This window comes from Eulemur rufifrons, chromosome 30, assembly GCF_041146395.1.
Source record: "Eulemur rufifrons isolate Redbay chromosome 30, OSU_ERuf_1, whole genome shotgun sequence".
NCBI classification, from domain to species: Eukaryota; Metazoa; Chordata; class Mammalia; order Primates; family Lemuridae; genus Eulemur; species Eulemur rufifrons.
In genome coordinates, this window is record NC_091012.1 from 67,587,235 (window position 1) to 67,709,130 (window position 121,896).

Sequence of the window (121,896 nt, forward strand, 5' to 3'; positions counted from 1 at the left end):
GTAATCCTAGCACTCTGGGAGGCCGAGGCGGGTGGATCACTCGAGGTCAGGAGTTCGAGACCAGCCTGAGCAAGAGCGAGACCCCGTCTCTACTAAAAATAGAAAGAAATTATATGGACAACTAAAATATATATATACAAAAAATTAGCCGGGCATGGTGGCGCATGCCTGTAGTCCCAGCTACTCGGGAGGCTGAGGCAGTAGGATCGCTTAAGCCCAGGAGTTTGAGGTTGCTGTGAGCTAGACTGACGCCACGGCACTCACTCTAGCCCGGGCAACAAAGCGAGACTCTGTCTCAAAAAAAAAAAAAAAAAAAAAAAAAAAAACCAAACTATCATTTCCCAGTAGTACCCAGTGTCCATTTTCTTGTTTGTCTGTATTTTCCAATTTATGATTTCAAGAATAATGAAAATTAGTGCAGTATTTACAATAGTTTCCTATAGAGGCTGAAAAACATTTTGCAATATTAAACAATTCACGTTACTCCTGATTTTAGGATGGATAGATATTAATAGATAGACAGAGATGTAACGTGTAAAACATTGCTGCAGATCTGATAGATTGGATTCCCCAGGAAGCAGGTTCTGAGATAAAGATTAGAGTGAAAGAGATTTATTCGGGAGTGCTCCTGGGATCAAAATTTGTGGAAGGAAGGGGAGGAAGGAAGCAGGAATAAACAGAGGGATAAATCAAATTTCAAGGCACTGTCAATGGAATGCCTCAGCATATCCTGTAGGAAATTCTAAAGATAGGATAAAACTTCGGTGCTGTCCCTAGTTGGGGCAAGAGGTCCGGGCCTTTACAAGCAGCATCAATGAGTCATTGGATGTGGGCCATCCTGAGGAAAGGGTGTGATCTTCAACAAGGAAGCTCTCTTCAGCTGAGGCAACCCCTGAAGGGAGCCGACAGCCAAGGGCTCCCTGATGGCAATATTCCTACCAACTGAAGTAATAAGTCCTTTATTGCTAAAGGGAGATCTGAGCAGGACATCGCAGTATGCACCACAGTTCATCCCTTGTGTGCTCCAAATCCACTTCATGTAAGTTCTGAGATCAGTTCCTCCAGGGGTCTGGTGAACCTCTCCTCCTGGGAGAAACTTAAACTATAGCCCCCAAAGCTGCAACTGGTCTCAAAAACTACAAACGATCCTCTCCCTCTTTCAATAACATTTATAGATACCCATCACTCTTAGGGTCTTGATGGTTTACCTGGTGGTATGTCCCATATCCTCATTACTGGTCACCGTACCCTTCTCAGGTTGGGGTTGCTACATTTGCTGATACCCATATACCAAGCCCACCAATCTACAAAAAGTGCTTGTTTTTTTCCTCCTCAGTCATCTTGACATAAGGGATCCCCCATGAGGCAATAGGTGCAAGATGAGGGAAAGGTGCTAGTGCAACAGTGGTAGATATCATGAAGGATCTGCTCTACTTGATTGTGCAACTGCTTGTGCCCTCCAGTTTTGCTTGTACTTAATTCTTCATTTAAAACTTCCATCTTGTTGTTGGGCCTGCCCAACATTATACCTCGATGGATCTGACAGAACTCAGCCTGTGATGGGCAGTTCAGGCTGCATGGTTACTCAATGTCCTATAGTTAGGCATTCCATCTCTACCAGGATGCAGTGGCATACGAGGAGCTGTTTTTAGCAGGTATATATTAATAATTCTCCACTTCCTGTGACATGGCTTTGCTCCACAACTCTAGCTGACTACATTGTGATTTTATCATAGGGGTTTGCCAAAACTCCACATGGCATCTTTTACCAACACAGATAACTCTAATACCATAAGGTCTGTCTTTTGTATGGGTCAAGTGGCAGGACTGCTTGAAACTGAATCTTGGACCTGCTATAGGGCCTTCTACTCTAGCCCCACTCAAAGCTATCAGTTTTTTTGTTGCCCAGTATATGAGCTGAAACAGTAATTCCAGGTGTGAAATGTGCTGCTTCCAGAACCCAAAGACGCCTACCAGGCATTGAGCATCCTCTGTAAAGAGGGTGAAAAGTGCCCTACGTTGTCCTTTACTTTGAAGAGTAAAGGACATCCTGGCATTTCCCAGACTATTCAACCCCTAAAAATTACACTTAATGTAGCCAGCCCCTGGATCTCTATAGGGTTTATCTCCCATCTTCTGTAGTGCGTGTGTCTTACCAAGTCCTCCAATGAGCTAGCCTGTTCTTACTCATTTTGGTCCAGTTAGCATGATGGAATGAACTTAGTGGACTAGTATTATATGCTGAAGGCTGTTCAAGTGGTCCAGATCTCTTCAGACTATATTATAACAAAGGACATGAGAGTTAGTAGAGCATTGAGGAAAAACCATAAATGCATACTGTTGTCTATTCTATGTGAATGTGAACTTTTCATGATTTTCTATTCTGATATGGATAGAAAAACCACATTTTCCAAATCAATAGCTTAATAGTAGGTACTTAAGGCCATGTTAATCTGTGCTAGCAAAGATACCACATTTGGCATGGCCATTGCAATAGTCTTAATACTTGGTTGAGTTTTCAATAATCTATTATCATCCATCAAGCTCTGTCCAGGCCGGGCGCGGTGGCTCACGCCTGTAATCCTAGCACTCTGGGAGGCCGAGGTGGGCGGATCGTTTGAGCTCAGGAGTTCAAGACCAGCCTGAGCAGGAGCGAGACCCCATCTCTACTAAAAATAGAAAGAAATTATATGGACAGCTAAAAATATATATAGAAAAAATTAGCCGAGCATGGTGGTGCATGCCTGTAGTCCCAGCTACTCGGGAGGCTGAGACAGGAGGATCGCTTGAGCTCAGGAGTTTGAGGTTGCTGTGAGCTAGGCTGACGCCACGGCACTCACTCTAGCCTGGGCAACAGAGTGAGACTCTGTCTCAAAAAAAAAAAAAAAAAAAAAAAAAAAGCTCTGTCCACATTTTGCAGAGGGTCAACTGGTGAATTAAAGGAAGATATGATGGAGACCACACGACTAAATTCTCTAGATCTTCAAAGGTGGCACTAATTTCTATCATCCCTCCCCCAAGGATATGTGTTCATTTACTATCCTGGCCAGGGAAGGGGAGGGAAGTTTCAGAAACTTGCACTTGGCCTTCTCATCTACAAATAGTTCTGACTCCACAGGCCCAGATACTATTAATTCCATGGAGTTTGTGCCAATTACCAACCATGTCTATTCCAATTATATATTCACAGATCAGTAAAATAACCACTGAGTGGGTCTGTGGACCCAGTGGACCCACTGTGAACCAGACCTAGGCCAGGATTCCATTTAATTTTTAAAATTGTTTTTTTCTTATAGAGATGGGGTCTCACTATGCTGTCCAGGCTGGTCTCAAACTCCTGGCCTCAAACAATCCTCTAACCTTGGCCTCCCAGAGTGCTGAGATCACAGGTGTGAGCTATTGTGCCTAGCTCAGGATCTCATTTAATACCTGACTCCCATATGCCCCCATTCTAACCAGGGGGCCTTTATGACACTTTAGGTCTCTGAATGTCAATAGCAAACTAGAACCAGTGTCCATCTGTCCTCAAAATGTTTGGATATTCTTTTTTCCTTGGCACACAGTTACCTGAATAAATGGAAGGACTGGAGGAATCATTAGCATGCATGTGTTGTAGGGTCCTTCTTCCTGGCACCCAGCCTTTCCTTCAAACAGTGTGCTACACATCAAAAACTGACTTAGGACCTAAAGCTGGGCAAGAGATTGTGACTTTTTATTGAGGCAACTTCCTTCAGACTCCCAACCACCTTTTATTTCTTTTGAATCTACAGATTGAGTGCAGATTGTTGGCTACCTGTTTCTCTCAGGGCACTGTGTTATATTGACTATTCATACTCTATTAACTGTCTCTTAACCATCTACCTACCAGCGGCGCTGTTTCCTACTAACCATCTTCATAGCTCTGTGCAGGGCAGGCCTCCCTGCTGGCACTCTGACCCTGCAGGTATTTGCATTCACCTGACTTCTGAGAATTAAGTGCAGCCATCCTGCCTCTATTGTTTCAGAGCCATCACCATTTCTATCTGTGATTCTCATTCTATAATATCCTCTCCTACTCTGAGCCCTGGCCTGCAGTGGAGAGCCACTACTGAACTTCTTAGTGATGCTGGTGTCCCTCTCACCAGTGTATTCCTTACAGCTTTGGTAAGTGGTGTGTCCTTTTGGTCCTCCTGCAGAATATAATCTTCTGGAGGATTTCCTAGCCTTACACAATATATGTATTCTATCATTCCCACTTCTCTGAGTCGATAATCCCTTTTCCACCATCTGTTATGGCAACTCTGGAATTTACACCTCACTTAATGTGGGCCATTGTTTTTTCCATACTTTAAGGAGCTATCCTAGTAGTGAGTTCACATCAGCTCCTGGGGTCTTTGCCAGGGTGTTAAATCCTATAAGCTGGGAGAGCTCTCTCAAATTGATTAATTCTCTCATATTCAATTTTATATTCCAGCCCTCCTGATCAAGCTCTTCAGAATTCAGTCCCATACTTACTCCCTCAGCATCTGCTAGTATAGGCTGCCTAGGTTAGGTCCTGAAACTCCTTGCTGGTATATTCCCTTTCCTTCTTTACTAGGCCAAGCACATCACCGGCTAGATTGTGCTGTGGCTTAACCTATAGGCCTAGTGACCAGGATGGGAGGTGGGAGCAGATTCCAAAGGAAACTTATATTGTCTTACAGGGAAGAGGACACTGTATGTTCAAACAAGGTGGAATGCTAGCCCTTAATAGGGAGGAGTGGGACACTTCTGAATGCTCAAGGGGCTCAGGAGAAGCTGGGGATACAAGATTTTTAGGAACATCAATCCAGATGTCCCCATCCCAAGTGTCAGGGTCCCATTCCTCCCTGACAAGGGTCCTGAGCTTGGCATAGAAGACTTGTCTTGGTTGGAATTTCAACTTTCTTTGAAGCTTGCTTTCAATAAGTCCTGGGTCTGGTCCTTAGATTTCTCTACCCTCTACCTGGAAAAGATGAGAGTCTCTTTATATGCTATGAATGAAGTCCTCTGGCTTCCAAATGTAGTTTTTAATTATAGATTAACTTAATTCAGCTTTTTATTATTCTTTTTTAGAGGTCAATCAAGCTTAGCAATAGCAACCCAATTTTCTGGCCTTCCTTATAGTTAATATTTCCCACATATTTCTCAAAGGTCTGATACATGGCATCAGTTAATGCACTCCCTTCTACCTGTATGCCACCCCAGTTCACCACCAATGACAGCTTTAGCAATTCCTCTGTCCCCTTGTTCCAGAGGCCTATCTACTCCACCTACCACCAATGATGAGATCCTCATTGCCAGCTGGGCAGCAGGTGATTCATCTCCAAAATTTCATCACAATGTTTGCTTTCTTGAACCACTTCTTGTACCAACTGTTGCAGGTTGACATCCCGGGGAGCAGACTCAGAGACAGAGTTCAGCATGAAGGGTTTTTATTAGGGAATCAACACCTGTGGAAGGGAAAAGAAGGAAGCAGGATTGGACAGAGGGAGAAGTTAAGCTGTCCCAATTTGGGGCAAGAAGGCTATATCCATCAGCCATTAGATGTGAAGTACCCCCAGGAAGGGAGTATGACCTTGGAGGAGGTGGCTCTCTTCAGTTGAGGAAATTCCTGAAGAGGGCTGACAGCTGAAATCTATCTACTGGCAGCACTCCTAGCAATTGAAATAATAAGCTCTTTATTCTCAGGGGGATCAGGGCAGCAGATGGCAGAATCCACCCCGAGCATGATATCATTTTTTTACAGTGGAAAGTTGGTGGCCATCACATGCTAGAATCATAAATAGTCTTATTTTTAAAGTAGTTAATAAGATTTAAATTTTTACGCTTACAGCTTTATTTAAATAATATTTATTTAAAATTTTAAGTTATATCTTCCGAATATTTAGAAATAAGTATGTGAACCTCCATTTGTATTTTTGCTCCAGGTCCCTCAAACACTATTGACAGGCCTGCCTAGCCTGAATCCAAACTTTTCCTTTTTGGTAAATTATGCAAGAAATCCCTGTTTACTATGTAAATATCATAAAAATATGGACGAGTCAAAAAAAAGATAAAACCTCCCATCTGTGGAGTCGTAGCCTCTGTAGGGAAAAAAACAAAATAAAAGGAAAAAAAAAAGAAAAAAAATCACCCATGAGCCTAAAACATATAGAGAACTATTAAGATTTTCAGAGTATGCACCAAAGTTTATATAGAGAGATAATTTAGATACATACTTTTTCTCTGTAAAAACTATGGCATACGGTTTTGCCACCTATTTTTCCCACTTAAGATTATACACTGAATTTTTCCATGTAAATAAATGTAGATGTCCATCAATATTTTCAACAGCTGCAGAATACCTAAATGTATAGACATTCCTTAATTTGTTTAGCCAACTGCCTATTTTGAAACACTTGGGTCATTTACAATTTTTCACCCTTCAAAACAGTTTGAAGATGCACAGCTTTGTACAAGCCGACTAACTGATTATTTCCTAAGGATAAATTTCTACAAGTGGAATTATGAGATCAAAGGGTATGCACATCTTGAAGGCTTCTGAAGCCTGTATCCCAATGGACATTGTACTAATGTACACTCCCTCCAGCAGTTTGAGAGTGCCCCTCCCCCCACACTCTTACCACCCTCATCAACACTATGGGGTGGGAGAGAGGGGGATCTTCTCCCATGTGAATCCCAACAGCACACTCGATGGTTCCATAAAGGTCCCACCTTAACCAACCTTATAAAAGAAACGTGATATAAGCCCTAAAACTTATTCTTTCTTCTACTACATTTTCTTATTATTTCAAAGTAGTACCTGTCTGATTCACTTACATAGACATCAGAATTGGCCAAGAAAGAGGATGGTTTTCTATCAAATGCCCCCAGGTCCCTAAAATAAAATTGGCCCTCCCTGTATGTCTCCAGAATAGATCCCAGCACTTATTGGTTCAAAGGGTCTCTCACTTTCATCCTCTCCTTACCGTTCCCATGGCCACCAGTGAAATTTCACACCTTTATCATCTCATGCCTGGACTACTGTGGTCACTTCCTAACTGGTTTTCCGATCTCCAGTCACCACTCCTGTCCCCACCCCAGCTCAGACCCATCCTGCACACCAAATGACCAAACTCAAGGACAAGGACAATGACTTTTTTTTTTCTGCTGCTTAAAAGACACAACTTTATTGATGACATAAAAATAAAGTCTTAAATGTATAAACATAAGTCCACACAAAGGACCAAAGGTTACCTTACTTATGAAGAATCAGTTCAGTTCCTGCTCATGAAGCATACTAAAAATATCTCAATCCAGACAAGATAAAAATCAACACATGTATTTTCAGTACAAGTTTGAATTCATTTGGTGTTCGTAAATGGTCCAGCTATAGACCATCATAGGTAACATCAGTTTCGAAGTCATAATGCAATTTACAATGTGCATTACTTCCAGGTACAAAACCAAAATATTACTCAAATTTGTTTGGGAACATACAGCCAATCAGAGTTTACTTATTAATAGCTCAACTCTCTCTTTCACCTCAGGATCATTGCATTCTGCTGCTAAGGCTCGAAGTTTCTTGGCACATGCTTTAGGTCGTTGGAATAGGAAATAAAGGGAATTTTTACTGAATTTATCCTGGGTAAATGCTTTTGCTCTTCTTTTAAAATGGTAATTTATATTTTCAAATAGTGAAAGAGCATTAAGAATATTCTCTTTTGTCTCTTTCTTGCTAAAAATGTTAATAAGTGATGTTGGTGCATTGGCAATGAGCAAGTCTTTTGTCATAGATGGATTTTTAGAGAAATTCAAAAGCGTTCCCAAAACATGGTCTTTAGTTTCTCCACTTCCCAGAGTTAACAAACGAAGAAATTCTGAAATGTAATTTGTAACCATATGCTGATATTCACTGGTAATAGTCAGGTGCCTTATCAATCTTAGTCCAGCCAGCTGCACATTTGAATTTAAGGGATAGGTGACGGTGTCTTCACATACTTGGTTTAAGTATGTTTTAACCTTCCTATGGTTTTCAGCAGCCACTGAGATGTTATTCAGTGCATTTAAAGCCTTCTGCCTAACACTGGGGTGGGGATTATTGAGCAAGCTTTCAATAACTGAGATTCCACCTACGTTACGAACAACTTCATGAGAATAAGGATAATCAGCACTGTTATATAGAGCATTATTGGCTATTTCATGAACAGAAGGATTTTCAGTCATCTCAACCATGCAAATGAGTTTTTCAAGATCCCGTGGATCCAAATTGGCTTCGCGTTTACAGCGGCAGGACCAGTGCCGAATTTTCTCCCCAGGCCTTATTTGCTTTCTAACATCACCTTCAGCTAGGAAGTTGGCCGCAATTTGGTGTGGAAACTTTGTTTCCGACCAGATCATGGCTCCATCCCATAACCCCATTCCTGCCCCAGGGACCATGGATGGATATGTGCCTTTTGACTCAGCTGACTTTTTGGCTTTAGCCTCAGGTGCAGATTTGTCCTCAATTCTGTTTTCATAATCAGCACAGAACCAAGAACTTATATCAACTCCATCAGCAGCCTCAGAGTTATCCTTGATGCTGGCCTCATCGCCAGCCCCAGACTCAAAATTGACATCTCTCTCACTCTTGGATCTGAACTCATTACTGTTCTCACTCTCAGCCCAAAACAAAGACCTTAAACTGATCTCCTCAATATCAGGGCTGGATTCTCTACTTAGCTCATCCTCATCTACATCCCAAGCCAAAGTCCAGGATGCTACACCAGCCTCTTCCCCAGCCCCAAGCCTAGACCCTATAGTGGCTGCATCTCCATCCCAAGACCAAAACCCCATCCTGGCCTCAGCCCCTCCCTCAGCCCCCGCCTCAGCCCCCACCTCAGCCTCTCCCTCAGCCCCAGACTCAGCCTCTGCCTCAGCCCCCACCTCAGCCTGTCCCTCAGCCCCAGCCTCAGCCTGTCCCTCAGCCCCAGCCTCAGCCTCTCCCTCAACCTCTGCCTCAGCCTCTCCCTCAACCTCTGCCTCAGCCCCTGCCTCAGCCTCTGCCTCAGCCCCTGCCTCAGCTTCTGCCCCTCCCTCAGCCCCTCCCTCAGCACCTGCCTCAGCCTCTCCCTGGGCACCTGCCTCAGCCTCTCCCTGGGCACCTGCCTCAGCCTCTCCCTGGGCACCTGCCTCAGCCCCTCCCTCGGCACCTGCCTCAGCCTCTCCCTCGGCACCTGCCTCAGCCCCTCCCTCGGCACCTGGCTCGGCCCCTGCCTCGGCCCCTGCCTCAGCCCCTCCCTCGGCACCTGCCTCGGCCCCTGCCTCAGCCCCTCCCTCACCCCCTACACAGAAGCCCATATAAGCTGCCTCCTGAGGTCTGACCCAGGAGCCAATAACCGCCTTGTTCTCAGCCTCAGACCTAGAACTAACAACGGTCTCTTCCCCAGCCCCTGATTTGGATTCAATACTGACCTTTTCCTTAATATCAAGCCTGGGCAAAATAATAGCCTCTTCCCCTGTCCAACACCAAGTCCCTATACAGGCCTCAGCCCCAGGGCCAAACCAGAATCCTTCATTGGCCTCTACCTCAAAACTAACCTGGAACCTTCCACTGGCCTGGCCCTCAGGCTCTAGCCTAGACTCTCCACTCGCCTCATTCTCAGGCCTAGATACAACCCAGGGTTCTCTACTGCCTTGGTCTGCAGAACCAGCCCAGGAGCCTCCTCCACAGGTCTGATCCTCAAATTCAGGTTTGGAACAGCCACCAGCTTGATCCCCAGGCCCAACCCAGGACATTCCACTGGCCTGATTCCCAGTGCCAGCCCAGGACCCACCACTGGACTGGTCTGCAGGCCCTGGCCTAGAGCCTCCAACGAGCTGGCCACCATCCACACCCCAGGAATATCCTGCACTGGACTGATCCTCAGGCCCTGGCCTGGACCCCCCAGAAGCTTGGTCTCCAGCACTAATCCAGAATCCTCCTCCAATGGTCTGATCCTCAAATCCAGATTTGGAACAGCCACCAGCCTGATCCACAGCCCTAGCCCCAGCCCAGGACCCTCCACTGACCTGACTCCCAGTGCCAGCCCAGGACCCACCACTGGATTGGTCCATGGACCCTGGCATAGACACTCCAACATCCTGGCCACCAGCCCCACCCCAAGACCCTCCTCCATTGGTCTGACTCCCAGTGTAAATACAGAACCATCCACTGGCCTGGTCCCTAGTGCCAGCCCAGGAATCTCCACTAGACTGCTCCCTGGGCCCCAGCCTAGATCCTCCAGCAGTCTGGTCCCCAGCATCAGCCCAAGACCCTCCACCACTGGCTTGATCCTCAAATATAGGCTTTGCCCCACCATTAGTTGGATCCCCAGGGCCAGCCCCAGCCCAGGACCCTCCACTGGCCTGGTCCACAGCTGCAACCAAGAACCCTCCATTGATTTGGTCCCCAGAGTTAGCCCAGGACCTTCCACTGGACTGATCCTCAGGCCCCAACTTGGACCCTCCACCAGCCTGTCCAACAGCTCCAACCCAAGATCCTCCTTCACTGGCCTGATTCTCAAATCTAGACTTGGACCCACCACCAGACTGATCACCAGTCTCATTCCAGGACCCTCCTATGGCTGGGTCCCCAGCCTCAGCCCAGGACCCACCACCAGACTGATCTACAGGCCCCAGCCTGGACCCTCCACTAGCTTGGTCTGCAATGTCAGCCCAGGACCCACTACTGGACTGGTCCTCAGGCCCCAACCTGCACCCTCTACTGGCCTGGCCAACAGCCCCAGTCCAGGACCCTTTGTCACTGGCCTGATCCTCAAATTGAGGCTTGGACCCATTACCAGACTGATCACCAGTCCCAGCCCAGGACAATCCATTGGTCTGGTCCACAGCCCCAGCCCAGTATCCAACACTATATATATTCCCAGCCTCAGCCCCAGCCCAAGATGCCCCACTGTCCTGGTTCTCAGCCCCAGTCCAGGACCCCCCAATGGCCCCTTCCCCAGCCCAGGACACCCCACTAGCCTGGCCCCCAGGCCAGGACCCCTCACTGGCCTGACCCCCAGCCCAGAGCTCTCCAATGGCCTGATTCCCAGAGACAGCCCAAGACCCTCCACAAGCCTGGTTCTCAGCCCCAGTCCAGGACACTCCAATAGCCTTGCCCTCAGCCACTGTCCAGGTGCTCCCACTGGCCTTGTCCCCAGCCCAGGACCCCTCACTAGACTGACCCCCAACCCAGATCCCTCCACTGGCCTGGTCCCCAGCTCCAGCCCAGGACCCAATACCAACCTCATTCTCAGCCCTAGCCCCAGCCCAGGACTTAACACTAGCCTCATCACAAGCCACAGGCCAGGACCCAACAATATCAGCCTTATCATTAGCCCCACTCCAGGACCCAATATCGGCTTCATTCTCATCATCAGCCCAGGACACACTATTCTCCCAGTCTCCATCCATGGCCTGAAACCTAAATTTGATCCACCGCTCAGAAGCAATCCAATCCTCAACACCAATCCCATTCCAGTAGTAGTCATGGATGTTAGGCTGAGTCTTTCTACAGGCCTGAGTGCTTGACCCACCCTCACTCTCAGAAGTAGGCACAGTCTCAGCACCAGGCTTTGCATAGACCTCATCTTCTGCTGTGGCTTCTGCCTCAGAACTGGGCATAGCCCTGTCCCTTGCCCCAGGCAAGGTCTTACCCTGGGAACTGGCTACAACCTGGGTCTGGGCAGAGTGCCTTTTACCTGCCCCAGCCCCTGCTTTAGGCACAGCATTGAGATTGCCCCTGACCTTACTCCTGGCACCAAGCAAGTTCTCACTCTGGGAATTAGTCACAGCCTGGGGCTGGGCAGAACCCATTGTATTTGCTCCAGCCTCTGCCTTAGACAGAGCATTGGGACTGCCCCTGACCTTGTTCTTGGCACCAGGCAAGGCCTCACCCTGAGAATTGGCTACAACCTGGGGCTGGGCAGAGCCCATTGTGCCTCCTCCAGCTTCTGCCTTAGACATGGCATTGGAATTGCCCTTGACCTTACTCCTAGCACCAAGCAAGGCCTCATTCTGGGACTTGGCCATAGCCTGAGGCTGGGCAGAGCCCACTGCACTCATCCCAGTCTCTGCCTTAGACATAGCATTGGGATTGCCTTTGACCTTACTCTTGGCACCAAGCAAGGCCTCACCCTGGGACGTGGCCACAGCCTGGGGCTGGGCAGAGCCCATTGTACCTGCCCCAGCCTCTGCCTTAGACATAGCATTTAGATCACCCTTGACCTTATTCTTAGCACCAAGCAAGGCCTCACTCTGAGAACTGGATATAGCTTGGGGCTGGGCAGAATCTGTTGTATCTGCCCCAGCCCCTACCTTAGGCACAGCACTGCGATTGCCCTTGACCTTATTCTTGGCACCAGCCAAGGCCTCACCCTGTGAATGGGCCACAGTCTGGGGCTGGGCAAAGCCTGCTGTATCTGCCCCAGACTCTGCCTTAGACACAGCATTGGAATTGCACTTGATCTTATTCTTGGTACCAGGCAAGGCCTCACCCTGGGAATTGGCCACAACCTGGGCAGAGCTTGTTATACCTGCCCCAGTCTCTGCTGTAGGCACAGCTTTGAGATTGCCTTTGACTCTATTCTTGCTGCCAGGCAAGGCCTCACCCTGGGAACTGGTCACAACCTGGGGCAGACCACAGGCCTTCTGGTCTGCCTTAGCCCCTGCTCTAGAAATGGCATTAAGATCACCCCTACCATCAACCTTGCAATCAGGCAAGGCTTCAACTTGGGTCTTGGCCCCAGCCTGAGGCTGTACACAGGTTTTCATGTCTGTCCCAATCCCTGCTTTACACTTGGCTTTGGCTTTACCCCTAGCCTTACCTTTCATATTAGTTAAGGCTTCACCCTGGCTCTGGGCCATAACCTGAGGCTGTGCCCTTGTGTCTGTCCCAGCTCCTTCCTTAGACATGGTGTTGGCATGGCCCTTTGCCTTAATTTGGCCATCAGGCAAGCTATCAGCCTGGACACTGGCCACAGGCTGAGGATGTGTACAGGACAACATGTCTGTGCCAGCCTCTGCCTTAGCCATGATATTGGGATTGCCTCTGCTCTTATCCCTGGCATCAGGCAAGGCCTCAGCCTGGGAATTAGCCCTCGAGTTTGCCCTGGCCCCTGCTTTAGAAATGGCATTGGGATTGGATCTACCCTTAACCCTGGCATCAGGTATGGCCTCAGACTGAGCACTGGCTACAGCTTGAGAATGAACAGCAGCCCACGTGTCAGCTCCAGTCATGGCCTTCAATATGACATTGGTATTTCCCCTGCCATTAACCTTGGCACTAGATATCACCTCAGCTTGTTTCCTGGCCACAGTCTGAGGTTGTATACAAGCTCTCATATCTGCCCCTGCCCCCACCTCACACATGGCATTGGCATTACCCCAGGCATCAACCCTTGCCCAAAGTGTGGCAAAATCCTGGGTCTTGGCAACAATTTGAGACTGAGCAGAAGCCCTCATGTCTTCCCCAGACATGGTTTTGAAATTTCCCTTGTCCTCAACCCCAGCACCAGCCATGTTATCACCCTGGATCTTGGCCACAGCCTGAGACTGTGCATAGGACTTCATGTCCACTCCAGCTACCTCCCTGGACATGCCATTGGGATTTCCCCTAGCATCAACTGTGGCACCAGGCCTGGCCTCAGACTGAGTCTTAGGCACACTCACAGTCTCTTCCAGAGCTCTTGCCTTGGTCTCAGCCACAATTCCAGTCTTGTTCATGGCCTCCATCTTGGCCACTTCCCTGGTCACTGCCAAGGTCTCACTCTGTGTCACCATTACTCTGTTAATCTCTGTCTCTTTTTCAGCCAATATATGAGCTTCAGCTTTGGTCTGGGTCATTGCTTCTTTCTTGGCCTCATCCTTGGCATCCAGTGCCCAAGATTTTGCTTTGGTCTGAGTCACTGCCTCTTTCTTGACTAATCTCCCAGCCTCCACATCAGTTTGGGTCACTGCTTCTTTCAGGGCCACTTCCCTGGCTTCGGCCTCGGCCTCGGCCTCAATCAGAGTGACTGCCTCTGTCATAACCAGTGTTCCGGACACAACTTTGGCCTCAGATTGGACCTCTGCCTCTCCTCCGGCCATTGCCTTGGCCTGAGAGTTGGCTTTGGGTCTAGCTATAGCAGTGACCTTGGTTTCTACTTCAGCCCCAGGCCCACCTCCTGCTCCAGTTTCTGCTCCAGTCTTGGTCTTGGGTCTAGTCTCAATCTGTGATCCAGCCATGGCTTCACTGATGGCCAAGGCCTGATTCTGTACCCCAACCACAGTCTCCATCTTGACTCTGGACCCATTTCTGGCAAGTCTCCTCACACTCTGGTCTCTTCCCCTGGTTACTTTGTAAATGTAGTAGCAGGTACCAGCGCAGATCACCAGTCCTGCCGTCACCCAGCCCACTTCCTGAATGCGGCCCATGTAATCACCCCTGCTGAAGGCACGAACAAGGTACAGTAGGGCTCACTCGGGCTGGGGAAAGAGGGTGGTAGGTCTTGGCATACACCTGTAAGGGCGTTGGTCTTCAGCCTCTCAAAGGCCACTGCAGCTGCCACTGGAGATGAACCTAGAAGTGGGAGAAGGAAATGGACTAAAATTTCTTTTCTAATTCTGTTGCATCATACATATAGATACACAGAGGGACAGAAAGGGTAGAATCGTGTGCTTGGTGGGAGAAGAGAATGATTAGCAAACTCTCCATCCCTCTAATTTCATCTTCTCCCCATCTTCCCCAATGCCCAACAATTTTTCCCCAAGGTACTTCCATACACATTTCCATACAACAAATGAACAGTGGGAAGGATGATAGGAGGGCTAACAAGGAATGCGAGAGAAAAAGAAGCCCTAGACTTTGATTTTTACTGGGTCTACACTGGTCAGCACTCCACAGGGCCCCACCCTCATACCAACCTGTAATGATCTAAGGAAGTTCTCTCCTCTTTCCTTCTCTGGCTTGGTGATAAATCCTAAAGTAGATATATAAACTCATGAGATCTTTGGACCTAGAGACAGATAGACAGATGGAGGAAAAGTTGGCAGTGGAGAGTTTGTTCTTGATGGAACATATTATTAGCAAACTACCTCTCTACCCACCTCAGTTCACCCCATTCCCCCAGGTGCTGTCACACTCTTTTCCCTGTATCAGAATTAAGGTAAGGGTGTTGTTTAAGTGATTGGGGATGGTAGGAAAGGTGGCTGGGAAAGGGAGAGGCTGAGGAGCCTCCAGACTGGACACTGGCGTTTACTGGATGCATGCTGGTCTCCACTAACCCACCCTGGAGGTCTACCCAGGCAGGCCTCACCCTCTTACCAGTCTATACTGATCAGGAGCAATTTCTTCCTTGTTTCTTTGCTTCCAGTGATCTCAAGCCCTGCAGCAGACATACAGGCAGATCTATTGACAAGTAAACAAACATGAGTTAATGGAGACCGTGTCCATGATAGAACAGACAAGCACCCTGATCTCTGACCCCAATGCCTGCCATGCCAGGGCTCAGGTTCAGTTTACTAATGTGTCCCATCTCACAGTGCCCCCTATCAAGTCTTGTCCTCAGAGTCACACTCCAGCCCACCCCAGTAGTCCTACCCTTTTCCGCGCTGAAATCAATAGGGGGCATAGCAGCACTGAGGAAATCTTTCAGAGTGTAGGGGAGGCAGAAGTGCCCTCCATGGGACCCTCTCAAGTCTCAGCCACCTGCTATGCCCACCCTCTCTTGTCATCCCCAGGCACTGCTCCCTTTCACACCAACCTCCATGGTCCCAGGCCAGCCTCTTCCTCTTTCCCTTGCTTCCAGTGGTAAGCAGCCCTACTCTAGGCCTAGGGGAAGACCTGGGAACAGACAGAGAAAAGGGGAGGGTAAACGTTGAGAACTTGTGACATCCTAGCATCTAAACATGGGTCTCTGTACCTGCCTTTCTAGACTTAAAGACCCATTCCCCAGCAGGCAGAACCAACGGCATCCCCAGCACTGAAATGGGAAGGGTGGAAAAGGGAAGCAGGAAAAGTAAAAGGCGAGAGATAGGCAAATTATTTTAAAATCACCTGTAGAGTTCTACAACTTTCCCCAAAAGTCCACCATTTCCTTTGCTAAGATGGTCAGATGGGTGAGGGGATCTGGAAAACTGGAGGATGGCGGAAAAGATGGGAGCCCCCAGATTCCATTCTAGAGTCATAGCCTACTGCCATCTGCTTCCCCTTAAACCCATCTATAGGAGTCTCCAGCAAAAGAAACAAGGGGTAGGTAGGGGAAGGCTGCTGCTTCCACCAAATCACTATCTTTCCCCACCAAAGACTAAAAAAAAAAAGTAATATTCTTTGATACAACAATTTATATTTTCTCATTATCTGAAGTGCAAACAAAAGCATCCATAGAAAAGTTTGCTGTCATTATTGGTCTTCAACATACAATTTAAGTTAAAAGTTCTAAGCTTGGTAAGTAAACGCAGTTTAGGGAAAGTCCTCTAGCTAGCCCCACCCCACATCCCGATCAGACAGAGGCGCCTAAGTTCCTGCCATAGAATTCATATAGAACTCCCCTGGTTTACAGTGCCCGTGCTCACACTAACCTCCATAGATCCAGTGCAGTTTTCTCTCCTTCTTCCTTTCTCTTCGCCACAAACAGTGCCACACCAAACTACTGTCCAACAGACAGGAAAGAGTAAAGCACTGAGTGTTGGACCAGCACCCAGGCCACAGATCCCAATACTCGCCTTTCTGGATTCAGGAACCCGGTGGTCAAACGTCGCTCCCCACAATCCGAGACACCACCCCTACCAACCCCGCTGTCCTGCCACTAAGGCCCACCATTTTCTCTGCAAACGCCACCGTGGCGCATCCCTTCCACTGAAATGAGCAGGAAGCGAGCGGACATGTGCGATCAGTGATTAGAGTTATCGAGGATGAGCATCTCAATCTCTGTATTTCCCTCTGGAGGCACTCTCCCCACCAGTCGCCCTGTCAAAGCTCACGGTTCCCCTGCACAGATGTAGGCGGGGGCAGGGGGGTTCGGGAGAATCAAGAGGCGAAGGTACCTCAAACTTGAGCCAGCATATACCCACCCCACGCTCGTACCCGCCCCCGGGGTCGCCAAGCTGCTGCCTGTCACCCTGGCCACTGTGCGGGCCCCGGAGCCCTTACCTGCTCCGCTTTCCCCGGGCCCGATGCCAGCCCGCCGAGCGCAGGGCAGCGGGGAGCTGGTAGCCAGACGCGAATGACGACTGCACTGAAGACTGCGTCGTTCTGCAGCTCCAGGTCACGTGAGGGCCGCGCGTCACCGCCAAGCTCGCCCTCCTCCCCACCACCCCGGCTGGCCAGCCGCCAGTCAACAGGACCCCCTCCCACCGCGCACCTCCACACGCACAGACACCCCCCTCCTCCCGTCTGTGCGCAGAGCCCCAGCGCACGCTGCCCTGTCACTCATCTCCATCCCCTCCAATCTGAGGGCTCACAAGTGGCATCATCGCCTTGCAGTTGGAGTTTACCCATCTCTGGTTACCAGGGAGGGTCTGTACCCCCCCACCCACTCCCAGGCCTTGGCTGTGGCCTTTTCTGCTGCTGCTTTGAAGAATCCTTTCTTTCCCTCTTAGGCTGTAAGACCAACGCTCCCTAACCACCCCCTGCACAACCTTCCCTCCCTAAGTACAGCGCCTGCACCAAACGGGCTGTGGAAGGAGGTGTTGGGAAGGAAAGCAGAGAATGCAAGTAGAGCCTTAACTTTCTTTTATATGTTCCTTTTTTTTAACATCGCATTCTCTCTCTTTTTTTTTTTTTTTTTGTAATCGGAAAATGCAGTATAGCCATTTCATTTGACGTAAAAAAAAATACTCAGGTTGTAAAAATAACAAAAGATTCATTCGTTGACATTATTTTGTGCCACACTAAAAAATGTTTTCTAGTTACTGTCAACTATTTCCCAGCTTTCAAAACAGACTGGTAATTATTGACATTTTAAATACAAAATAGTCCCAAACAAAGCCTGCACGTTTTTCAATGTGATCTATAAATTAATCTTTTAAAGGCATTCAGTTTTCTAATCTTGACAATTTTACACAAGTGATTTATAACCTGTTGAAGTTCTGGCTGAACTTCCCATCTTTTGTCAAGTGTCTGAGACCTTCATTGATGACTCCTGGTTAATTTAATGAAGACCCAACTCCTGATGAACCCAGTGCCTTACAAACCAGTAACCTGTTTCCCATTCAAGGGGCTTTATTTGTATTTTACATAAGCATGTAATCAAATCAGTCTCCCCACACCCATTAAAGGACCAACTGCCATCTCGTGGATAGAAAGGGGGCTTAGGAGGTGGAATTTTCATTCCATCATGACACTGGTGAGATCTCTCTGGTGTCTGCCATTCATGTACCCTATGTCACCCTAGTAGTCGTAAGTGTTCAACGTTTCCAGTGGAGATGGTGGTGAGGGTCTGTGGGTGACTTTGAATCACTGCATCATTCCTGATGTCTTTGTCATTTTCCCCCACTAATGGAAGGACAATGTACAAGATTTCAAGCAGTTACCAGGAAAAAGAGGCCTCATTCCCTGCCTTCTGTGACAACTTCACTGCACAGCCTGTACAAGCCCCTGAGAATAATCCCAGAACTCAGGGACAAAGTATGCAGAAATTAATCCCCAGACATCCACCTGTCCCTGTTCGGGAGTCATATTCTAAATATAGACGCTCCAGGCAGCCTCTTTCTTAGAACACTGAAATATGACACCCTGGCGGGAGGCCGCCCTCCCCCCTGCCATGAGGGGCCCTTGTGTGGAAGAGGCCCTTTCAGGAGGTGAGCCAGGGAACCTGTAGCACCATACAACCTTACTAATGGCTTTTCAGAACTCAATTGCCTGTGACAAACTTACTTTTGCCACCAAAGGAAAAGATGGCTAAATTAATGACATGAAAATTTAAAACTTCGGCAAAGTTAAAAAAAAAAATAAGCATTGGATGTCAAAGGGCTGCTAACGGAAAAGAAGCCAAACTTTGTAAAATCATTTTAAAGAGATTAATTCCGAGCCAAATTTGAGGACCATGACCCAGAGCCACACCTAAGAAGCCTTGAGCAAGTGGACTCGCTGTGGCTGGGTTACAGTTTGGTTTTACACATTTCAGGGAGACAGGGGTTACAGGTAAAGTCATAAATGAATACGTGGGAGGCATACATTGGTTTGGCCCGAAAAGGTGGCCCATCTCGAAGCGGGGGCTTACAAGTTACAGGTGGGTTTAAACATTCTTTGACTTGTAACTGGTTAAAGACAGGAAGCTTAATCTAAAGGCTTGGAATGTTTTAAGATCAGGAGGGCTGTTTATCAGGCACAAGCCACGGACATAGATTTGTTGTGTAAATTGAGGACCTGCAGGTTTGCCTTGCATATCTTTAGGCCTGTTAATGGGTTACAAAGGATGTCCCCAAGAAGGGAGGGGGACAGGATGAGGCAAGTCTGACCTTCCTCCTCCTGGCAGGCAATTTAGTTTCAGGCTATCCCCTTGGCCAAGAGGGGGTCCATTCAGTCAGCCAGTGGGGGGTGAGCCTTAAGATTTTGTTTTAGTTCACACAGCCTTGTTTTTATTAGCCCAAGCCCCAGAACAGTTTTATGTTCATCAACTGGGGGTGGGGAGTGTTGAGTAAAAACTAGCATAACCAAACTATAAAATAATATGCAGTAGTTAAAAAAGAATGAAGCAGCTTTAAATGTACTGGTATGTAGAGCTCCCGGAGACATAATTTTAATTGGAAAAAAAACCAAGTTGGAAAACAGTATGTTAATTATGATCCCATTTATTTATTTTAATAAGACATGTACGTGTATGTAATGTATAGACAGGGATATAACATATCAAATTTTTAACAATGGGGAGGTAACTGTGATCTGGATGAGGACAGTGGAGTTAATGTGGTACTAATTCTTTTTCTGGGTTTGAATGTTATACTAGAATGTATCCTTGTGAAATTTGTATGTAATTACAGAAAATAAACAGCAAATAATAAAATGCCCCAATTTATCTTTCCATCAGGATACATAGACCTAACTCTTCTTTTTATCAGTTGTATTGTATAAATCTAACATAGTTTATTTAATCTCTCCCCTATTGATGGTCATTTTATGTTGCTTTATGTTTTTTTTTAAACTCTTACAAGCATTGAAAAAAATATCCCAGTATATATATATGTATGTATATATATATATATATATATATCTTTGTGGAGCTGTGTAGATATATATGTTGGCTAAATTCCAAGAAATGGAATTACTGGGTCAAAGGATTTGTGGAATATTATACTTATCATTTAATAGATTTTGCCAAATTGCCCTCCATATTAAGGTTGCATCAATATCTGCCTCCAACAGTGTGGGAGTGCCTATTTTCTGATAAATCAGTCAACAATATTATCAAATTTCTAAATTTTGACAAACTTACAGCTAAAACATGGTAAGGCATGGTTATTTCAATTTGCATTTTGTTAAGTTGAGCATCTTTTCATATGTTTATCAATCATTTGTATTTCTTTTCTGTGAACAAATCTGTTTATGTCTTTTGGTGCATTATTCTATTGAGTTTATAATTTTATTAATGACTTGCAAGAGTTTTAGATTATTACAAATTAGTCCTGTGAACTAAAACAAAATCTTAAGGCTCACCCCCCACTGGCTGACTGAATGGACCCCCTCTTGGCCAAGGGGATAGCCTGAAACTAAATTGCCTGCCAGGAGGAGGAAGGTCAGACTTGCCTCATCCTGTCCCCCTCCCTTCTTGGAGACATCCTTTGTAACCCATTAACAGGCCTAAAGATATGCAAGGCAAACCTGCAGGTCCTCAATTTACACAACAAATCTATGTCCGTGGCTTGTCCCTGATAAACAGCCCTCCTGATCTTAAAACATTCCAAGCCTTTAGATTAAGCTTCCTGTCTTTAACCAGTTACAAGTCAAAGAATGTTTAAACCCACCTGTAACTTGTAAGCCCCCGCTTCGAGATGGTCCACCTTTTCGGGCCAAACCAATGTATGCCTCCCACGTATTCATTTATGACTTTACCTGTAACCCCTGTCTCCCTGAAATGTGTAAAACCAAACTGTAACCCAGCCACAGCGAGTCCACTTGCTCAAGGCTTCTTGGGTGTGGCTCCGGGTCATGGTCCTCAAATTTGGCTCGGAATTAATCTCTTTAAAATGATTTTACAGAGTTTGGCTTTTTTCCATTGACAGCTGCAATGAACAACCTGGTACATATAGGTTTGCCCACAGATGAAAGTTGTTTTAGGATATCCTGTTATAAATAGAATTGTTTCAGCTACAGATGTGAGATTTTAAACATTTGATACTGCCAAAAGAAGGAAATGAGAGTTTATATAGTTAATGCATATACCGCCAAACTGCCCTCGAATAAGGATGGACCAATTTACATCCCCATCAAACATATGACGGGTTCTATTTCCCCACACTCTCATGCACACAGATGCTTCTTGACTTACTTACAATGGGGTTATGTCCCAATAAGCCCATTATAAATTGGAAACACCATTAAGTCAAAAATGCATTTAATACACCTAGCATACCAAATATCATAGCTTAGCCGAGCCTACCTAAACATGCTTGGAACACTTACAGTAGCCCACAGTAGGACAAAATCATCTAATACAAAGCCATTTTATAATAAAGTGTTGAATATTTCATGTAATGGATTGAATACTGAAAGTGGAAAAGGGAATGGTTGTATGGCTACTTGAAGTATGGTTTCTATTGAATGTGTATTGCTTTAGCACCACTGTAAAGTCAAAACATTGTAGGTTCAACCATCCTAAGTCAGGGCCCCTCTTTTTTTAGTAATTAGTGCCAATATCAGAAGCAAAAAAAAAAAAAAGATCAGATTGTTCTATTAATTTGCATTTTCCTAAATATATATTATCTTGAGCATTATTTCATATGCTGATTAGCCATTTGCATTTCCTCTCTGAGAATTACTTGTTAACATCCTTTGAATATTTTACTATTCTGCTGTATTTTTCTCACTGATTTGCAGTTCCTTATACATTTGGGTATATTAGTTATTTTTCTGTTATATAGGTTGCACATATCTTCTCCCAATCTGTCACTAATATCTTAATTTTATGGTATTTTTGATATTCAGAATTTTTACATTTTGATGTGGTCAAATACATTAACTTTTTCGTGAATGGCTTGTAGGTTATTACATACACATATTCAAATGTGTAGCCAATTCCCAGCACCATTCATATAACAGTACATTACTTCCCAACACATTTAAAAAGCTGATTTATCGGCCAGGCACGGTGGCTCATGCCTGTAATCTAGCACTCTGGGAGGCCGAGGCTGGAGGATTGTTTGATCTCAGGAGTTTGAGACCAGCCTGAGCAAGAGCGAGACCCTGTCTCTACTAAAAAATAGAAAGAAATTATGTGGACAGCTAAAATATATATATAGAAAAAATTAGCTGGGCATGGCGGCACATGCCTGTAGTCCCAGCTATTTGGGAGGCTGAGGCAGAAGGATCGCTTGAGCCCAGGAGTTTGAGTTTGCTGTGAGCTAGGCTGACGACACGGAACTCTAACCCAGGCAACAGTGAGACTCTGTCTCAAAAAAAAAAAAAATACGTGTGTGTATACATACATATGTATATATATAGTTATTTACTTTAATTTTTTATTTTTGATCTCCAGTCAATGTGATTATCTCAAGCCTTTCCTCTGTCCATAATTCAAGTTTTAGCCACATTTTTCCTGTTTCATGCTGCTTATAATTTATTGCTTCTATGATGATGCTATTTGGTCCTGATGGGTTCTTTAGCTTGCAATCTGCCTTTTTATCTAATTCTGTTGTTTTAATATCTCATCTTTGAGCTCTTGTTTTATTAAGTTCATATTCTCATTAAGTTGTTCTATGGCTTAAAGTACTAGTTGGAAATGTCTTTCTGTTTTTTGTGGCATGCTTTCTTCTTGTTTAGGTTCTTATCTTTTGCTTGCTTTATCTTACATGGCTTCTGAGAAATGGGGACAAGGTTAAGAGCCTGGCCCCACTGCACCACAGTGCTAAGCTCTGGAATCTCCTGTTTACTTGACCGCTACATTTTGAAGTTCATGTCACTGGAATGTGCCTCTTTCCATGTTTGGTTGCTAATGATTACCTCCACTCTTCTGCTTTTTTTTATTTCATTTTTTTATGCAATTTGTTAAGTATTAGGAGAGATTTTGTGAAGTGATGTCTTTCCTACATTCTAACACAGAAGCTTCTTCTAATCCATTTTACAGTTGTGTATTGCTGGTGCAAGACAAAGCTACAATATCTGAATGTTGATCTTATATCAGGACATCCTAATGAATCTTTATTATTAGTTATAAAAGTTCTTCTGCTTAAGAATGCTTTTTGGAAAAAAATAAATAAATAAAAGTTTGTCAGTTGATTCTCTCTGATTTTCTAGAGAGACATTTATATTGCCTGTAAATGACAGTTTAGTATTTTTCCATTCTGATATTTTATACTGTTCATTTATTCTTTTTGTCTTATTGCAGGGAACAGGAACTCTAGAATAATGTTGAATAGTAAAGGTGATAACAGACATCCTTATAGTCAGAGGCTAGCTCCTGACTATAGTGGGAATGTTTTTAGTGTTTCCTCAAGTTCCTATACATGTCCTGAACAAACCCTTTGCCAAGTTAAGGAAATTTCCTCTATTCCTAGAATGCTAAAGAGTTGTTATCAGGGGCCTGGCATGGTGGCTCATGCCTGTAATCCTAGCACTCTGGGAGGCCAAAGTGGGTGGATCCTTTGAGCTCAGGAATTCGAGACCAGCCTGAGCAAGAGCGAGACCCCATCTCTACTAAAAATAGAAAGAAATTATATGGACAACTAAAAATATATATAGAAAAAAATTAGCCGGGCATGGTGGTGCATGCCTGTAGTCCCAGCTACTCAGGAGGCTGAGGCAGGAGGATCGCTTGAGCTCAGGAGTTTGAGGTTGCTGTGAGCTAGGCTGACGCCACGGTACTCTAGCCCGGGCAACAGAGTGAGACTCTGTCTAAAAAAAAAAAAAAGAGAGAGAGAGAGAGTTGTTATCAGGGATGGATGTTTAATTTTAACAAATGCCTTTATGGTACCTATTGAAGTGATCATAGTTTTAATATGATTTTAATATGGTGGATTATAATAAAAATATTTAAATATTGGACCATGTTTGAATTCTTGGGATAAACCCCACATGGTATTGACTATTTTTTAATATACTGCTGGATTTCAATTTGTTAATATTTGATTTTACATTTTTTGCATGTGTTCATTGATGAGATCAGTTTACAGTTTTCTTTTTTCGTGCACCATCCTTTTCCAGGGTTTTTTTTTTTTTTTTTTTTTTTTTTTTTTTTTTGAGACAGAGTCTCGCTCTGTTGCCTGAGCTAGAGTGCCGTGGAGGCAGCCTAGCTCACAGCAACCTCAAACTCCTGGGCTCAAGCGATCCTCCTGCCTCCGCCTCTGGAGTAGCTGGGACTACAGGCACCCACCACCATGCCCAACTAATTTTTTCTATTTTTAGTTGTTTGGCTAATTTCTTTCTATTTTAAGTAGAGATGGGGTCTCACTCTTGCTCAGGCTGGTCTCGAACTCCTGAGCTCAAAGGATCCACCCACCTTGGCCTCCCAGAGTGCTAGGATTACAGGTGTGAGCCACCGTGCCTGGCCTCTTTCTCTTTTTTTAATTTTTTTTTCTTTTTTCTTTTTTTTTTTTTTAGAAGAAATGAGGTCTGGCTCTTGCTCAGGCTGGTCTCGAACTCCTGATCCCAAGCTATCCTCCCACAGTGCTAGGATTACAGGCGTGAGCCACCGAGCCTGGCCCTTAAGTATCTCTTGACATTCTGTATTGGTTATTAGTCTATTCAGGTTTTCTACTTCTTCTTTAACCAATTTTGATTACTTGTATTTTGTTAATATATGATCCATTTTGCCTGGAATTTCAAATAAAATGGTATAAAACTGTGACTTGTATTTTCTTATTTTTTTCCAATTGTCTTCCATATCTATAATTATAATTCCTAATGTTGTTTATTATTTCTTTTTTAATCAGAGTTGCCAAGATTTTTTTCTCAAATAATGAGTTTAAGTTGTATCAGTCAATTGTACTATGAGTTATTTTTGTTTCTTGCTTTTTCTTCTTTTATTTTTTCCTTTATTTTTTTCCTTTCTTCTGTTTTCTTAGGATTCAGTTTATTGTTCTTTTTCTTTGACTTTGAGTTGAGTGCTTAGTTCATTTATCTTAAGTCTTCTTTGCTTTCAATCAAATGCTCTGTCCCTGAGCTATACCCCCTCTTGCTGTCTTCCTTGTTTTCATGTACATGTATAAGTGAACCTCTTGATAATTCTAACGTGATACCACGGGTTTTACATCTGGTGTCCTCATTTTCATTCTCGTCTACAAAATTTGAAGTGATGATTTTTATTTCCTCTTTAACCCAAGAGTCATTTAGAAGAGTCACATTTTTCGTTTTGGATTGGGTGGGGCTTTTTGTAGTAATGCCTAATTTTATTTCATCATACTGTGTCACCTTCTCTTCAAAGCCTTCTTTAATCAGGCAATTTAAAATATACCTGCAGCCTTTAGGGCATCATTCAGTTTGATTTTCATTATGCTGCAGTTGCCAACCCCCAGGCCGTGGACTGCTACTGGTGTGGTGGCCTATTAGGGACTTGGCTGCAGGGGTCCACCTCCTCTGGCCACCTTCCATGGAAAAATTGTCTTCCTTGGGACCACAAACTAGTACAACCTCTGTGGAAAGCAATATGGAGATACCTCAAAGAGATACAAGTAAGACTACCATTTGATCCAGCGATCCCATTACTGGGCATCTACTCAAAAGGAAAAAAGACATTCTATAAAAAAAGACATCTGTACTCGAATGTTTATAGCAGCACAATTCACAATTGCAAAGATGTGGGAAAAACCCAAGTGGCCATCAATACATGAATGGATTAATAAAATGTGGTATATGTATACCATGGAGTATTACTCAGCCATAAAAAATGATGAACTAGTCTACGGCCATACCACCCTGAACGCACCCGATCTCATCTGATCTCGGAAGCTAAGCAGGGTCAGGCCTGATATTAGTACTTGGATGTGAAAAATGGTGAACTATTACCTTTTGTAACAACCTGGATGGAACTGGAGACCATTCTACTAAGTGAAATATGGAAGAATGGAAAAACAAGCACCACATGTACTCACCATCAAATTGGTATTAACTGATCAACACCTAAGTGCATATATAGTAATAACATTTATCGGGTATTGGGCAGATGGGAGTGGGGAGGAGGGATAGGTATATTCACATCTAATGGGTGCGGTGTGCACCCTCTGGGGGATGGACATGCTTGAAGGTCTGACTCGGGTGGGGCAAAGGCAATATACATAACTAAACATTTGTACCCCTGAAATAAATTTTTTTTAAATTCCTGATAAAAAGTAAAAAGAAAAAAGAAAAAAAGAAAAATTGTCTTCTTAGGAACTGGTGGGAGGGGGGCACAGAGCAGGAGGTGAGCAGCAGGAGAGCAAGCAAACCTTCATCTGTATTTACAGCTGCTCCCCATGCTCCCATCACTGCCTGAGCTCCACCCCCACCTCCCACCCCCGTCCGTGGAAAAATTATCTTCCATGAAACCTGAAACCAGTCCCTGGCGTGAAAAAGGTTGGGGACAGCTGCATTACAGGACTTATCACTTGCTTATTTATTTATGTATTATTTGATTCCTTTCCTTAGGATGTAAACTCCTTGGGAACAGAGACATTGTTTCTTATTTGCCACCACATTTTCAGTACCTGAAACAAGGCCTGGAACATAGTAGGCAGTCAATAAATATTTGCTGAATAAATAAATGATGAATAATAAATGTGACCCCTATGATTATTCTTTCTACTTTTTAAAAAAAGAAAGTGGTCGGGATTTAACTGCTGAATGAGCATGTTCTGATGCATGGCAACTTTTAAAAACCAAGTGTATTTGAAAAGAATTTTATTTTCTGTTTTGTACAAAGTTGTTCATATTAGAGAGATTAGTTAAAGCTCGTTGATGGTGGAATTCAAATCCTCTATATACTTGCTAATCTGTGGATTACTGAAAGAGGTTCACTAAGCCTTCCAGCTATGATTATAGATGTAACAATTTTTCCATATATTTATATCATTTCTTGAATTGCATATTTTGAAGCTGCATCATTAATTATTTAAAAGATTATGTGTTATATTTTCTAGGTAATATAACCATACTTATTAATATTAAATATCCCTCTTTGTCCCTTTTAGGACTTTCTGTCAGAAATTCTAGTCTGTCGTATTAATAATGCAGCTTCTGCTTTCTTTTTTTATTATTTATTTATTTTTTGTATATATGCAGTCTTGCTATGTTACCCAGGCTGGTCTTGAACTCCTGGCCTCAAGTGACCCTCCTGCCTCCTCCTCCCAAAGTGCTGGGATTACAAGCATGAGCCACTGCACCCTGCTCTGCTTTCTTTGTATTAGTTTTCACCTCATTTACCCTTTTCCATCTTCTTGTTTAATATAATATTGAGATGCATTTTTGTTTTTATTTTTAACACAATCTGAGTCTCTATCTTTTTTTAAGTGAATTTAACCAATTCACATTGTGATTATGATATTATTTAGATTTATTTCTGTCATCTGCCTTTGCATTTTCTATTTACCATGCTTTTTTGTTCATTTTTCCCCTTGCTTTGTGTTGGATCAATTTATTTTACCGATAGTGGTCTGGAGGTTATGCATTCTATTTTTATTTCACCTCCTTTTGTCAGCCCTGATAACTTTGTTCTTTTGCAGGTACCAAACAACAAGTTTTAATTTCCACTGTCTATTACCTCCAAATCTGACAGTCTGTTCCAGAAAACCTGTTTCAGAGGGACCAATGCCTCTTCTGTGTTCCTAGCAAACTGAAAGTCAAAGCCATAACGTTTCTAGCATAAAACACAGGGGAATATCTTCATGACCTTGAGGTAGGCAAAATGCCTCAGACAGGGCACAAAAAGCATTAATAATAAAAGAGAAATTTGATAAATTAGACGTTATCAAAATTTAAATTTTCTGTTCATCCATAGACATTATTAACAAAATGAATGGATAAGTTACAGACTTAGAATAAATATATATACAGTACACATATCCAACAAAGGACTTGTATATAAAGAACTCCTACAAATCAACAGTAAAGGCCAGGCATGGTGGCTCATGCCTGTAATCCTAGCATTCTGGGAGACCGAGGCGGGTGGATTGTTTGAGCTCAGGAGTTCGAGAAAAGAAATTAGCTGGACAACTAAAAATATACATAGAAAAAATTAGCCGGGCATGGTGGTGCATGCCTGTAGTCCCAACTACTCGGGAGGCTGAGACAGAAGAATTGCTTGAGCCCAGGAGTTTGAGGTTGCTGTGAGCTAGGCTGATGCCACGGCACTCTAGCCCGGGCAACAGAGCGAGACTTTGTCTCAAAAAAATAGAAAAAATAAAAAGAAGACCCAGTGTAAAGGGGAGCACAAACTTGAGTGGACACTTCAAAAAGGAAGACATCCAGTCTTCGACATCTTTAGTAATAAGGGAAATGCAAATAAAAACCACAATGAGATTACACCAGAATGGCTAAAATCTAAACAACTAACACCACCAAATATTGGTGAGAATGTGGAGAAATCAGAACAGCAATACATTGCCATCATGGATGTAAAATGGTACAGCCACTTTAAAGAAATCTTTCTCAGTTTCTTACAAAATTTAACATTCACTTACCATATGACCCAACAATTGTACTTGTACTATTTAGCCAAGAAAAATGAAAACATATTTACACGAAGACTTGCACATGAATGTTTATATCAGCTTTATTCATGAAACAGCCTAAAACAACTGGAGAATGGACAATTTGTTGCACATGTATACAGTAGGATGCTGCTCAGTAATAAAAAGTACTGAAGTATTGATACATGAAATAACTTTACAAAAGAGAATTATACCATCACCATCTTAATCCAGTTTAATTTTTTTGGCTAGGATTTTTTCTAGCTTCTTGAGATAGATACTTAGATGGTTTATTTCTAGTCTTTTTCAAATTCTCAGGATTGTTTTTTTTAAATCAGGCTTATTGCACTCAAATGTTTATTGCACATAATTCACAATCGCAAAGATGTGGAATCAACATAAGTGTACATCAATTCATGAGTGGATTAAAAAAATGTGGTATATATGTATATATACCATGTAGTACTACTCGGCCATAAAAAGAAATGAATTAGTGTCTTTTACATCAATTTGGATGGAAGTGGAGACCATTATCCTAAGTGAAGTATCTCAGGAATGGAACAACAAGCACCACATGTACTCTCTAATAATTTGGAACTAATCAATGGGCACACATGGGCACAGAGGGAAGTAAAATCATTGGAAATCAAGAAGTAGGAAGGGGGAAGGAGAAGAGGGGTAAAAACCTACCTAACATGTACAATGAACAGTATTTGGGCCATGGGCACACTAATAGACCTGACTTAAGCATTATAAAAGTTATTCATTGAAAAAAAAAGTTATTAATGTAACAAAAACATTTGTACCCCTTTAATATTTTGAAATAAAAAAAGACATAAAAATCAGGTTTATTGATGTATAATTTACACACTGTAAGATTCACTTTTTTAGGTTACTTTTAGTGTTTTTTAGTTGTAAAGTTTAATGGGTTTTGACAACTGTATGCAGTCATATAACCACACCACAATTAAGATATAGAATATTTTTATCACCCCACAAAGTTCCCTTGTGCACTGTGTAGCCACCCTCTCTCCTCAACCTCAGCCCTTAGAAACCACTGATCTTATGTCTGTCCCTATAGTTTTGTTCTTCTTAGAATGTCATAAATAAAATCAGCCTTTTATGTCTAAATTTCATTGAACATACTGCTTTGGACTCATCCATGTTGTTGCTTGTATTATTAGTTTGGTCCTTTTTATTTCTGAGTAGTATTCCACTGCACATATGTAGCACAGTGTATTCATTCACTTGTTGATGGACATTTGGGTTGTTTCTGGGTTAGGCCAATTACCAAAGAAGCTGCTATGAATATTTACATAGAAGTCTTTTTTATTTCTTTCAGCATATTATGGGGGTACAAAGGTTTAGGTTACGTATATTGCCCTTGCCCCCGAACCCCGCCCCCAGTCAGAGCTTCAAGCGTGTCCATCCCCTAGACAGTGCGCATCACACTCATTATGTTTGTATACACCCATTCCCTCCCCCCCACATCTGCCCGCCACCCGATTAATGTTATTCCTAAATGTGCTCTTAGGGGATGATCAGTGATGCATAGAAGTCTTTGTGTTGACCTATGTTTTTATTTCTCTTGGGTAAAAACTTAGGAGTGGGATTGTTGGGCCATATGAAAAGAGTATGTATAATTGTATTAAAAACTGTTTTCTGAAGTGGCTGTACCATTTTACACTCCCATGAGACTTATATGACAGTTCCAGTTGCCCCAATCCTCACCTGCACTTGATTTTGTCGCTTTTTAACCCACTCTAATAGATGTGCCTATTGTAATCTTTTGCCCATAATTTTAAATTTGGTTGTTTGTTTTCTTATTATTGAACTGTGAGAGTTCCATTTGTACCTAAAAAGAAAGTGTATTCTGCAGTTTTAGAGTGCAAGATTCTATATTTGTTAATTATGTTAAGATAATTAATTGTGCTATTCAAATATTTTATATTCTTATTTTTATCTTATTATTTTATCAATACTGAGAAAAGTCTGTTAAACATCACTTGATATATTTATACAATGAAATACCATACAACAATAATAATGAACAAACTATTACCGCATGTAACCAAATGGATGAATCTCACGAACATAATGTTGAGCTCTATTATTAAAAACTATATTATTAGATGCATGCAAATTTATAATTATTTTATCTTCTTGGTGAATTGATTCTTTCATCATTATGAAATGTCCCTTTTTGTCTTTACTATGACTTATTACTTTAAAATCTACTTTATCTGATATTAATATAACTACATCAGCTTTCTTTTGTTAATATTTGCATAGCATATCTTTTTCCATTCCTTTACTTTCATCCTTCTGTAGATTTATTTTACAGGTGACTCTCTTCTAAGGAACATATAGTTTTTTTTTTAAAATCCAGTCTTTTAATTGGAATGTTTAGGCTCTTTACTTATAATATGTATTACATATAGTATATTTGGTATATTTTGAGGCTTAAGTCTACCATCTTACTATTTGCTTTCTATTTATTCTGCCTGTTTTATGTTTTTTCTCTTTTCTCTTGCCCTCTTTTGGATTGCTTAATGATTCCTTATAATCCATTTTCTCTCTTACCTTGTTAATTATACATTCTATTACTAGTCATGTAGTGGTTACCCTAGTGATTACAAAATACATCCTAGACATTACTCAAGTCTAATATAATTAATTTTACCACACTGTCTGACTATAGAGTGCTCCTAAATAAATGTTAGATCCCTTGCCTGCATTCCCCACTCCGATCTGTGATTCTGAAGCCTGTACTTTTTCCACTATGTATCATTGCCTTGGAGGCCAAGTGATGTTGGTCATACACCTTGGCTTTTTAGCACAAAGAAAGGGGTTTTATCTCCATCAAAAGAACTTGCTGAACTGGTACCCATATGTATGCATAATTTCATAACATATGTGCACCATTCCAAACAAATGTAACACAGCCATACCCTGAGTTCTAGAAATCTATCATCTAAAAGGGGACACGATGTGGCAATACTAGGAAGTTGTATGTATTGAAGCCAGGGTAAGATGGAACCTGGAAATGTTTTTATCCTATTTAGGTCGGTGCAAAAGTAATTGTGGTTTTAGTATTGTTGAAATTTGCCATTTGATATTGGAATACATTCTTAAATGTGGTTACGTTATACAACATTTTAATGCACATTTCTCGCTTTATGTTTTTTTGCTAATGACTTATTACTTGCTGTTTATTTTATATTTATTTTAGACTATGGAAATGATGTTAGACAAAAAGCAAATTAGGGAGACTTTCTTATTCAAAATGGGTTGTAAAGCAGCGGAGACAACTCGCAAAATCAACAACGCATTTGGCCCAGAAACTGCTAATGAACGTACAGTGCAGTGGTGGTTCAAGAAATTTTGCAAAGGAGATGAGAGCCTCAAAGATGAGGAGCGCAGTGGCCAGCCATTGGAGGTTGACAACGACCAACTGAGAGCAATCATCGAAGCTGATCCTCTTACAACTACACAAGAAGTTGCCAAAGAACTCAAGGTCGACCATTCTACAGTCATTTGGCATTTGAAGCAAATTGGAAAGGTGAAAAAGCTCAATAAGTGGGTGCCTCGTGAGCTGACAGAAAATCAAAAAACTCCTTGTTTTGAAGTGTCATCTTATCTTATTGTGTGTAACAACAACAAACCATTTCTCAATTGGATTGTGACATGTGATGAAAAGTGGATTTTATATGACAACCAGTGATGACCAGCTAAGTGGTTAGACCGAGAAGAAGCTCCAAAGCACTTCCCAAAGCCAAACTTGCACAAAAATGGTCATGGTCACCGTTTGGTGGTCTGCTGCTGGTCTGATCCACTACAGCTTTCTGAATCCCGGCGAAACCATTCCATCTGAGAAGTATGCTCAGCAAATTGATGAGATGCATGGAAAACTGCAACGCCTGCAGCTGGCATTGGTCAACAGAAAGGGCCCAATTATTTCCCATGACAACACCTTAGCCGGGCATGGTGGCACATGCCTGTAGTCCCAGCTACTCGGGAGGCTGAGGCAGAAGGATTGCTTGAGCCCAGTTTGAGGTTGCTGTGAGCTAGGCTGACGCCACGGCACTCTAGCCCAGGGCAACAGAGCGAGACTGTCGCAAAAAAATAAATAAATAAATAAATAATAAAAAAAATAAATTGTGAGAGAAAGTGGAGACAGATGCCACCTAGTGATCGAAATCAGAGTTTCAATTCTGAAAGTCAGGACAGGAGGCTTTGCAAGGGGAGGAGGTAATGAGGGAGGGGGTTTGGAATTCTTGACGTCAGCCAGATCTTTCTGGAATTTCCCACCCATTGGCAGTAATCCTCTGAATACAGGACTTTCTGTGGTCTCTAAGCCCTAAAACTAGACATCCACTTCCTGCTTTAGCTGAAGAGAAAGCTGCTTGTGTGTGTGATTATTTGGAGTGAAGAAGTCTGAGACGTAGAAACACACACATAAACAGATAGACTGTCAGATCAATAGCTTTACTCTGCTTTTCCTCCAAGAAACCACCATATTGTGCACATATTTCCAAAACATAATATATATGTACCTAATTTTTGCCAGTCGGGTTCTATATTTTTGCTCTTTACAAATTTTTATCTAAATAAATTTTCCTGATTACAAAATCTCAAACAGGACCAAAAGGTATATGTGTATACCTTTATATCCTGTCTATCCCATCTGCCTGACCCGCACTCCCTAACCCAAAGATATTCAGTGAAAATAGACAGATGCATGTTCTCCAGAGGCATTTCTGTGTATGTAATTTACTAATGTATAGCTATGTATAAAGAAAATATTTACATAAAATATTCAAAAGTGCACATATTCTTCAGAATTATAATCATGTTATATATATTCTTCCACAATTTGCCTGTTTCACTTAATATGCTATCTCTAATTTTCACTGGCATTTCATTAGCTCATGTTTACTGGGCACAAATATTGCTCATGTAATGAAGTCTCTATTTTTTTTTTTTTTTGAGACAGAGTCTCACTCTGTTGCCGGGCTAGAGTGTCGTGGCATCAGCTTAGCTCACAGCAACCTCAAACTCCTGGGCTCAAGCAATCCTCCTGCCTCAGCCTCCCGAGTAGCTGGGACTACAGGCATGTGCCACCATGCCCGGCTAATTTTTTCTAGATCTATTTTTAGTTGTCCAGCTAATTTCTTTCTATTTTTAGTAGAGATGGGGGTCTCGCTTTTGCTCAGGCTGGTCTCGAACTCCTGACCTCGAGTGATCCTCCCACCTCGGTCTCCCAGAGTGCTAGGATTACAGGCGTGAGCCACCGTGCCGGCCATGAATTCTCTGTTGACATCATTGACCCGCCTCTCTTGGTAAGTCAGTCCACCTAACATATCACAAATATAAGCCTCATACAGTTTGAAAATATTCTCTCTACTTTTCACATAAATTTTGCTTTTCTTTTCTGCCTTACACAGTATTTTAAATTTTTCAATAATGTTGTTAATTAAAATTATACAGCTTTGTGGCCAGGCACAGTGGCTCATGCCTGTAATCCTAGCACTCTGGGAGGCTGAGGCAGAAGGACTGCTTGAGCCCAGGAGTTTGAGGTTGCTGTGAGCTAGGCTGATGCCACGGCACTCTAGCCCGGGCAACAGAGCAAGATTCTGTCTCCAATAAAAACAAAAAAACAAAAAGATTATACAGCTTTGTAAATCTAAAATTATTACAAAATAAAGTTTATTTTAAAAATTAATCCTAGGCGGGGCACTGTGGCTCACACCTGTAATCCTAACACTTTGGGAGGCTGAATCAGGAATATTGCTTGAGCTCAGGAGTTCAAGACCAGACTGAGCAAGAGCAAGGCATGCCTCTACTAAAAATAGAATAATTAGCTGGGCACGGTGGTGTGTGAGTATAGTCCCAGCTACTCAGGAGGCTGAGGCAGAAGGATTGCTTGAGCCCAGGAGTTCGAGGTTGCAGTGAGCTATGATGAGGCTACTAGACTCCAGCCTGGGTGACAGAGCAAGACTCTGTCTCAAAAATAAATAAGTAAATAAATAATAAATCACACACATTAGGATAGCTATTGTCAAAAAAAGGGAAAATAATAAATGTTGGTGAGGATGTGGAGAAATTGGAACCCTTGTGTGTTCCTGGTGGAATGTAAAATGGTGCAGCCACTGTGGAAAACAGTATGGCAGTTCCTCAAAAAAAAAAAAAAGTGTAGAATAACCACATGATCCAGCAATTCCACTTCTAGGTATATACCCAAAAGAAGTGGAAGCAAGGACTTGAACAGATATTTGCATACCCATGCTCATAGCAGCATTATTCACAATATCCAAAAGGTGGAAACAACCCAAATGTCCATGAATGGATGAATGGATAAACAAAACATGGTATATCCATACAACAGAATATTATTCAGCCTTAAAAAGGAAGGAAAGTCTGCTTCATGCTCTAATATGGCTGAACCTTGAAAATATTATGCTAATTGAAAGAAGTCAGACACCGAAGGACAAAAACTGTATGATTCCACTTATATGAGGTACCTTGAGTAGTCAAATTCATAGAAATAGAAAGGAGAATGGTGGTTGCAGAGGCTGAAGAAGAGGATAGGAAGTTATCATTTAACAGGTATAGAGTTTCAGTTATGCAAGACGAAGAGTCCTGGAGATGGATGGTGGTGGTTGCACAACAATGTGAATGTACTTAATGCCACTGAACTGTACACTTAGCATGATTCAAATGGTAAGTTTTATATCATGTATATTTTACAAATAAATAAAACAGTTCGTTATAACAGAAATTGAGCAATACCCTAGGGAGCATCAAATGCCAGCCCCCAGGAGATTAGAGCATTCAGAGCCCTGGAGGGTTCAGGACACAAAGGGAAAAGCTTTAGAGTAATTGTAGCTTTAATTACTTAGCCTAACTCAACTCCCAGCCCACCTGAAAGGATCGGGATTACACAAGTGCATGAACCCTAGGAGGCATTGTTCACTGAAACCATCTTAGAGGCTGCTTACCTCATTTGCCCATCTTTCTATATTGGCTACTGGTAATGATTCATATTTCAGAATTAGCCACATATAATTTGTAAATATTTGCTGTAGCCATTTCAGACAAGCTTTACTGATTTTTTTTGCCATACGTGTTTTAAATTTTTCAATAATATCATAATTTGGAAGTAATACAACTCACTATTTTTATTTTTATTTTTTTTTTGAGACAGAGTCTCACTCTGTTGCCCAGGCTAGAGTGAGTGCCGTGGCGTCAGCCTAGCTCACAGCAACCTCAAACTCCTGAGCTCAAGCGATCCTCCTGTCTCGGCCTCCCGAATAGCTGGGACTACAGGCATGTGCCACCATGCCCGGCTAATTTTTTCTATATATATTTTTAGCTGTCCATATAATTTCTTTCTATTTTTAGTAGAGGTGGGGTCTCACTCTTGCTCAGGCTGGTCTCGAACTCCTGAGCTCAAACGATCCGCCCACCTCGGCCTCCCAGAGTGCTAGGATTACAGGCGTGAGCCACCGCGCCCGGCCTCAACTCACTATTTTTAAAAATTAAGCAATATCCTTACCAGCATCAATTGCCCAGAGAAATTAGAGCACTTAGAGCCCTGGAGGCTTCCAAACACAATGGGAAAAGCTTTAGAGTAATTCTGGGTTTCACTACTAAGCAGGCATTTACAAGGCAATTTCCCTGATTACTCAATCTTCTCCTAACTTCCTATACCCTGAGCTGAATTATGGATTTAATAATTAGTAATTTGAATAGCCATTAAGATCAAGAAAGATCTTGGGACCCTGGAGGGATTAACCTCACCCACCAGGATCCCCAAGGTGGGAGATGAAATCATAAATGCCCACATGAGCTGATCCAGGGAACTAGTGACTGGTCCCATGATGTCACCCATTGCCTGAGTGTATGGTCCAGGTCACAGATCTGGGCACACCACACACTGTGACCCCTTTGCTTTGATCCTCCCAGCCCAGTGTTGATTCTCTAGGTGTTCTGTAAAGGGTAAATGCAGTTTTTGTTTGTTTACTTATTATCTGCATTAGTGACTCTCAGACTGTGGTCCCTGAACCAGTGGCATCAGCATCACCAGGGAACTTGTTAGAAATGCATATCCTTGGGTTTCACCAAATGGTCTGAATCAGAAACCCTAGGCGGGGAAGGCCAGCAATTAATGTCTACATGCCTACAAAACGTGCATGCTGAAATTTGTGAAGCTCTGCTCTACTCCATAAATGACTGAGAGAGTTTTATATGTTATCACCTCTCCTGAGCCTCTGTCTTCTCAGTGGAGGTGGTAAATTTTGCCACTTCAACCACAGAGGCGTGAGAAATAAATTGGAAATCCTGTGTAGATGAGATCTAGTGATACTTCCATGTTGTAAGATGAATTACCTTCTGGGGTTGAGAAAAGAATAGAAAATCCCTGTGCCATTTCCTTTGTTTTTTAAAAAAATATGCTTTCTTGTCCTCCTTTATCTTCTAAGTGACCCTAAGAGAAAACATAATGCAAAAAACTACAAAGAATGTCTGGCACACAATAGTACTTCAACAAATGTTAGTCCTGGCCTACTCTGCTTTCCCTCTCACATAAAGAGATGACTTTCACATAAACTGCATAGAACATAGCTATTATAGACAGCACCTGGAAATGTAAGCAAGAAATGAAATACACACATTTGCTTAATATATGAAGCTTTAGTGCTACGTCTTCATTGCAGGATGAGTCCTAAGGGAAGAAAATACTCGCACCATTTCTTTTTATTCCAGGTGATTACTTAACTTTGTTAGTTTAGCTCTAGTTTGACATTGGAGAGGAATCATTCCTGCCTGATCAGTCTGGCTAGATGTTTATCAATGTTCAGTCAGGGCATTGGTCGGGCAACGTAGTAGTAGCCAGGCTAACATAAACATTGCCATCTTGCCTGAAACACTGTCTGGAGCAGCCAGTTACTCAGTACTTGGGAATGAATGGATGAATGAATGAATGTCGTGGGCTCGATACTCTCATGGAATACTACTCAGCCATAAAAAGGAATGAACTTTTCTACTTTTTGTAGAGACAGGGTCTAGCTTTTGCTCATGCTGGTCTCAAACTCCTGACCTCAAGTGATCCTCCTGCCTCGGCCTCCCAAAGTGCTAGAATTACAGATGTGAGCCACATCTCCCAGCCCCCCCCCTTAATATTTTGAAATTTTTTTAAATCATAAAAAACGAAAACCTGAAGTGGCTGTCACTGGCCAAAGATAGAACTTGAGCATTAAAACAGACTATAATAGATTGAAACACATTGAATATGGCTTTTTTAAAACTGTCAAGACAGTTCTCAGAAAAAAAATATACAAATGGCTCAAATATATGAAAAAATGTTCAACCTTATTCATAATAACAAGAATATAAATTAAAACTAACCAAGATATGATTATCACTTACAATACTGACAAAAATTTAAAGGTTTGACCACATAGTCTTTTGGTGAGGCTGTGAACAAGCACTCTCATGCTTTGATGGTGGGAATATAAAATAGCACCACCCCACTGGAGGGGAAATGGTCAATATCTGGCAAAATTACATAAGCATTTATCCTTTCACTCAGCAATCCCACTTCTAGGAATCCATCCCAAAGACACACTGGCAAAAATACTTTATCACAACATATATACTAGGTTATTCATTGCAACTCTACATGTAATAGCAGAATGTTAAAAACTTAACCAAATGTTCATCAATAAGGGACTGGTTGAATCAAATGCAATACATTCAGTGTATGGAAGCCATAAAAATAATGAAGAATATATTCTCTATATACTACTTTGATCTGCTGGTATATTTTTAGGTGAAAAAAGCAAGGTGGAGAAAAGTGTGTAAAGTATGCTACCATTTATCTAAAAACGGAGAGGGGGAGGGATCAGTACATAGATGATAGATTAGATAGAAAGATAGATAATTTCCTTAGATTAAATTAAAATAATGGGCAGACTCCCAGTGCAGTTCCATCTGGTTCTCCCATTGCTCCCACCAGGGATCCCAGTAGCTCTGTGTGATTGGCAGCAGCCAGGTAGCCCAGCTTTGTGAAGACCCGCAGGTACCCAGGTACCTGCCTTCCCCACTGCAGCTACCACCAAGATTTCTAAGAGAGTCAATTCACATAAAGAAACACTAAAGAAAGAGCCCAGGAGAAAATCTGCAGGTTGTATGCCGAACTCGCTCCTGCAAAAGTTGAAATGAAGTCATAGAGACAACAAGAAAGGATAAACCTTCAGGAGAAAAGTGCAAACGTGAGGGAAAGGAGAAATAGGGAAACTCACTGGAGGGGCTAAACCAGACTCTAGAAAGACTGAAGCAAAGGAGAAACAAAAAAGGAGAGCCTGGTCTCTTGGAGTAGTAGGACTGAAAGAAGCCAAGTCTGACTGGTTTATCAACTATTTTGAAAATGCAAGTTTTTAGTAACTCCAGAAACACAGTTTTAAGAAGGAAGAAATTATTTCTCATTCTGTTTTTTAAAGTATATTTAGATAAGTTTAAATGCTTTTTTTTAGGAGGTAGAATCATGCACTGGCTGTTTATTTTTCTGTAAAGCTAGAAATTAGCGGGATATCGAATTAAAGGAAACTGACTATCTTATGTATCAACTTAACATTCCATAGGCTGGAGGCAAGGGCAGTTTTTGGTATATGAAGCTTAACTAAATGGTAATTTAGAGTCACAATCATGTAGTTTACATGTCATAAATATTTCAAATTACTTACTCATGTTATTTTATTAATTATCCTACCACAAAGCTATCAAGGACTATTGGGGTTGTGTCAAAAGCATTCAGAAAACAACTTGAAAAGGCTCACAACAACCAATTTCAGCATCATTAAGAATATTAATAATAACCATAAGGAACTGATGAATTGAAACATATCAAATATGTTAAAACTCCAAGAGTTCATAAGAATACTGAAAAAAAAAATTTATCAGCCACCTTTGAAGGATGATGCTAAGGGAATCCAAACTACCTCTCACAGTGGCCAAACAATTTTTGAGAGGAATTTTCCTTTTATACAAGTTTTCCAATTAACAAATGAAGAAGGAATTACGGAATTGGAATATCAACATCTGACAAATCCCTAATGAAATAATGAATCTAGGCAATGACCATTGATGGCCACTAACATCGGGGGAAAAAAAGAGATTCAGCCAGATATTATGTACCTCTTGATGGAAATACACGCAACACTTATGAAATATTCCTGCTAGAAAATCAATCCCGAATCAGAACAAGCCTCTAGATCTACCAGTTTACAGGAAATATAGGCAACAAAAGAATACGTTAATCAACACCACAGAGATGCAATCAGCAAAATCTGGAATGTGGAAAACTTTACACAATAAAGAACGTGTTTTCTTCAACAAAGAAATGGAAATAATATTTTTAAAATAAAAATAGAGGCCAGACATGGTTGCTCCCACCTGTAATCCTAGCACTCTGGGAGGCCGAGGCGGGAAGGAGGATCGCTTGAGCCCAGGAGTTTGAGGTTGCTGTGAGCTAGGCTGACGCCATGGCATTCTAGCCTGGGCAACAGAGTGAGACTCTGTCTCAAAATAAAATAAAATAAAATAACCCACAATAAAAAGTAAGAAGCACATTTCCATAATGCTTTAAAATTCATGTTTCTACTAAAATTTAAATTCATCACAGACATAAATGCTCCATTGGTCTAGTTTGGTGGAAATGGTTTGGCAAAAGCAATAGCAAGGTCAGAAAAGGGAGTATAATTAAATGCACATGCATCATTAAACATCTGCCTACTGGGAAATGTAGCACTGTCCACTCCCACTCTTTAATTCAGACTATCACAATTTACTGCCAAAATACCATTTTTCCTGCCACCTTGAGTCATTTATACATGCTGTTCCTTCTACCTAGAATTCCCTTATCTGTCCTCCGCATAGGATGGACTCATTTTTGCTTATCATTCACATCTCTTCTTACACATTGCAATGGACTAAATATTTGTGTCCATCCCCCTCAAAAAAATTCATATGTTGAAAGCCTAATCCCAATGTGGTGGTATTAGGAGGTGGAGCCTTTGGGAGATATTTAATAATTAGGTCATGAGCATGGAGCCCCCATGAATGATATTAATGCCTTTATAAGAAGAGGGCAGAGAGCTAGCTTGCCCTTTTCTGCCATGTTAGAGTACAGTGAGAAGTGGGCAGTCTGCAACCCAGAAGAAGGCCCTTACCAGAACCCAACCATGCTGGCACCGTGATCTTGGACTCCAGAACTATGAGAAGTAAATTTCTGTTGCTTACAAATCACCCAGTCTATGGCAGTTTGTTATGACAGCCCATACTGACAAAGACAGGCATTGTTTACTTTGGGAAGCCTTCCTTACCTCAATGGTATGCTGCAGTCAGCTTGCCCTGATTTACAAGAGCGGATTGTGCACATCTCTTTCCAACCCCATGTTCAGGGACATCAAGTTAGTACCTTGATGGAAGTATTTACATCATGGAAATCAGTAAACACTACAAATCAGGGCTTTTATTCTTTTCAGAAAACTGATTATTAAACATTTACCAGCACACCACTGCCCTGCCCCCTCCACACCTCATTCAGGTGTGAATTAGATGGCTCTGCAAATACCCTAAGCTTAAACTCATCACTATGTACTGTAGGTTACTTGTCTATCCTCCCCTCCAGGCTGAATTTCTCTTGAGGGTAGAAACCCTATATAGAATCTTACTCAGTGTCTGGCTTACAGAAATTACTGTAGGGAATTTTAAACTTTTCCACTGAAGGTTTGAGTCTAAGTCCGTTGAAATAAATTAACAATAGACTAACAGGGAAAAGAGCATACAAATTTATTAATGTGTATAAACATGGGAGCCATATAAAATGTGAGACTCGAAAAAAGGGCCAGATGGTTCACGTTTTCATACTATCTTGAGGTTACAGAAAGTATAGGGGGTTGGGGCTTCTCAAGGGGAGGTAGCAACACAAGTCATGGGAGAGTGAGGGCAGGAAAGCATGGCAAGTAAAGGCTATCTAGTTATGTGGATAACGTTTTTTTTTTCAGGTAATCTTGGAGCTGTTTTAAGAAAGAATAGGTAGTACCCTGCGGTAAAGGCGCTCTTGTCAGCACTTTAAAAGTGTCCAACTTTAGTCTCCTTTTCCTGTGAGTTAATCTTTCCTAGATTTTGGTAAGGGGCGGGTGGAGAAAGCCTGGCTGTTTATTTCACTAATGTAGATTTTTTTCTACGTATGTAAATCTCCCCCCAAAAGGACAGCTTTTCTGAGCTATTCCTATGGTTTGCAGCCCCTCTGAATAGCCATGTAAAAATGTCAAAGAAGTATATTTTGGGGCAAAATATGCTGGTTTCCTTCAGTATACTAATTACTATTCTTTGACAGACTGGTTATCTGAATGAATGATGCATGCTTGTAAAACACTTGCCAATCTTAGGAGAAACGTTATCAGAGAAGATAGTTTCTGGCTGCCATCTGCAGTGATATCCATCTGCCTGGAAAGGATGGAATCAGAGCAAGGAGAGTGAGTAGGATACTTTCCATGGCCTGTGTCATCAGGCTGTGACTTGATGTAGATATTTCATTTACACCGTGGCTATAGGTCTGCCCTTCAGAATGGACCATGCTATCCACGGTCGAGGCTCCCCCTCTTTCCTCTCTATCCAGCAGCAGATGCCTATTGTGCTTGCCTCTCTGATTCACCTTCTTCTAGGCTGCCATTGCTCATCCAGCCACCCCTTGTGATTAACATCGAGGGACTACAATAGCGTGCAGATCCAGTAATACCTGGCATAGTAGATTTCCTAACCCACCCATATATGGGAGCTAGAAATGGTACCACAAACAGAGTTCTGACATAGAGGAGAACCCCTGTAAAACAGCTGTGACCATAAGCCTCACAGTTCTAGCTGAGCTAGCCATTCTTGTTAGTGACTACAAATTCCTGGACAGCTGGAAGCATCTCTGGGGATTCCAAGACTATATAAGGAGGAATATTCCATAGTCTTGCTACTCAAAGTATGATCTGAAGACTGAGCAGCATCAGCTTGTTAGACATGCAGAATCATAGGCCCCACCCCCAGATCTATTGGATTAGATCCTTCCTTTTGACCAGATCCCCTAGGTGATCTGTATACACATCTAAGTTTGAGAAACGTGAGTCTATAGAACTAGGGGCTTAGAAGCATAGAATTTAGGGTATTAATGTTAATGGCACTTCATAATAATACTCTCTATGTATCATAAAAATATGCTAAAGATTTACATTGATTTTGTCATTTCATCAAAAATGAACTCTATGACTCAGCAAGCATAAATGAAACTGACCCTGAAGCTACAAAGCACACCATCTGAAAAGGAAACACCCTAATAAACACCATAGGTAAACAAAGTGTGGGGTTGAGCCCTATCTGTTCCACTCACTGGTGGAGTGATCCTAAAAGAACTACTTAATCTTTCCAAAGATTCATTTCTTCATTTGTGGATTTTGTTTTTTTTTTTTTTTTTTGAGACAGAGTCTCTCTCTGTTGCCCAGGCTAGAGTGCCGTGGCATCAGCCTAGCTCACAGCAACCTCAAACTCCTGGGCTCAAGCGATCCTCCTCCCTCAGCCTCCCGAGTAGCTGGGACTACAGGTGTGTGTCACCATGCCAGGCTAATTTTTTCTGTATTTTTTAGCTGTCCAGATCATTTCTTTCTATGTTTTTAGTAGAGACCGGGTCTCATTCTTGCTCAGGCTGGTGTCAAACTCCTGAGCTCAAATGATCCTCCCACCTCGGCCTCCCAGAGTGCTAGGATTACAGACGTGAACCACCGTGCCTGGCCTCATTTCTTCAATTGTAAAATGGTGCTAATAGTACTTTTTCTTTCAGAATACTGATAAGAATTAAATGACAAAACCTGTATGAAGTGTCTGCATGTTGTAGTTGCTCATTAAATGTAAATTCCCTCCCTCCCTGCTACCTCCTTTCTGAAAAGAAACAAATTCTTAATAAAACAAACAGCACAATCACGTCATGTAGAGCCTCTGTAAACTTAACAGCAACAAGGAAAATGAGCACTATTTTGTACAGTAAGCAGTAGTTTCAATACCATTTCTGTATGGTACAATGAGTTGGTCTGATGGAACTAGGGTTGAAAGAAAAAGCATTACCTTCTTTTTAAATGAATTGGTGGGATTTCCTTTCATTCTCTGGACTCTCTAGATTAATATCAGGAGTGAATAATGTATATTCATCTATGCTCTTTGGAAGCATATTTTGGCCTTGTGTCATTTTTTTTTTTTTTTGAGACCGAGTCTCACTCTGTTGCCCGGGCTAAAGTGCCATGGCATTAGCTTAGCTCACAGCAACCTCAAACTCCTGGGCTCAAGCGATCCTCCTCCCTCAGCCTCCCGAGTAGCTGGGACTACAGGCGTGTGTCACCATGCCCGGCTAATTTTTTTTCTATATATTTTTAGTTGTCCAGCTAATTTCTTTCTATTTTTTTTTTTTTTTTTAGCAGAGACGGGGTCTCGCTCTTGTTCAGGCTGGTCTCAAACTCCTGAGCTCAAACAATCCAATCTGCCCACCTTGGCCTCCCAGAGTGCTAGGATTACAGGCCTTCTGGCCTTGACCTATCAAAACGCAGACACGAGCACAAACAAGAGGGAGTAGACACTGAGTACTGAGTGGGCAGCCCAGCTCCCAGATAGCCTTTCCCAATTGAGGGCCACCATCATTAAAGCTGCTCCTCTTCACATTTGTTTGTTTCATTTTCTGATTATTATCTGGCCACCCCTCCACCTCCTATTCTACTCTATAAACACCAGGAGCAATCTTGTCAGGGTTTTGTTGTTGCTGTTATTTGTTGTTGTTTCCTTACTACTGGATCCTTTGAATTTAGCATAGGACCCAGAACTAAGTAACATGCTCAGCAAATATTTGTTGAACAAATGGGTAACAGGTAGGTAAAATCAAGGGGACTGTGGTGGTTTAAAAAGATATCCACAAATTATTTCATATTCCTCCCTCTAAAGGGGGGAAGCTAATTCCCCTCCCTTTAAGTGTGGGCTGGACTTAGTGACTCACTTCCAACTAAAAGAACATGGCAAAAATGACAGCATGTGACTAGATCATAAATGGCATCACAGCTTTGTCCTTGATCTCTCTCTTTCAGATCATTCACTCTGGGTAAAGCCAGCAGCCACGTTATGAGGACACTCAAACAGCCCTGGAGAGAAACCTTCATGGTGAGGAACTGAGGCATCTTACAAATGGCTCTATGAGCCATCTTGGAAATGAATCTTTTTTTTTTTTTTTTTTTTTTGAGACAGAGTCTCACTCTGTTGCCCAGGCTAGAGTGAGTGCCGTGGCGTCAGCCCAGCTCACAGCAACCTCAAACTCCTGGGCTCAAGCGATCCTCCTGTCTCAGCCTCCCGAGTAGCTGGGACTACAGGCATGCACCACCATGCCCGGCTAATTTTTTCTCTATATATATTTTTTTAGCTGTCCATATAATTTCTTTCTATTTTTAGTAGAGGTGGGGTCTCGCTCTTGCTCAGGCTGGTCTCGAACTCCTGAGCTCAAACAATCCGCCCACCTCGGCCTCCCAGAGAGCTAGGATTACAGGCGTGAGCCACCGCGCCCGGCCAGAAATGAATCTTTTAACTCCAAATCTTCAAATGACTACAGACTCAGCCAAATTCTTAACTGCAATCTCATGAGAGACCCAGAGCCAGAATCACCCAACTTAGCCACTTCCAGACTCCTGACCCTCAGAAATATGTGAGATAATATAGGTTTGTTTTTTTAAGCTGCTAAGTTTGCTTTCAAACAAACTGCTCCTCTCAAAAGTCAGATATATCCTACTATATATACATGCTACCTGAAGCAATGTATGAAGCTGCCATTCATTCTATGCCCCCTTGTTTTAACAATTCTGCCTATAGAACACATCATTTGTCTACTCTTCTTCATGTATTAATCAGCTTTTGTGGAAGCCATAGCATTTGTTTAGGGGTAAAACTGAATGAGCAAGCCCGGGCGCGGTGGCTCACGCCTGTAATCCTAGCACTCTGGGAGGCCGAGGCGGGTGGATTGCTCGAGGTCAGGAGTTCGAGACCAGCCTGAGCAAGAGCGAGACCCCGTCTCTACTAAAAATAAAAAGACATTATATGGACAACTAAAAATCTATATAGAAAAAATTAGCCGGGCATGGTGGCGCATGCCTGTAGTCCCAGCTACTCGGGAGGCTGAGGCAGTAGGATCGCTTAAGCCAAGGAGTCTGAGGTTGCTGTGAGCTAAGCTGATGCCACGGCACTCACTCTAGCCTGGGCAACAAAGTGAGACTCTGTCTCAACAAAAAAAAAAAAAAAAAAACTGAATGAGCAAAATGAACACACCTGTAATTATGAGAGACCAACCATGGGGGATGGAAAAGCTGCTCAGAAAGAACCAAGAGACAAGAAATCAGGTTGGCTGGAGAAGTGAAAAGTAGTTTCAGGCTGGGCACAGTGGCTCATGCCTGTAATCCCAGCACTTTGGGAGGCCAAGGCAGGGGGATTGTTGAGGCCAGGAGTTTGAGACCAGCCTGGGCAACATAGCAAGACCCCATCTCTACAAAAAATAGAAAAACTAGCCAGGTGTGGTGGCATGGGTCTATAGTCCCACGAACTTGGAAGGCTGAAGCAGGAGGATCCCTTGAGTCTGGGAGTTTGAGGGTACAGTGAGCTATGACGACGCCATTGCCTTTATGCCCAGGCAACAGAGTGAGACCGTGTCTCAAAAAAAAAAAGTAGTTTCAGAGAGGAGGTAAAACATTTTCAGTATATTTTACAGGGAATAAAATTGTTTTAATAAACAACAATAAACTAATATCAATTGAGAAATACTAAATTGGAAACAAATGGAAGAGTCGACATTATATACAGCAGATTTTCCTATCCAGCTTACATAAATTTCTGTAAACTTGAAGATGGTGCTGTGACAGTTATTCTTGATCCAATCAGCAGGTAGAGTTTCTGGAACAGAAGGGAAAAACGTAATCACAATCCACAAACAATATAGCCAATTGTCAATTGGAAATAAACATGTGTTGAGTGCCTACTATATGCCAAGCAAGAGACTTTGCATGGGGAAAGATGGCTCACCTTAACTACCACCTACTTTATAGCTCCAGCTCAAATAGAGACCTCTACTCCCCAGGGTAGGCACCCCAGGCCCGCCCTCTCTTATTCTCCCTCCTCTTACCCTCCCTCCACAAAATAGATAGGGGTAGGGGCAGGGGCAGGGGATGTGGAAATACAGCTAGAGAGGCAAATACCTGCCAATGCTGCTAATGGGATTTCATAATAATAAACACCATTTATGTAACTTGAATATACAAGGTCTGTCTGGAAAGTATCCAGCCATTGTTAATGTAACAAGAACAGTTTCCGCAACATCGATGTAACCTGGCAGCCAAGGAGAGTGGACTGGAATGCGCATGTGTGAACAATGACAACTTCACTGTACTAGTCAGTGGGGCGCTAGACACCATTGCGTAAGCATGTGTACCATGTGGCTGTTGCATTCAAAATGGCTGAGCAAGTAGAGCAACGAATCTGCATCAAATTTTGCGTTAAGCTTGAACATTCCTCCGTGGAAACTATTCGGATGATTCAGAAGGCTTTTTCGGATGATGCAATGGGTGCAGCACAAATAAAAGTGTGGCACAAATGCTTCAAAGATGGTCAAGAATCTGTTGAAAGTGATCCACGTTCTGGAAGGCCTGCAACAAGCAGAACACCTGAGAATGTTGAACGTGTACAGGTTAAGTTAAGAGACGCTGGGAGAACTGTGTGAGGTGCCAATATGCCTGCTTTGAAGGGGACTGAGGCATCATTGTCCTATATACAATGTTTCTTGTATCTTCTTCAATAAATGTCTCTATGTTTCTTATTACATGGCTGCATACTTTCTAGATACATCTCATATATTCCAGATTTATATTCATTTTGTCATTTAATCTAAACACAATTTCATTTCCTCCACCCTTCTCTGATCTCCAGCACCCTGTTTCTCTACCAAAGACAAGGCTGGTTCACACCCTCCTTGAGATTTGGTTTCTTCTCCTCTAAAAGTGGTACCAATGTTCCCCCCATGAGGTTGATCTGAAGATGTGGTGACATCGTGTATATTATGCAAGGGCCATGCCATGTGAAAACTCAACCCCAGCATGTCAAAGGGATGCAGAAAAGTGCAGAAATCTCTTGAAGGAACAGACAATTGTGCAGTTTGCCAAGAGCACAGAGCTGTTGGGAGATGGGACTAGAAATGTAGTCTGTACCATCGTTGGAGGAGCTTTGACTGCCAGCCCAGGACTTTATATATAATGTCAGAAAGTCCAGCCTGGCTAATATACTGTTGGGTAGGGTGGAGTACTTCGGCATGAGAATGTCAAGAATAATATTATGTGATAATGGACACCTGTGAGAACATAAGGTATTTGTCTCTCTGTGCCTGGCTTACTTCACTTAACATAATGTTCTCTAGGTTCATCCATGTTGCTGCATAATGGCAAGACTTCCTTCCTTTTATGGCTGAATAGTATTCCATTGTGATAATGACAGAGTGATAATGACAGAGAAATGTTATGTTTTGTCTCCTTCCACTTATTTCAAGATCTTACTGTAGGCCGGGCAAAGTGGCTCACGCCTGTAATGCTAGCACTCTGGGAGGCCAAGGCAGGAGGATTGCTTGAGGTCAGGAGTTTGAGACCAGCCTGAGCAAGGGTGAGATCCCATCTCTACTAAAAAATAGAAAGAAATTTGGCCAGGCAACTAAAAATATATTTTAAAAAAATTAGCCAGGTGTAGTGGCATATGCCTGTAGTCCCAGCTACTTCAGAGGCTGAGGCAGGAGGATTACTTGAGCCCAGGAGTTTGAGGTTTCTGTCAGCTAACTTGACGCTGACAGCTAAGCTGACGCCACAGCACTCTACTGGGCAACAGAGCAAGACTCTGTATCAAAAAATAAATAAATAAAACAGTAAGGAACATTTTATTCAAGACTATTTCAAGAGGGAGAGAGATTGAGCTCAACTCCAAATTCCGCAAAGATAGCTAGGGATGCCAGTGAGCAGAACGAGGGGGTCAGTAGATGGAAAATTACTAAGGGGAGAAATCAAGAGCAGGGAGATTCATGCTAAAATATTCTAACAGGATTCTTGGTAGAAGTAGGCCAAGGGTTTAGACATCAAGGATGAGAAATGAGGAACTTGATCACATATCAAGGGTGATCGGATATAAAGGGTGGGGGGATTCTCACTTACATGACTTAGCAGGATTCTTGCCTAATGGCAGACCAAGGGCAGCAGGCCAAGGCCATGACCTAGTTAAGCAGAGGGCTCAGATGAAGCTGATTAAAGTTTGATAGAGGCCAGGTTGCAGTGGCTCACGTCTGTAATCCCAGCACTTTGGGAGGCCAAGGCAGGAGGATTGCTTGAGACCAGGAGTTTGGGACAAGCCTGAGCAACATAGCAAGACCTTGTCTCCACAAAAAATAGAAAAAAATCAACCGGGCATGGTAGTGAGCACCTGTAGTCTCAGCTACTTGGAAGGCTGAGGCAGAAAGATCGCTTGAGCCCAGCCCAGGAGTTTGAGGCTGCAGTGAGCTATGATGACGCCACTGCACTCTAGCCCTGGTGACAGAGCAAGATCTTGTCTTAAAAAAAAAAAAAAGTTTGGTCGAGGAGGGTATCTGTCTTTGTCTGTTTGTGGTGCTATAGCCACATATTACACTTAGACTGGGTAATTTATAAAGAACAGAAATGTATTTCTCACAACTCTAGAGGCTTGGAAGTCCAAGATCAAGGTGTTGGCAGGATTGGTGTCTGGTGAGGGCTGCTCTGTGCTTCCAAGACAGCACCTTGTTGCTGCATCCTCCAGAGGGGAGGAGCATTGTGTTCTCAAGTGGCAGAAGAGACAGAAGGGCAAGAGAGTGCTTCCTCCAACCTTGAGCCCTTTTATAAGAATACTAATCCCATTTATGAGGGTAGAGCCTTTGTGACCTAATCACCTCCCAAAGGCCACACTTTTTAATATTGTTGCATTGGGAATCAACTTTCAGTATAAATTTCGGAGGGGACACCATCATTCAAACCAAAGCAGGGCACAGTGGCCTGGACAGAGGATGGCAGAGGTCGGGGGAGGTATGGGAAGGCTTTACATGGATTGGTTGCTGTCTCTGATAGGTCCTCCCAACAGTGTGAACCTGCCTTTTGGCCAAGCTTGAACCTTGTGTATTCTTAGAATGTATCTCTTCTTCTATTCCTGAATTTCAGGAGCTTTATAGAGGAGTTAAAATCCCCTGCAGTCAGGACTAAGAAGACTGGGGTTGGGTGCTCATGGATGAAGAAGATGTATGAGAAAAGAGGGGGACATGGCCTGGGAAAGGCTGGCAGTCTGACACTCAAGGATTCAGTCATTTGCTGAATCGACCAAGGTCTTCCCCTGTGAAGTCCTGCATGTTGCTAACATGGTGAATCCATGGACATGCTTGTTTTTCACTCATAAGACTGAAGTTCAGTCACAGTGGGAGCGGGTTGTGAAAGGGCTCTTGTGAAACTCTCTGCCTGGAATTTCATTCCACCAGCAGCTATCTGTTTTGCAATAGCCCTTGAGGCCTATTTTGGAGAAATCTTCATTTTTACTGACAGCGCTAGAAGTTCTCCCTGATGGGAAAAAATTGCATGCAGGTTCTACCTCTGAGCAGTTAGTTATGTGACCTTCTAAACTTTTGGGCTCTGAGGCTCAGCTTCATTATCAGTAAAGTTAGGATTATGATTCTGACCTTACAATATTGTTGAGAATATTAAATGAAAAACCCTAGGGGAAGCACTTGACAGTGTCAGGCACATAGTAGGCATTCAGAAAACATTAGTTCCCTTCCCATTTTCTACTCTCCTGCTTCATTTTGATGTTCTTTAAGAAAACTCTAAGGTAAAATGTTTTCTGAGGTGGTTTCAAAGGTCCCAGGCCCAGCCTGGTCTCTGCCCCAATAGTCCAATATGCATGAAGCAAGTGGGTTTTGCAGGAGAATAACGTTTTTGGTATCAGGATTAATCACTACTTCTAAGTCTCGTCCTGTTGTTTCCACTCAATTGCTACTTCTCCACACTAGGTCATTTATCAGGCAATAGTAATAATGGCTGACATTTATGGACCACATTCTATAATATGTGCCAAGCACTGGGATTAGCTTACAGGAATTTTCTCATTTAATCACCACAACAACCCAATGAAGTGGTACTCCTGTGGTCCATGTGACAGACGAGGAAACTCAAACTCAGACAAATTAAGTACCTTTCCCAAAAATGTTTTATGAAAAGAGTTTCCTATTGCACGACACTGTTGTAAGTGCTTTAAAAAATATATAAGGTAAATCAAAGAAAAGGCTGTGTCTTGGAGGATGGGATTCACTCTATCCAGGAAGGCAGAACTCCCTCACATGAAACCACTATTAAGGGGACTCATCTTCAGTTCAATCCATTCTGGAGGCAGGAAGTATAGGGGCAGGAGTGGTCAGAGAGGGCTTCAAGGCTAAGGTGTTATTGAGTGAACCTTCCTACAGCCATAAGAGGGAGAGTATGCAAACCTTGAAACAAATGTTTATGAGAATTTTTTAATCAAACAGGAAAGTGCACGTTATAATGTCAATTTTTAAAAGAGCAATTCAAGATTATATATTCAAGATTTGTTGAAAAACTAGAGGGATGGAACCAATTTAGGCAAGGAAAAAAATAGAGGGAAATATGTCAGGATGTCAATAGTAATTTCCTCTGGCTCATGTTTCAACATATATATTTCTCTCTTTTCATAAATTTCTACAGAGAATATTATTACTGCATGACCAGCAAAATATAAGCTATTAGCAAAACTAGAAAAAAAGTAATCACTATATATGCCTTTAAGAAATTTAGTGCATAAACTTTTTTTTTTCTTTTTTGAGACAGAGTCTCGCTCTGTTGCCTGGGCTAGAGTGCCATGGCATCAAGCTCACAGCAACCTCAAACTCCTGGGCTTAAGCAATCCTTCTGCCTCAGCCTCCTGAGTAGCTGAGACTACAGGCATGTACCACCATGCCCAGCTAATTTTTTTCTCTATATATATGTTTAGCTGTCCAGATCATTTCTTTCTATTTTTAGTAGAGATGGGGTCTCGCTCTTGCTCAGGCTGGTCTTGAACTCCTGACCTCGAGCGATCCTCCTGCCTTGGCCTCCCAGAGTGCTAGGATTACAGGCGTGAGCCACCGCGCCCAGCCAGTGCATAAACTTTTGTAAGACCAAATGTAGAGCAATTCTTTAACTGCTTATCAATGGGTTACAAAACATCGTGAACTTCTGGGAACAAAGTATAGCGTATAACGGAGCCAAAAATGATGCTCAGGATTGAATGCATTCACCTGAAGTTAAAGGGCTATCAAAAGAAAAAGGAAAAAGAAGACTAAATGCAGAGAAAATGTACTGAGAGACACTTCTGAGCAAGGCACAGTTAAGTTAATCTTTCATCCATACCTAGGTCATAGTGATAGATGTCAGTACTCATTTTGGTTTGCCTTACCCAGGGGAGTGCGACCTAACCCCTTCATTCTCCCAGATATATTGTGTATCCGGACAGCCCCTCTGAAGTGGCAAGGAGTTCCAGTTTCAAGTCTGACCATTCCAGGTGAACAAGATATCCTTACAGCATGGGGAAGAAATAAACATGCACTAAAAAGTAGGTTTGGGATACAGAGACAAGGATGACCATCCAAGACTCAAAAGTGCAGGGGATGGAGGGGCAGGAGCTGAAAGGGGCACATCTGGGCCTTAGACCCTTCAGAGTCCCATCTCCAGAGGCAGCAGCTGCCCTCTTCCATGCGATCATGCTGAACTAGCACCCGGGCCTGGAATCAGGCCACAGCCTCCTCAGCCACATCCTCTGCCTCCTGACCATGGACCTCCGCAAAGTAAGCGAGCTTCGGGCCTTCATGAAAACGTGTAAGCAGGATCCAAGTATTCTGCACACCAAGGAAATGTGCTTCCTGAGGGAGTGGGTGGAGAGGATGGGGAGTAAAGTACCACTTGCTACTCAGAAAGCTAAATCAGAAAATATTAAGGAAGAAAAAACAGATAGTAAGAAGGTGGAGGAAAACATACAGGCAGAGGAACCATCAAGTGAGGAAAATGATCTAGAAATTGATAATGAAGGTGTGATTGAATCGGACACTAATGCCCCTCAAGAAATAGGAGATGAAAATGTAGAGATAATGGAGAAGATGATGGGTCAGGCAAATGATGTGAAAGTTGCTGCCACCGAAGCCCTAAATGATGGTGAAGTACAGAAAGCCATTGACTTGTTCACAGATGCCATCAAGCCAAATCCTCGGTTGGCCATTTTGTATACTGAGAGAGCTAGTGTCTTCATCAAATTACAGAAGACAAATGCTGCCATCCGAGACTGTGACAGAGCCATTGAAATAAATCCTGATTCAGCTCAGCCTTACAAGTGGAGAGGGAAAGCACACAGACTTCTGGGCAATTGGGAAGAAGCAGCCATGATCTTGCCTTTGCCTGTAAACTGGATTATGATGAAGATGCTAGTGCAATGCTGAAAGAAGTTTAACCTAGGGCCCAGAAAATTGCACAACACTGGAGAAAGTATGAGCGAAAACACAAAGAACGAGAGATTCAAGAATAGAAAGAGTTAAGAAGCCTTGAGAAGAAGGCAAGAGAGCCCAGAGGGAGGAATAAGCCAGAGGACAATCAGGAGCTCAGTATGGCTCTTTTTCAGCTGGCTTTCCTGGGGAAATGCCTGGTAATGTTCCTGGAGGAATGCGCTGGAATGGGAGGAGGCATGCCTGAAATGGCAGGAATGCCTGGACTCAATGAAATTCTTAGTGATCCAAGATGTGACCCAGATCCCAGCAAATATGTCAAAATACCAGAGCAACCCAAAGGTTATGAATTTTATCAGTAAATTGTCAGCCAAATTTGGAGGTCAAGTGTGATGCCCTCAAGACAAATAAAGCCCATGCCTAAGGCAAAGCAACCTGTATCACCTAATGGATGTCGCAATAATACAAACCAGTGTACCTCTGACCTTCTCATCAAGAGACCTGGGGTGCTTTGAAGATAATCCCTACCCCTTTGCCCCACATGCAGCTGAAGCACTTTGCCGTGGTTTGCCATTAGGGTATTCATTCAGATAATGTTTTCCAACTAGAAATTACAACCTTTAGACATGTTTTAAACTTTACTAATATTTAAAACTAATTAAAAGGGTGTGTTAATTCCTAAAATAAAAGAAAAAAAGCTTTGATCACATCCAAACGCGAGCTACACCCATACAATGAAATATAGTGCAATCATCAAATATGATTATGTAGATCTGTATTTCTCAATGGTAAAATGTAATCAGGACCAATTTTTAGGCCATATTTCAGTGTAATGGTTAAGATCATGGGCTTTGGAATCAGACCATCTGGATTTGATGCCTGTCTCCAAACCTAGCTTTTTGACCTTAAACAAATGACATAACTTTGCTGTATCTCCCTTTCATCAACTTTGAAAAGGGGTTGAAAATAATACTACCTACCTTGTGAGGCTGCTTTGAGGACTAAATAAACACTAGAATACTTAGAAAAGCACTCAGAAGAAGTAAAGCATGGTTCATGGTAAATTTACCATCAACAACCTGAAATGGACTTGTTAAAATGGGCTGTGGACATTGTTACAGCCTTATCGGGTTCATTGCCCACTGCTCAAAAGGAAGCCAACACATTGAGACAGCAGGGGTTATAGCAGAGGGAGTTTAATATTGCAGATGCCATGAGAGGTGATGGGAGGAAGTTCTCAAATCCATCTCCTGGAGAATTTGGGACAAATAGTTTTTAAATATAGTTTGGTTAAAGATAGTTTGGTGGGCAAAGAGCTAGGCAATTGGGTCTGCTTATTGGCTGGGTCCAGGGAAGAGCCATATCGGGGTAGAAATTGCCTTCTTTGATGCCTTGGTTCTTGGGTGGGGGGTCACAAGACCAGTTGAGTCTCTTCCTCAGTATGGGACACTAGTCTGGGTGGGTCAACCGTTCCACTGGAATGCAGGGCCTGGAATATATCTCAAAAACTATCCTTAGGTTTCATAAGGGTGATGTTATCTATGGGAGTGATGAAGAAAACTAAACATCTTTTTTTTTTTTTGAGACCAAATCTCACTCTGTAGCCCAGTGGAGTCAGCCTAGTTCACAGCAACCTCAAACTCCTGGGCCTAAGTGATTCTCCTGCCTCAGCCTCCCGAGTAGCTAGGACTACAGGCACGTGTCACCATACACAGCTAATTTTTCTATTTCTAGTAGAGACGGGATCTCACTCTTGCTCAGGCTGGTCTCGAACTCTTGTGCTCAAGCAATCCTCCTGCCTTGGCCTACCAGAGTGCTAGGATTACAGGCGTGAGCCACCAGGCCCCCAGCCTGAAAGCTAAGACTTTTTATGACCATGAGTTATATGACTCCTGAGTAGTAAGCAATTATAAGAAAGCAAGCTAGGGAACAATGGCTGGTTATACATATATTTCCCCTATCATAGTTCCCACCTCGTGGCCCTTTATTAATTTTATAAAGGGCAGTTTCAACATTACTCAGTAGTCCTATATTTCTCTGGTCAACCCACAACCACTCTCACCCTTACAACTCATTGAATCTTCTCCATTCTCTTCAAACTTCCAACCCCACCTCCTCCTTATTCTATCTACGTGCAGATGACCACACTTCCATTTACAGAAAAAAATAATAAGTGAGGGAAGAGCCCACAAAAGGAAGCTCCCTCTCTTCTTCCTAACACCAAACATAAACTTACTATACCTGCACACATGCTATCAGCAGTCCCTCAATTAACACAGAGATGTTCTTGCCTCCTACTTGTGAAAATAAATATAATTTAAAATCTGTTGGAACCCCAAAAAACTTTAAGCCTTGAGGGAGATGTGACTGTGATCTGAGTCACATACAGTTATAACTTCTGTTTCTCAGGTTATAGATTAACTCACTTTCTTATTTTTCTTGTTCTGTGCAGTGACCAGAGAGAATTAAACCACGATGTCAGGAACAAAAGCTTCCTGCCTTCTTAATTAATGATCCTTGTTCAAGATTAACTTCCCCTTTGTTGTCGGGCTTTGCTTGGACCAGATGACAGAAAACTCATGACTGTTACTCCCTCTGTAAAAAATGCTAAATGTACTCTTCCCAAAAAAGAAACACTGCCTATAAGCAATCAAATTGCTGCAACTGTGTGCCAGTCTTGTGTGAATAATGTCATAATCCTGCTAACAACTCTGCTGTCTCTGCCTATATAAATGAAACCTTAACTTCTCTACTTTAGAATGCTAAAGTAGAGAAGTTAAGGTTTCATTTATATAGGCAGAGACAGCAGAGTTGTCCTTTGGAGTTGGTGTTTCCAAGTGGCTCACCCTCAAATTATGCACTTGAATAAACTCTTTAAATTAGATTCTGAATCTTTGGGTTATTTTTAGGTTGACACACTGGACACTAATTCCTCCAGCTATGCTTTGGGTCCCATACTCTCCTGTTTCTCTTCAAATATATACTATGATTTATCCCTTCTCTCTGCTGCATTTTTCACCACTCACTCTCTACAGACCCTTAAGGTAAGCTTTACTTAGCCACAAAATGTCTCCCTGTTAAAAAAAAAAAGAGTCGTCACTTCATCCCTAATCTCACTCCTGCTACTGCCCTGACTTTTCCAAGCCCTTTGCAGCCAAATTGCTTCAATAGTTGCCTATACTCTTTTTTTCCATTTCCTTGCCTTCCCCTCTCTGCTAACTGCACTCCATTCCAATCCAGATTTCAGCCCTGTTACTCCACGAAAATAGATCTGTCTAAAGTCGCCAATGACCTCCATATTCCTAAATGCAACACATATTTACCAGTCCACATCTTATTTGACCTGTCAGCACCAACGGATGCTGTTGACAGTCCACTTCCTACTTCTTGAAATAGTCTCTTCCTTTGGTTTCAATGACACAAGTCCCCACTACCTTTTAAATCTCCCTGGCTGCTCTTTCCCAGTCTCCTTTGTAGGCTGATCCTCCTGTACTCTGCATGAAATACTGTAGTTTCTCAAGCCTCCTTCCTGTGCTCTCCTACATTCTCACTCTGATACTCTCTGACCTAGACAACCTTATCCCCACACACAGCTTCAATTACCACCTATTTGCATATAGCTCACAATTTATATCTCCAGTCTAGAGGCCCCTTCTGAACTCTAGATCCATCCATCCAACTGTCTATATAGCTTCTCTTGGGTGCTCTCAAACGTACCTCAAACATAACATATCAAAGACCAAACTCACAATCTTCATTCCTGAACTTGGTATTCAGTGTCTCCGGCCAGTATCCCAAACATCCAGTTGTATAAGCCAGAAGCTAAGAAGTCAATATTGAGCTCTCACTCTCCCTGTAATATATAGAGGAAAAAACCCAAAGTGCTGGTTTTCCTATTCTCTGCTCTCTACTCTCTACTCAACACAGAACACTTCTGTGACCCCAGATGTATGGGGGTAATTTCTCACACAAACCAAGCAATCATTTCTGCAGTGAACACCAGCTGAGTTCCTCTAATTCAATTCAACTCTGACACTGCCTACCTGGAGATAGTGCCAGATACCACAGGTTGAGGGCTCAGTTTCACAAGAATGCTCCCCACTTCAGATGCTAGGTTGTGAGCTGTGCTTCCAACTGATCAGCTATAAATCAGCATTCCCATGGCCCACTCCTTGGGTTCAATTAATTTGTTAGAGCACCTCACAGAACTCAGGAAAACACTTACTTACATTTGCTGGTTTATTATAAAGCATATTACAAAGGATACAGGTGACCAGCCAGATGGAAGAGATGCATAGGTTGAGATACGGGATAAAGGACATCGAGCCTCTATGCCCTTTCTGGATGCACCACCCTCCAGGAACGTCTACATGTTCAGCTACCTGGAAGCTCTCCAAACCCTGTCCTTTTGGGTTTTTATGAAAGCTTCATTACATAGGCATGATTGATTACATCATTGGTCATTGCTGATCACTTAACTTTTAGCCCCTCTCCCCTCCCCAGAAGTTGGGGGATGGGGCTGAAAGTCCCAACCTTCTAATCCTGCCTTGTTCTTTCCTGTGCCAAGGCCCCATCCTGAAGCAATCTAAGGGCCTCAGCCACCCGTCATCTCATTAGCATACAAAAGACACTCATTACTCCCAAGATTTTAAGGGTTTTAGGAGCTGTAAATCAGGAAATGGGGATAAAATCTGCCCATGTCTTGACCTTAGACTCACTCTAGAACTATGAGTCAATAAATTTCTGTTTATAAATTACCCAGTCTCAGGTATTCTGCTATATCAGCACAAAACAGACTAAGACAATTTGGTCACTCCCAGTTCCAATGCATTGCCAAGTCCTGTGGATTTTACCTCCTAAGTAACCCTAAAATATACCAATCCACTCCCTATAAACCACACCTACCCTAATCCAGGCTATTATTACCTCTACTCTAGATCTTTGCAATAGTTCCTAAGAGAACACCCCAATACATTCTGACACCTTTCCCTCTTCCCAATCCTTTGTCCATACTGTGGCCAGGGCAATGTTTCCAAAAGACAAGTCTGACTCATTACTGAAAGAAACAGCCTTGCAAAAATAACAGGAAAATGCCCAATCCTACAATTTCCCCAAGTAACAGTTAAAGATCAGTTCTATGAGCTCTCTAACAGGCACCCTGCAGGAGTTCTGTTTTGCATAAAAGGAGCTGAATGAACAGAAAAAAGATGTAAATAAATCTCTCTCTGTCAAAATTGTTTTTCTGAGAATCTGATTTTATAGAGTTCCAGAGTAAACAACAGGAGAACAAGCTCCAAACTTCAACCATATCTGAGGACAGAGTCACACCTGCTGTGATAATCCCTTCTCCAAGGAAAGGCAGGAAACCAACTCTTGGACTTTGACATCCTTGCAGTTTTTGTTATCTACCCTGCCGCTGCCGCTTTTGTTACCAACAGACAGCCATCACTATTTTTCTCTCTTCATCCCCCTTAAAATCAGTGAGCCACCTGGCCTCGCTGCTGGCACCCCCTTCTCTTTCTTTGGGATGCCACACCAGCTCCCTGCTCTCTTCCCCTCCCCCTTTCACTCTCTCACTCATTCTCCCTGTCCTTCTAAAGGATAAAATAAATTTTACTTTTATATATCTTAATCTCTGCGTGAGAAATCTTTCTCCACCTGCACCCTTAGCTCCTACTAACCTTTCCACCCTAACAATTACTGCCACCCCACAGGGTTTCCGATGGCTCTTAAGATATAGACAAACTGGCTTAAACTGCTTTCTAAGGCTCATTATGCCCTGATCCACCACATTGCTCTCCTAACTGCCTCTTGAACTGCAAGCCTCACTGGTGTTCTTTCAGTCCCTTTCACTCACCATGCTATCTTTGAACACATTGTCTTAAACCCGTTCCTTCAGCCTCCGCCTCCAACCTAATTAACCTCTACTCTTTCCTTAGCTCTCAGCTCAATGATCATTTCCTTAGGGCAGTATTCCTGACCACCTTGACTAGTGAAATCCTTCTATATTATAGATTCTCCTAGCGCTGTGTATTCCCTTCTTCCTAGTACTTGTCCTTATTGCAATTACACGCTCAGATGGCTATTCGCTTGCTATTTGGCTCCCCACTAGACTTATGAGCTCCTTGAGGGCAGGGGCTTGGTAGGTGTCTTTGCTCTTATTTTCTGAGAGCCCAACACAGTGCCTGGAATTGTCCCCCAGCAGGCCAGACTAATATATACCACAAGAAGGACTGAGAGTACCTTCTGCCAAAGAGAAACAGAGCTAGACACTAGTCAAAAGCAGCAAAGACAGATTTTTTTTTTGAGCACTATTGTAATATGGGAAAAGAGACTCTATTATAGAACTGAGCTCAATTGCAAATACAAGGACAAGCATGGATTTACAGCTAAGGAGCAGAGTGGGGGCGGTCAGTGGATAGAAAATTACTAAGAGGAGGCATCAGGGTAGGGGGATTCTTGCTAAAGGCAGGCAAAGGTGACCAGGTATCAAGGGTGGAAGAGGATTAATTAATTAGCAGATTCTTGATAAAGCTGGGTTAGGAAAGCCAAGGACAGGGACAAGGACAAGGCCTAGTTGTAAAGAGGGCTTGGAGGGGCGTGTCTAAAGTTTGGCCAGAGAGTCTTTGTCACTTCCTCAGGCCAGTGTATGTTTATCATAATGTCTCACTTTTCCTGCTAGTTTCCCCACAAAATATATCATCCCCACTACTCTTTACTTATTACGCCACAGGCACTTTTAAGAGCCTCTTGGAGGAATAATTTACATTTCATAAAGTTCTCCCCTTTTAAGAGTAAATTCAGGCCGGGCGCGGTGGCTCACGCCTGTAATCCTAGCACTCTGGGAGGCCGAGGTGGGCGGATCGTTTGAGCTCAGGAGTTCGAGACCAGCCTGAGCAAGAGCGAGACCCCACCTCTACTAAAAATAGAAAGAAATTATACGGACAGCTAAAAATATATATAGAAAAAATTAGCCGGGCATGGTGGCACATGCCTGTAGTCCCAGCTACTCGGGAGGCTGAGACAGGAGGATCGCTTGAGCTCAGGAGTTTGAGGTTGCTGTGAGCTAGGCTGACGCCACGGCACTCACTCTAGCCTGGGCAACAGAGTGAGACTCTGTTTCAAAAAAAAAAAAAGAGTAAATTCAGTGGTTTTTAGTAAATTATATACAATTGTGCAAACCATCACCACAATCTAAGTTCAAGACATTTTCATTACCTCTAAAAGATGCTACGTGCCTATTTCTAGTCACTTGCAGTCCCCACGCCACAGGCATTTTTGAGGGCTGTCACATTCACCTAGGGATAAAAGGTACAGCCTAATCAGACAGGCAAGAATCAAAACTACCACCCGTGAAATAACTGGAGAACCACCAAGTATTAACTGTGCATTTCTGATTACTTGCACAAAAAGATTTAGGGAAAATAAATCAGTGTGAACTAAGGAGTGGGAGGAGGTTTCAAGGAAAAGTAAAACATTTGGCCGGGCGTGGTGGCTCACACCTATGATCCTAGCACTCTGGGAGGCTGAGGTGGGAGGATTGCTTGAGCTCAGGAGTTCGAGATCAGCCTGAGCAAGAGCGAGACCCCCATCTCTACTATAAATAGAAAGAAATTAGCCAAACAACTAAAAAAAAAAAAAGATAGAAAAAATTAGCCAGGCGTGGTGGCACATGCCTGTAGTCCCAGCTACTCGGGAGGCTGAGGCAGGAGGATCGCTTGAGCCCAGGAGTTGAGGTTGCTGTGAGCTAGGCTGACACCATGGCACTCTAGCCTGGGCAACAGAGTGAGACTCTGTCTCAAAAAAAAAAAAAAAAAAAAGAAAAGTAAAATATTTTAAGGCCTTGCTGCAGAGGAAAGAAGGAGGAGGAGGAGGAGGAGGAGGAGGAGGAGGAGGAGGAGGAGGAGGAGGAGGAGGAGGAGGAGGAGGAGGAGGAGGAGGAGGAGGAGGGAAAAGGAAAAGTAATATGAGTTGGGGGGAAAAAAAAGAACATGTTTTCGGAACTTTTTAAAGTTCCAATATGGAGGTGTTGTGACAGTTGGTGAGCTATCTGTTCTAGATCCAATCAGCAATGAGAGTTCCTAGAACAGAAAGATAAGGATTAATCACAAGGCATGAGAGTTGCATCAACACTCAACTGAAAATAAACATGGATTGAGCGCCTACTGTGTGCCAAGCAAGGAGCCCTAAGTAAGGAAAAATGGCTCCTCACAACGCAGCTCCCCCTACTCGGGGCGAGGTAGTCGCGGTGTCCCCTCCCACACCCTTCCAGGGCTGCCCTGGGGCTGGGAGCGCCCCCAGCGCGAGAAGCAGGGCGCCCCTGGGGACCAGCCCGAGTCAACCCATGGAGGGGTGCGCCTGGCACAGGCAGAGCGCGAGGGAGGCCCACGGCTATTCCTTCTTTTCGCCAGTCTCACGGTTCGGCCTGTGTCCCCCACCCCCACCCCGGAGCCCAGGGGGACTGAAAGTAGTGAGAGGGGCCTGGGTGGGCGGACGTGGTTCCCAGATGCCCGGCCGCGGTTGGCAACGTGATTGTCTCCCTTTTGGAGCTCGCGGACTCCAGGCTCCTCTTCCTCATCCTCGCCACCTCCCGCCCGCCATGCGCCACGCTGGTCACTCCCCCTCTGCTGCTCCCGGGCCAACCCCGCTGCGCCGCGGCCGCCATTTCCCGGCAGCCTCTTCCTTGTCCCTTTCCCTGAAACGAATATGCGGGGCGGGGAGACAGACACGTGTTTGAGGGTCTCCGGAAAGCCGGAGGGGAGATGGCGGGTGCATTCTTACCGAACTCTCTCTCCGCCCTCCTGAGGCTCCCCGCCCACCTCGCCCTTCCCCACCCCACCCCGCCTCCTTGTGGACCAGGGAGCCAGACTGCAGGAGCTGGTCCCAGCGCTGGTTACCGCCACCGTCACCCCACCGGTCCCAGGGCACGGCTACCCTTACACCATCACATGCAGATCAAAGCTATGTCCTTCTCTTTCCTTCGCCACAGCTCATTTCCTCCTCCCGTGCAGCCAACCTCCTGCTTCCTCTCCCAAGACAAAGTTGATTCTCGCCCTCCCTGAGACTCAGTTTCCTCATCTCTAAAGTGGGGGTGGCAGTGACATTTAATGACATCTTGTATATGAGAAACATGCCCAGTGCAAAAGGAGGGGGAGCAGGAAGAGGGAGAGAGGCACAGAGGGAGGGAGAAAAATGATCCTGGGAAATGGTCTTCGCATTGTGCAGGTAGTTGTCCTAACGAGTGTATGGGTCAGACAGAGTGTTAGAATAGGTAAATGGTTCAGAAAATAATTACTGAATAAATTACAGTGATTCTTAAATATTGTCTCTCAGTACCCATCTCTTCTTTCAGAAGTCTAAGGTTCTCTATCAGAGGGCTGGAGCGATATGTGTTCTGTTTATCTGTCTGTACAGGGACGTGGGCACAGCCACAACATAACGTGGCACCTCTCCCCTGGAGTCCTGCACCATGCTAACCGCTAACCTGGTGAACCCATGGATGTGCCTACTTTGCACTCACAGTCAGTGTGGGAGCAGGTTGTAAAAGGGCTCTTGCGACAATCCCAGCCTGGAATTTCATTCCATCAACAACTATGTTTTGCAATAACCCTTCAGGCCTATTTTGGAAAAATCTTCATTCTTACTGACAGCCTAAGGAGTTCTCCCTGATGGAAAAGGCTTGATTTGTAAATGAATTTGCAATGCATTTTCATATCAACTTGCTGGGAGGAGAGGCAGAGAAGATGTGCCATGCTTACACACAGGATTGTCTCTTGTTTTGTTTACCTCCTGTAGGGTTGGATGAATGGATGCAGGAATAAATGGGTGAATGATGGAATCCATGCATCAGCCAGTGGTTCCCTGCAGCAGAAACATCCTGAGCACTTGTTGAAACACAGCTTGTTGGGCCCGATCCCCAGGGTTTCTGATTCAGGTGGCCTGGGGAAAGGGGTGTGGAGAATTTGCATTTCTAACAAGGTCCCAGATCATGCAGATGCCACCAAGAGCTGCACTCAGAAGACCACTGGCACAAGCCATCTGTGGAGACCCCCTTAGACCAGGATTATTGTGGCTGCACTGGTGGTGGGGGGGGTGTACTGCTGTGCTAACAGGTACTGCTGTCCCTTTGCCCACCTCTAGTGCTGACCACTGACCTCCAAGTTCTCTCTTCTTTGATTGCTTCCTGGAGCCCTTTTGAGTATTCTTAATCCAGCAAAGAGAAAGCAAACACCCATGATAACAGGGATCAGTGTGCAGTTTCCTGAGATTTAGTGACATCTAGTGGCTACTGGAGATCCTTCCTCAGACTTAGAGAAACTTCTGGAAAATTAACTGAGCGGCCTGGGAAAGCAAAAACACCTACTATTAGTTTACCCCCTGAGAAAGGCTTCCTGAAGGGCTTAGGAGGGCAAGGTAACAATGACTCGCTCAAAATAACATAAGAGTCAAAATGGATTTCTTGTTCTCCTGGCAGCTGTGATAGAAATTAGAAGTCATCAAAAAATCTCAAAACACCTCTCACTGCATCTTCAGTTTCAATAATTTTCTAGAAATGGTGCTCAATGAAGACTGTCCCTGAGTATAATGGAGTCAGCTAATACCAACTTGGCATTTGCCTCCTATGTCAGGACAGTACTGTGGGCCCGGAGCCCTAAATAGCCTAAATATAACAATTCAGTTCCAGGGTTGTCAGACCTACAAAGAGATCTGTAGTTCAGGAACAGTTGGTACTAACCCGAGGGCATCCAGGACTGAAAATCCTTGAGATCTTAACCACCCCCGCACATAGAGATGCCACAGGCACTCAGATTCCCATGGGAGGCATAAGGTATTGTAAATAATATCTGGTTTGTACTTTAATAGAAAATTTAGGTGGTGAAGTGGGAGGATCTCTTGAGGCCAGCAGTTTGAGGTTGCAGTGAGCTACGATGACGCTACTGCACTCCAGCCCAGGCAACAGAGTGAGACCCTGTCTCAAAATAAAGAAAGGAAAAAGAAAAAAAGAAGAAAGAAAATTTATACTTGTTACAGGAACAAAGGGCAGGCAATCAGGGATCATAAAGCAAGCTGCTCCTTAAAGTTGCCATTTTAGGGTTAAATAGACCTTTAGCGATTGGAGAACTGTGATGGGTCTAAACATGGTCTTCAGACCAAGCAGCATTAGCACATTCTTGGACATCATCCCAGAACTATGTAACCAGAAATTCCAGGGATGGGGCCCAACAATCAATGTCCTAAGCCCTGCAGTGATTCTGATGCACACTAAAGTTTCAGAACCGCTGGTTTAAACAAGCTTTAGATGCCTTGAAAAACCTGAAAGGGTATTTAGAGGCTCTATTAATGAACTCATGGAAGAGACAATTATAAGCCTACTTCTTTTTTAGTAAGTTACATTTTGTTTTTGACACATAATAATTGTAAGCCTACTCCCTCTTTAACATACAAAAGTGTGGTTAAATAAAAAAGATTATTTATTTGTTTTTACTTCTTTGGATTTTGGAGAATACTGTCTTAGTAAAGTACAAAGTCTCCAGAAGTAGCTCAATAGTCCTGTGAACACAGTAGTAAGTTTAAAAAATAAGAGGAAAATGTTCAACCTTAATATTAATCAAAGAAATACAAATTAAAATAGCAATGGGATATAATTTCTCAACTAACAAATTGGCAAATACAAAAAAAATAACATGCATCATTAAGGAAGGTATGGAGGAAAAATAACATGCACTCCTGACGGAAAGACAAAATACCATAACCTTTCTGGTAAGGCAAATCAAAAGCCTTAAAAATGTGCATCTAAGGGTATACCTTAGAAATAATTAATGGGATATACAACAATGTATATATAGAAAGATGCTAATATATTTTATAATTTAAAAATTTAAAATTTCAATAGCAGGGGATTATGAAGTCAATTACAGTGTGTCTATGATAGAACATAGTAATAAAAACCATACAAAGTTATTTTTCCAGTTGTTAAAAGGAAGATTTATTTAACAAGTTTCACTTAGTACATCTAAATGGAAATCACAATACAAGGAAAGATTTAAATCAAAGCCTCAGAATTGCATACAAACAACATGACCAAACTCCTAAAGTGTTGGTATTACATCTCAAAATTGTCCCAGATCTTTAAAAAAAAAAAAAAGTAAAAGTGTACACTCACGTGCCTTACAGGATATTAAACCAAAAAGCTAGAATTAACAAACATGCCAAATGTTTTCACTTTGAATCGTAGACACAGCTCCTATATTTTAGTTTTACAGAAAAGCATGTTTCTCAACATGCATCCGAAGTTTTCAATGTATTGTGGTATAAGAGCAACATTTAACATAAGTGAAACTGCTTTAACCTAAATACGCTTACTGCTTAGGTACACTCCTACAACATAACTAAGTTGAGGAAAGCTGAAAATTGTTTTAACAGTTATGGTCAATACTGAACTTTGTTATTATGTCCTAGATGAATGTTTCAGTGTTCAAAAGTACTGAGCTTGAAGTTTTAAAACAATCTTGACTTCCACTTTACAGTAAGCATTAGTCACAAGCCTGTAATGCAAAACTGTTAAACTTAATTTTTATTTGTTTTCTTAAAAAAGAAGAAAAAAGAAAGAAAGAAAGAAGAAAGAAAGTTGACCAAGAGTGATCAGAATCAACTATATTTCCCGTTTATACCAATCATACTGGATATACTAGACATCCCTCCCATTCTATTCAACTCCCATAAATGCACAGCTTTTATTTCTGTAGTAGCTGTTTGCTGCTCCTTCTCTACCTAAGCAAGGTTTGACTGATAGTCACTGGAGTTTTCCTGCAGAACTTGGTCATATCCACTCATACTGCTCTGACCTCCATAACCACCTCCATAACCACCACTCAGCTGCTGGCTAGCAGGACCCCCATAACTAGACTGGTTGGATAAGCCCATCCCTCCCATCATTTGGCTACCATAAGCACCACCACTTGCCCCTGCTGTAGAATTCAAAAAGAGTTCTACATAGCTGTGATCATAAGCCCCCCCACTTGTTCCTGCAGTAGAATTTAAGAAGAGCTCCACATATCTGTGTTGCATATTAGCTTTGTCTTTTGCCATAGCTGCCACAGCATCTTCATGAGTAGCAAATTCAACATCTGCCTCACCAGTAACTCTGCCATCTGGTCCAATTTCAATGTGTACTCTCATGGGGTTAAGAGGTGAGAAGAAATTATAAATATCATTCTCAGTGGCTCTGTAAGGTAACCCCCTCATGTGTACACAGTGACCTGTGGTGCTCTGGAAACTGGACCCACCATCTCCATATCTATGATCAGACATTCCTGAAAAACAGTAATTGAGGTCTCTTCCAAATCTATCAGACCCAAAGCCATATCCATCATTATAGCCACCATAGTCATCATAGCCTCCATACCCTCCACCATAGGCACCTCGCCTCATCCTTTCAAACCCAGCTCCTCTACCAATGCTATTATACCCTCTGCCAGCCCCTGGCCTATCATAGGGACCTGGCCGCTGCATAGCCATGAGCTTTCGAGGGGGATCATAGTGGGTTCGCACTTCAGCTCGGCTACTCTTGAAGATTTCAATGTACCTATGCCCTATTCTTTCCTTGTGTTTCTTTAAGGCCTTCTCAGCTATCTCCTGTGAAGCAAACTGCACAAAAGCCTCCCCTGTGCTCCGCCCCTGAAAGTCCACTGGCAGTGTCATCCCATTTGGCACAATTTCCAACCCTGAAAAGAACTGAACAATTTCTTCCTTGCTACAGCCAAATGGGAGTCCTCTAAGCCGGACGAAACCATCATTGGCAGTATCAGGACTATTCGGACCTGTATGCTTCAACACCCAATCCATTTCAACACTGTTGGACTTGAATACTTCAACGTATCTGTGTCCCATGGTTTCTCTGTCCTTCTTCAAAGCCAATTTCACTTCATCTTCGGATTCAAGTTCAACAAATGCTTCACCACTTGGTCTGCCTTCTCTGGTGTAGATGAAACGAATACCTGATGTGCCATTTTGGATTTTGCAATCAGAGAAGAAGCGCATCACTTCATCAGCTGAGCAGGACCAGGGCAGGCCCCTGACCTTCACCACGAACCCCTCCCTGCCTTCTGTGCTCAGCATCATGGTGACTGTTGGGCTCTGGATGGCAAGCTTGGCTCAATGCAATTATGGTGTGGCTGAAAAAAAGAAATTAGAGGACTACTGTCATGGAAAAACATTCACAATATAGTAAAAAAGCAAACTATTAATACAAAACACAATTATGCCAATAGCTTTTTTTGTAAGACATCTGTATAAATAAAAAGACTGTACCAAATTTTTAACTCATTCATTTATTTGACAACTATTTATTCAATGCCTATTATGTGTCGAGTACCATTAATGGTGGTTATTTCTGGATAGTAAGATTATGGGAGCTTTTTATTTCAAGGAATTTTTCTTCAGGGAATTTTTTTTCTTTGGACCTCTCTATATGTTCTAAGTTTTCTGCATTCACCGTGTATTAACATCATAGTGGGAAAATAAAAAGGCTTAAAAAATCAACAACAAGAAGGCTAGGCATGGTGGCTCACACCTATAATCCTAGCATTCTGGGAGGCCAAGGTGGGAGGATCACTCAAGGTCAGGAGTTTGAGACCAGCCTGAGCAAGAGCGAGACCCTGTCTCTACTAAAAATAGAAAGAAATGATCTGGACAGCTGAAAATATATATAGAAAAAAAATTAGCAGGGCATGGTGGCACATGCCTGTAGTCCCAGCTACTCAGGAGGCTGAGGCAGAAGGATTGCTTAAGCCCAGGAGTTTGAGGTTGCTGTGAGCTAGGCTGACGTCAGGGCACTCTAGCCTGGGCAACAGAGCGAGACTCTGTCTAAAAAAAAAAAAAAAAAAAAAGGATTAAACAATTAAAGATAGGCTGGGTGCGGTGGCTCACGCCTGTAATCCTATCACTCTGGGAGGCCAAGGTGGGAGGATCCCTCGAGGTCAGGAGTTTGAGATCAGCTTGAGCAAGAGCGAGACCCCGTCTCTACTAAAAATAGAAAGAAATTAGCTAGACAACTAAAAATATATATAGAAAAAAATTAGCCGGACATGGTGGTGCATGCCTATAGTACCAGCTACTCGGGAGGCTGAGGCAGGAGGATCGCTTAAGCCCAGGAGTTTGAGGTTGCTGTGAGCTAGGCTGACGCTATGGCACTCTAGCCAGGGCAAAAGAGCAAGACTCGGTCTCAAAAAAAAAAAAAAAAAAACAAAGATAAAATAAAACACATTAATATGCTCATTATATAAAGAACTCATGTAAATCAATAAAATCAGGGAACTATTTAGGCCTAAAAGATAAATAAAAAAGACATTATTGGGAATTCATGCATTCATTTTACAAACATTTTTTAGTTGCCAGGTCTAGTATTCAGCTCTGGCATACAAGAATCAATAAGCTCACAAAGGGCTTATGGTCCTACAGGGGCACTGTGTAGCTTTACTAAAAGAGGTAAGTGCAAATATACATTATACTTGCTATAAAAGAACTCTGTGCAGGATGTAATCATAGTATCAAGAAGGGACTAGTTAGTCAATTCTATCTGTTGGAGGCAGAATGGTTAAATGAAACAGACTAACCCATACAGGGATATATAAACAAATTTTTAAAATTATGATGGAACATAAATAGGAGGGGACAAAGCAAGAGATAAGGCTAGCAAGGTAGAGAGCAGATCCTGAAGGCCTAGAATGAGGGGGAGTGACTTCATCAGAACTCTTTCAGACAGATCACCCTGGCAACTGTGTGGCACTCAAACAGAAGGGGGTCCAGGTGAAACTAGGGAGATTAGTCAGAACCTGTCTCTTAGAGATATGTTAAAGGATTCACCTAAGAAAATAGCAGTAAAAGGAGGAAGATATGATCTACACATATCAAAAAAAGGAATCTGCAGGACTTGGTAACAGTTTAAGCATGAGGGAATACAGGTTTAGGAGGATACAAGAGATGAGTCTGGGAAATGTTCATAACTCATCAATCATTGGAAATGCAAGTTAAAACCAGAACTTACACCATTTTTCACCTGTCAAGATGGTGGAAATTAAACAGTAAGTCAGTGCTATTCAGGGTTCACAAACTAATACACTACTAGAGGAGCGAAAATTGATGGCAAGCAATTTGGTGATATGTATAGCACCTTTTAACAGTAAATCCACTTCAGGTTATGTGCCCCAAGGAGATCTAAAATTCAGACAAAGATTTATGGAGGTATATAGTCTTTGAAAAGTATTTTTAAAAAATGGAATAGGCCGGGCGTGGTGGCTCACGCCTGTAATCCTAGCTCTCTGGGAGGCCGAGGTGGGCGGATCGTTTGAGCTCAGGAGTTCGAGACCAGCCTGAGCAAGAGCGAGACCCCATCTCTACTAAAAATAGAAAGAAATTATATGGACAGCTAAAAATATATAGAGAAAAAATTAGCCGGGCATGGTGGTGCATGCCTGTAGTCCCAGCTACTCGGGAGGCTGAGACAGGAGGATCACTTGAGCCCAGGAGTTTGAGGTTGCTGTGAGCTAGGCTGACGCCACGGCACTCACTCTAGCCCGGGCAACAAAGTGAGACTCTGTCTCAAAAAAAAAAAAAAAAAATGGAATATTACATATTTAATTTTTAAAGTTGTAAAAATATTTAATAACGTGAGAAATTACTTATGGTATCTTAGGCAACCCAAGATCACAGCTACTTTATAATCTCAACTACGTAAAAAATATATGTTCTCATACCCTTTGACACTGCTAGAATTTCTTCCAGGCATCTGGTCAATAAAAATACTTAAAAATGTTCCTACCAGCACTGTCAGTAATGGCAGAAAATTAGAAACTTAAACAGTTATCAATAGAGGGATGGCTGAATGAATTACACTTTATCCTTAAAATGGAATGCTATGAAGCTGTTTGAAGATCTACCCTGACCTAGAAAGATCTCCAAAATATATTAAATGAAAGAATATACATAGTGTGATCCCACTTACATTAAAATATAAGCATGCATGTACATATGTATGTAAATACATCAAAGATGTGGAAACAAACTTGTTTGTAAGAAAAGAAGAACTGGAGGGTAGGGGGAGTGAAGTGGGATTTTCACTTTTTACCCTACACACTTCTATACAGTTTTAATTCTTCAAACTCACTGTATTGGAATAAAAAAAAAGTTACCCTTCAAAAGTGGAGAAACTAAAAAAAAAAAAAAATGTTAGAAAATTTAATAGTGGTTATTCTGAATGGTACGTTTATGGCTTTTTCCATTTCATTTTTCCAATTTTTTGTGCAATCTTAATTTTCTATAGAAAGAATTATTACTTTGACTTCAGCAAGAAAAAGTAACATAAAACAAATTAAATTAAAAATATGCTTGCTTTTCTGAGATTTGGTATAGCAAATTTTATAAAAATTTCTAATTTTGTATGTAGATAGTTTATCTGACATGGTCTGGAACATTGGGCCTCTTGGAAAACAAGTACAAAGTGTAATAACTGCCATCAAACTACAATGAGGATTCAATTTAACAAACGTTTACTAATTGCCTATTATGTGCCTGGCACACTCCATCTGCAGTGGTAAGTCTTCCTATAAACAATCCTAAGGTCTCAGTGAGATTTACAGACTTTTTTCGCCTGCCTTACCCCTAGGATGACCCATCCCATTTAATGTTCCTCCTGCAGCACTCTATGCCTTAACAGCCCCTCTGTAGTGGCAGGGAGGTTCTGCTTCCTTACTGCATCTCCTGGGAAGGCCACCAGGACTCTGATGCTTTAAGTAGGAACCAGAACTCTATTTGTGAGTTAAGAATTTGTGTATTTATATGTGTGTTATACAAATACTTTTTTACAACTGTAACAACATAAGGTTGAATAGTTATCCCCGGGTGGTGAATTACGTGTATTTTAAAAATTTATAGTATACTGTTATTTTTTAAATGTTCGAAATTGAACATGTAGATTGTTATAAACAGAAAAATAAATGTTATCCAAATACTAAATTCAGTAAAATCATTTATTGGGCGTCTCTGTCACGCACACAGCATTTGCTTAGATGTGACTCTACAGACAATTCACTTGGGGCCTGCCCCTACAGACAAACAATCAGGCAGTGGAAACTGAGTGCCTGAATGGATGGACCAGCACTCAGACCACTGGTCTCAATATCTGTTTTTCCTAACTCAGGGCCGTGGTTTTCAAACGTTTTTCACCTTACGGTCACTCTTAGGGGTCCCCCGAGACCGGCCCAGACAGAGAGATATGCAAAAACACATACACAGTCACGAACGTCCACCATTTCCCCACCAGGCGCAGCAAAGGCGGCTTCCCGGCACTGAGATGGGGGGGAGGAGGGAGGAAGAGTGGGGGGAGGGGAAAGCAGAGAACGAAAAAGGCGGAGGCGGCGCACGGACCCCGCTTTGGTCTTCATCATCACCACCCCCGGGTCCCCAGTTCCCACCCACACACCAACCTCTAACGATACCGGGTAATTTTCCTCCTTCTTCCCTCAAACGGGTATAGCGAGACGGTAGACGACGACCAGAACTACTTCTGCTCACGTAAGCGAGTGATCACGTGAGCACCTACGTCATGTGAGATCTAGGTCACGTGAGTGACTCTCAGCTTAAACTCCGGATCACTAAGGTGCCGCACTTCCTTCTGGTATGGAAATAAGGCAGGCCGATATCAAAAAGAGAAGAGTGTGATTGGTTTGAGGTACGTCTTACGTGACTGATCATTGGTCTGCCTCTGGGGATAACCGTCCCAGTTGCCTGAGAAACAATGACGTCATTATTTAATAGCTCATTGGTGATTGGTCCGCCCCTGAGGTTAAACTTAAAAGCCCAGGTTACCCGCGGAAACCCTTACTGTCTGAGCACAGTGACGATGCAGCTGAGGAGCACAGAGCGTCAGCGGGGCTGTGCGCTTGCGCTTTATTTCCTGGCCCTGATTCCCTGGGGCATCCCTAGGGCCAGAGCACTGGACAATGGCTTGGCTATGACGCCTACCATGGGCTGGCTGCACTGGGAGCGCTTCATGTGCAACCTTGACTGCCGGGAAGAGCCGGATTCCTGCATCAGGTATCAGATATTGGGTGCTCCCTTCCCTTTGCTTTTCCGTGTGTTTGTCTGAGTGTGTTTGGGGTTTCTGCGGGAACATTTGAGCCCAAGGGAGAGCTCCCCTACTGCTGCTGCTTTTTTGTCCGCAGCAAACTGTTCCGGCTTGGGACTGGCCCTAAACTTTCTCCGTATGACCCTTCCTGGGGTGGGAGTCCGGCCAGCGGCCCCTGCTTCTCTCTCTTTCCCTGTCCGGTTCCATTCAGACCCTTCTTGGTAAACTTCTGCTCTACCTTTGGCGGGTGCTACCCGCGAGCACAGCTGGGGTAGGTAGGAGGGGACTAAGACTTGTGCTATTTCTTCTCCTTCGGGGATCGTGGGTTCCTTGGCTGTAACTTGAGGAAGTTAGAGACACCATGGAGTTTCTGAGATCTCCCTCACCCCCTTGCCCTTGAGTGTGGCGTCAGGCTGGAAGGTTAACACGGAAGAAGTTTCCACAATTACACTTTTGGGTGAGGGTTGAGGCTGGATTAGACAGGTATTGAATCTATCTGATCCTCACCATCCTTAACTTCTAAATTGGGATAACTTTTTTACCTCAGGGAGCCAACTCAGAAAGATCTGTAAAATAGCTCTTATGTAAAACAGGTGAGCCGTCTATGAGCTAACGCATTTAAAGTACATAGCACAGTGCCTGACCACTCAACTCAGCGTGTAGAACAATTGTTCTTAACCCGGAATCCATAAGAAAATGAATATAAATCTGCAAATGTGAGTATGTGTATTTTTCTGGAGAAAGGATATTTATCTTTGTTCAGATTCTCAAAGGAGGCTCTGTGATTTTAAAAAGGTTAAGAATCACTGATAGATATTGTTAAAAACCTAATAAGGTCACCCATGGTCCAGAAGCCCCTCTAAAGGCAGCAGTCACAGTACATCTCTGTGTCCATAAGTTATTTCTATAAATTGTCTTTACGGATAAACTCAGGATGTTGGTCAGACATCACAGAAGAAATCGGCAGCCCTCTAAGTTTCAGACAAAGTCTATTGTGACCCTGGGGTACAGTGGGTGGCAATTGTGCCTATCACGGATTTCTTTTGTCTTTTCCTTCTTTTATTTTTTAAGTGGTGGTTGTCTTATTTTTGTATCTAATTATAAAACTAATGCATGGTCATTGCCAAAAATATAAATAGTAAAGAAGAGTATAATGAAAATAAAGATCCCCCCATTCCATCACCCAGAAATAATCAGTTAAAATGTTAACATACAATTTTGCAATTGTTTTCTATGTAAATGAAAACAAAGATTTCTTTTTTTTTTCATTATTTTCCATAAAAAATGGAATCATGTTTATGTCATACATGGTTAATGGCAAAGACTCTGGCACCCTGCCTGGGTTCAGATTCTACATCATTCTTAGCTGTGTGAGATTGTGCAAATTAATTACCCTTTCTAAATGTAAGAGTGTTCGGCACAGAATAAGAGCTTCATAAATGCAAACTGTATGTATATACCATAACTTATTTAAGCAATCTCCATGTTGATAGCTATTCAGGCTCTTCAATTTTTGTCCATCACCTGTTTCTTATCTGATTCTTTCCTTAGAAGACTAATTACTGGGTCCAAAGGTATGCTGATTTTGATAAGCGTCAAACTGACCTCCCCAAAGGTTTTACAAGTGTGCATTCCCAGCAACAGTGTATTCCCAGGCCATATGGTGGCCAACATTACATTTTTGTCATTCTTTTAAAACTTTGCCAATCTGGTAGGTGTTCTTTGCATTTCTTTGATTACTAACACGGTTGAACATCATTTCTTCTTTTGGTCTAGCATACATTGCTAATATGGTGGTTCTTGATAGGTGCTGGATTTGCTGTTTATGTAATCAAACACATCATTCTTTCCTTTATGATTTCTGGCTTTGGGGTCAAGCTGAGAAAGTCTTTTCCTACATGAAGATAATATAGTCATCTACATTTTCTACTAGTAATTTTTTTTAAGACAGGTCTTGCTCTGTTTCCTGGGCTAGAGTACAGTGGCATCATCATAGCTCACTGCAACCTCAAACTTCTGGGCTCAAGCAATCCTCCCGCCTTGGCCTCCCAAAGTGCTAGGATTATAGGCATGAGCCACTGCACCCAGCTCTACTAGTATTTTTATGGATTTTTAAAATATTTAAATCTTTAGTCCATCTAAACTTTATTCTCTTATAAGGAATGCCACATTTAATTTATACTAAGTCCCACGGTATCAGATGGGTAGAAGGAACTCTTTCTGAACTTTCTCTTTAATTCCATTAATCTATGTACTCTGATGCTGATAGTACTGCACTAGCTTCCTTTGTCTTTTATAGAATGTACATGTGTTTAATCTTTTAGGTGAGCTTTTTGAATCATTTTGCCAAGTTCCTTAAAAAGCCCTTTTGGGATATGTTAAGGGTTTTATTAAATGTATAAAGGATTGTAGGAAGAATTAGCTTATTTTTAATCTTGAGTATTCTTATCCAAGAGCAAAATAATGTTTTTTCATTTATTCAAATTATTTAGGTGCATCATAGTTTTAACACATAGGCCCTGCACATATCTTAAATTTTTCTCTAGGTATTTTAGGTTTTTCGGTTGCTCTTGTGAATGAGATCTTTTTCTCCAAATAGGTTATTGTTGGTATCTAAGGAAGCTGTTGATTAACTTTGTACGTTCTTACTCTACTGAACTTGCTTCTTAGTTCTAATATTTTCAATTTCATCTGTATTTCTCATTCCTATTTTAACTGTTTGGGGTTTTTAGGGCAGAAGTATTAAGGGAGTATGGGAGAGAAAAGAAAATTTGGAAGAACAATTCATTTTACATTGTATTGGTTGTGATTACTACCACGCTATCACTGGGTTGAAAAAAATTGTGAAAAAAATTGTGAAATGTCAAGGTGCCTAACAAATAGCAGATACCGAAGTGTTCATTTAATGAATTGTGATTATTAGAATTTCTCTTTCAGTGAGCAGCTCTTCATGCAGATGGCAGAGCTCATGGTCTCAGATGGCTGGAAGGATGCAGGTTATGAGTACCTGTGCATTGACGACTGTTGGATGGCTCCCCAAAGAGATTCAAAAGGCAGACTTCAGGCAGACCCTCAGCGTTTTCCTGGTGGGATCCGCCGCCTAGCTAATTATGTGAGTTTATAAATAATTTTCTTTTTCATTCAGAGGACTGCAAGCACTGCTATACAGAAGATTGTTCAGAAACAGCCCTCATTGCATCTAGAAAGCAGAATAGCTGCTGTTATCTGAACATTGAATTGTAAGGCTTATCAGGCAGAATTTGCATTCCATCAGCAGACCATCAGCAGATATGTGTTTTGCAATAGCTCCTGAGACCCATCTTGGAGTTCTCCTTTTGCTAAAACCCGAGAATTCTCTAGGAGGAAAAAGGAACTTGGTTCTTGACATATGTGTGCATGTATTTCTTTATAAGCTTTGGGCAGCTATTGCAATTGTACGATAAACTAGAACTTTAGAATATAGAGGGAAAATATTCTGGAGATCATTAAAGAGACATAGAGCCCAACACTAGTTAAAGGCAATGAAGACAGATTTTATTCAGTAGTATTGCACTAGGGGAAAGAGCCAAGCTCAAATCTGAATACAACAAAGACAAGTGGGGATTTATAGCCAATGAGCAGATGAGGAGGATCAATGGATGGTAAATTATGAAAAGGAGACATCAAGGTAGGGAGATTCTTGCTAAAGGCAGGCCATGGACTTAGACACCAAGGGTGGGGTGTGAGGGAACTTGATCAGATATCAAAGGTGGGAGGGATTGACTTAGCAGGATTCTTGCTAAGAGGGCTTGCTAGGACAGACATGGAAAGCCAAGGTCAAGGCCTAGTGGAGAAGAGGGCTCAGAGAAGTCTGAAGTTTGGTCAGAGAGAGTCTTTGTCAAGATAAATTTATCATTGCCCTGGAAAGGTGACTTTTAGGATCCCCTCAGGAAAGTTAGTGTGGCTGATAGCTTTCTCCTCAGTTCTGTGTTGTAGCTCACATGTATAGTTTGAACTAGCTCAGCCTAATTGGGGGATCTGTCCATTGTCTCCCACAAACTCATCTGGATAATATTGGGGGTTTGTGGGGGAAAAAAGCCCCCAATACCTGGTGAAGTGCACTTGTCTCTCTGCCTCTGACCTGGAATGGTTCTCTCTGTTACCTCATGATTGCCCTTCTATTGTAATGACTTTTTTCTCTCATTTCAGGTCCATAGCAAAGGACTGAAGCTAGGGATTTATGCAGATGTTGGAAATAAAACCTGTGCAGGCTTTCCTGGGAGTTTCGGATACTATGACATTGATGCCCAGACATTTGCTGACTGGGGAGTAGATCTGCTAAAATTTGATGGTTGTTACTGTGACAGTTTACAACATTTGGCAGATGGTATGTTTCATTCAAGAGACTTAGCCACAAGCAAAGGGAAGAACTTTGAGGCCTAGGTAGCTGAGCATCCAAAGAACTAATCTTCAGATTTTAAATACCCAGTCACAATACTGGAAATAATTATTCTCAATGTGCCAGAGCTCCCACCTCTTCTCTTTCAGGTCATTCATTCATTCATTCATGTAAGATCTGCATGCCTAACCATGGCTAATATTATGCACTTTTAATAAAGGAGGGTTCTAAGAATTAATTATACTTAGTAATTATAACTCTCTATAACATCATTTTGGTAAAAGGCAAAAGATTTGTTCACTCTGAATAGAAACCAGAGTGTTATAACATCATTTTGGAATGAATCTAGAGAGTCTAAGAGTCTCCCTCTCCTTCTCCCAGAGAAAGAAGCATCTCCCCTCCCCTTTCCTCTCCCAAAGAAAATACACACCATCTCTGCACTACCTCCCCAGAACAATCCCAGCAGTCTGGCAGATACTTTATGCAATTTAAGCACAGAGCAACCACCTGTCCCTGCTGCTAGTTTAGAATATAAACATGGACCTTCCAGGCAGCTTCTTTTTAAAATATATAGTCCCAGCTGGAAATTCCCTTCTTTCCCTTACCTTACCCATTGTTTCCTCATACAGGTTATAAGTACATGTCCTCGGCCCTGAACAGGACTGGCAGAAGGATTGTGTACTCCTGTGAGTGGCCCCTTTATATGAAGCCCCTTGAAAAGGTGAGATAGTGAGCCCAGAACCCAATAGAATCTTGCTGATAGAATTTCAGAACTTTCGAACAAAGGACACAAAGGTCTCCTTCAAAGTCCAACTTAAGAGTAATTATTCTACTCTCTCTCTCAGGATCCAACTACTTCTCACTGTCCCCACTGAGGTAATTATAGTCTAAGCTACCATCACCTGGGAAGTCATCTTTGATTCTTCCCTTTATCTCATTATTCACATCTTATCCATCAACAATCCTTCCAATACTGTCTCCAAAATATATCCTGAGTCAGCCCACTTCTTTTTCCACCTCCACTGCATCTACTCTGGCCTTCCAAGCTACTGTCATCTCTCACCCAGAATGCTCTGACAGCCTGATCTTTGTGCTTCCACTTTCTCCCCACCCCCATCCATTTTCCAAGCAGCACCAGTTTCTTGTTAAAATTTAAATGGCACCATATCACTTGCCTGCCTCTCCAAACTCCAAAGGCTTTGCCTTGCTACACTGGTTTTCTTTCTGTCCCTGAACACCACAAGCCAATTCCTGCCCCAGAGCCTTTATACTTTGCCTGTAACAGTTCTTCCCCCAAGATTTTCAAAGGGCCAGCTCCTTAACACTGAAGTCTCAGACCAAATGCCACATACTCAACAGGTCTTCTTTAACTACTTTAAAATAGCTGTTCATTCTTTATCACATTAACCTGTTTTATTTCCTTCTAACAGCTTAGCACTATATAGAAGTATTTGTTGACTTGTTTATTGCCTATCTTTCTATTAGAGTGTAAGCTCCATGAGGGCAGGAACCTTGTCTGACTTTATGACTCTATCTGTAGCATATGGTAAGTGTTGAAGTTATTTATGGAATGAATCCCTATTGTTTCCTCATAATCTCTGAAGAATAGTCTCACCTCAACATCTTAAACCTTGGATATCCCACCTGCCTATCTACAAATTTTATTCATTCTCGTTAGCAGATTACATGCCTAGGACTCAGGTTTTCTTATATGCTTTATGGAGTCCTATGTAATTTTGCAGCTTTTAATTTTACTCATGAAGATCATTTTAGTTATTTCTGATTATAAAATAGATGTTAATTTTAGAAAAGTTTGAAAGTACAGTGACACATAAAGAACAAAAATTCTCCATAATCCCAACACCTAGTTACTATTTGGTAAATTTTCAGCATAAATACTATTAAGGTCACTTTAAGTAGAGACTTTAAGTTTATATGGCCTATTTCTAAAGCAAACTTCTAACAAAATTCCATTGTAAGGATTTAGACCTGGAGACCTTCAATCTATAAACTAAAGACTACAAGTGCCTCCTTTAAACTTGACTGTTTTCATCTCACAAGGATGTTAGAAAGTAAACAGAACAGTCCTATCCCTGTTTTCACAGCCCAATTATGAAGAAATCCGACAGTACTGTAATCACTGGAGAAGTTTTGCTGACATTTCTGATTCCTGGCAAAGTGTGAAGAGTATTTTGGACTGGACATCTTCTCACCAAGAGAGAATTGTTCATGTTGCTGGACCAGGGGGTTGGAATGACCCAGATATGGTAAAAACCTGAGCCCTCCTTGTTCAAAACCCCTCAGTAGGCCTGTTTCCTATTTGACATTCAAGGTAAGTAGAGGTAAAGTTCCTGGGAGGAGGTTTATGTGAGAGTACTTAGAGCAGGGTGCTATGCAAAGTGGCTTCTATGAGTGACCTAGGTAACTTAAGAATGTTTCATTTTCTCTTTATTTTATTCTTTGTCCTAGTTAGTAATTGGCAACTTTGGCCTCAGCTGGGATCAGCAAGTAACTCAGATGGCCCTCTGGGCTATCATGGCAGCTCCTTTATTCATGTCTAATGACCTCCGAAACATCAGCCCTCAAGCCAAAGCTCTGCTTCAGCATAAGGATGTAATTGCCATCAACCAGGACCCCTTGGGCAAGCAGGGGTACCAGCTTAGAAAGGTATAGTAAATAATGCTCTATGGGAGAAAACAGGAACCAGCCAGGAACATGTTCTCCTGCCCTCTCTAGTTTACAATTCAGCCAAATATTTATTTCGGGTATGCATTTTAGGATGGCTTTATACCCAATACCAAGTTTTTCTTGGGCCTAAATCTGTTACATATGAAGACATGAACTCACCTTTTATGAATATTTTTTCCCTTGATCTTGTTATTACAATCAGTAATCAGACTTTTTGCTAGAACCATTACTTTATTTCTAAAATATGCTACAGGATAATCTTAATTTTTCCTACAAGTGCCTGCATAGTTCTGACAGTAAAACTGTAAGCAATCACACCTATTTTCTCGGCTTTTCAGGTTAGCAACTTAGAAGTGTGGGAACGACCTCTCGCAGGCTTAGCCTGGGCCATAGCTGTAGTAAACCGGCAGGAGATTGGTGGACCTCGCTCTTATACCATCTCAATTGTTTCCCTGGGTCAAGGAGTGGCCTGTAATCCTGCCTGCCATATCACACAGCTCCTTCCTGTGAAAAGGGAGCTTGGGTTCTACGAATGGACTTCAGAGTTAAAAATTCGAATAAATCCCACAGGCACTGTTTTGCTTCGGATAGAAAAGAAAAGCCACACATCAGAAACCTTACCTTAAAACATGTATTTTGTTGCCAGTTACTACGCCACTTGTGTTCACCTTTTCTTCCATTCCCACTTAAAAAGCTATATTTCCTTGAATAAAATTTTCCAGAGGTAACTAAGAAATAATAGCTACAATTTATTGGATACTTATGTGCCAGGCAGTTCTAGATGTTTAAGGTGTGTTGATTAATTTTAATCTTTACAAAATTGCTGGGGCAGGTGTTTATCCACTGTAAACTGCAGACCCAGGATTTAAACACAAACTCTTGACTACACTGCTGCCTACTGAGGTATTTAGATGGTGCTGCTTACAATCTTAGTGCAAAAGGAAAATGAAAAGAAACCTGCCTCCTCGATTGAAGGACAAAAAAATAGCCTGACAAACTCAAATCCCCAGGTTGTAATCTAGATCTAACAAAAGCAGTTTACTTGTCACAAAGAATAACTAGATACACTATGATCAAAGACGTGCCACCAAGAGTGATAAAAGACAAGTATGTGTACCAGTGTTCAGAACAGTGATCTTTAAAACTGGGGTATGTGGGTATGGATAATTTGAAGGTAACTTCCAGACAGTCTGATTACCCTACTTTTCCTACAATTGGTTTGTGTGAGAACCTACAGTCAGGGCTGGCTGCTGCTCCTTTACTTCCTCCCTTTTACAATCACCTTTCTCTCATATGAGTAGAAATGAGGCATGCACCTCAGTACCAAAAAGCCCACTCAAAACACAAAGTACACGTTGAAATAACTCTTGCCTGTCAGGTAATTACCAATTATTTTCACTAAAGTTGGAGGAAGAATATTGTCAGTTGATAAAAATTGGAGTAAAATCATTAAACCCAGATATACTCATCTACAGATGCATAAACTAATTTGGACATCTGCTCCATCTTGTGCAGGTGCACTTCCAGTGATCAAAATGTGTATCATTGTTTCACCATAGTTCTGCTGCAGAACTGCAAAAAGTTGAACACTGAAGTATAAGAGAAAAAGGATATATAATTTGCAAATGACTTAGGAGGCATTTTTAAAAAATGGATAGAATATGTTAGGATTCTACTGGGGAATTCAGGACACCAGAAATTATATTCCTTGCAGTTATTTCAGTGTAAAAATGTTTAAGGGGGTAAAGAATTTAAATTTCAGAGACAATATATATTATGCATGTTATACCATGCCTAGAGAACAGGGCCAAAATTCCCTACTTAAGTAACTGGAGTGCTAAAAGGTATGCGAGAGATTTAACATTTAAGTCTCTACTAGCCTCAAGGGATTAAAGCACCAAATCAGCTAATTGCAGCATCTGATGTGAGCTCAACCAGCCAGATCCAATCCAAAACAAGTAGTACCCAGAACAATCACGAACCATAAATTTCCCCGCAAGGGTAATTTTATTGATGGCTCTAGTTTATTCCCTCCCAAAAGACCAACGGCAACCAAATGAAGTTAATTAACATAACCTCAAGATTTTATCGTCTTCATAATAAAACAAAAGACGCTTAGAACTGGATCACTTGGCCCTGTAATAAAACAGAAAAAAGTATTGAGTTTTTTATTTTGCAAAGAACTGCTCCACCAAGAATATCATCTATTCCTAAAAAGATCACCATCACGCTGTATCAAGTCTCCTAAATCTTCCTTTCCTACTTATAGCAAAGTCAACACCAAAAAGCTTTATGCCTTCAGCTATCGATCTAGTTATTGAGAGGATTGCCCAAGCTCTATGCCACAATAAGAATAAAAATGTTCACCTCTCCAAATAATAAAGCTATATAAAAGTGCACCTTCCACCCATAATTATATACCTTTCTCTTCTTATCTCCTCCCAGTTCGAAATGCTTGCATCTCTTAATAGCCAGCATTCTCTTAGATCTGCAGTTGGGCTCGACACACTCAAGCCTCAGCACAATCTTCTTTGTAGTTTTAGCCTGGAAAAAAAAAAATCAAAGCCTTCATAAATCACTACAGAAAAATCACTTTCTTCAAAACTATGACTATGTTGGGTTAAGTACTACTTAAAGCAAAGCTCTGCAAATGATAGTTGCCACAATCTGTCTTTAGCTATAGAGGGGAAATGATCTAAAAATTGCAGTGAATTTAAGAGAATATGTAGTGATAGCAAAGGTAGCAGATTATCTAATTGCTAAAGTTCTAATTGAAACGCCATTGAGATCAAACATCCTAGAGAGCTTCCTATCATGGGCATTTATGCCACCTTGAGCTTATGGGCTTTCAGCAGCTCTGCATAAATATTTCACACAATCAAAAATGAGTAAACTGGCCAGGTGAGGTGGCTCACGCCTATAATCCTAGCACTCTGGGAGGCCAAGGCAGGAGGATCGCTCGAGGTCAGGAGTTCGAGACCAGCCTGAGCAAGAGCGAGACCCCGTCTCTACTAAAAATAGAAAGAAATTATCTGGACAACTAAAAATATATATAGAAAAAAATTAGCCGGACATGGTGGCGCATGCCTGTGGTCCCAGCTACTCGGGAGGCTGAGGCAGGAGGATTGCTTAAGCCCAGGAATTTGAGGTTGCTGTGAGCTAGGCTGACGCCATGGCACTCTAGCCTGGGCAAAAGAGCGAGACTCTGTCTCAAAAAAAAAAAAAAAAAAAGAGTAAACTAAGTCCATGCAACTATGAAATGAACATAACTTTTGTAATTCATTAAATAGGATTGTTACTTAAGGCCTACTATCAACTAAACCTAAGACTACCTACAACTATGTCTAGAATTTATGTGCATTCAACTGAATTATTTAACTCAAGCTAAACTCCCCACTCTAATACTCAGTTTTTAAATAATACCCCTTTAACCACAGTTCTGCTAATTTGAAGTTCTCAAAAGACCCAAACCTAGTAAATTCCCTTCTTCTACACAAGTTACTTGAATGTGAAAATGTCTCAAGCATTCCTTTTACCACCCCGAGATTGAACCATTTATTGCACTCAAATGAACAATGAAGTCATTCCTTACTTCCTGGAACCAGGCTGCATGAGAATCAAAGTGCTAAGAAAAATGCTGTGTTGGAGGGAATGTTATGTTCCAGGCACTGTGCTAATGTGGTAGCCAAATCACCTAAGGTTTGAACAGAAACTCATTCAGCCTGAAAACAAATATAGAATTCAGGAGGCTATTGGAAGGCTAATGGCCTCTAAAGAGTTGTAAGACCCCATGAGACAGAAGACCGCATGCAGGTTTCTGTAGTGAGAAGCTAAATAACAGAAAAATTCTTACTGCAATTAAGAGCTGAGGATTCAGATATGATGACAGATAAGGACAGGGCAAATGAAAGGATTTACCAGTGTACTCACTTCAGTTTCCAGGAATGCAGGGAACATTCCTGGATTTTTTGCCTCTTCAGAAAAGGATAAAAAGTGTAAAACAGGCTGGACACAGTGGATTAAGCCTGTAATCCTAGCACTTTGGGAGGCCAAAGTGGGAGGATCACTTGAACCCAGGAGTCTGAGGTTGCAGTGAGCTATGATGACGCCACTACACTCTAGCCAGGGAGACAGAGCAAGACCTTGTCTCAAAAAAAAAAATGTAAACGTAAAACATTGAAATAGTATAGAATTGTAGACTACAGTCGGGCCTGAGTTGCACTCCCAGCTCCATTGCATACTAGTTATGTCACTGCAGGCAACTGTGAGAACCTCACTGACATGCTGTAACTATATTGTGAGGTATGGGGTCTAGGGACTAGAGACGACAGACCACAAATACACAGTCCTTACCACAATTATGTGGGAAACATGTCACATAGTAATTACCACTAACCTTTTTCCGGAAAATCGGCTTAGTCTGCCCACCATAGCCACTCTGCTTCCTATCATAACGGCGCTTTCCTGGGAAAACAGTGTTATTTGTTATAGTATACTGAAGATCACAAATCACAAGAACCACATGGAAAACTCTTTTTACGAGTTTTATCTTAGGCTTCCTAGCACAAATACTAACGCCCATGCCAAGGGAGGGAGGAAAAAATAAATACCAAACCCGGTCTCGAATATTACACTACTATGTAAATAAATGCCACATTAAAACCAAATTACGCAGAAGCCATCTTACCCTGGGCATACAGAGAATCCTTGCCCTTCTTGTACTGTGTCACTTTGTGGGGTTGATGCTTGCCACATTTCTTACAGAAAGTCCGGCGGGTTTTAGGAACGTTCACCTAGTAAATAAACCGTTCAGAACATGCAGTATTATCACAACGGCACAAAACCCTACCCAACCCCGCCAAAGCTGAGGCACTCCACGAGGACCCGACTCAAACTCTTCGCTAACCCACAGCACTCCTGCAGCTCTGACTAGAAGGTGGTTCAGCCCCACGTGTTTCAAGGAGAGGGCCCTCCGTCAAGCCCCAAAGAGGGAAGAGCTCTCCCTCTCTGATCCCATCACTTCAACTCCTGACCCTGGAGCCCGGTCCCTTCGGGGTCGAGCCCAACAACACTGGGTTGCTTTCATACATCGAGTCCACGCAAGGGCCTAGACCTATCCCGGGACAGCACCGTCGACACAGGGGGGGAAGATTAGGCTGGATGTTACTAGGCCCCCATACCAACATCCTACCATGTTTGCGCGCGCGCTGTCGGCAACGAAAGAAAGAGGCCGAGCCGGAAACGGAAGTATATAGGCGGTGCCTACTCGCACTTCCTCATGGGAATAGGTGGGAGCGATCATAGAGTCTAAGGCTCAGTGCGCAGCGCCGTCCAGCGGCGGAGAGGACTGGATTCGGAGCCGCGGGCGGGAGCTCGAGGGAGGGCTCTGCCTAAAGGCTGATCCACTATTCTCCACTTCTCCCGCCCCTCAGCTTTACAATTTTTCATTACTTCATCACTTTTGGCGGACGCTGCTACGTAGTGGCATATAGTGAAGAGAGCAGTGGTCTACCCAAACCATCTGGTCTTCCTGTCTCCAGGAGAAGCCAGGGCTAGGGTCGAGTGAGGAGGCTTTCCACCTCCACGTTCCATTCTTGCTTAACCTCAAGGATCCTGAGAACACCTTTCGCAGGGAACTGCTGGTTCAACGAAGGCTTGGAGGGAGCCAGTTGCTCCAGTTCGTCTATCATATGGCCAGTTGGTTTATTCAAGAAATGTTCACTGATTGCCCATTATGTGTCAGGCACTGTGCTAGAGGAGAGACGCGATACTCTTTTTTTTATTTTCTTTTCTTTTTTTTCATAGAGAGGGGGTCTCGCTTTTGCTCAGGCTGATCTCCAACTCCTGAGCGCAAACAATCTACCTGCCTCGGCCTCCCAGAGTGCTAGGATTACAGGCGTGAACCACCCCGCCCAGCTGAGACACAATAATCTAATATGCTCATAAATGTACAATTAAGTACTAAGTACTTTGAATGATCAACATTAAAGCAACTCTTTTGTTCAGGGAGTAAGCTGGTTGATCTAGGTTCTGAAAAGTGACAACGAAATTGTTCAGCTCCTGCAATAGCAATAATCAGGTCAAGAGATAAAAAGTACTCAGCTCTTCCCTCCTCTGCATACCTGGCAGAAGGCATGTACTAGGTTTCAAGGGAGTCTGGCAGACAAAGACTGCAGAGTGCTAAGCATTTTAAATAGGTTGTCTCATACAGTTCTCACAGTAATTCTAGGAGGTAGGTGATACTATTATTCCCATTTTACAGATGAGGATTTGAGACCATGTGATGTTAAATTATTTGTCCAATGTCAACAGTATTTAGTGGATCTAGGATACAAACCTAGGTAGTCTGACACCATAGCCTGGGTTCCTTTACCGTTATAAAATACTGCTATTTTGGCCTGCTAATTATAATAGCTAAAAATTATAGAGCACTTACTATATGCCAGGCATTCTTCTAACCACCTGACATACTACCTCTTTTAATCCTGACCACAACCCCAGGAGGTATGTACTATTATTAGTATTTAACAGGTGAGGAAACTGAGGCACAAGGGGCCTTAAATTCACTTACTCCGAAGTCACATGGATGGTTATTTTGTGGAGTTGGAATTTGATCCTAGGTAGTCTAACACCACAGCCTTGCACTTAACCACTGCATCACACAGGGGAAGCAGGGACATCTGCAGGGTATAGGATGGTGAAGAAAGAGAATTGGGGTGGGACACAGGAGGAAGTATCAGTGGATTAGAGGCTAAGGAACTATGAGAGCCTGGGATATCCTGCTTGCATGACCCTCCAAGGAACACCTGTGGGTCCTGAGCTGACTCTCTGATCTCACCCTTATTTTTTAGGTTGTCTCTGGGAATGAGATAATAAAAATATTACCACTACCTGCTACATTTCCTAAAAGTTTCTTTGCCAAACTGCCAGCCTGTAGTCTCACAACATTTCCTTTTTCTCTCCAGATTCTTAAGAAATCTCCCAAACTCCGTTTGGGGAGTTTCTAAAAGATTTTTATGTTAGTAACATAGAAATATGAAGATAGCAAGCAGGCCCCTCTTCATCTAATCAACCTTAGTTCTTTTTATCATTCCTCATGTTACATGACTTTGTGTGTGGGGGGTTGTTTGTTTTGGTTTGTTTTCTATTTTAAAATACTTAATCCACAAAAAGTGTTCATATTCAAGGTATACAGGCTGGGCGCAGTGGCTCACACCTGTAATCCTAGCGCTCTGGGAGTCCGAGGCAGGTGGATCGTTTGAGCTCAGGAGTTCAAGACCAGCCTGAGCAAGAGCGAGACCCCCCCCCCCCGTCTCTACTAAAAATAGAAAGAAATGATCAGGACAGCTAAAAATATATATAGAAAAATTAGCCGGGCGTGGTGGCACATGCCTGTAGTCCCAGCTACTCGGGAGGCTGAGGCAGGACGATCACTTGAGCCCAGGAGTTTGAGGTTGCTGTGAGCTAGGCTGACGCCACGGCACTCTAGCCTGGGCAACAGAGTGAGACTCTGTCTCAAAAAAAAAAAAAAAAAAGTATACAATGTGATGATTTGATGTATGTATACATTGTGTAATGATTACCACAGTCAAATTAATTAACAAATTCACCCTCCTTCATCATCCATAGTTACCATTTTGGGGAGAGATGAAGACACTTAAAATCTGCCCTCTTATCAAATTTCAAGTAAATAATACAGTATTATTAACTATGGTCATCATGCTATACATTGGATCCCCAGAATGTATGCATCTTATAACTGAAAGTTCACATGTCAGTCCTGGTCTCTGTTTTGGATATGCCCCTGCTCACTAATTTCCCCTAAGATGAGGCACTCAGAACTGAATGCAGGACTCTGGGCGTGGTCTGGTCTTGCAAAGTAGGTGGCATGTTAACTTTCTCCTATTTAGATGTTTTACTTACACAAGGAAGCCTAATGTTACCTTGGCTTTTCTGGCAGCCATGTTAACTGACATGACCTTTCTCTTGATTACTGTCAGCAAAAACCCCTGAACCATTTTCCCAAGTGCTACTGCTACCCCCCTTTCACCTGGAGTCATTTGAAGTTCAAAGATGGAGCCCAATTATGGGACATCACCTTTAGCTCTGGTAAAATCACCAGGTGATCAAGATCTTTTTGGAAACTATAGTAATTGCTCTATTCTGTCATCTAATCTAGCACATAGCCTTGTGCCATTCACAGATTAGCTAGGCTACGTTCTATATCTTCTTCAAAGGTCATTAATACAAATGGCGAACAGGATGGCATCAAGAACAGAGCCTTATTACATGGGGAATGTGTTGAGGTGACACTCAGCCATTCATTCCCAGTCTGAGTACAGTGCTTGTCAGTATGAACAATGGTGCCAGGGGAGTGGTCATGGGCAGGGGGTGTAGAAGAGCCTAGGTTTGCTTGCCTCTTTTCCTTGTCATCCTCTGTCTTATCCAGATCTCCCGGTATATGTCTATCAACCCCCAGTCCCCACCCCAAGATGGACCTTGAGAGAAGACAGGGCATGTGACAACAAGCCGCATCTAACTGAAAAAAAGGGGAGGGAAAGTGAATGCCTATGGCCAACTCTCAGGCAGGCAACTAAACAGCTATTGGGGGTGACTAGTGAAAGGATGGAAGTTGTCAATAAAATAAGGAGATCATACAACACTTGAAGCCCATATACCTTGTGCAAGTGTGAGGATCAACCACTCTGCCATCTTACAAATTCTTTTTAAAATTCCTGTTGCCTTAAAAATTCTGACAGACTTGTAGTGGGATCTGGGATCTGTTTCTACATTAGGATACAGTGCTTTGGGACAAGGAAAGATGGCAGTGCCTGATGTGTCAAGGTGAGCAAGCAGATCAGTCACCATCACAGTCTGCAGCCAATACTGGCTGCATTTCCTATGAGAATCCTTGGGAAGAAGATTGTAGCTACAACATAAGCTAAGAGGCCCCTGAGGAAACATCTAGGTTTCAAGTGACATACTTAGTCTGGTTTACCGATTTACAGGGTTAAAGAGAAATGTGTAAAATGAGAGTTAATCCCTGAGGCTGAATCTTTTTATTACCTTTTGTAAAAGATGGGGGTCTGGGGGTCTCACTGTGTTGCCCAGGCTGATCTCAAACTCCTGAACTTGAGGAATCCTCCCATCTCAGCCACCAGAGTAGCTGGGATTACACAGAAAATGGGGAAGGGTACGAGTCTTTGCATGGGCTTACATTCTGACATTTTTATCTGTAGGAAAAAGAGTGCTTTCTTAGAAAATGACTCAGCAGGGGGAAGTTTGTCTCTACCTTTGTTGGGCTCTGTCCTTTGGGGTCCCTGTGTGAACACTCCCTATCCTTCACTCTCAAGTTTAACCGTGTGATCCTGAGTCTCCTCTGCCTCAGAGGACAGGAGACACTGAAGACACTCTTCCTGGCTAGTCTCTTTGTCCTGTCTCTGCCAACTGCAGTATCTCTCCTCTTTCTTGCAAGCCCCTCTGCCTGTGCTGAACATCTCCACAGTCCTTTAGGTATGTCATCCCTTTACGTCTGGAAGGGCGGCCTGGCGACCTGTCTGCTCAATCCAGCCCCTGCTAGAGTCTCAGTGGCTCCAGTAGTGTTGAGAAAGGTTCTTTCGGAGCTGGACTCAAGATAGTAGTGTCAGAGGTCCCAAGCAAATGAAGGGCGGGGACAGTTGGGGGTGGGGGGATAAGGAGAGCAGCAGGGAACCAGATAGCATGCTGCTGAGAAGAAGAAAAAAAAAGACATTGGTTTAAGTCAGGAAACAAAAAAAGGGAACTGAGTGGCTGTGAAAGGGTGGGGTTTGCTTAGACGGTCCTTCCTCTCTGGACTGTAAGAATATGTCTCCAGGGCCAGTGTCTGCTGAGATCGAGTCCCACCTTCCAAGTCCTGGCATCTCAATGCATCTGGGAAGCTACCTGCATTAAGTCAGGACTGAGGTGGGTCTGGGGGAAGGCAGGGGCTGGGCAGCAGCAGCAATGCACCTTTCTTAGGACCCCCTAAAGGCCAGAGAGAAAGCATGGCTGGTGCCATATAGCTGCTGGCGGAGGAGGCTGACTGAGGGTGGGAGTGTCATCAGCACAAGGCCCTGGCAGTCCCTCCTGGTGATCAGAGGGGCTGCAAGGGTCCATTCTGATGAGGGCCGTGGGGGGATCAGGAAGAGAAAAAAGTGACATGAGGTGACCATCTGAACAGGTAGCAAATGTTAGAAAGGGGCACCCCTGCAAAATTTGGTGGAAAAGTAACATTGCGGATGGTAGTAGGATAAAAACAAGCCCTTTGCTCAAATATTGCTTGAAGACTCAAAATGGACACTTATGTCAATGAGGCCCTTAGAAGAAGAAATTCTAAGAGGCAGATTCTCTGAGAACACAGTAAAAGCTCACGTGCCACATTCGGCAGTTGACCCTTGTGAGCTGGGGCACTGGCTAGACCAGGGTGTAGGTTACCTGCTGTGGGCTGCATCAGGCCAAATGTTGCCGGGGTCAGAGCTGCCCTGTCGGAAGGACTATGCGGAGGCTGTGCCAACCTCGTGGTAATAGGGTAAGAGACCAGGCTAAGAGAAAGCAGCCTCTGCCTCAGCCCAGGCAGTGCAGCCAACCCCTGAGGTCGTGGCAAAGGTTTCTCCTCTTACCATTGCCTTTGGTGTGTACACCTTGCTTTTCTCTTGTCTTCATTATTTCTCCTCTCCTTCCTCTCCTCCCCTCCTCCCTCTCCCCCTCCTCCTCCTCTCTCTACCTGTATCCCCTCTCCTTTATACTCTCGTCTGTTTTGTTCATTACCATGTCCCCTGACACAGAGTGAGCACTTAATAAATAATTGCTGAATTGCATTGCATTTTTCTTGTCCCTTTCTTCTCTTTCCCTGCTCTTTTCCCTTTCCCTGTCCTCCTCCCTACTTGCCTAGTACCTTCCCCATAAGGTGTGTGTGAGCAGGAAATGTGTAAATAAATGTAAAGCTGTTAAAACACGCCTGACAATAGTAAGTGCTATATCTCAGCCATTGCTATTGTTTTTTTTCTGTCTCAGCCCTGCCAATGTCCCCCAGAAGGCCTATCTAGAGCAAATGGCGTAGCATTTAGAATAAAAGGAATTGGTGACCCTGATCGAGACATCCTTGGATGAGTTGCCAGCACTCCAAATGAAATCCCAATTTCCTAGCCACCCAGCTCTCAGAGTTGAAAATTTTTATCGCATTTCCACAGGCAGGGCAGTAGCAAAGCTCAGAGGCTGGGGGATCAACACAGCTCAGGGGCTGTCTTCTTTGCTGTTAGTTGTGTATTAGTTTTGCTCCTTCCCTCATTTTGCATGGCAAGCCCCTGAAGCAAGAGTGCTATAGTCTCTCTGGAGCCTCAGTTATTTGATAAAACAATGTCACTCTCCATACAAGCCACAAAATGCAAATACTGATGAAAATCTAACTCATTACACTAAACGGTATCCTTTAAGGCTTACCCTATCTACTCTATTCTGACTCCTTTTCTATTCATTCAGACTATTTAAACTACTTGCTTGTGTGAAAGTTTAAATTCCCGTTGATCATGACTGTTTCTGTTTCTGTTTAGAATCTTTTATAAACTTCTTATGGTGAGAACTGGCATAACTTTCCATCCACTTTTAGGATACTGGTGCAATTTTAAATTATTACTGTAATTTGTTATTTCCATTTGAGCAAATTTCCTATCGTTTCCTTTCAGTGGACTAGACCCATATCAGGAAGTGACTTAGGTATAAGGGGAAGATATGGCTTTTGAAAACCAAAGTTTGGGTGTTCTCCAAAGAGTCATCAGCTACCTGCTGCTTTTCCCCCAGTGATCTGATTGCTGAGATCTGATTGCTAAGCCTTGAGAATAAGGGAGAGCTAAGATTTTCAGTGAGGCAGTGCTCAACCAGAAGCTAGAAAAGAGGCCTTGACCTATTTCACTCCAAAGCTACTTGGTTATGCATGAAGCCCTCAGAGGAGGGGAAGGAGGAGGGAGAACTCTTCTGAGGACCCAGAAACAATTGGGCCACGTGTGACTTTCAGTTTCTATGGAGATTCATGTGCAGTGCCTGAGGGTGATCCGAGAGCATTGGAAACCTAGAAGCCTTAATCCAAAGCTCTTCTCCTCACTCTTTGAAATCCCCCCACTAGATGTCCTTACAATTATATCGGTTATTTGAACCTCAGGGAGAAGCTCATATAACTGCTCTGCCTCCCTGAAGTGAAAATAATCTATAGTCTATTAGCTCAGTCCTAGAGGAAGGACATTCTAGGGAGTCAAGTTGGAGGCTGGAATATACCGGAGTTCAAGATCACTGACTCAGTGAAAAAAAACAGATTTGTCTGCAATAAAATCAGAGTTTAAAAAATTGTTAAAGGCAAGTGCAGTGGTTCACGCTTGTAATCCTAGCACTTTGGGAGGCCAAGGCAGGCGGATCACTTGAGGTCGGGAGTTCGAGACCATCCTGAGCAAGAGTGAGAAGCCATCTCTACTAAAACTAGAAAAATTAGCCAGACATGGTGGCATTTGCCTGTAGTCCCAGCTACTCGGGAGGCTGAGGCAGGAGGATCACCTGAGCCCAGGAGTTTGAGGTTGCTGTGAGCTAGGCTGACATCACGGCACTCTAGCCCAGGTGACAGAGTGAGTGAGGCTCTGTGCCAAAAATAAATAAATAAATAACTTACTAGAAATGGAGCATAAAAGAGATAAGGATATGAGGAAAGATAAGGATTGGTTATAAACTCTAGAAAATTGCTATTTGAAGCTGCAATTGATACATTTCTGGAGACTATTTTGGCAATATATATATATATATATATCAGAATGCAAAATGTACATACTTTTTGAGTCAGTAAATGAGGCTTATATAGAGATCCTAATAATATGGTAAATAATCAGGGATGATACTAAATAAGAACCGTAGCTCTTTTTTAGATAAAGGTATGTTGGATGGACGGATGGATAGACAATGTTAAGAAAAATAAGCACACTAACTACGTGTACAATATGATCTCAAATATGATAAGAAACATACACAGAAAAAGGTGGGAAGGAAATATGCCAAAATATTAATGCCTCTGAATAATAACCTTATAATTGATGTTTTTCTTTTTAATATTCCTGTACTTGAAACCTTTTCTATAATGAACATGTGTTATTTTATTTTGGTTTTTTGAGACGGGGGAGGGATCGCTCTATGTTGCCCAGGCTGCCCTCGAAATTCTGGGCTCAAAAGATACTCCTGCCTCAGTCTTTTGAGTAACTAGGACTACAGGCCCACACCACCACACTCATGGGCATGTGTTATTTTGATATCAACTGAAAAAAATGAAATGTTGAAACCAGGGAAAACAAAAACTAAATTGAAAAAAGAAGGCCAAAGGGGCATACAAGTCCAGAGTGAAAGACAAGACATCTCAACAGTTACCCTCAGGACAGAGGGACAACAGTGAAAGTATTACCACTGGTCTGACACTGACTAAATTCGCATATTAGCTATCTGGCTCTCAGTAAATCATCACTTGGCCAGAATCTATTGTCTCTAGTGCAGGGCAGAAGAGATGATGAATCACAGAGACCTAGAAGTCGCCAAAACCACAGAAAAAAAATGTAAAATATTAACAACATGAAATGCCATGAAAGTACCAGAGCCCTAAGATCTCTTGGAAGACTACGGCAAATGACAATTTCCCTGGTTAGCACGCAGCCAGAAAACTGATTTTGGCTGAAAGTCTTCGCCAAAAATTTGGTCATCTGTAGCGCTGACCATAAAGCTTAGCATAAAATAATTAGGTTTTATTGGAGTCCAAACAGAGCTTCTTGGGAACTTAACAAGATTAATCAGGTTGCTTTGTTGCTGTGGTTGTGACATTTTTAAAGATTTTTCTTCTGGTCCCAAGGCCAGGGAATTCTCAATCAAAATCTCAATCAGAAGGCTGCCGCGGTGGCTCACACCTGTAATCCTAGCATTCTGGGAGGCCGAGGCGGGAGGATCACTTGAGGTCAGGAGTTCAAGACCAGCCTGAGCAAGAGTGAGACCCCGTCTCTACTGAAAAAATAGAAAGAAATTAGCTAGACAACTAAAAATATATAGAAAAAATTAGCCAGGCATGATGGCGCATGCCTGTAGTCCCAGCTTCTCAGGAGGCTGAGGCAGTAGGATCACTTGAGCCCAGGAGTTTGAGGTTGCTGTGAGCTAGGCTGACGCCACGGCACTCTAGCCAGGGCAACAGAGTGAGACTCTGTCTCAAAAAAAAAAAAAAAAAGAAAGAAAAAAAAGAAAAGAACAAAGAAAAAAAAAAAGGCATGCCTAGGAATGATAAATACCCAATTCAAGATATTGGTTACCTCTAAGGAGGGAGGGGATTAAGATTGCGGAATACATAAGGAGGTTTTGACTATATCAATAGTATTTTATTTCTAAAAATCATGTAAAGCAACTACAGCACAATGTTAGAATTCTGTAGAATTAAGTGGTGAGTCCATGAATGTAATGTCATTCTCTGTATTTTCTATTTGAAATGTTTCATAATATAAAAGAAAGCATATTCAAAGTTTTGTATTCACAATAAACAGTAACAACACAAGAGTCAGAGAAGAGTGGGTGTCCAACCTAAACACTGTGCTTTCATTCCATCAACAATGAAACATCTTGGCTGGGCATGGTGGCTCACATCTGTAATCCTAGCACACTCTGGGAGGCCGAGGTGGACGGATTGTTTGAGCTCAGGAGTTAGAGATCAGCCTGAGCAAGAGCAAGACCCCATCTCTACTAAAAAATAGAAAGAAATTATCTGGACAACTAAAAATATATAGAAAAAATTAGCCAGGCATGGTGGTGCATGCCTGTAGTCCCAGCTACTCGGGAGGCTGAGGCAGGAGGATCGTTTGAGCCCAGGAGTTTGAGGTTGCTGTGAGCTAGGCTGATGCCACGGCACTCTAGCCCGGGCAACAGAGTGAGACTCTGTCTCAAAATAAATAAATAAACAATGAAACATCTTGAAAAGGAAACAAGTAACTCTAGGAATTCACCAGTTAGGTAGAATCTCTTTGGGGAGGATTTAAAGAAGGAAAATGTAAGAAAACTTGGCCAGACTAAGAAGAGTCCTCATGCAGGGGGGAAAATACAGTAGGCAGTTAGCAGGGACAGATCCTCCATACCATCCTGGAGAAATATTGCAGAGGAAAGTGCCCCAGGATCTTGAATTCTCTCTTATCCCTCATATTTACCACTATTTCCTCTCTTGCTGAGCATTCCTAGAAGATGCAGAAGACTCTGTCCCAACTGCTCTTTGATGATAGCCACGGGGAATGACAGGGCCCTGAATGAAGTAGGTGGCATCATACCTCATCAAAGACCAAAAAGAAAAAAAAAGAAAAAAAAAACCCTCTGGGAGGCAATGAAGTAGCACAGAAACAGCAAGGGCTGTAGATGATATACAGCAAGGGCAAAAGACGGATGAGGTTGGATAAGTCACATAAGCTCTATGGGTCTGTTTCTTCATCGGTTCGTTGTGAGCAATAAATGAAATAACACATGTCAAATGCCTGACAGGTAGACAGCACTGAGAGAGGCAGGAGTTCCCATCCATGCCCCTAGGGAGAGAAAGGGAATGGCCAGAATCTTGCTGGCAAATTAAGTAGTACTTTAAAGAAGAAACAAAGAAAAATTACTGCTTCTTGGATATTTTGGCTAAGTAGTTATTCGCAGTACTATTGAGTGGTTATTTCTAACTAGCGTCTCATGGACTCTTCCCGGTCATAGGCAGGCTGTGTAGTTTTCTGAACTTTTCTCTGGTGTTGTCCTTAATAGTATTTTATCTTATGATCAAAGATAGGAGCCAAAGGTGGTTTAGTTTACTGATTCTGCAAATGCTATTTCTATTAATTCCTTGGTATAGTGCAGTTTGTATGATGGCTGAACTCTTATTAATAAGCTTCCTCTTTCTGAATTCTGCTGCTCCATAAGGGGCTGGGAGGCTGCAAAAGTGACCATGTGAAAATTCTTGCATTTGTAGTTTAATGAAGAGAACATTAATAAAGAGAACATTATAATACCAAAACTCTATATTTTAAATGAAGAGCTATGTGTCTTTCTATTATTTCTCCTCCCCCTTTTATTTTTTCTCCATGTGAACAACTGTTTGTGTGTGTGTGTGTGTGTGTGTGTGTGTGTGTGACATTCATGTCACTTCCGTTTTCACCACCCTCACCCCCTGAGTGAGGTGCAGGTTCAGCCCTCACCGTGCATATTTTGTGGTCAAATTGACTTTGTAGGCTGCTGAAATTGTTAGAAAAAAAATATGGGGCCTTTCCCAATAAGTACCCACAGAGGCACTACCCTCTAACTACTCTTTAACTCAGAGATATCCATCACACACCAGCCTTCTGGACAACACAAAGACGATGCCTCTCCCTTCATGTCATTGGTCGAAGGACCAGTGATGCCTAAGGAAGAACTACCACACTTTCAGGCTGTGTGAATCTGGACTGGAACACAAGGAATAAGAGAAAAGTGGTCAGACAAGGTGCTACCACACCATGGAAATCTTGGTGATCCTCCAACTCAATGATCTAGAGGTGGCAGCCATTTCACCCCTGGCTCAGAGGGGTGAAGGCTAGTGAGAGGCTTACTTCCTCATACTTAGACCAGCACTGAACCCTGGCCCAGCACAGACACTTGACAGAGAGGAAGGCTTACTCTTGTACAAACTGGATTTCTTCTAAAAAAGAAAAAGAGCAGAGACAGCTTCCAGAAGGACTTGTCTTATAGGAAATAAGAGCAGAGGCTAAGATTGAAGCAGATGCTGGGCCTGAGCAGAGAGCATATCCACCAAGAGCCTGCGTGGTGTGCTTTACTCAGTTAAATGAAGTACGTCTGGACATGGTTTCTTGGGCTGCTTCTGATCCCATCGACTGGTAATACTATTCAGTTTGTTTAGGGTTTCATTTTGTCTTGTGTAATTTGAGTCTTTGATTGTGAAGAGCTATTTAATTATAATTCACCATGAGAACAAATGTGATATTATTACAGGAATCTCAAGGAGTTGGCAGTTCCTGAGAATTGAGTACTTTTACTTGGCTCTCACTACTAGGTAAATGAATAACTGTAATGTTAAAAGGAATCTCTTTGGGGCTTGAGCTGAAAATGAATGTTAGGACTAATTGGCTGTAAACTCTCATCTGTTTGTCATTCCTCTGAGAGACCAGTTAAAGCAGGAAATCAGGGAAGAAAGCCATGTGGCAGGTTATGGGGAAAGGTTTGCACCTTTGTCCAATACTTCTCAAAAGATCATTTACAAAATATTGAACTAATCTGCCACCAGAAGACAGTGGCATACACATGGTAGACAAGAGGCAAAATGATCATTCTGAGCATCCCTGGTGTTCCTTTAATCTATTTTTGTCTCCCCAGTATGATAACAGAACCTTTTACACCACAGGAAAGAGCAAAATAACAGTGTAGATAACCCCCAAGCTTTGATAAAAACCACTCCCTTGCTTTCCTAGTGAGCAATAAGCTGTGCTTGAAAAGTAGAAAAAAACTGCTATTTATGCTGCTTCCATAGGACCAAAAGCATAAGGAGTTTAGTTTAAAAAAATAAATCCCACCACCCCATAGGAAAAAACTCTGCCTCTAACAAAACTTGAGGAGAGGGCTGGTGATTTTTCATTACTTTCTTAGTGCTCCATTTTTATGACAGTATTTGTTTTCACATTATCTGTGTGTGTGTGTGTGAGAGAGAGATGGGTCTTGCTATGTTGCCCAAGCTGGTCTCCAACTCCTGGGCTCAAGTGATCCTCCCACCTCGCCTCCTGAGTAGCTTAGACTACAGGGACTCGCTCCTATGCATGGCTTATTTTCACTTTATCCTTCTAAAGAAAATTTGGAATTAGTAATAATATAAGATTGTGGCCAGGCATGGTGGCTCACACCTGTAATCCTAGCACTCTGGGAGGCCGAGGTGGGCGGATCCTTTGAGTTCAGGAGTTCGAGACCAGCCTGAGCAAGAGTGAGACTCTGTCTCTACTAAAAAGATACAAAGAAATTATCTGGACAGCTAAAAAAATTATAGAAAAAAGTAGCCATCTCTATTATTTAATTATAAGAAAAGCAATAATATAAGATTGTATGTAAACCTGTAGGTGAATAACTGATATGAAGTGTTGTTTAGTGTAAATAAAAAAGCCAATGGTGACTTTTTGGGACTTTCTTTGCCTTTCTGTATTTCAGTTACCTAAACTGAATCTGTCTGCAGTATTGTTAGTTTGGGGAGGCAAAATAAGTTACTCTTCATAAATGAACAGAGCTGGCATCTATAGCAATAAGACAATTGGGAAAAAGATAAAAAAAACAACTACTCCCTCCGCCCCTAAAAATTATATTCTCAACTTTAGAACAAAGCTTCCATCCTTTGTAGCTCAGTCAGTGGGTGATGGGCAAAATCAGTTGGGCGGCAGTTAGTGTGTGTCTGTAACTGCAGGTGCAGCCTCCATATCCTTATTCGACCCCTTGGTTACAGACCCCAGTGGGACAATGTTTGAAGAATTACATTCACTGTCTAGGAAACTGGGAACTGAAAGCCCAATATTTGCCTCAGTGGAGTTCTAGCACCTGCGTTATCCCTTCTGGGGATAACATGGTCAACAGCTGTGCAGAGACTTTTGCTATCCACAGATGCTACATGTATCATAAGAGGGTCAATAGTATAAAGCTGCCTCTACACATTACCAAGCACACAGGTACATGCCATTTGACATCTAGAGCATTCCATCGCCTTACACAAGAACCCAGTTTACATGAACTAACAACATAGAACTGATCCCCCCAATTCAGTGTGCATCCATTATACCTGAAAACTGACAGAGCTGGGGACTGTGGAAGGAGGATGTTGAGGTAGGAAGAAGGTTCTTTGTGAGCTTTGCACATTTTTATTGCATTTGCAACTAGGTAGCTAGGCTGAGGGGGAGCCAGGAGCCATGAGGATTAATGTGCTGGGGCCTCAAGAACTTTCATTCTCAACAGCACACGAGCGAGCTCCTGAAAGAAGAAACTATGGCTGCGGTGATACTGGAGAGCATCTTTCTGAAACGATCCCAGCAGAAAAAGAAAACATCACCTCTAAACTTCAAGAAGCGCCTTTTTCTCTTGACTGTGCACAAACTTTCCTACTATGAGTATGACTTTGAACGTGGGGTAAGTTTCTCCACTGTGAAACCTGAGTTTCAAGATTTTAAGGTCTTGGCCTTAGCTCTTCCCTTAGGAAAGAGGTCGATCTTCCTTGGTAGGAAGAGGGAGGTGGAATGGACCTAAGTACATTCAAACCCAGCAAAATATTTCCTACCCTAGAACTAGCTACAACCATGCTGAGGCAAAAATTCAAAGGTGCTAAGAAGCCACAGGGAAAATCTTTCTATGGAATCTTGCGATTGATGAGCACTCATTAAATGATTAAGAATAAAATCCGAGAGTTGGAAATTGCTCCCTTATTTCTTATGACAAAGGGACATACAGTTATTTACTCTTCCATAGTATTTGTCCTCCATTTGGTTGTGAAAGAAGGTTAGATTTATAGATCTGGAAGTTTTTTCCTCCCAGAATGACAGGTCCTGATATACAGTGTGGGTAGATAACAAAATCTAATCACCTGATTGCTTAATCACTCAATATTTCTGCATTTTCTTCCGAATTCTCTTTCTCAGAGAAGAGGCAGTAAGAAGGGTTCAATAGATGTTGAGAAGATCACCTGCGTTGAAACAGTGGTTCCCGAAAAAAATCCTCCCCCTGAAAGACAGATTCCGGTAAGAAGAGACCAATGTCAGAGAGAGGGAGTGGTAGATTTTAAGAAATTTGGAACAGTGAAATTCTCTGTAAATAGACTGCTGTTGCTGTGCAATGTGAGACACAGTCAAGCTCCCTTATACAATTCTTCATTCTACCACATATTGTCTATAGAATCTCAGCCTCTTTCCTCCATATGCAGAACATCTCACTTAACCTGGAAAATTGGTTAACACCAATTTTAAAATGATACCGTATCAAGTTTTCGAAGTGATCAGAGATGATTGCTTTCACTTCTTCACTTACCAGGATTAGAGTTAAAGGCTTGAGTAAATCTGAATGCCAGAATCCTAGGGCATTCTGAGTCACGTGAGTTTCTTTAATATCTCATTGTTTATTCTCCTCTTACTTTCCAGAGCCTCTCCAGGGCATAAACCCTACTGACTTTTCAGTTGATTTTTCAAAAAACATTATTTTTTTTTGGTATTTTCCTGATTACAAGAGTAATGAATATTTATTACAGAAAATATACAGATTTTTAAGAGCACAGAAAAGAAGATAAAAATGATGAATAATCCCATTTTTCAGCTAAAGCAACTATTAATATCATGGTGTATATAGGCTTATAGATGTCTTTCTTCACTAGCAACACAAACATACACTTATATATATATATTATATATTTAAAACATAGAATCATACTACACATCTTGCTTTGTAACCTACTTTTTTTTTTTTTTTTTTTTTTGAGACAGAGTCTTGCTCTGTTGCCCGGGCTAGAGTGCCGTGGCACCAGCCTCACTCACAGCAACCTCAAACTCCTGGGCTTAAGCGATCCTCCTGCCTCAGCCTCCTGAGTCACTGGGACTACAGGCATGTGCCACCATGCCCGGCTAATTTTTTCTATATATATATTTTAGCTGTCCTGATCATTTCTTTCTATTTTTAGTAGAGACAGGGTCTCACTTTTGCTCAGGCTAGTCTCGAATTCCTGACCTCGAGCGATCCTCCCACCTCGGCTTCCCAGAGTGCTAGGATTATAGGCATGAGCCACTGCGCCTTGCCCCAATAACCATGCTTTCTTATTACATTACAGAGAAGGGGTGAAGAATCCAGTGAAATGGAGCAGATTTCAATCATTGAGAGGTTCCCTTATCCCTTCCAGGTGAGTTATTTTCTCTCATCAGCTCTCGAAAGGACCCTGTATTGCAACCATTAGGGATGGGGTGCAGGGCAGAGGGAGGGATACTAGGTCCCAGTGAATAGAATTTTAGGTGGACAAGGACAATGGACCAAGAAATGAGACTGGCCTGAGCTGAGAATATTTGCTTTTCTATTTTCCCAATCTAATATCATTTCTTTTAGTCTCTGTACTTCACAAAGAATACATAGCGGCACTAATTCCATTACAATGTGGCTTGTCTATGATAACTGCATTGAGAAAGATGCTCTGCTTGTTGAGTGAGCATTTCACTTCCTTCTAGGTCTAATTATCTGTCTAATGGTGGTCATGTGGGTTGAAAAAACAGAAAAGGGGAGGTAAGGAGTGATATTAGGAAGTTCAGTATGGGGAAGGCTTATTAGACTTACACTAAACGGCTGGTCCGATGGTAGTGGGTTATCAGAACTTATTAACATTAGTGTCACTAAAGTTGGTATTCAACCCTCCACTGCTAAATTTGACTGGCTTTAAAAAAAAAAAAAAGACTTACACTAAACCTAAATTCTATTCTAGTCTGGAATAGTTGAAATGTCACATAGGCATCTGTTCGGTAGGTGCAGTGTAAGTCATAAAGGAGAGCAAGAGCTACAGATTCGCTCTTCAATTTGGCTGGCTTACATCCTGAGAACTCTATAGGCCACATGTTGTGAATATAGCAGCCTCTGCAACAGTGAAAGCCAGAAAAGGAAGTGGAAAGTCTCAGGGGAGGGGGCTTTCTGTCATGGATTTATGAGCACAGCAAGACTAACACAAGCAAAGAAAAAAATGCAAAAGGATCTTGTTCATGTCCCTGACTGTATCAAGGTTATAAAACCTGTGGAGGAGGGGTGTTGTAGACATAGTTTTTACTACCATTGCCTTTCAACAAGATGACATTATTTGGCTGCACTAGTGGACAATGCTGAACAGCAGATAATTCAAAATTAATTTATATTTGATTTAGAATCCATCATGTGATGTCTATTAAGTCTGTGAGGGTTGGAAACACATCTTATATATTCATGCATCTCCACAACACCTTATGATGTCTCGTGCATGGTAGATGTTCAAAAAGTACTGAATGATTTGATGATAATGTTTAATATATACCTTACTCTTTTTGAAGTAGGTTTGTGGTTTCAAATTTGGTTTATTTTGCCTAATATTGGTGAAGGGCCACCACTGGATGGCAGGGGGAGGGGAATTAGCCATGAATTACAATTTTGTTCCATATTATTCAAGTGAATAACCATATGTACTAATCAAGACTTAAGTTATATTGATCATCACTTCAATTCTCTACTATACAAACTCAAAGTTTAATAATAAAACAATAAACTATCCTTTCTTGGTTCAACAAAAATCCTATCTCCACCAAGGAGAGAGGAAAACATTATGAGCTAATTTTACACACAAATTAAAACACAAGTCAAGAGGACCTAAGAGTATTAAAAAAACTAAGAGCTTCTAAGTCCCACACATCTGGATATGAATAGTTCAGGAATTCTTTAGGTCATTCACAGAAGCTGAGCACCACTGCTGACTGAAGACTCTGCCTTTCTTTTTTTTATTTCAAAATATTACTGGGGTATAAATGTTTTTGGTTATGTGTATCAATTTTGTTATGCTTGAGTCAGAGTTATAAGTGTGCCCATCGCCCGGATAGTGTTCATTGTACCCATTAGGTAGATTTGCACCCATCCCCTCCTCCTCCCTTCCCCCTGCTTGATTTCCACTGAGTTTTACTTCCCTCTGTGCAAATGTGTGTTCATTGGTTAGTTCCAATTTAATAGCCAGTACATGTGGTGTTTGTTTTTCCATTCTTGAGATACTTCACTTAGGATAAGGGTCTCTAGTTCCATTCAAATTGTTGCAAAAGGCCTTAATTCATCCTTCTTCATGGCAGAGTAGTATTCCATAGTATACATATACAACATTTTGTTAATACATTCATGAATTGATGGGCACTTGGGTTGATTCTATTAAAAAGTCCAAAAACAATAGATGCTGGCATGGATGCAGAGAGAAAGGAATGCTTCTACACTGTTGGTGGGACTGCAAATTAGTACAACCTCTATGGAAAACAGTATGGAGATTCCTCAAAGAACTAAAAGTAGACCTACCATTTGATCCAGCAATCCCACTACTGGGTGTCTACCCAAAGGAAAAAAAAGTCATTTTATCAAAAAGACAACTGCCTTTCTTTGTCTTCCACAATGAATAGACAAAGTTGTACCTTAAGATTAGTTGCTTCAAGATCTTTCTTCTTTTTTCTGAATCTATCCTAACTGATGAAGTCTGTGTGTCCGTTGCCTCAGGTTGTATATGATGAAGGGCCTCTCTATGTCTTCTCCCCGACTGAAGAATTGAGGAAGCGTTGGATTCACCAGCTCAAAAACGGTGAGAATTATTTGGAAAATAAACTAGTTGCCAAAGAAAGAAGGAAAGGAAGGAAGAGAGGGGAGAAGAAAGAGAAAAGTGGGAGAGAAAGAAGAGAAAGAGGAAGGGAGAAAGAAGAAAGGGAAAGGGGAAAGAGGATGGCAGAGAGAGAGGAAGAAAGAATGGATGGAAGGGGAGAAAAAGAAAAGAGAGGGAGGGGAGGAGGGAGAGAGGAAGCAAGGAAGAAAAGAAGAGAGGGAGGGAAAGAAGAGAAAGAAAGAGAGAGGAAGAAAAAAAGAAAGAAAAAGATTTTATTTTGCCTCAATATTAGTGATATGATTGAGTTTAATATTCTATCATAGGAATAAAAGGTGTCATATTAGACGAAGGGTTTCAACCCGGTTCTACCACTATCTCTCTAGTGCAATTTTGTAATGTGGGCACCTCCATTTCTCTATTTGTAAAAAAAGTCCCATTCTTTATACTGATTACAAGGGTGGTGTGTCATTCAATGGTTATGCAATATTTAGAATCCAAAGTATGAAATACCTAACTGCAAAAAATTAAATGAATGATGTGTGAGAGTGCTTGATGTCAATCAGAGAACCTGTTTTCAAGCCCTCTTCCACCACTTGCAAACTGGGTGACTTCTGACAAGTAGACCAACAAGCTTCTTTGAGGCTCAATTTCTTCTTCTGAAAGGTGAATAATGATGATGCCTGCCATACCTACCTAAGGATCAAATGAAGTAATAATGTATGTAAAAGCACATGGAAAACTGTAAAGCACTGTACAAGAAAGCCCTGTACATCTCCTCATTGTGGATATTTCCCAAGGAAATATTCCGTGTTCTTTGCTTTGTGAGGATCTAGACTTGAACATAGTTTCAGCACTTCACATAGACCACATGCTGTACTCAGATAAACTTGACTGTAAATGTTTGCAGCACAGGATGCATGCACACATATTTGTGCGTAAATATAGCCACATGTCAAGTGACTGAGAGATTAACTGGTTGAGTTGACATCAGGAAAGGCTGCCTAGAGAAACAGGAAGGATGGCAGACTGATAATGGCATGGTTGGGTTATTGCATGACAGCCCTTTGTCTTAATAAACATCTAGATTCTGATATTCACTGGCTGGCTATACCAGGCTTGTTCACTCCCTTGAATGCAAATATGATTGGTCAAAATTATAAGTACCAGGTCTTTCAAACTTAAAGGGGAGAGGAGGAAGGAAGATAAGGGTCACCTATTTTTTTTTAATTTTAAAATATTAAGGGGGTACATATATTTTTGTTACATGGATACCTTTCATAATGCTTAAGTCGGGGTTTTTAGCGTGGCCATCACCTGAATACTGTTCATTGTCCACAATAAGTAGGTTTTTACCCCCACTTCTCCCCCTCCTCCTTCTTTTTTTTTTTTTTTTTTTTTGAGACACAGTGTCGCTTTGTTGCCCGGGCTAGAGTGAGTGCCGTGGTGTCAGCCTAGCTCACAGCAACCTCAAACTCCTGGGCTTAAGCAATCCTTCTGCCTCAGCCTCCCGAGTAGCTGGGACTACAGGCATGAGCCACCATGCCCGGCTAATTTTTTCTATATATATTTTAGTTGGCCAGATAATTTCTTTCTATTTTTAGTAGAGACGGGGTCTTGCTCTTGCTCAGGCTGGTCTCGAACTCCTGACCTTGAGCGATCCACCCGCCTCGGCCTCCCAGAGTGCTAGGATTACAGGCGTGAGCCACCGCGCCTGGCCCCTCCTCCTTCTTGATTTCCAATGACCTTCACATCTCTTTGTGCCCGTGTGTGCCCATCAATTAGCTCCCAATTATTAAAGAGTACATGTGGTGCTTGTTTTTCCATTCCTGAGATACTTCACTTAGGATAATGGTTCCATCCAAGTTGCTGCAAAAGACACTATTTCATTCCTTTTTATGGCTGAGTAGTACCACATTTTGTTAATCCATTCATGAACTGATAGACACTTAGGTTGATTCCACATCTTTGCAACTGTGAATTGTGCTGCAATAAACCTCCAGGTGCAGGTGTCAAGATCATCAATAAAATTCTTGCTTCTTGCCATGTGCCAGACACTGAGCTAGATACCTTATATTTATTATCTCATTTAATTCTCACAACAACCTTGGGCCAAAAGCAAGAATAATAATTACTAATACTTAATGTACACTTACTGTGTACCAGGCTCTGTGCCAAGTGCTTCAAATGTATTATTCATTTGATCTACACAATAACCTTATAAAGTATGTATTATTCCCCTATTTACAGATGAGGGAATTGAGGCTCAAAGAGGTTATGTAAGTTGCTCATGGGCGCATAGCTAATGAGTGGTGGAGCCTGGATTCTCACCACATTCCTAGATCTGTATGACTCCAAAGCTCAAGCTCATTACATGGTTTTGTGCTGCTTGGTTTCCAAGCCCAGAAATTTCACATTTATTTGGTTGCAAAATATTCTACAGTACGGCCATGTTGAGTGTTACAAAAAGGTGATATCCTGCACCACATAGTTCAGCTCTTGGCTTGTTTTGAGATAAGGCCCACTTTAGCCCTAGGGGTACAAAATGAGCAAACTCTTTGATAGTTCTTATTATGATCCAGGCTCTTCTCTAAGTTCTTTACATATATTAACTAATTTATTCTTCATATTAACCATATGGGGCAGTTGTTTTTCTCAACCCCATGTTATGGATACGAAAACTGAGGTACAGAGAGGTTAAATATTTTTCCCAAAGGCACTCAGTTAGTAAATGACAGGGTGGGGCTTTGAATTCAGGCTCCAGACTCCATGCTCTGAAACAATATGCTATTTCCAGTCAGAGAAATATTCACAGAGACTGAGATAGGTGCCCCAGCAGATATGTATATACAAACATGTCTTGGGTTCTCTCCACACTGCCTCCAGTGCCTTGCACACAGAAAGGTATAAAGAAATAGTCGTGCGAATTGATTTTTTGTGTGTGTGGGAGTAAGCAATCACCACCAACTTGGGCTCCATATTGATAAATAGCCAGGATATAGTTTGGAAATAGGGGAAAGTGAGGCAGACTAGCTGAGGGAGAAACAAGGGAGAAAGAGTGTGGCATGTTCAAGTTAGTACCTCCTTTACACTTTAAACAGTAACTTCAAAACCATAGTTTAGTCTAACAAATATTGACTATAGTGCTCACTGTATTCAAGGTATGAGTAATGACTGAGGATATGAATATTGAGCCTGTAAGCTTGGTTTATCAACTCAGAAGTTAACGTTACTATGTTGATTATGCACTGCTAGTTAAGTTCGTTAGCTAAGTAAAATTACAACAGGCCAAAAATAAAGCCAAAACACACAAAAAGAGCACCATCACTTTAGCTGGGTCATTAGTGTGAGTATGTAGTGTGGCTAGGCACAGTTTTGCCTTCTCTTCCCTTATGTTTCCCTTATGTTTCACTGAAAGTATTTTTTTTCCAGTTGCTCCACCTGCCTATATGTCTTGTCAAACCTGCCTGGGCTGACAACAGGAGCCAAAAACTAGGTGCCTTCCAACAAATACCATAAGGGCTGGGAGATTTAAGGGCAAGTCCTAACAATCCCAGGACAGTCCTAGGTGCTGGCATTGCCAATAGAAATCTACCCTAGGAGCCACAAAATTCCACTCTAGTGATGCTATCTCGTTCTTGGGTAAAATGCACCAACTGGAAATCACTAACATGAAAAGGTTACCTCATCAGAATACTGGATACGTTTGCAGGGCTATTGACCTTGAAGGGGCATAAGGAAGTCTTCTGAGGTGCTGGATCTGAGCTGGGTGTTAAACCCATGTGGACAAATGTGGCTCTTAGTACACCTTAGATATGTGCACTTTATTATATGTAAGTTCTACCTCAATTTAAAAAGTAGGACCTCAGGTACCTCTTATCTAGCTGCCATATTTTCTCAATGGTGCTTGCCACACAAAGGTTGTATACCTGAGAACTTAGCCACTTTCTTTCCATTTCCTTGAACTACTCTCTTTCCTTAGCCACTCTCTTTCCATTTCCTTGAACATGGCAGTGGGTACTTCTATGTTCCAGCACCACAGATATTTGCCTATGCTCATTGTTAGATCTTTGTTTGATCAAGTTGAATAGAGCCTATCCTAACTGCAACTTCAAAAATAAGCAAATGGCCTGACCTCACCAAAATGAATCAAAGAATGACATCAGCAAACTCCAACGACCAGTAAGGGAAGGAATGATTCACGCATACCCGAAACAGAATTTTAGATATTATCCTGATAAATGTGCGTAGAAGAGGCCATCCAGCCCATCAAATGCTTGGGAAATATGTACCAACCATTAGTGCTTCCCAGACAGAGCTGTCCATGTGCATTGGTGAAGCAAGCAGTCTCCTCTAGCCGTCCCATGTGGACACCCTGCTTTTGCAATCCTCTACTAATTAGCTGGAAATACTAGGTCTGGCTTATGCAAGAAAAGAAGGGATGTCATCTTCAAGGGACCTCTTAAGAGGGCGGACATTATTTGGGAATGTAGAGGGGTTTTTTTGTTTGTTTTTTGTTTTGTTTTGTTTTGTTTTGTTTAGACAGAGTCTCACTCTGTTGCCCAGGCTAGAGTGCCATGGCATCAGCCAAGCTCACCACAACCTCAAACTCCTGGGCTCAAGCAATCCTCCTGCCTCAGCCTCCCGAGTAGCTGGGACTACAGGCATGTGCCACCATGCCTGGCTAATTTTTTTCTATATATATTTTTAGCTGTCCAGATAATTTCTTTCTATTTTTAGTAGAGACGGGGTCTCGCTCTTGCTCAGGCTGGTCTCGAACTCCTGACCTCAAGTGATCCTCCTGACTTGGCCTCCCAGAGTGCTAGGATTACAGGCGTGAGCCACCGCGCCCGGCCTGTACGGGGATTCTTAATGAGTGTGTTGAGGGTGGGGAGGACAGGAAGTCTTATTTCCTCTCATTAACTTATTAGCATAGCTTAGTTTATCAGAGTGGCTAGTTGTGGATTAGGTATTCTTGGCATGTCTACTGGTGCCCAGCCCTGCATAAGGCACAAAGGACCAGAGGGTCTTCAAATCCCTGGGTGAAGGAGAGTGGCATGCAGGGAGGGTGTACAGGGTGTAGGTAGTGGGAGAAATGGATCCTAGTGGGGAGGAGTGTCAGTGACATTGTTCAGAATTACCAATGCCTGGTAATAACAAAAGGCAGACAGAATTTTTGGTGGTTTGATTATTGTTTTGAAATCCTCTATAGGCAATACAGCCCTTTATAGCCCACAATCTATCTGAACAACTCCTACCACTCTGTCCTTGATACAATGGTGAAGAGTAGTGCTGAAAAAGTTGGGGGTGAGGGTGGGCAGGGGAGAGTGGTTAGAAGTCTTCAAATCCATGTGAACAAAAGCATCAAGATGGCACTTTTTTAAAAAAGGTAGTACTTTTGTTCATTTGCCTATAAAATGCACCTAGCTACCAGAAGCTTCTAGACCTTCCCCAAAGCCTTAAGTGAGTGAAGTGTGACTAGCATGTTTTTAAGGGCCTGAGATGTTTTCTACAGTATAAGATTTTGTTTTTGTCTTTTTTAAAAAGTTACGCAAGATTCTTCTTAGCAGTAAATGCTGAAATATGTATGTCCTCAAATGTGCATGTTTTTTGACAGTAGCAAGCACTGGGCCAAAGACCCAGGCTGGTCTGTTGTTTCAATAGTCTTTGCTTTTCTCAGTTATCTGACACGATGATCCCTGGATGACTTTTCTAATTGACTTCATGTTAAGGTTCTTGAGATGCCACAGCATTATATATATTTTTCTTTTTTTAATGAGAAATGATCAACCGTAGCATGCCACAGCATTTTAAACAGCAATACCAATTTCTCCTCTCTGCGAACCACTCTATTCTTTGCAAAATACTTGGGCTTCTGGGAGCTCTTTTGAGCCTCACAACCCTGGGAGGGAAATGGAGCTGCTGTGTTTATCTCTGGCAATGGGGTCAGCCCATCTCAGTGGCCTGAAGAAAATTGGAACCATGTTTATTCTAGAAGCAAAATCACCTTCATTTGTCCTTGAGATCAGCGCTGCTGTCTATTCTGTGAACACAGAAAGGCTAATGTAGAAGTTCTCACTAAGGCAAATATCCCTAAAAGATCACTCAGGGAACTGGGACATCAGTACATTAAAAGCTGGAGAGTTTGGGCTGGCACGTTGTTTCCCTTATCTGGAAAGCAGACACCACAATCAGCACCTACCTCACCGGAAGATTGTAATGGCTACTGGGAAAATGTAGATAACATATTTCCGTTCTTGGCCTCTGGAGCCATCAGATATTCTTTTTTTTTTTTTTTTTTTTTAAACAGAGTCTTACTCTGTTGCCCTGGCTAGAGTGCAGTGGCATCATCATAGCTCACTGCAACCTCAAATTCCTGGGCTCAAGTGATCCTCCCGCCTCTTGGCTTCAGATATTCTTATCATGTTGATCAGGAGATACTCATCAAGGCAGACCACTGAAGAAAACTGCACAGAAACTGCCTGGGGCCAGCACACAGTCGGGCAGGCCAGTCATGTGAGCCAACTGGTCCTGTGGTCTGCTTTCCTTTGGGGTGGCTGGGGAGGGGGCGGTTATTTGAAGCTCACCACTAAGCTTAGTCAAAGAGGAAAACATGCAAATGGTGGATTCTCCCCCATGTCAGATGTGATCTCTCTCTTCTCTCCTGCTACAGTAATCCGGTACAACAGTGATCTGGTACAGAAATATCACCCTTGCTTCTGGATCGATGGGCAGTATCTCTGCTGCTCTCAGACAGCCAAAAATGCTATGGGCTGCCAAATTTTGGAGAGCAGGAATGGAAGTAAGACATCTGATCAATATAATTTTCTCCTTCCTTTGGCTCAATTTCCCTTGTTTTCCCAAGAGTCTGTCAAACCCAGGGACATAGCATAAAGTTGTACACTTTGAACACTTCACAAAAGGGCCTGGAAGAGGGGATTAGTGGGGGCTGATACCCAGGTGACAACCTGCTCTCCAAGCTATGCTACCTGGCATGCCACATCCACCCAGATACTATTTATAGCAAAGTCCCTGACCAATCCTGTCCCTGGGCTCTTTCCTAAAGTGCATTCTGTATCATCACTGGCTTCTTGTTTTGCAGGCTTAAAACCTGGGAGCTCTCACCGGAAGACAAAAAAGCCTCTTCCTCCCACACCTGAGGAGGACCAGGTATACAGGGAAATTGGGTGCTGCTATTGCTGAAATGGAAATTTACTGTCAAAGCCTGAAAACATGCCAGCCTTAGAATTCCCTTGGGACTTTTCAGTGTTAATTGGTATTCTTGCTGAGACAGGAAATTTGTCCTTCTAATTAGGACTTCCTCTTCAACGGAAAGATAGAGGGCTATTAGGTAGCTCTTGGCAACCATGTAATCCAATCACCTGTTTAAAACAAAGCCTGTTTTTTTAATGAAAAGTATTTTCAAACATATAGTAAAGTTGAAAGAATTTAACACTGAACACCCATATACCCAACACCTAGCACTAACACTACCTACCCCTAGCATTTTACTTTAAAACTTGATTTTAAAAAAAATAAATAAATAAAACTTGTTTGTTTTTTTTGTTGTTGTTCCTTCTTGAGGTCTAGAAAATCCTTTCTCATATTTTGTAAGTAAGTAGAGCAGGGGTTGTTATGCTCATTTTGCAAAGAAGGAAACTAAGGTTCAGAGCCACTAACTAGATTCATGTATTAGTTTAGTGCCAAGCAGGTTTCCTGACCTTGGCTGTACATGGTTTTTGTCCATTAAGCTTTAAAAATACTGATGCCTGGGTCCCACTCCCAGAGATTCTAATGTAATTGGTCTGTGGGAAACTTCTTGGGTGTCAGAATTGTTAAATGCTTCCTCGATGGTCTTGGTGTGCACAGTGGTGCTTAAAAATGGTCGTTGAATGAATGCTGAATAAATCTTTCATTATGCTTGATTTGGGTTAGAATGGTGTCTCTAGTAAGCCAGAGAGTTGGGAGAGAAGAAGAGAGTGCTTGATATCTAGCCAAACCCTCCTGCTTTTTCTTGCAACTATACAGATCTTGAAAAAGCCACTGCCCCCTGAGCCAGGAGCAGCACCAGTGTCCACAAGTGAGCTGAAAAAGGTTGTAGCCCTTTATGATTACATACCAATGAATGCAAATGACCTACAGCTGCGGAAGGGTGATGAATATTTTATCCTGGAGGAAAGCAACTTACCATGGTGGCGAGCCCGAGATAAAAATGGGTAAGTCCACGCCAGCCCTTCCTGAACCTGTGCCCGCCCACTCCACACACGTGCAAAATGCTACAGTATCATTAGCCGGCTCAGCATCCTGACCAGAGACAGTTCTTCCTACACCGCAGTGAATGTGCTCTCCCTCCAAGTACTTCCCAGTGTGCAGCTCTATACATGGCCTCTGCCATCTCTCTGAGCCTTTGTTGTCATGCACATATAACCAATGCCACATGTGCAGAAGTTCCACACTTCACTGACTTAACCATGCTTCAGAGACGCAGTCCTCTTTGAGGGAGGAGTGTGATATATATACTTCCATTTGAGGTTGGTTCTGACCCCAGGGATATGGGCCTATGCATCTCTCTCCTCAAGGATGGGAAAGTGCTAGATGATCTGTCACATTGTCTCTCCTACAGGCAGGAAGGCTACATCCCTAGTAACTATGTCACTGAAGCAGAAGACTCCATAGAAATGTATGAGTGAGTATGCCTTATGTTCCCAGTGTGCAATCTTCCAAGAGGAATAATATATATATATACACATATACTTTTTTATACTTCCAACACATTTTTAATTTCAAGGTACATATTAAAATTAGTGTCAAGTAGGTCAAATGATGCCACTACGCCAAGTTAGTGCCTATGTCTTACCCTCACCCCAATACCCTCTGCTTATGAGAGCTGGAGAGGTCACCATACCCTCAAATCCAGAAGAATGACGCTCAAAGAAAAAGAGTTGACAACCTTTTGGTTTCCCATGTTTCAAATGGGAAACATTTGAAAGGATAAAAATGTCAAACTGCTACTGTTGTCCTCTTCTCCCAGTCATGGAAGTGGATTGTCCTTAAGTGCCCCAGTCCCTGGTCTCTTCCCTGCAACCCCCTGCTACCTCCCTCTGCCTGCTACTCTCCATTTCCATGAATCTTCGGTGCCAACCTGGGTTTGGGAAAGGGATACAGCGGGCTATGCACATGACAGACACTCAATAAATAGGGTTTGAGTGAAATGATTGAATCACTGGCATGGAGGAGCCCTGGGGGAGTGCCCTAACCTCTGAGCCCTTTATGACCTGGCCCGGAAGCCACTCAAGCGCTCTCCCTTCGCAGGTGGTATTCTAAGCACATGACTCGGAGTCAAGCTGAGCAACTGCTAAAGCAAGAGGTAAGTGTGGGACCATAGTCTGACAGCACTCTCCCTGCATGATAAGTGAACATCCTGAATTGAGGGCCTGCTCTGCCCACCACCCTTGGGCAAAGTGGTGTCAAATCTGCTGTCCGTCTGGGGTCCCACTTACACTTTTTAATAGTAAAAGCAGTGAGGCTGCAGCTCAAGCGTGGAACTTGGCAGTAAAATCAGGGGTGATTCTATTTTCTCTCAGGTTTGGGCAGGTGGGATGCAGGTGTGAGCGCCACTTCCTCCTCCAGGCAACTTCTTTTTCGTTGTTTCAGGGGAAAGAAGGAGGTTTTATTGTCAGAGACTCCAGCAAAGCTGGGAAATATACAGTGTCTGTGTTTGCTAAATCTACAGGGTGAGTGCTACTGTTCCAAGGCCCTGGGGGACAAAGGACAGGGGTACCCTCCCAACAGCTCCTTAATGGCATGCCCCTCCTCCTTCTTCTGTCCCATAAACTCAAAACTCATCTCTCTTCATTTCTTGGGTCCTGCTGACCCTTGTTCCCAAGTTACTAAGTATCCACTTCTTCAGGGACCCTCAAGGGGTGATCCGCCATTATGTTGTGTGTTCCACACCTCAGAGCCAGTATTACCTGGCTGAGAAGCACCTTTTCAGCACCATCCCTGAGCTCATTAACTACCATCAGCACAACTCTGCAGGTGAGTACCAGGGACAACTGAGAAGAAGGATGTCACAAACACTAAGAGAAGCAATTCAGGACAAGGTGGTGAGGGGAAGGATATGCCTCACAGGGCAGTATGAATTAGCTGTGAAAGTAAACCCCGGAGCCGCTGGGTAGAGGTCTAGTAAGGAGATGGTCCAAGGCAATTGGAAGTAACTTCTTATTTGGTAACTGATGCTCAGTGCTAAGAAAAGACACCAGAAGAGGCTGGTGACTAATCAGTCAGCAAATATTTACTGAGTTCCTACTGTGTACTCAGCAATTTCCTTAGTTCTAGAGGAGACCAGGGGAAACTCTGAGCTGAGGTCCTTGCTCTCAAAGAACATGCAGGTTAGACAACATCAGAAGACAGTTTCTAAGTACTATAAAAATTCTAAAAACTTGGAGATCGGTGAGGGCGTGATTATGTGGAAAAAGCTGCATTGAGAGGGTTGGATGTGAGCTAAGTCTAGACTGGGAGGTGGGAATATAGTTAGTTGGGGGGTGTATTTCAATTAGTATTTTCTCTTTTGCATCTCTGAAAACTCGTGAGAGAAGAAACTTCCAGAAAAATGTGGATTTGTGGAGATCATCTGGGATTTAAAATGTACTAGAAAGATACATGCTGGAAGTGTGAGGCTTTAGGTAAGGGCAAGTCGTCTCAACTCCTATGCTGCATCAACACTACGGCCTCTCTGTATGTTTCAGGACTCATATCCAGGCTCAAGTATCCAGTGTCTCAACAAAACAAGAATGCACCTTCGACTGCAGGCCTGGGCTATGGTAACTGCTTGTTTCTCTGGGGTAGGGTAGGCTGCCCAGTTGCAAGGACTACCTTTGCAGACCTTGCCTTAGTGAGTGTCCTTGAGGTACCCTCTTCTGCACCAGCTGCCTCAAAGAAGGTTAAGACAGCCAAGCAAAAGTTATTTAATAATTTTCTCCCTCTAGTGGTTCCTACTGGGACTGCAAATACGTAGATTCATAAGGGATTTGTTGTTGGGGTCTTTTTGTCTTTTATTTTTATCTTTTCCCTTTTTTTTTTTTTTTTTGAGACACAGTCTTGCTCTGTTGCCCAGGCTAGAGTGCCATGGCGTCAGCATAGCTCACAGCAACCTCAAACTCCTGGGCTCAAGCAATCTTTCTGCCTCAGCCTCCTGAGTAGCTGGGACTACAGGCATGTGCCACCATGCCCAGCTAGTTTTTTCTATATATATGTTTAGCTGTCCTGATCATTTCTTTCTATTTTTAATAGAGACGGAGTCTCCCTCTTGCTCAGGCTGGTCTCGAACTCCTGACCTTGAGTGATCCTACCGCCTGGGCCTCCCAGAGTGCTAGGATTACAGGCATGAGCCACCACGCCTGGCCTCCCTCTTTTTCTTTATATACATATACATATATATATATATATATTTTTTTTTTTTGAGACAGATTCTTGTTCTGTCTCCCGGGTAGAACGCAGTGGCGTCATCATAACTCACAGCAACCTCAAACTCCTGGGCTCAAGTGATCTTCCTGCCTCAGTCACCCAAATAGCTGGGACTATAGGTGCACGCCACGATGCCCAGCTAATTTTTCTATATTTAGTAGAGATGAAGTCTCACTCTTTCTCAGGCTAATCTCGAACTCCTGAGCTCAAACGATCCTTCTCCCTTGGCCTCCCAGAATGCTAGGATTACAGGCATGAGCCACCATGCCCAGCCTGTGTTTTTTTTTTTTTTTTTTTTTTTTGAGACAGAGTCTCACTCTGTTGCCCAGGCTACAGTGAGTGCCGTGGCGTCAGCCTAGCTCACAGCAACCTCAAACTCCTGAGCTCAAGCGATCCTCCTGTCTCAGCCTCCCGAGTAGCTGGGACTACAGGCATGTGCCACCATGCCCAGCTAATTTTTTCTATATATATTTTTAGCTGTCCATATAATTTCTTTCTATTTTTAGTAGAGATGGGGTCTCGCTCTTGCTCAGGCTGGTCTCGAACTCCTGAGCTCAAACGATCCGCCCACCTCGGCCTCCCAGAGTGCTGGGATTACAGGCGTGAGCCACCGCACCCGGCCCCAGCCTGTGTTTTAATTGTGGTAAAAATTTTCAGCACCATCCCTGAGTTCATTAACTACCATCATTAATATAATCATAAAGGGATTTGGGGATGTTGTTTAGTCTATCTTCTTGCCTATGGCAAACTTGAACCTAAAATTCTCAGATTCCTCCAGTAATCCCCTGTCCCTGAGATTGACCTGAGCAAAGATGGATTAGTATTTTTGGAAAATTCCCTTTTACTACTTTTCCTATTTCTACCCCAGTAGGGATTCTTATCTATTGTAGGAATTATGTACACATGACCCCAAAGAGTCATACCAAGACTTTGTTCTTAGGATCATGGGAAATCGATCCAAAGGACCTGACCTTCTTGAAGGAGCTGGGGACTGGACAGTTTGGAGTAGTGAAGTATGGGAAATGGAGAGGCCAGTATGATGTGGCTATTAAGATGATCAAAGAAGGCTCCATGTCCGAGGATGAATTCATTGAAGAAGCTAAAGTCATGATGTGAGTTACAGCCCAAACTCAACTCTCAATCCATTTTCTGGAGTCTAGGAATTACCAGAACAACCCACTGTAGTTTAAAGGTGACTTACAGTGAGAAAGATTTGGGACCAGGGCCTGAGGTCAACCTTTGATTGGTAGGAGTCCTAATTGCCAAGGTAATCATTTCTCTTCCTTAGATATTGATTGAGAATAGTCTTGATCATGGGTGTGTACCATCTCAATAGTATTTGGGGCTAGATGTAGAAAGTGAAACCTTCAAAAGAAAGACTGATTCTAATTTAGCCTTAGTGTTCTTTTAGCCCTAGACTTTTTTCCTGTTCAATCGATGAGCTCCAAATCCATGCTCACCTCCACATATTAAGCACTCTTGGGGTTTAGGGTGGAAAAGAAGAAAGTAAATTTGCTATTATGGTCCCTTATGTGATGCTCTACTCCTAGGCCAACCCCTCTCCTCCTCAGCCCCTTTATGACTAGTATGTAAAGCCAAAATGGGAGAACTGGTTCCTTGATGCCTCTTCTATAGGAATCTTTCCCATGAAAAGCTGGTGCAGTTGTATGGCGTCTGCACCAAACAGCGCCCCATCTTCATCATCACTGAGTACATGGCCAATGGCTGCCTCCTGAACTACCTGAGGGAGATGCGCCACCGCTTTCAGACTCAGCAGCTGCTGGAGATGTGCAAAGATGTCTGCGAAGCCATGGAATACCTGGAGTCAAAGCAGTTCCTTCACCGAGACCTGGTGGGACCTCAGAAGGCCTGGCAGGGGACCAAGGGCTGAGGGGGTAGAAGTAGCAGTGGAAGATATATCACACATGGTTGAGAAGGGTTGCTGGTGCCATCATTTCAGTTTTGTGTAGAAAACTCTAAAAGTTTGATGCGTCTCTGCCCCAGTGGTGAGCCAGTCAAGTATCTCCAGCCTCAAGTCCATGAGGTCTGCCATGGTGGGAGCTAGAGCAGTCACTCATCTCCAGCCCCTACTGCCAACAAGGAAGAGGTGGAGTCCTTCAGTGGCCATTCTGTACTCGGAGCAGAAGGGACTGTGTTTCCCAATGAGACTACTCTTGGCATGAGGCTATCCTTTGGTTACATCAGAGTCACAAACTGCAGCCTGTGGGTGCATTTGGCCCACATGTTTTTTTTCAAATGTTACACATAGCAAACACTTAAAAAGAGACATTTCACATTTTTTAACAAAACTGGAATTTCCAGCTTCTTTTGAAAATCTAGACCATCTTGAAATACCAGGTCCATATTCTCACAGGCCACCTCTTTTCCTTTATTTATTTTTAGACATAGGGTCTCACTCTGTCATCCAGGCTGGAGTACAGTGGTATGATCATAGCTCACTGCAGCCTCAAACTCCTGAGCTCAAACCATCCTCCCACCTCAGCCTTCTGAGCAACTAGGACTACAAGCACATGCCATCATGCCCAGCCAGTTTTTAAAAATATTTTAAAAGTAGAGAAAGTGGCGTCAGGCACGTTGGCTCACACCTGTAATCCTAGCACTTTGGGAGGCTGAGGCAGGAGGATCACTTGAGGTCAGGAGTTTGAAACCAGCAAGGGCAAGACCCTGTCTGTACAAAAATAGAAAAATTAGCTGGGCATGGTGGCACGTGCCTGTAGTCCCAGCTACTCAAAAGGCTGAAGCAGGAGGATCAATTAAGCCCAGGAGTTTGAGGTTGGAGTGAGCTCTGATGATGCTACATCACTCTAACCTGGGTGACGGAGCGAGACCCTATCTCAAAAAAAAAAAAGTAGAGAAAGGGTCTCACTATGTTGCCCAGGCTGGTCTTAAACTCCTGGCCTCAAGCCATCCTCACACCTTGAATCTCCTTTCCTTTAGACCAGGCATGTGTGCTCCATTTCCTGCAATCTCCACTTACCCCACTTCACTCTTACTTTGCCGGACTAGCCCTGGAGGCATCAGAGTTTGTGCCCCTGTTTCTTTCAGCCAGGCCAAGGCTCAAATTGCCCTAGTCTCGCTAGCAGAAAAGCAAAAAACAAACTTGCCTCCTGTTCTCCCTCAATTCTTCCAGCATTTCAGTGCAGGAAGTAGTGTCGTGGAGTTGCCCATGTGAATGAAATTGCTCTGCCTGTCCCCATTGCTTTACTTAGGACTACATAGCAGGTTGCTTTCCCCGTGGGGTGGAAATGCATCACAATTTCTCAGTGGCATCAGCAAACTCCAATTGGGTGGGAAGGTTTCTGTAGTCAAAGGGGATGAGGGTTCCCTGGCTTCATTCTACTGGTGGGCAGAAGCTTTGTGCCTTTGACCTGTGTGCCAGGGATGGAGTCTCACGTGTATCTGTTGCACTACAGGCGGCTCGAAACTGTTTGGTAAATGATCAAGGAGTTGTTAAAGTGTCTGACTTTGGCCTGTCCAGGTGAGTGTACCTTTTTCATCTTTCTCTTTAAAAATAGCACAGTACAAGCATGAGGGGGTGGTATAGTTTTTAATCCCCCCCCCTTTTCTTTTTTTCTCATTCTGGTGTTTTCTGCCATCTTTCTGTTCCTTTTACTTCCTCTGAATTGTTTAAACCACTTCTTTCATACTTTCGTTTTATTGTTATATCTCTCTCCTCTCCTTTCTCCCTTTATTTCTGCCCCCTCTTTTTTTGTAGCTGTTTCCCTAGTACCTTATCTTGATCTGTTAATCCTGTTGACTCTGCTCCATCCCTCCTTCTTTCTTAATCAGTCTAATTCCCACTAGCAACCACAGAGCAGAAGGAAGGGAAGAAGAGCAGAGAAAGGAAAGGGGGACCCAGAAGAGGAAGGGAACACCTGCTAGATCTTATTTCACTTCATCCTTCCTGTAACCATGCTGTCCACCAGGAAAGTTGAGATATGAACTTTCTCAGATATGAAAATAGGAAATTTGTTAAAAGTAACATTTGTAAAACATATTGATTGACCAGCAGAGGCTTTAGAGAAAGCCTGTAAGCATGTATCTGTGCCACTCTTGTGATTGTGCCAAGAAAACTTAAATATCACAGCTCTCCAAAGCCTAATGCTAACAAGTCCTGAATCCCTTGCAGGTACGTCTTGGATGATGAATACACAAGCTCAGTAGGCTCCAAGTTTCCAGTCCGGTGGTCTCCCCCAGAAGTCCTTATGTATAGCAAATTCAGCAGCAAGTCTGACATTTGGGCTTTTGGTAAGTGAATAAGATTATACAGATTACACAGCTCAAAAGAAGAGAAATGTTATGGGAAAATTCACACTTCGCAACCTGCACAGAGAGATTGTTTTTTTCATTCATTTAATTCTCGGGGAGTACTTGTTATGTGTCAGGCACCACGGGGGCTTCTGAGGATAAAAACAGTAAACTGGACATGATCCCTGCCTTCATTCAGTTTTCAACAGCTTCTGAATACTGATTGTGTACCAGGAACTCTGCCAGACCCTATAACTACAGAGACAAATAAGATGCTGTTTCTCTTCCAGAGGAGTTAATAATCTAGTGCCATCCTGATCTCCAGTCCCCTGGCACACAGTGTGGTCAGTACTATAGCAGAAGTTTGGGCAAAATGCAAAAAGCACAGAGGGGAGAACCAGCTGATTCTAATCTTGGAGATTGTTCTGGGAAGACTAGGATCCCTACTACCCCAAAAGACTGCAAACCAACTTAATACCCTTTTTTTTTGTCTTTTAGGGGTTCTGATGTGGGAAATTTACTCCCTGGGGAAGATGCCATATGAAAGATTTACTAACAGCGAGACGGCTGAACACATTGCTCAAGGCCTACGTCTCTATAGGCCTCATCTGGCTTCAGAGAGAGTATATACCATCATGTACAGCTGCTGGCACGAGGTATGCGTTATACTGTGACCTCTTAAATTATTTACTTAAACCTACTGTCCCATGTATCTGGCCAGTCCCCACTCTCCATGACTGCATGGCAGTTGGGCACAGACTGACAGCTGCACACAGTCTCTGACCCCGGCCTGCACCCCAGTCCTCTGATGGCCAGAGGCTCTCCCAGGCCCACCCCAATTCCCACCAGAGTATCATTAGTAGACCCCAATATTAACTCAGCTTTAGAAAGAGGGTTTTTTTTGGACCACATCACCCAGCATTAGCAGGTAGCCAAAGGCACTCAGACAAGTGTGTGGGCATTACAAAAGAAAAGTCATGAAAGTTTGTTCATTCTTTTGAGAGTCATTGGCCCTTTCTTCTACTTCACTAGCTGCCAAGCTTTTCTGGCTGAGGTCCTAAATGAGATTTTTTTTTTTAAACCCTAAGGCTTGAAAAGGAACTAAAATAGGTAGTAGGGTTTTTTGTTTTGTTTTTGTTTTTGTTTTTTAATATGGTGCATGGTGGGGTTTGTGGGTAGGTGTGGTATTTTGGAAATAAAGAGTTTGTCCCACTATTACTAAAACGCTTTGCTGCTCTCACTTTGGGCTCTTCCCCAGGTGCCTTCTTCACTTTTCAGTAGATCCTTGGCAATCTTATTTTGGCAACCTAAATCTCTAGTGGGAAATAAATGCTCAGCTCTTCACAGTGCCCAATAAACACATATGTTAATCTGGAGCCCTCGGGGTGAGGTGAAAAATGGGTATCTGGATCAGAGCATAGCTCCTTTCCCTTTAACAAATGACAGAGGTCACCAAAAGCTGTGTGGAGAAAGGGAGAACTCCTTGGAGTCATTTGCCTTCTCTCTCCTGTGTGATGCAGAATTAGGGGAGATTGGTTATATTCCCTTCCAACCAGGACATCCTCACTCTGCTATCGAAAAACTATTTCAGACAGGCATTTTCTCCACAGCCTGTTTAAAGCAGTGGTCACAAAACTTAATGCATATCAGAATCCCTGAGCAACTCTTAAAAATGCAGACAACTGGGCCTCTTTCCCAGAAATTCTGATTATGTAAGTCTGAAGTGGAACCCAGAAATCTCTTTTTAAACTTCCTAGGAAATTCTGATACTCAGCTAGGTTTGAGAACCATTGATTCAAAGGACCAAGAAATTAATGATATTTTGGTTCTGACAGAAGGACACTATCCTTGCATGAATGTTCCCTGAATCACTAAATGCCTCAGGGGCTTGTAGACCAGACCTGTCAAAAAGAGCCTTAGTCTGTAGGCCACACAATGGTAACAGAAGGTCCCATGTACTCAGAATCCTTGCAGAGATGCAGATTGTAGTTTTGAAATGTTAATTCCATTGTTAACTTTGGTTTGGGGATGATAGAAACAGTGTTTGAAACCAAACTAAAAATTATCAGTTTGTGGGATTTCTGTTCTGCCAACCACTTCAACTTGTTTGGCAGCCATTTTTCACTTGGAGCTCCAAAATAAGAATGCACTGTGTACAATTAGGTAATGAACTTGCCCTTAGTTTTAATCAATATGTTTGTCAGTTTAATTTGTAAATTAGTCTTATCACACTAATAACCTGAGTTACTAAAAATGAAAAGTGTGCAAGGACTTTATGGAGAGCTGCTGTTTCTTTTCCTTTTTTTTTTTTCCCTTTGGTAATTGACAGGGTGTGCTACCGGGCATATAGTTAATACTCAATAAACATTTGCTGCTTATTCATTGAATTTTCCTTGAATTCTGGATTCTAGCCACTATAACAACACTCCACTTTTTCTTTGGTTTTAGAAAGCAGATGAACGACCCACTTTCAAAATTCTTCTGAGCAACATTCTAGATGTCATGGATGAAGAATCCTGAGCTCGCCAATAAGCTTGGTTCTACTCCTCTCCTCCGCAAGCCCCAGTTTCACTTTCTCTGAGGAAAACCCAGGCTTACAGACCCTGGAGCCCTTGTGCTCCCACTGAATACACAAAGGCCCCTCTCTACACCTAGGAATGCCTCCTTTCTTTGATTCCCTGGGATAGTGACATCTGAGCAAAGGCCAAGGAATTATTGTGCCTGGCATTACCCCCCAGAGAGGAAATTTCCCAAGAATATTAAGACAGACTGAATTTAGGATGGAAACATTTGAGGGAGGGAGGGATGTATATAGCCTCACAAGGGGTCCAACAGCTCTTTGGGTAGGCATTAGAGCTGTGGGGGGTGGGGCAAAATTTGAAAAGAATGAAATGGTGTCTTAAAAATGGGAGGGGAGGGTGTTTTGATACAATAAAATTACTGGAAAGCATGAAGGTCTTTGATATCTTGATTAATCATACAGCCTCCCTGAAGCACCCTATCTCAGTGTTCAAGAAAGCTATTGCAGCTGGGTGCGGTGGCTCACGCCTATAATCATAGGCTGAGGCAGGAGGATCACTTGAGGTCAGGAATTTGAGACCAGCCTGAGCAACTGGGAGACCCCATTTCTACTTAAAAATAGAAAAATTAGGCGGGCATGGTGG

The 121,896-nt window shown here is 42.6% G+C and overlaps 5 protein-coding genes and 1 pseudogene across 9 annotated transcripts; 3 read left to right on the forward strand and 3 right to left on the reverse strand.

Moving 5' to 3' along the window:
- Positions 1–7,485: 7,485 nt before the first annotated feature.
- On the reverse strand, positions 7,486–14,430 carry ARMCX4 (armadillo repeat containing X-linked 4). Its single transcript, XM_069463608.1, has 3 exons — positions 10,597–14,430; positions 9,195–10,560; positions 7,486–8,828 (listed from the first exon to the last, which is right to left on the reverse strand). Exons 1-3 carry the CDS (start codon positions 14,413–14,415, stop codon positions 7,486–7,488), a joined length of 6,528 nt encoding a protein of 2,175 aa, XP_069319709.1. The 5' UTR covers positions 14,416–14,430.
- Positions 14,431–52,762: 38,332 nt separating this feature from the next.
- LOC138378329 (hsc70-interacting protein pseudogene) lies at positions 52,763–53,487 on the forward strand (annotated as a pseudogene).
- An 11,899-nt stretch (positions 53,488–65,386) lies between these two features.
- HNRNPH2 (heterogeneous nuclear ribonucleoprotein H2) lies at positions 65,387–72,005 on the reverse strand. Of its 3 annotated transcripts, XM_069464124.1 has the most exons (3): positions 71,908–72,000; positions 66,445–67,599; positions 66,129–66,393 (listed from the first exon to the last, which is right to left on the reverse strand). In XM_069464124.1, the coding sequence occupies exons 2-3, from the start codon at positions 67,544–67,546 to the stop codon at positions 66,197–66,199; spliced, it is 1,299 nt and encodes a 432-aa protein (XP_069320225.1). In that variant the 5' UTR covers positions 67,547–67,599; positions 71,908–72,000; the 3' UTR covers positions 66,129–66,196. The 3 variants fall into 3 exon arrangements, with proteins under 3 accessions (XP_069320224.1, XP_069320223.1, XP_069320225.1); XM_069464123.1 differs by having other exon boundaries at positions 65,387–67,599; positions 71,920–72,005; XM_069464122.1 differs by having other exon boundaries at positions 65,387–67,599; positions 71,908–72,005.
- Positions 72,006–72,296: 291 nt separating this feature from the next.
- GLA (galactosidase alpha) lies at positions 72,297–80,323 on the forward strand. Of its 2 annotated transcripts, none has more exons than XM_069463297.1 (7): positions 72,297–72,517; positions 75,486–75,660; positions 76,737–76,914; positions 77,556–77,647; positions 79,032–79,193; positions 79,396–79,598; positions 79,958–80,323. In XM_069463297.1, the coding sequence occupies exons 1-7, from the start codon at positions 72,324–72,326 to the stop codon at positions 80,238–80,240; spliced, it is 1,287 nt and encodes a 428-aa protein (XP_069319398.1). In that variant the 5' UTR covers positions 72,297–72,323; the 3' UTR covers positions 80,241–80,323. The 2 variants fall into 2 exon arrangements, with proteins under 2 accessions (XP_069319398.1, XP_069319397.1); XM_069463296.1 differs by having other exon boundaries at positions 79,396–79,593; positions 79,953–80,323.
- Positions 80,324–81,605: 1,282 nt separating this feature from the next.
- Positions 81,606–84,916, reverse strand: LOC138378088 (large ribosomal subunit protein eL42-like). Its single transcript, XM_069463372.1, has 5 exons — positions 84,806–84,916; positions 84,302–84,407; positions 84,011–84,078; positions 82,036–82,158; positions 81,606–81,750 (listed from the first exon to the last, which is right to left on the reverse strand). Exons 1-5 carry the CDS (start codon positions 84,914–84,916, stop codon positions 81,730–81,732), a joined length of 429 nt encoding a protein of 142 aa, XP_069319473.1. The 3' UTR covers positions 81,606–81,729.
- A 4,510-nt stretch (positions 84,917–89,426) lies between these two features.
- Positions 89,427–121,686, forward strand: BTK (Bruton tyrosine kinase). Of its 2 annotated transcripts, XM_069463310.1 has the most exons (19): positions 89,427–89,556; positions 98,626–98,796; positions 99,303–99,401; positions 100,478–100,546; positions 102,901–102,982; positions 109,671–109,799; positions 110,100–110,167; positions 111,026–111,213; positions 111,621–111,683; positions 112,310–112,364; positions 112,652–112,731; positions 112,908–113,035; positions 113,746–113,820; positions 115,404–115,575; positions 116,099–116,315; positions 117,898–117,962; positions 118,614–118,732; positions 119,231–119,388; positions 121,181–121,686. In XM_069463310.1, exons 2-19 carry the CDS (start codon positions 98,656–98,658, stop codon positions 121,250–121,252), a joined length of 1,980 nt encoding a protein of 659 aa, XP_069319411.1. In that variant the 5' UTR covers positions 89,427–89,556; positions 98,626–98,655; the 3' UTR covers positions 121,253–121,686. The 2 variants fall into 2 exon arrangements, with proteins under 2 accessions (XP_069319411.1, XP_069319412.1); XM_069463311.1 differs by lacking the exons at positions 89,427–89,556; positions 113,746–113,820; positions 115,404–115,575; positions 116,099–116,315 and having other exon boundaries at positions 98,656–98,796; positions 112,908–112,971; positions 121,181–121,513.
- Positions 121,687–121,896: the final 210 nt, after the last annotated feature.

What these genes read in the sequence shown, in the direction of transcription:
- LOC138378088 (XM_069463372.1), bottom strand. Translation starts at nt 84,916, where the DNA reads ATGATCGCTCCCACCTATTCCCATGAGGAAGTGCGAGTAGGCACCGCC. An exon ending in ACAGCGCGCGCGCAAACATG is followed by an intron (nt 84,408 to 84,805) that starts GTAGGATGTTGG and finishes TTTATTTACTAG; the next exon opens with GTGAACGTTCCTAAAACCCG. An exon ending in GGATTCTCTGTATGCCCAGG is followed by an intron (nt 84,079 to 84,301) that starts GTAAGATGGCTT and finishes CTGTTTTCCCAG; the next exon opens with GAAAGCGCCGTTATGATAGG.
- ARMCX4 (XM_069463608.1), bottom strand. Translation starts at nt 14,415, where the DNA reads ATGGGCCGCATTCAGGAAGTGGGCTGGGTGACGGCAGGACTGGTGATC. An exon ending in GTGGTGGGTCCTGGGCTGAG is followed by an intron (nt 10,561 to 10,596) that starts GCTGGGGACCCA and finishes TCCTGGAATGAG; the next exon opens with ACTGGTGATCAGTCTGGTGG. An exon ending in CGAGGGAGGGGCTGAGGCAG is followed by an intron (nt 8,829 to 9,194) that starts GTGCCGAGGGAG and finishes GGGCTGAGGGAG; the next exon opens with GGGCTGAGGCCAGGATGGGG.
- GLA (XM_069463297.1), top strand. Translation starts at nt 72,324, where the DNA reads ATGCAGCTGAGGAGCACAGAGCGTCAGCGGGGCTGTGCGCTTGCGCTT. An exon ending in GAGCCGGATTCCTGCATCAG is followed by an intron (nt 72,518 to 75,485) that starts GTATCAGATATT and finishes TTTCTCTTTCAG; the next exon opens with TGAGCAGCTCTTCATGCAGA. An exon ending in TTTACAACATTTGGCAGATG is followed by an intron (nt 76,915 to 77,555) that starts GTATGTTTCATT and finishes TTCCTCATACAG; the next exon opens with GTTATAAGTACATGTCCTCG.
- BTK (XM_069463310.1), top strand. Translation starts at nt 98,656, where the DNA reads ATGGCTGCGGTGATACTGGAGAGCATCTTTCTGAAACGATCCCAGCAG. An exon ending in GATTCACCAGCTCAAAAACG is followed by an intron (nt 102,983 to 109,670) that starts GTGAGAATTATT and finishes CTCCTGCTACAG; the next exon opens with TAATCCGGTACAACAGTGAT. An exon ending in TTTGGAGAGCAGGAATGGAA is followed by an intron (nt 109,800 to 110,099) that starts GTAAGACATCTG and finishes CTTGTTTTGCAG; the next exon opens with GCTTAAAACCTGGGAGCTCT.
- HNRNPH2 (XM_069464123.1), bottom strand. Translation starts at nt 67,546, where the DNA reads ATGATGCTGAGCACAGAAGGCAGGGAGGGGTTCGTGGTGAAGGTCAGG.